Source organism: Manacus candei, unplaced genomic scaffold (assembly GCF_025592945.1).
Source record: "Manacus candei isolate 608988 ecotype Guabito, Panama unplaced genomic scaffold, ASM2559294v1 h1tg000024l, whole genome shotgun sequence".
NCBI classification, from domain to species: Eukaryota; Metazoa; Chordata; class Aves; order Passeriformes; family Pipridae; genus Manacus; species Manacus candei.
This window is the reverse complement of record NW_026138072.1, coordinates 5878007-6022185: the sequence shown is the minus strand read 5'-3', so window position 1 is coordinate 6022185 and position 144179 is coordinate 5878007. Positions and strand designations below refer to the sequence as shown.

General features: G+C 40.9%; 2 protein-coding genes across 4 annotated transcripts; both read right to left on the bottom strand.

The window, feature by feature from the left end:
* Positions 1–35830: 35830 nt before the first annotated feature.
* CMYA5 (cardiomyopathy associated 5) lies at positions 35831–86085 on the bottom strand. 2 transcript variants are annotated; one of them, XM_051788093.1, is made up of 14 exons: positions 85796–86084; positions 72085–73999; positions 63454–71691; positions 60764–60859; positions 59892–60125; positions 58065–58087; positions 56056–56177; positions 52576–52725; positions 51460–51606; positions 47977–48121; positions 39324–39457; positions 38439–38538; positions 37293–37469; positions 35831–36417 (listed from the first exon to the last, which is right to left on the bottom strand). In XM_051788093.1, exons 1-14 carry the CDS (start codon positions 85966–85968, stop codon positions 36165–36167), a joined length of 11907 nt encoding a protein of 3968 aa, XP_051644053.1. In that variant the 5' UTR covers positions 85969–86084; the 3' UTR covers positions 35831–36164. The 2 variants fall into 2 exon arrangements, with proteins under 2 accessions (XP_051644053.1, XP_051644052.1); XM_051788092.1 differs by having other exon boundaries at positions 63454–73999; positions 85796–86085.
* Positions 86086–86668: 583 nt separating this feature from the next.
* Positions 86669–138441, bottom strand: TENT2 (terminal nucleotidyltransferase 2). Of its 2 annotated transcripts, none has more exons than XM_051788104.1 (15): positions 138162–138441; positions 136387–136578; positions 135654–135791; positions 134372–134627; positions 133110–133224; positions 132897–132988; positions 132037–132103; positions 127180–127249; positions 123553–123632; positions 120260–120388; positions 117992–118035; positions 111915–112051; positions 97931–98022; positions 92685–92764; positions 86669–90819 (listed from the first exon to the last, which is right to left on the bottom strand). In XM_051788104.1, the coding sequence occupies exons 2-15, from the start codon at positions 136539–136541 to the stop codon at positions 90745–90747; spliced, it is 1530 nt and encodes a 509-aa protein (XP_051644064.1). In that variant the 5' UTR covers positions 136542–136578; positions 138162–138441; the 3' UTR covers positions 86669–90744. The 2 variants fall into 2 exon arrangements, with proteins under 2 accessions (XP_051644064.1, XP_051644065.1); XM_051788105.1 differs by having other exon boundaries at positions 123553–123629.
* Positions 138442–144179: the final 5738 nt, after the last annotated feature.

The following is a 144179-nucleotide window of genomic DNA, read 5'->3' as shown; positions in this document are numbered from 1 at the left end:
AATGCTATTGCTGGACATGCCAACACAAATAGCTAGGGGGAAAAGCCAACTCTGCAGCATGGGAAGGTGGGAGAGAGGACAGGATGGGACACAGTACTGCAATAGCAGAGGAAAGATTCAACTCCACATAGCTCTGTTCCAGTAGTTAATGGAAATCGCTTCTGAATGAAGTGAGAATAAATAAAATGCCAGACATCGAGATTTGCACTTCATATGTTTCATTACAAGCTTGAAGGTACAAAAGCACAGAGGAAGTGCTTATAAAGAAATTAGGAAAGTGCCCATAATTCAGAAAAATAAACAGAAATGTCTTTGCTTACTGGGAGGCAGGTAAGTCTGAAGTAAGCAAGTAATAGTAAGGGTAGTGGGGATCTCAGCCCTGCGATATGTGCAGAGCAAGTACTCTGAATCTGGAAGCAGAAGGCAGAGGCAGCTATGATGAAGAACCCACAAAAGGTGAGGTCTATCAGATCACCAGAAAACCAGGAGTAACCTCATTAGAAGACAAAGTAGATCAAAGCAGAGGAAATAGGTCCCAAGCAAAGGTGATAAGTGTGTTGTTCCTGAGAGAATTACTGAATTGCAGAACTCTTCAGGAGACGTGGCATCTATAAAGTCGGTATCTGAACACCTTTTTATATAAAAAGCAAAGCTTCTATTCACTGGATTAGAATAGCAATCATGGAAACTTTCCCGAAGAAGAATATGAGCTCATGACTGGAATGGCTCACAGTCACTTTCCTTGATATCTGAAGGGGCAAATATTTCACCTAAGATGATTCAAAACCCTTGACAAGCTACAAAGAAGATGCATGATAGGTCTGTATGAAGTCTGTACAGATTTAATAAGGACCAAGGAAAATGTCACAGAGGCTACAGAAACTGCTATTCTTTAACACCAGGAAGGTACTGGACTTCTGTACATGTGATGTTTAGGTAAGGGAAACAGTCACATCCATAGCACAGAGTTGGAAGACAACTGAGGATGCTGGACTAGAATTATGTAAAAGTAATATACATCACACAGAAAAGTCAGTTACTATTCTTACCACCTATGACTGATGTATGAAGGAAAAAGCACATCTGAAATGGGTCAGATCTGAAACGTCACAGTTAAAAATATATCAGGACAGGGGCAGTCCCTCATGCAATACACTTACAGAGGAATATCATGTCTAGCCTGATCTCAGACAGTTTCTTGAAGGAAGACCTAGAAACACCTGTGAAGATTTCTCCTGATCATGTCCTGCAAGACGTATTTGATGTCATTTCCAAGCCCACTGACACTGCTACAGATGTCATCAGTTTTGGTGTTGGTGGCTGCAATACAACTTATGCAGACAGGAATGCAGCAAATTTTTCAGCTGGTTATCAGACACTAAAGTTTAGGCAAAGAATATTTAGAACATACAGTCAACATCTTCATCGATTCAATAGGTCACAAGCACCTTGCAGACTAAATAGACAGGAGCTGTCCTTCTTTTGCTGTATTTTCTTCTACAAGCAAATGAGCTGTCAGAGAGAGCAATGCGTGCCCACATTAAAAGAAAATAAGCAACAATTTAGAGACTTCATCTTGCTCACCAGAACAATCCCTCTACATCAGACAACATTACAAGGCCACCTCAGCATCTGATTTAGGCAAGATGATTTTAACCATCAGGTGGCAGAATATGATCTACACAGACTTAAACAAATTCTGACGAAAAACTGGATCATCATAAAGTACAGACAGTACTGGTTAAGAGCTGGCTCTAGGGAAAAGACCTGGCTGAAACACAGCTAAGCATACAATGTGAGAGCTGAGGAGGAATTTTCTGAAGAAAAACTTTCTCCAAAACCTGACCACTTCAGAGTAGCCAGGAGTTTAATGGTCTGAGTTTTTACACAGAAATTGCAAGATGATAATTCAGCTGCCTGTTCTTAACAGTAGCATCATTGAATAGTATTAACCAGAATAGTATTAACCAGAAAGAAGGTCTGGAGCTCTTCTGGTCCACCACCTTGTCCTGCTGAGAGCTCTAGCAACTCCAACAGTTGTCTTCTTTATGGTGTTTGAATTTCTGTGAATAATTAAGTATGAGAGTCCCAGGGACTGACATTATAGAGATATCCTGGACTCAGTAATTATTTGTTGGTTTTGGGTGGATAAGACAATCATTTTTTCATGTCAGAAGATCTTAGTCTTACCCCTTTGGAAGAGTATTATCACTGAAATCTTTAGAAAATTCTGTAGGATTAAAGTGTCTAGTGTCTCTCCAGAAGTCCAGAGTCTAATAGGAATGGGGTGAATCTTCACCTGGTTCTTAAACACAACTGAACACAGCTCATCAACAGCATTAGGATCTTAGTGCAGGGAAGATTTTGAGAAGGCTTCCACAGACTATACTGAGACACGTTCAGAATTTCATAGATGAAAGAAAAAAAAGTGATGAAAATTCTCGAGTGCTACATTATTAAATCTCAGTGATGGATGAAATTGGTGACTTGTGGATTCCATTACGGTATTTTAAAATATCGGTTCCTATTAAAGATTGAACACTGTTTTCCTAAGTCTCAGCAAGTGACCAGATGAAGAAATCAGCTTTACTGCTATTGCAGAGGGCACTCCCTAGCCATGGAACAGGGTTCGTTTTGGGGCAGATGTTGTACAAATGGAGACAGACAGCAGATGCCAGTCTGCCGGAGTGCCCTGCAATCCATGGATACCAACACCTCATCTAACAAGACCCTTTCTCTGCATCAGAACCCTTAGAGTTTTTCCTGTCTTGGCTACAAGGCCACAAGGTGTGCCTATTTCTACAGCCTCTAGCTAAGTTCAGGTTCTGTCGAATGAGATGTCTGTTGAGAGGTGAAAGCTGACTCAAAGGAACTCACAGAATGGTGTTCAGACAACCTTCTGAGGAGCTATCTTGCTCCAGAGATATAGAACCAATACCACATGTCCAAAATGGTCATTATCTTTGTTTGGTTTGCTGTGAGTTTACATATAATTACCAGGCTCAGTTTTGATCTTTGTGAGTTAGAACAGCATTTGAGTTTAAATTGTTAAAAGGCAATGGTATTTATGTGCTACTACAGGGATTGGATCTCTAGTGGTAGTTTTTAAAAATAGAAGGTGTTCTAACATGCAGAAAGTGAAGACTCACCATAACTGGAAAAAAGTCAAAGCAGAATTAACTGCACCCATGGTTTGCAATAAAATCCCATTGTGGATATCAGACATTTGCAATCATTATCAAGATGTAGGAGATACTATGGCTAAACTCCTCATCAAATTCCAAACCAAAGTTTTGGTAATCTCCCAGTTGTTCCATAGTTGTCTATCAATGAAGCCTAGGGATCTGAGAGGATACGGAGATATAAAACTGCATTTTCTATTGCTTTAAGCCTGAAAGGTGATACATGTTTTTCTAACATCTTGTAGTATCTGGAATTCTCACTGGTGATCTTTCTTGCAAAACCTTTTGTGGGACATGCTTTATTCACTGCATATTGTTACAGTGAATTTTCAGTTATATAAATGCAATGACAGCAAAACCTGACTTCCTGATGAATTCCTGCATTTTTTTATTTAAGGGGCTCTTGACCATCCTGTCCCTTTCTGATAGTACAAAAGCTGTTCATAGAATGCAGTAAGTGCAAAAGGAGTTCTTTCTTCATTATTTTTCTGACCACGTCACAGAATGGGTAAGGTTGGAAAGGACCACAGTGGGACATCTGGTCCAACCTCCCTGCTAAAGCAGGGTCATCCCAGAGCACATGGCACAGGATTGCATCCAAGTGGTTCTTGAATACCTCCAGAGAGGGAGACTCCACAACCTCTCTGGGCAGTCTGTTCAGTGCACGGTCACCTACACAGTAAAGAAGTTCTTCCTCATGTTTAGGAGGAACTTCCTGTGCATCAGTTTCTGCCCCATGCCACTTCTTGTTCTACAGCTCAGCACCACCAAGAAAAGCCTGGCTCCCATTCTCTTAACACCCTCCCTTCAGATACTTATATACATTGATGAGGTCTCCTCTCCATTATCTCTTCTTGAGGCTGAACAGGCCCAGTTCCCTCAGTCTTTCCTCACAGGAGAGATGCTCCAATTCCCCTCATCATCTTTGTAACCCTCTGCTGGACCTGTTCCAGGAGTTCCATGTCTCTCTTGTGCTGAGGAACCCAGAACTGGACACAGCATTCCAAGTGAAGCCTCACCAGGACTGAGTAGAGGGGCAGGATGAGCTCCCTCGACCTGCTAGCAATGCTCTTCCTAATGCACTCCAGGGTACCATTGGCCTTCCTGGCCAGAAGGCCTCACTGCTGGCTCATGGACAGCTTGTTGCCCACCAGGACTCCCAGGTCCTTCTCCACAGAGCTGCTTTCCAGCAGATCAGCCCCAACCTGAACTGGTGCTTGGGGTTGTTCCTTCCCAGGTGCAGGACCTGCACTTGCCCTTGTTGACTTTCAGATAGTTCTTCTCTGCCCATCTCTCCAATCTGTCAAGGCCCTTCTGAAGGGCTGCACAGCCCTCTGGGGTATTGGCTTATTTCTTGTTTTGAAAAGGAGAACGAAAATTCTCCTTTCATACTCATTTAAAATTATGGCCAGAAAGTTTTCTTATCGTGGATGGTGAAACAGAGTTTAAGATCCCCAAATGCCTGAAATCAAGCAGATGGATAACAGCCAAAAACTGACTCAGCAGAGAAAGTCTGCATGATCCCATTTCTCTATTCCTGCTTTTGTTTGGTTTAGGTAGATGTGACAGAGTAAGGGCACACAACAGCAGGAACCAAGGTAGAAGGGGCATTGCAGCAGGAGACAATCTTTCTTGACCAAGAAAGAAATAAAAGCTCACAAAGGGGATGCATTTTCACAGAAGTAGGGGGGGGGGGAGTGAGGTAGCTCCTTCTGCTTCCTGAGTGCAAGGAGAAGCTCAGACATAGGAGACCTGTTGCTCAAGCTGTGTCAGATGATAGGAGCAAAAAGATGAGCAGTTACAGATTTTAGCAAGGACTGTGGGAGAGTATAATGCAGTACAATAGCAATACAAGGAGTTAGATAAAGCAGAGTACTCACAAGTTAATCAGACTAACCACTTTGGGCTAAGTATGTTTACTATAACACTCCCAGTTCCTCACTAACTCTTCATCGGGAAGTTTCTTCTTGTTCATTCCCTACAGAGTCTTCAGTGTGTCTTCTTGAGTTTACCGCACTGAGAGGAACATTTATTCATCCATCATTGCTGCTGTTCTGAGCTCAGCTATTCACTGAGACATGCACACTGCTTTCCAAAAGTGAGAGCTTACCACACACTATGCTGCCATGCAGATGCAAACAATTATCCAGTTATATACTTTAGTTAGATAATCCAGTATAGCTTAGCCATCTTCTATAGACTTCAAAGACTGCTCTGCTGGGAAGCTGATATTCCATGGTCTCTCAAACTAGTTATTTAAGTGTTTTCATATGAATGCTCTTATTTGATTGCTACACACCCAAGAACTATTCATTATAGGTTTATTGAGGCTGATACCTCCCCATGCTGTTCTAGAGGATCCACCTTTGTTTCCCGGCATGATTTTCTATCTCAGGGTGACCAGTACTACATAATATGAAGGCAGGGAACATGTAGGAAAAGGAAACACTTTTTAGCTCTCTGCAAGCCCAGGCTTGTGACCAGACTATGAACGTCAGATCTCTTCACTAAAGTACAGACTTCCAGACTGATGGGTCATGAGAGCCCCAGGTGTTACTGAGGCAATTACTGGCTTCCAAGAAAAAAATTCAGAGTTCTTTTCTGCAATGTCTCAGTAATGAAGAGCACAGGAAAATAGGTGGTAAACACGTCATTCATGTGGAGGAATCATCTCTTTCACAGTTCTGGGAAAAGAAATTAGTCTAATTCTGATCTTGGAGTCTGCAGACAATCACTCTAACATAGTTCCTTTTATCATCATAATAATATGTTTTTCTTTCCTAGTGCTTATTTTTCTTCCTGGTATATCTGACGTATTATGCTCTTAGGTTTCTTTAAGAGCTCTTTTTTCTGTCTCTCCGTGGTGGTTTCTAAAACCATTTTTATCCTGTCCTCACATCACTGCTTAAGCATTTATAATGTTTTAGCATTCTATTATTTTAATTGAAAGCTTAGCCAATTCAATAAAGTCTGTTTGCTCCCTGTTTAAACTGGTGATGTGACAGGATTAGAATCTGATCCAGGCTGCTATGGGGCAGCTGGTTTATCTTGGTGGGAGACCTGGAACTCAGTGCTAAATTGCTGCAAGAAGAAACTGTTTCAAAGCCATGCAGATACCTTACAGCTTCCTACTCCTAACATCCTCAATCCCAATGGAAAGGAAAACAGCACAGAAAGATGGTGGTGCTCGTAAGATGTGGAACTAGAAAAGGATATTCTCAGAGGAGCAGCCTCTGACCAGCTTCTGTCTCCACTAACTGGCATATGACACCTTAATAAAAATGAAACTGTTAGTGTACCCTGGCTGACACAGCATGAGGACTTTCCCTCTTGATCATATGTAAATTGTATAAAATCTCCAGTTTAATGCCCCTGCACTCATAGCTGGTGGAAATGGACAAAAAAGGAGCTTTTCTGCCTGCCTTGGGCTTGAAGTAAGCTGGAGAGCTGACATCTAAGGGAGAAGAGTCTCCAGGAACATGCAGCACCTTCAGGAATTCAAGCTGAACCAAAGCCATAAGCTGCTGGTGCTCCCATTAAGCACTGTCCCATTAAGCAGTATCCTCTGCTAGAAATAGCACCAACCTCAAGCATCTGCCTTTGGGAAGTATTTCAGTTAGAAACTTTTCCCAATTTAGTGAGGAAAATAGGGTGTTCAATAGTGCCCAGTCTGTTCAACACTGAAGTAAAAAAAGTTATGCTGGTGTGATTTAAGCTGGAGAAATATAAATAAATAAATAAGTACAAGTGAGTGTTTTGGTGGGGTTTTTTTTGTGTTGTTGTTTTTTGTGTTTTTGTTTGTTTGTTTTTTGAAACAAACAAAGCTAAACTGTTTCTCCAGTATAGCAGTGAAAGAGACCTATTAGTAATGGGGCCTGCTGTATATCGCACCAGTTCAAAGGGAGGAGCACTTTGCTCCTTCACTGTACTACCATTTGAGTCAGTGCCCTATTGGAAGATAAGCATCGCAGCAATTGATACAGTGTGATTCATTAAGCACAACAATTTGGAGAGAGCTCAGAATGTGGAAAAGGAAGGTTATTCAAATGCTAATGCACTCCAGCTCCAGATGAAACCCCTGTCTGAGGATGTTGACTGAAGGTATCCAGACAGAGGAGCTGCACTGAGGTTTTTCAAATGTCATGATGTTCAAGTCAGGCTCTGATCCCCAGAGAACCCACTGTTCTCATTTAAAAGCTTAGCTTAGCTATCTGTTTTTGTTTATTCTGCTCTTCTGAACTGCCCAATATCCTAAGGCTTTAACCAAGTGAATAAAGTGAAGGAAAATATTTTTCCTTCAAGTATTCTCATTAAACTCTAGCTGACTTCTTAACTCCAGTGTGGCATAGGGTAACTAAAGTACCTAGTACTTAGCTTCAGGTATCCATCATACTGATGTAGTAGTCTATAGTAGGAGTATCTGAGTTCAAGAAGCATTTAGACAGTGGTCTCAGGTACATGGTGTGATTCTTGAAGTGTCCTGCATAGGGTCAGGAGTTGGACTCCGTGATCTTGATGGGTCCCTTCCAGTTCAGAGTATTTTAGGACTCTGTGATCTCTCTTTTCTCCAGTTGAGTTTCCAGACGATCAAACATTCTGCACATAGTGGATTCAAACTCCTAGAAGACAATCTTCTGTTATCCAGAGGGTATGGAACATTCATCATCATCATGGCTAGGTTTCCTGAACGAAGATTTGGGGAGGGCTCTACCCACATTTGCTACAGGCGCGCTGGTGGCTAAAGAGGTCAATGTGAGATAGACAAGATCGGTTGCAAAAGGCACAGCAAGACACGATTCTTTCTTGGTATCACCAAGACACGATTCTTTCCGCGTTGTCTTTTTGATGGTGATCCCACGTGCATTCTCAAAAGAAGCAGCAGTGTTATGGATTGTGTGTCTCCAGACCTCCCGACTGGAGGCCAGAGTAGACCATCGATGGAGATCAATATGGCCAAGGCTGAGATGTTGCTTCAGGGAGTCCTTGTATCTTCTCTTTGGGGCTCCTCTCTTGCAGCAGCCGGTGGCAAGTTCACCATAGAGCAAGATCTTAGGGAGGCAGTGGTCCTTCATCCTGGAGACATGCCCTGCCCAGCGCAGCTGTGTTCTCAGCAACATGGCCTCAATAATCGTAACTGCTGCCTATTCTAGAACAGACACATTAGTTACAGAATCTGACCAGTGGATGTTCAGGATTGTATGGAGACAGCGCTGATGGAAGCTTTCTAAGAGTCGCAGGTGGTGGTGGTAGATGACCCATGATTCAGATCCATATAAAAAGGTAGACAGCACTATGGCTCTGTAAACACTGATCTTTGTACTTTTCTTCAGGTGTTTATTTTGCCAGACTCTTTTATGGAGTCTTCCGAAAGCACTATATGCCTTTGCTAACCTGTTGTCTATCTCTTTGTCAATCTTACCATCCGAGGAGATGAGGCTACCTAGGTAATTAAACTGCTGGACTGATTTGAGCTCTGATTCGCCAATGGTGATATGGGGATGATGGAAGACTTTCTGAGGTGCAGGTTGATAGAAGACTTCTATCTTCTTCAAGCTGACTTCCAGCCCAAAAAGCTCAGCAGCCTCTGCAAAGCAGGATGTTAAATGCTGCAGAGCTACTTCTGTGTGGGCAACAAGAGTGGTGGCGTCAGCATAAAGCAGCTCCCAGACAAGATGGTTTAAGGTCTTCATGTGGGCCTTCAGTCGCCTTAGGTTGAATAGGCTTCCATCGGTATGATATCAGATGTAGATACCATCTTCTTCATTGAGGTCTCTCGTGGCCCTTTGGAGCATCATGCTGAAAAAGATTGTGAAGAGGGTTGGTGCAAGAATGTAATCTTATTTCACACCATTAGTTTTTAGAAAGGGCTCAGAAAGTGCATTACCTTAGGTCATAAGACACACGCTCTTCATAAGGTACTTCATCCCACAGAACAGAGTTAAAATATGTCCCAAGCCAGACACTTGTGGACAACAGATTTGGACTTGGTCCCTTCCACATGAAGACTGCTAATAGACAAGAGGTTATCTCAGTACATTACTTTGTTAACTTGATTGTGCCTTGGTTTCCTATGTCACTCTTTCCTTTTTTTTTCTTAAATAGTGGATTTTTCTTTTTCAACCCTGAGATCTCCAGTTGTCTTTATGTTAAGGTGCAAGCTTCTTACTCATGGTACCTTCACTCTTCCAACTCTTGAGATGTTCCATTTGAAACAGAAAATTAATGCTTTCAGCAAACAAAATCTTTTTGCCTTCTGGGCAAAAAGATACATACATACATACATACATACATACATACATACATATATATATATATATACACACACATAAAAATCTATTTATCATTATTCCATTGGTTTTTTTTCTTTCAAAAAGAAACTCTAGTAGGAGTGCAGATGCACATCTGTCACAGATCAGAACCATACCATTGAACAGTGAGCTGTTGAAAAAACATGTTTTCAAAGTTTTCTTCATGCATTAAGCTCTTAGCTTTCCACCTAACCTGGATACAACTGATTATACCATCAGTAAAAACAAATACAATTTTTCCAGTCAAACATAATGGGTTAAGGCAAGTCCACTCATTTCTGCTTAATAAGGGTCTCAAATTGTTTTGCAAGTATACTGTTTTTTACTTAAATCCTATCAGTGCAAATAGGCAGAAACCAATTAGTAGTTTATTAGTGTGTTAAGGTGGTATTAATTCTTATAATGAATCAGTGTTTCTGCATTTGCCTTTGGTCACTAACTAAGAAACACACTTAAACACAGATTTAACTCTAATTATGGGAACAGCCCTCTGAAGTTAGGCATGTGTTGAAGCGTGTAAATTGTAAAACGCACGTCATGTTTATAGTGTAAGAGCTATAATAATACCAAAGACCCTCTGAAGCAAGGAACAATTCAAGCTGACATGTCTCCTACTGTTGTAGCTTTTCAGGAGCTTCCATTTCTGTTCCTGACCTCCCAGATATTGTTGGCTAATGGCAGAATAACCCAGAACAGCCTTGTGGGGAAAGCAGAAAAGAAAACTGCAACAGGCCCTGGAGCAAAGTGTTAGGTAATATACCATGCAGTGGGTGGGAGAAGAGATGTGTCCAGGACTCGCATCTGCTTGTGCCACTCAGATGGCTCTGAGCCATCTATGCATAAAAATGAGCTGAGCAAGGAATGCCTTAAGCCTGTAGCATGGTAAGGCATGAAGAACTCTATCTGATTTTGGAGATAGCAGTAAATATTTCTCGCTGAGGTTTCAGACCTCCAGCCCAGGAGGAAGACAAGCAGAGCTGAGCAGTGCCTATGGAGTGGTCATGACTCTGGTCAATGCCAGACTGAGCTAGCTGCTCTGCAGTTGGCCCAGCAAAGTTCACTGCCCCCCCTAGCAGGACCTGCAGCCTGGTTAGTCCTGACACAGGCAGCGTGTCTGCCCACAGGGTTTCTGTTCCTCAACACTACCACAGCCTGCCCTTACTCATCCCCCTGAAGGGGGAATGCAGACAGTGATTCTGAGTGGGGAACAGCAGTACCACCTTGCATATGTCTTTTATTTGTAAAGAATGACTGAAGTAGGCAAGTGTTACTTTTATTTTTTTTTCCAAAAAAAGAGCCTAAAGATTTCACCTTCTTTCTAAAGTGATTCATTCTGACAAGTTTCACCCTAAATGCAATAGCACACATTTAAAGATAGTTAACATTTGCTGTATCAGAGGGTTGTATTGCCTACCTTAATAGCACTGCCATTTCTTGGGGCTGCCCCTTATTGTACCAATCAGTGACCTACTAAATGGTACCATATTGACAAAGTACAGTAAATTCATTGCTTTAAAAGTCCAGAATTTGACAGAAATCCTCATGTGAGCAGAATAACACTTTTGAACCAAATGACTAATTTTAAACATACTTATGTCAGTGAAAGGTAGTATGTATCTATTAGAGACAAAAAAAAAGGTACATCTCTTTTTCCACGGACTCACAGGATCTTCTAGGTTGGAAAAGACCCCTAGGATCATCAGATTCAGTCTTTGACAGATCACCACACAGTTAACAGCAACAGAAAGGACTTTCTCTTTACCATGTCTGTGTTGGCTCTATTGCCTCACTTTGATATTTTTTGGTGAGAGAATTTCAATCCATTACTGTATCTGTTGGAGAGTTCATGACCTAACTGATGTTCTTACCAAGAAGTGAAAATAGGATGACTAAAATCAAAAGTAATTTCCTCTTGCTACTGCTAAAGACGCTCTTTATTGTCTCATTCATTTTCAGCAGAGGCAGGAGAAAAAAAAGTTTCCCTGTCCCCTTAAATCTGTGGACAGCATTTTATCCACTTAACTAATAAAATGTGATGCAGAGGACCACTGAGTCCATCATGTGTTAGTCCTCCACTGGGCTGTGAAACCCCTGAAGGCACTCAAGCAAAATGCTGCTCCCAATAGAGACTAAATGGTTGAAGCATAGAGATGCCTGTGCCCTCAGATCCTCTGAGTCTGGCCCCTTGCCATGCTTCTGACTTTTCTGTGCCTCTTCCACTATGATTTCCAATTCTGTTGAAATGAGATAAGTGCACTTAATGCACTCACTGCCCCTCATGACTTGGGTCTGTCTATTGGTAACCCACTGGAGGATGAGCTTCACAGTAGCACATGCCTCTCTGTCATCTTGCACCCCAGAAATGTCTGTCCAAACCCAAAGTGGTGGGAGATGGTACTGGAGCCTTGGGTATTGGTGCAGTTCTTGGGAGCCTGCACCACATAGGAGTGGTGGAACTGCTGGTGTCATCTGGTGTCTGGCAAACAATGCAATTTCCCAGTGGTTGCTCTCCAAAAATGCCACTGTCAATGTTTCAGTGGAAACACATCTCATCTGAGCCACACTGATTTGGTTTTTATTCATCTATCAGTAGCACCCTCTGGTTTTGCAGGACAACCAAAATCAAAAATTCTTGTCAAAGTCTCTTTTGTTTTTCAGCTGTCCCATGATATGAGTACTAAAGCTGTAATCACATGGATCTCCTCACCAGAGTCATGGTTCTTTCTGGCTGCTACTAGCTCCCTGCACTAAGCAGCATGGTGTAGAATCTCAGGTGTACACAAGATGAGGTGCAGTGCCCACTGCTGTGCTGGTTTAAAGGTAAACCAGCAGGCGAAATGAACCCAACTCAAAAGAGAGATTATAAATCAGAATAACAATTTAATAAAATAATACAATAAGTATGATTATACAGACAAACAACTGGTTTTAACCCACAAAACCTGAATGTATAACCCAGCAAGCACCCTGGGGCATGAACAGAGTGGTGTTCGTTGGGCCCCCTGAATCCAAAGTAAAAGGAGAGGGGAAAACCTGTTGGTGAGAGTGCTGTTGCAGTCTGGTCAAGAGTAGTGATTGCAGTTTGGTCGAGAGTGATGGTTGCAGTCTGGTTGAAAAGTGGTGGTTGCAGTCTGGTTGAAAAGTAGTTGTTGCAGTCCAGTTGAGAGCGGTGGTCTGCAGTTTTCCTCTGGATCCCACGAGTGGTTAAAAAAAGTCCCAAGACTCCAAGATTATATATCCTCCAGTTCAGGCAGGAATGCCCAGTACCTCCCTCAGGGTGGGGAGTTCCACACTGGGTATGAGGACAGGAGCATCCTCTTATCTTGCAGGCCTCTTAACACCCAGTTTATAGCCTGAGGAGTCAGGCCTGCTCTGGGCAGATGGTGTAAATGGTTCATTGATAACAGTTTCTGGGAAATGGCATGGAAGGCTATAGAATACACAGTTGTGGGTTACACCCATACAGTGATGAACTGGTCCCAGCTGCTCTAACTAGGACAACTGCCTATATTGGTAACAGAGGAAAACCTGCTGCTTTCCCTTCTTGTTACCACACCAGAGTTATCATAGGTAACAAGTACGTATATTTTTATTCTGACAATTGTTTCTCTTTCATGGGCTTGAATCAGTTTCTTTTTTGACAATAATAAAAATAAATCAGTAAGATGCTTATTAAGCCAACATCTGATAAGAAGCATTACAAGGCTAAAACACATTGCCATGGGGTCATAGAATCATAATAATTTCTCTGTGACTGTAGCCACCTCACGATAATTTTTCCCAGTCAGCAGTCAGAATATCCTCTCTGGAGGCCTACTTCAGTATCCCGAAGATAATAACTACCTACATGTCTCGAATTATGACTTTCTCAAGAGCTGTTCCGAGACTCTGGAAGTTGCTCTTCAGACATGCCAGGAGCCAGGGAGCATGTCAAAGCTCAATGGTATTTACTCAGTATGAAGAGTGCTTTCTAGAATTTGCCTTCCCTATGTGAATATGCAACAAAACTAAAGCAAAACAACCTCCTCTAAACAAATTCAAGAGGTTACCAGATCATAACCCACAATCATACAATTCTCTTTCTTTGGCAGAAGGCTGTGGCATTATAAACAATATACCAGAACTGTTAATTTTATTTTTCATCAGTTCTGAAAAGTCTTTGGATGTCAGAGCAGTACACAGCAGGCTTAGATGCAATGCTCAGGCTACCTCAACTCTCTAGAAGAATGAGATGGGTTTAATTACCATGCAAACATTCACATCACAATTACTTGAGACTTGTTTTCACATATAAGTAATCAATATGCTCTTGGGGGAACTTACACAGCTCCACTTGAACACCTATCTTAGTGCCTGAATTGGGAATGTAGACCTGGGCTCATCTCTTTCTATCTTTAATCGTCTATCTGAGTTGATAAGGCTGGGCATACAAGTGCTCTTTGACTCGTTAAAGGAATTGGGGGAACCTGTAGAGGACAAGGTGGCCCAGCTGAAAGCTGAATCATTATCTCAGGTGCTGCTCTCTCTCCACTCTCCCCGCACATATCACTGGGCAAACACACTTCTTACTTAGGCTTCTCAGTCAAGTGTGCCTTGCATCATCCCTATAGCTCTGTACAGACCAGCGCTGCTGTATCCAGGGACATGCCTTTGAGTGCTTGTCCTCAAGCTTTAGGATCAATACCACTGACCATTACTGTGCTTTAAGTCTGCTAGATGCAAGGCAATATATTCTCTTGCTAACAAATGCAGCGACCGAAAAAACGCACACTCAGTTAGTTGACAGGCAGCACTTTATTTATAGAAGGCTTAGTTTTATAGTCTTTTTCTTCTGTCCACGTGCAAATATACCATATCTCATTGGTTAAGTGTTCTTGTTCACGCGCCTAAGCTCCTTTTCTGATAGGTGATCAGCATTCCTTCGTGTGCTGGCAACTCTCAAAACAACACCTGTTATTCTTCCTTTTCTGCTTTCTCATCTTCAATGTTTACATTTCTTTATAACCTCGTAGCTGTAACTGCTCAAAGTCAAGGCCTAAGCTGTCTACAGCTCAGTCGTTTCCCACAACCTCCTTCTCTTTTGATGTTGACAAGCTTTCCCCTATGGTCTCCTTAAACTAGCTCAGGCTAAATGTGTACAAACTATTTTAAAATAAGGAGTTTTAAGAGGAAGGAATTCAGAGCCTATATTACTGTGGCAGAACATACATTCAGCAGTGCTGAATGCAAGAAGGGAGCTCATTGCTGTGGGATGCATAGGACCATGGCAGCTGCTTGCCTCTCATATGAACAAAGTGCAGGGAGGGAAGGTTCCTGCACAAGACATGAGACAAGACACTCTCCAGTGTGTCAAGTCTCTGTCCTGAGCCTAAGTAGGCTGCAGCACTGGCCTTGAGATTTAAGAGAACTGCAGTATGAGGACTGAGGAGGCTTAGATAATTTTTGAAGTGGTAGGGCAATGAAAGGCTGTGGAAATGTTTCACAGGTTGATTCAGAGAATCCAGGCCCACTTCGCTCTCTTCACTTAATTAACAGAAGAGTTTAAGAGAGAAGCCTGTCTTTATTCTGGGTGTATGTGCTTTCCAATATGTTCATACATCTTTGAAGTGTCCATTTCTCACGAGTCTTACTTTTCAGTCTCATGTTCTTTGATCTTTAAAGGATAGAAAGCTCTTAACTGTAGGGCCTCTCTTCAGCTATTTCCTCCCCATGGATGTGTATGGTGACATTTACAGATACAAACTTTTATGTGCATGCTTAAGCAGATGGGAAGTCAGTGGCTAGGCTGAGACACACCTGCAAGTGTGTCCCTACTTCGAGTCCATTTTCTGCCTACATCTCTCTTCTTTTTGGCTCTCCCTGATGACTTCATTCCAATATTATTTTTGGGTTTTAATGTCTTCTCACCTCTTCCACTCCTTTTGTTTCATTTACCTCTGATTCTTCTCTAAGCTTCCTGAACACCATCATTTCCCACACAGAGGTGGCAGCATAGGGATTACTTGTCTATTTTTATTTCCCCCTCCCTTTTTTTTTTGTCCCCATCTCCACTATGTATTTTGTTTCTTTTAGTTCCCCCATCTGAATCACTTTTCTGTTTTGGACTTTGCAGAGCCATTATCCTCTGAATTGTCTTTGCTCTTGACTATTCAACACCCTCTGGGCTGACTCAGCCCAGGCTGTGTGGGAATTGATTGGGAGTGAATCAGCAGCTCAGTGCTCAGAAGAGAATTAACAATCTATTTACTCTCGGATGATTCCTGTCTCTCCACCTCCATCTCCAATGACCATTTTCCAAATAAAACTATTTATAATCCTCAGATACATGAACAGGCAGAGTGTTAGAGAGGGGCTGTAAAAGTTGCGTTAAGGCAGTAGGTGGCTGAAACCATTAAAAGTTTCAAGTGGCAATAGCTAAAATTAGTCCAAGTGGAGAGAAGATTATTAGCTAGGAGACTTATGGGTCCTACGCAGCAGGTGGTCTGTTTCCAGAAATCAAAATTTTCTAAAACCCAGCAAATATTTTTCACATTCAAGTGTTATTTTCATTCAGCTCCAATTACAAAAATGGTCTTTCCTCATGCAGAAGTATCACAAAGCAGTAACAGCAACAAGTACATATACAGGGTGGGAACATTTATAGCATACAGAAACTTTTTTGTGATAATAAGTACAGTTTCTGAATACTTCATTTCCAGCACAAAAGCCTTTTTCAGACAGGTACTTGAAGCAGCCAAAGGATGAAAAGCACACAGAATGCAGGAGCTGTTCTTCAGCAAAGCCAATTTGCTCTACCTTTCCCTCTGGGGAAACACTGTAGTTAATAGGATGCTTACTAATTCTTTTCCGTTGTTTAGATTTACTGTAGGGCCTGCTGTTCCCACAAGAGCAGATGCATGAGGGAATATACTGTCTACTGTTGACAAGGGGAATAAATCAGGAGCTAATCCAGTAAAATCAGACTCTTACAATGGCATAAAGGTGATAAAGGAGGATTGATTGTGTAGAGGAGAAGAAGAGTTTCTCAGTGACTATTTCTGTAATGGCTACAGTCTGAATTTGGTTAATGCCCCTCCAGTGAGGTCTTTCCCTTGGTTGCAATGTGACTGGAATGAACTTGTTCTGTTTTGTTCCTTTAAAATTACTGATTATAGTAATTTTAAAAGGGAACAGAAGCAATTAAAAAAAGCAGAGCCTTTTCACTTCCCTGGGTTTTTAAGGCTTAGAGAACAGGATGCTGATCCATGAAAAATGCTTCTTGAAAATTCAACAAGACTCTTGTTCTCTACTCTCTGTGCTTTGTCTCAGATGAACACTTGTCCATGTCTGGCCTGTAATTACAGTTCTGCCAAATGAAACAAATTGAAGGAAGGGTACAAAACATAATAACAAAGATGGTACAGAAAGCATTTGATTTGAGGAAACCTCCTTTGATTTGTGAAATGAAGGGTCAAAATCTTTATTTACCTCAAAATACTCTCCCTTTGGCACCTGGCAAACATTAGGGTTTTAATCAGTTCAATCTGAAATGGACTTTAAATGTTGGTTTTAGAAGAAACTCTCTCTATAAATACAGTATCACAGGCATGCCACAGAAGAATGACAGGAGACCAAGCCAGAATAAATTGCTAATAACTCAATTATTTGAAACAAAAATGTACCACAGGAGAACCACTTGTGTGGCTTCCACCTTTAAAATGATTCCCAGGTGAATAGAAAGCAGTTTAAGAGAGCTGAGAATACAGAAGGAAAAGAAGACAAGAATCTTTGTATTTTTTGTCGTCCCCACCAAGGCATGTAAATGCCAACTTCAGGAGAAGTTTAGCTGGTCCTTCAGTTAGCACTTCTGTATCATTAGATGTCAGGAAAGACAAATATTAGTTTTTTTGAAGCATACAAAAGATTTCTCAAAGGTAAGCACATTTCAGTGTGTTTTACATTTTAGTTAGTAACAACTGAGCTTTTCAGAGCTGTCTCTGGAGAAGAACAATTCAGGCGCTTACACACACACTGATCTGCTAAGCAAATGTTGTGAGGGTTGGAAATAGGATCAAGAAAATAAGAGGTCTTACTTTTCGTCTTTTCTTCACAACTTCGCTCAAGGAACAATCACATTTCAAACATCATTGTAGAGAGATTGTCTCACTCTCTTACAAATAAATTAGTCATGAAAATGCATCCTAAGAAGACCAGATAAGGCTTCCAAACGGCAGTGTGTTTCAGCATTAGATAATGTGACTTAGTTTTACACTTGTTACTCAGAAAAAAATTATAAGAAGCAACTATGAATTAAAAAAAAAAAAAAACATAACAAAAACAAACCAACAAAAAACCCAAACCAAAACAAAAACACATTAAAAAACCCCAAAAAAACCAAAAAAACCCAAAAACCTCAACCCCTCCCCCCAAAAAAAACAAACCACAAACCCCAAATAAATACCAGAACTCTTTTCTCTACAGACAGAACCCCTAAGTGATGGATGTTTCCATTCTACAGACTGATCTATTGCATTAGCCTTTCAGTTGATCATGGTACTGCATCAGTGGGAGCAGAATACAGACTCATTCTAGGCTCCTTTCTTCTGCCTGAACTTACTTTTTTCTTTTTTTTTTTTTTTTAGAGGACCATCTGTTCTGCATATCAATTCATAAGAGAAAAATGTTTTCAGATTTAGAATTTTAAATCACTTTATCTCCCTCTTCTGTTTTCTTAGTATTCTCGTTTGTTCTAATTTTAAAGACATATTTGATATTGAAAGTCAGAGAGTGTGTTGAAGAGAGGAGTTATGCAGCCAGTTAGGGAGACTGAATACACTTAATGTTTAAGGATACACCTTTGGACCTGAGTCCTTTGGTACTCAGGCAGCTTTGACTTACTGTGGCCATAGCAGAGGCAGTGTGATGGAAGTGGTTAGCAAAGCCCCACACAGAGGTCTCCTGTGGCCCACCATCTCCAGTCCTGGTGGGACATGTGTGTAGCCACAGGAGAAGACAACTAAGAAGAAGCAACTACCTGCATAAGGTTTTGCTGGGGATAAATGTTCAGACCAGGTCGTACAGATATGAATCCATCATCTTGTTAAAAATGACTCAACTTCTGTCAACAAAGACCCTGATCTGGATTTTCTGAGCCATTTAATGACAAGTACCATAAGAGAAAAGTCAAATAAATCAGAGCTGCAATGGTGGTGGCTGCCAATGCCGGGAAAGGAAGAGGGGCAGAAAGAAAAGCAGGCTTAGGCTATGCTTCTGCATAGCCATCATAGAGACTAAAATATCTTTTTATGTACCTGCAGCATTGGACCATTAAAAAGTAGATTTGTCAGATGGCCCATCCCAAGCCTCAGGAAGATGTGCCATGCTTCACACCAAGATCTCCAGCCCTGAGCAATGGCAGAGTAATTACGAGGTCACCCAAATACTTAAATAGTACAATTTACTCAGAGTGGACTTTCAGATGACAGCAGCTGGACTGACTTTACAGATGCAAGTCCTGGCCCCCAGTTCACAATTACTGTCCTCAGAAAAGAGAGTGAGACTACCAAGGTCTCCTCTGCATATTTTTCCTTCTGGAACTATCCCACTGTGTTTCTTCTTACATATCACATACTACATGCTTTTCAGGACAGGTAATGATCACTGCTGTCATCTGTCAGAGAAACTAATTGTAAAGTAATTATTCAAGTGCACATCACTGTGACACACACAGGACCACACTACCACTTTTGCATCACAGAAAATGACCAACCATGCCTAGCAGAGGCAGACTCCCTTGGTGCTGCATGCAGAAGAGTGCTATTGGCAGTGCTACTCTCAGACTGTGGCATAGGCAAAGGAAATAGGATATGGCTGGAATATAATTTTTTGTCTAATCCCAGCTGTTGGGTATTGATAACTTCTGGCTTTTTTTTATTTTATGTGAAGGGTCAGGCTGGTCCAAGAATAGCAAAGTCACATACAGCCTGGAAAATCATCTTTTGCTCTCCCAGTTCTATGCAGAGCACTGCTAGAAAAGCATAAAGGTGGATGAACAGCCAGTGAACTGATCTAGATTTCCCTTTTAATACCACTGAGAGGATATTCCTCCCATAATCTCACTCTTTTCTGACAAAATTCTTTTTCCAAAATTGTATTGCTTCAGCTGAACAATGTATTTGTACTAGTTCTCGCTACAACATACCAAAAGGAAAAAAATTCTCTTTTTTCTTAAAAATATTTTTTCTGTCTCTAAGCAAAAGAGAAATACAGCACAACTGTTGCAAATGAGGGTCATATGTGTGGAAAATAAAATGAGCTTCTTGGCAGCCACCAGACATAACACTTTTTGAAAACAGTAACACCGCAGGGTTGAGACCCTTTAAATTCCTTCTCAGACATAGAGAAGCAGAGACAATCCAGTGGCAAAGATACATCCAATCTTGGGTACTGACAAAACCTCCTAAGCAGCTGAATTCTTTTTGCCACGTTGCCCCCTTATGGAAAGTAGGTGCCCAGAAACTAAATTGATTCTTGAAAAAATAATATTGTTTATAATTTTTTTATTGGAAAATACATGTTTCTCATTTCCAAAATATCCAGATGAAAGAATGATTACTGTAAGGAGCAGGAAGTGAAGACCAGGGGAGGCTATTCCAGAGTAACTTCAGTGATTGGTATGCTGTCACAGGAACCTACAACAGAGCCTGAGGACAGTCACAGTGGGGCAAGGGTGTTAGAAGACAGAAGCAGAGCCCAGAATACTCCCATCCTACCTGAAGAACAAGAAAAAAACCCTTAGGTAAGAATATATAGTTACACATGCATAGGGTGGTGACAGTGATGGGTGGTGGCAGTAGTTCAAGAATGGCTCTGTAGGTTTCCCTGGATCATAAGCTGAACAGCATTGTGCTATTGGACAATACATATATATTTTATGGGAGTATATAAACAAAAGTAAGACTTAAGGAAAATACTTTTTTTGATTCAGTCCTAGATGGTCTCTATTTCTTTTATTATTCTTTGGATGTCAGGAAAAAAAAAAACCAACCTACAAAAAGACCGTAGCAGTTGGGGAACATCCAGAAAATGAAGTTTCTTTTCAGAGATGTGTAAAATACAAGTTCTGAGAAAAGATATTACAAATTTGATTTATGCATAGAAAATATTGCACAGAGACACAATGATGTAAATAATTATCTGCAAAATGGAAAGAAATAGATTTTTCTGCATGTGACTTGTGAGAAACATCACAGCTTATAACATAGCATGGAACATCTACCTTCAGCACAAGGAAAAGGTCTGGAGTCACAAGGAACATCATGTACCAGGTTGCTTTTCAGAGAGCTTATAGAATTTAAAATTTGATTGGAAAAGAGAACTTCGCTGAGCAAAATGATGGTGAATTCCTTACAGCAGCCTTCAAGACTGTGGTCCTACAAATAGCTTCAAAATGTTGCCACAGAAACCATGTAAGATGCTGGTTAAGACTGTTTTAATATTTATAGAAGGAGTTCCATGACAACCTCTTAATATTTACAAAAATGACCCAAAAAAGAGGCACAGCAATGTAAATCCATATCAGAATGAACTTATTAAAGGACAAAGAAAATGACAGAAAAACTGATAAGCATGACATAAGTTAGCTAGGATGTTATCAAAATTTAGAGTTGGCTTTCAATACAGAGAACATTTGAAACACAGTTGAAAAGCACATTTTTTTTCCTTTTTGTCTCCTCTTTGTATACAGTGTGTTGTTTTCATGGCTAGGAAGGATGCAGTAAGAAGGAAAGAGCCCATATTCTTTATCCTTGCAGAGTATCAACGGGAATCCAGCTTCATTCAGTGTTAACAAACCAGGACAAGCATTTCTTTGCCAGTGGTCCTGCAGCTGCAACATATTCTGAATGGACTGTGTGAGACAGGACTGCATCAGACATCTCTGGGTGTTCCCATTACTCACTGGAAAATAACTGCTGGTCCTGGTTGGGCTCAGCAATTTCTTCTTTCCTTCGTCTGTCCCTTTTCAAAGCCAATTCCAGAGCTCTGGAAGATCAGTAGACACTGCACTTTATGGAGCGGGTCTCCTGTGGTAATTTTACAGGTGAAGGGACAGATCCTCACAATGAAAACCAAGTACTGAGCCTCAGCTGGCCCCAGCTCTCCGCTAGGTGCATGGCCAGTGTTTCTCAAGGGTGGGCTAATGCTACCTGGGCTGAGAAAATGAATAAACTTCAGACAGACTTTCAGAAGTCTGGGTTCTGAGAGCGGGACTCGTGTTGCAGGCCTATAAGCCAAGATCTTCTGGAGGAAAGAAGTGAGGGTTCTTCATGTCCTCAGAGCACTGGGGAAGTCTGTAAGGCAGTGGTTGGCTCTGAGTTGTGCTTGGTTCAGATAGCAACACAGATCATAGGGTGAGGTACAAAACCATTGGTATCTTCTTGGAGATGAATGGGCTGAGAGCCACTCACTTTACAGTTTCAGCTCTCCTCCTCCTTTCTGTATAGAAGTCACAGCAACCAGCTCCCAGGCTGCAAAGGATTTGCTTTCTCCTGAAGAAGCTTTTAGTTGCTAAGGAGTAACTATGTGGGCATCAGACCTCCACAAAATCTTGGGGATCTTGCCTCACCAGAATGTCATGGTGAAGCTCAAACATCCCACTGAGATGTGATTACATGCAAAGTTCCCATTATATTGTGCTAATTTTACTGCAGTAGCTTAAAATAATTTTTTGAAGGATTTACAAAGGAGAGCCTGGGCAGATGGATTCAGCATTGTAAGCCAATAACTGGTAGTGTACTCTGGGGCTCAATACTGGGTCCAATATTCTTCGACACCTTTATTAATGAATTGGATAAGGCAGAGTGTACCTTCAGCAAGTTTGTCGACACACAACTGAGAGGAGTGGCCAATACGATAGAGGTAAGGCTGCTGGCCAGAGGGACATTGACAGTCTGGAGAAATAGAGTGAAAGAAACATCACCAAGTTCAACAAGGGAATTACAAAGTCCTGCCCTTAGGGATGAACAATCACCAGTATGTGTTGGGGACTCACTAACTGGAAAGCAGCTATACAGACAAGAACCTAGCAATCCTGGTAGTTCATCAGGACTGGGCCTTTGCCTGGAGTGCTAACTCTGTGCCAAGCCTTGGCTTGTGACAGTGCTGCAGGTCCCTCATGGCAGCTATGCCGTGGCTGTAGGCACCAGCGAAGACTCCCAGCCTGTTCCTCTGCCTTCCCTGGATGCCTCTGTCAGGTACGCTCTGCTTGCTCAAATTGTGATGGTTGTTGGGGGAGGAGCAGAGGGGGTGGGGGATCTTAGACTGTAAGCAGTGTCCCTGGGGGCAGTTGAGGGAGACAGGCAGGTGGGGCAAGCAGTCCTTGGGGCTGGTTGTCCCACAGGGCTTCTTCAGCTGCCACTTTTCAGTCTGCAAAGAAACCCTTTGTGGGGCTTTTGCCTCCACTTTCCCACCTCTTTCTGGGTCTTTCTTTGCTTTTTCTGTTCCTAAAGCTAAGAAAGTTCTGAACATCTCTCTTGGCAGGACATGGTGTTGAGGAGAATCAAGAGCTGAGCCCCTCTGCTGTGACAGACAGCCAATGGGCAGAGCATTGGGAAGAAGTGCCATGTTACCCGTGCTCCATGTCTCTGCCTGAGCAACATCAGAACTGCAGCCCATGTTGATGGATGTCTCCACACCTTCTGCTTCTTCTGCATCTGGCAGTGAGCTGCCATAACACCTGTGTGACCAATCTGCAGGCAGCCTTTCAGACACATCCTGCAAACTATGAGGGCAGATAATAACTATGTGGAGGCCATGGTCAACTCAACCTGCTGCCAGAAAAAGACTGTGGCCAGGGAGCAGGTGGGTAGCATATCCTTGCAGCAAATGCTACAACTGAGCTCAAGGCTCTTGCCCCTGCAGTGAGACCAGCAATGGGAGAAGGAGGAGTCAGGGAGGTGCCAAGCAGCTCCAGGGCATCCCAACGCCTCTACCCAGCAGATCACAGAGTAGAGCACAGCCAACCCAGCAGAGGAAACTGACAGCTGCTACGACCTGCTGGTGGTGAGATGTTGCTTGATTTTACAGAATTTGAATAAAGATGCAGAAGCTCTTCCATAGCATTTATTTCAAGAACAAAGCACAAGTTACTGCAGGGAAGGCTTTTCAGTCTCCTCCCCTCCCAGCCAGGGCAAAGCTGTCTAAGTCTGGTGAGCATCTGCTGGTCTACCTGTCCTGAAGACCTGCCAGGCAAGGTCCCGTGGACAGAGGCCATGCTGACAGCCCTAGCCATACTGGACCCTCCTGCTGGTGCCTTTGCACCGAAACAGCCCCTCTCCTCCTCTAATCATAGCCCTCTAAACCTTTCCCTGACACTTCTCGAAAACAGCAGCTCAGCTATTGCAATACCAAACACTGTGGGAGGGCTTTGCTGGGCTGGGAGGCAGGAAACATCAGGAAACACTCTTCTATGTTGAGGATGACAGAGCATTGGTAGGTATTGCTCAGTGAGCTGGTGGAGTTTCCATCCTTGGAGATCTTCAAAAGCCACCTGGACATTATCCTGGACAGCCAGCTATAGGTGGCTCTGCTTGTCAGGGAGGTTGGGCAAGATGACCTACAAAAGTCCCTTATAGTCTCAAACGTGTGATTCTGTGGTTCAGGAGCTGGAGCTTTTAGATTGGTCGATCTTTGGGATTCAAGAGGAAATGGCACTGCATTCCAAAGCAGAATATATAATGAAAGATATAGACCAATCTTGTTCGAGTTACTGAGTAACTCAGAATTATGTGCCTTAGAAACATTACCCTGTCTTCTGCTGTTTTCCCTGAAAGTTCCACACCACACATTTAAGAAAAAAAAAGTTCTTCTTTCCTCAATCTCAGTTACAAGAACTAATGTGCTGGCATAAAACTGCCCAAATACTCATCAGTTGCACCAGGGTCATTCAAGGAGTGCAATCAAAGGAAACTGTTTTAAGAATTTGTCAGTCCTTCTTGTGAAGCCATACTTGCATAATGTACTCCCACATATGCATACTTTGACTGTAGACTAAAGTAGGAGAAAGTGAGAGTGCTTCTCTGCTGCAGTCACTGAATTAGACACTTGCAGAAACAGAAATCAGAGCTGTCACTACAGGTTGCAGGAGAAATGTGAGAGAAAATCTGATACTTGCTGTGGCTGCTAGTTTGCTTACTTATAGGTGTTATATCTACTGGTTGTAGATAAAGTCGTGGAATTATAGAGTCGTTAAGGTTGGAAAAGACCTTTAAGTTCAAACATCAGCCCAGCACCACCATCATGTTCACCACTAAACCATTTCCCCTAGTGCCACATCCAAACCCTTTTTGAACACTTTCAGGGATGGTGATTCCACCACTCCCCTGGGCAGCCTTTTCCAAAGCTTTCCAATGCTTTCTATAAAGTTTTTTCCCTAATATTCAATCTAAACCTCCCCTGGTACATCTTGAGGCCATTTCCTCTCATTGTGTCACTTTTTATCTGGGAGAGGAGACCAAACACCACCTGTCTACAACATCCTTTCAGATAGTTGCAGAGAGTGACGATATCCCTTTCGAGCCTCCTTTTCTCCAGACTAAACACCCACAGCTCCCTCGCCACTCTTCACAAGACTTGTGCTCCAGACCTTTCACCAGCTCTGTTGCCCTTTTCCGGGCTTGCTCCAGCACCTCAATGTTCTTCCTTGTCTTGAAGGGCCCAAAACCGAACCCAGAATTCATGGTGTGGCCAGTGCCAAGTAGAGAAAGACGGTCAGTGTCCTGGTCCTGCTGGCCACACTATTTCTGATCCAAGCCAGGATGCCGGTGGCCTCCTTGGCTACCTGGACACACTGCTGGTCATGTCCAAACAACAGTCCCAGGTCCTTTTCCACTGGTAGCTTTCCAGTCACTCTGCCCCCAGCCAGTAGCACTGCCTGGGGTTGTTGTGACCCAAGTGCAGGACCCGGCACTTCACCTTATTAAACCTCATACCACTGGCCTCAGCCCATCTATCCAGTCTGTCCAGATCCCTCTGCAGAGCCTTCTTGCCCTCCAGAAAATCAACACTCCCACCCAACTTGATGTCACCTTCTAACTGACTGAAGGTGCACTCAATCCCCTAGTTCAGATCACTGCTGAACACATTAAACAGGACTGGCCCTATACTGATTCCTGCGGAACACCACTGGTGATAAGCCATCATCTGTATGTAATTCCATTTACCACCACTCTCTGGCCCGTCCATCCAGCCAGTTTTTTACCCAACGAACAGCGCACCTGTCCAAGGCAAGAATAGCTAGTTTCCCCAAGGAACTGTGGGACACAGTGTCAAAAGCTTTACTGAAGTCCAGGCAGACAACATCCACAACTTTTCCCTAATCTACTAAGTAGGTCATTCTGTCATAGAAGGAGAACACATCGATCAAGTAGAACCTGCCTTTCACAAATCCGTGCTGGCTGGGCCCAGTCCCCTAGTTGCCTTGCACACACCATGTGATGGTACTCAGTATAAGCTGCTTCCCCAGTAGTGAGGTCAGGCTGACAGGCTTGATGTTCTCAGATGTTCCTTCCAACCCTCCTTATAGATGAGGGCCACATTTGCCAACTCCTCGTCAGCTTGGACCTCCCTAGTTGATCAGAACTGCTGGTAAATGATTGAAAGTGTTTTGGTTAAGCTCTTTCACTAACTCCCTCAGTACTCCTGGGTGGATCCCATCCAGCCCCATGGACTTGTGCAGACCCTAGTGGCAAAGCAGGTCGTTGACTGTTCCCTCCCAGATTACGGGCCTTTGTTTTGCTCCCTGTCTCTGTTTTCCAACTTCAAGGGGCAGTGTACCTTGAGGACAACTGGTTTTGTTATTATTGTTATTATTGTTATTATTGTTATTATTGTTATTATTTACTGAAGTAAAGAAGGTGTTATGTACCTCAATCTTTTTCTCACCCTTTGTCACTCTTTTCCCCACATCCCACAAAGGATAGAGATTCTCCTTTGCTCTTCTATTGTTGCTGATGCATTTCTCAGAAGTTGTGAATGCTCTATCCTTGGAAGTGTTCAAGGCCATATTGGATGGGGCCACTGATTGAATGAATGGCATTCCATGAGAGAGGGGTTGGAAAGAGATGATCTTTAAGGTCCTTTTTAACTCAAACCATTATATGATTTTATGGTTCTATGATTCTACTATTGTCTGTAGACTTGCTGTTGGGACTTTGTCGCTGCCCACCTGGATAATCAGCAGCAGGTAATAATCAGTGGGCTGCACCAGGCTGGGAAGCTTTATGGTGATGTGGCCCCAAGGAGACAACATACTTCCCTATTGGTTGGATTCAGTCAGCATATCAAGCCTTCTGCTCCTCTCAGAAGCGAGTTACCAAGGACAACTACCCTTTTTTTTTTTTTTGACTGAAGTGGTTATGATACCCTGCCCTAGGTAACCCCTCCATCCTGGATGAACCTTCATCCACATTCTCATTTCCCTGGTCCTTGAGTTCTAGAACCTCATACCTATTGCTTAAGAGGGAGGTGAGGTAAGTCAGGAAAGGACTTGCCTGCCACCCCAAGCAGGAAACCGTTTTAGTTCCCCTCCACATCTAATGTCCCCTCCTTCTGCCTGGTGGTGAGAGGACAGGGGTTCGTTTGCTTCTTGTGCTGTGGATGGCAGGTGTGGTTGTCTAAGGGGTAGTAGATACATGTCTACCACTCAATCTCCTCCTCAGAGTCCCCAGTACTTCTCAGACTTTCTCCTTCCTCCCTCAGCTCTATTACCAGGCTGAGCAGATAGTCCACATGATCACATCTCACAAAAATGTTTTCTCTGCTGCCTTCTGAGAGCAGTGCCAGGCTCTGGCACTCCCTGCAGCCTGAGACCTGGACAGCTTCATGTTTCTGTGGGAGCTCCATCTGGATCACCACATCCTTTTTGGTGCACAAACAGCATGCGACTTTTGATTGACTGGAAACCATGCATGATGACTACCAGCAGAGCCAAGTGTTTGGTTGGACCAGGGACTCAGCAGGGCCTCAGCACCCACCCTGAGCATCCTTCCTTGTGAAGTGCTGCACACACTGCAGTGCCATGCTCCTGGTTGCTCGTGCTCCCTGGGGGTGGCATTTTTATGTGTGGGGAGGCTGCTATCACTCCTAGTGCTGCCAAAGCTGAGTCAGAACTGCCTCTGATTCAGGGCTCCACTGCTTTCCTCTCAGGGCAGAGGGGGCTGGTACACCTCTGCTCTAGTTTTGAGGTCTTGCCAGTTAAGAAAGCTCCTCTTGCTCATGTGGCAAAATCCTTGGCTCCAGTGCACATCAGTCGATGCAGTTCACCTCAGGGTCTTCTAAGATGTTACTTTAAAGCAAGGACACTGCAAGAGCGGTATAAACATTTTAAAAGCAAAAATCAAGCATTTACAGGCCAATCCATGAAAGGTAGGATTGAACAAGTTATTGGTTGACTTACCACACCACTCACTAACCAAATAGGGCTTGACTCTGCTAGCCAAGCAGGCACAATTCAGTGGGGATGATTTACCATATACTATGGTACCATACCAGAGCTGGCCTGGATTCATGATACAAGCACATTCTCCACCTGGGAGAGAACAGGGAAGCTAATAGAAGGGATTACAAACTGCTCGTTGCACACAGCAAGTCAAGAATTTCCTTATGAAGTGCTTTTCTTTTTTTTAATTTTAAAAAATGCCTGTTCATCAAAGCCAGACTGTGCAAATTTCAGTGAGACATAAAAAACAATAATTGCACTATTTTAGAATTACAGCAAGTGTTACATGGCTCTGAAATTGTCACAAGTCAAGTACACATCACACTTAGCTACCATTTTCAGCTCCAGTTAGGAGCTGTTTCACGTGCCAGCACATTCTGTAGTCTTTCTGCTCCCTGGTTTAGAACTTGCCATTTTGTCACTCCTAGTTTTTTGTTTCCGTAAGAGTAGAAGGGTAGAGTAAGAGTAGAGGGGCTGAGAGGGGTGATATAACAGTTTACCCTGCTGCACCTCTACAGGGCTAAGAAGGTGCAACTGTACTCCAGCATCACGGTCCTTTCCAATGGTTCCTTTGGTGGCAGTCCCCAGGAAGCTGCCGCTTCTGGCAATGTCTGCCTTTCTTCTCACTGTGGACATTATTTCTGCAGTTCTATTCTCCTTTGTCTACAAACCAGACTGGAAGCCTCAGCTGAAGCAGACAGCTGTTCCACAGTTCTCAGCTGGAGGGCAGTATCCAAGGAACCAGACTATGTCAAGTCATAGTGTGATAACTGTCACTCTGTAGTAATTTAAGTACCATGAGTCTGACAAGCTGTTTGCTTTTCCGATGCATATGTGTATGATCCATTGGGTTCATATACAGTCTAATTGACTGTACATTAAAAAGAGGAATTAGTTCACAGAATAACAGAATCACCCAGGTTGGAAAAGATCTCCAAGGTCATCAACTCCAACCTTTGACTGATCACCACCTTGTCAGCTAGACCATGGCACTAAGTGCCATGTACAGTTGTTAATGTGCTGTTGCACATCTGTTAAATAAAACCCTGGTCTTAACATCCAGCATATCTCTCTTTCCTATTTACTCCTTTGTGCAGTAAAAGTCAGCGTTCACATCTTCCTTGAGTAATATCAGTAATATCTACAAGCTTTTGCCCTATGCTCACATCCTGCTGTTTACACATGGGTGGTGCCAGTTATGGACTTGTTGGGGTTTTGCATCCTCTTGGGCACTGCAGCCTTTAGTCCATTACTTCATAGTCTTTAACATCCTCCATAACCACTGCACTCCAGGTAATAGAGCTGCCTTGCAGTTTACAGAGCATGTGTACCACCTTAAAACACAGACACTAATCTGTAAAAGGCAGATAACTATTTTAAGCTTTGAAAACTAAAGCTAGCCTGCTTAATTCAAGATCAAAATTATACTAGTTAAAAGAACAGTTTCACTATTGTGAAGATCTTAAATTATTTCTAGTCTTGTTTGAAACCCAGCAGTATAAAAATTATGACAAAGACAGAGATCTGTGTAACTTGAGATTTCTTGTAACATTTTGCCTTTAGCAGAGATCATGCTTTTATAAAAATGGGGCATAAACTACAAAGCAGTTGGAAAGCTAGTATTCAGTACCAGAACATCAAATGCTTCCTTACACTGGGCTACAACCCCATAATACTTGGTGGGGTAATGAGTGAAGAGGATTTTGAAGTGGTTTGGGTTTTTTTCCTGGTAAATTGAGTGTCACTAATGACTGGGATGGGCAGTGATAGAGTTGCTGGATGTGCACCTGGTGTCCAGCCTAGGTCAACCGCTGACATCACATTTGTCCTGTTAACTGAAGTGGAAGATAAACTTTGGGCATGGTTTAAGGCCAAAAGTAGACCTTTCTGGCATGAATGGTTTTTGCAGCAGAAATATCTGACGGATATTAATTGCTATTCTGCTTTTGTGGGGATATTCAGGGTCCAGAGCTGTGGAAGAATAACTGGAAGAAAAGTTGATGGCATTTTTTCCACCATGGATTTGCAGGTGTCCTAGAAATCTCACACTTCGAGGAACTATCTGATTTATTGTTCTTTACTTGCCCAAATGAGCGACATGTGATCAACATGCTCAGCCTACTCATGCTCCACTGAAGTTGCTGAACATGTGCAAAAATAACTGCAGTACCATGCAGAAAAACTGAGCCTTCTGAATTGCAATCACAGAATGCAGCACCAGTTTCTGCTGGAGAAGCACATTATAGCAGTATATGGCCCTGAGTTAAAAATTGCAGTTTTTAACTTGGGGCTCAGTAGCGAAATCAGATTTTTTTTTTTTAATCCCCTGAGAAATGTCCCAATTTGATTTCCAGAATCTACTTTTATAATCTAGACAGTAGTGTTCTTTCTGTACCTGGTTAGGCTATTAGAATGTGTTCCTGTGTTGCTCTGGCTACAAACTGCAGAAAACTATTTATCTCAACACACGATCTTTGCTTTGAAAGGAAAGCCCTCACTCGATACTTTAAATAGAGACACAGATTACTTCTTAAGCACTAACAGTCATAGTAGTTGTTTACACTGCTAGCACATCTTGCTCAACATACTTTTATTAATATTTGTTTCAGAAAAAATCCTTCATGGGTAAAAAGAATGATCCTAGTAGTGAGTGTGGGACAGCAACACCAGTGGATGCTGTTGGAATAGGTGTAAAGCTCTCTCTCTCTTGTCATAGGGTGTCTGGAGATAATTTCTACTAGCTATTTTTTTTCTTTTTTTTTCCCCTCTGAAGGCTGTACTTTTTTCTTTTTTCTTACTTTTTTTTTTGAAGATAGCAGGAACCAGACAAACTCATATCTAACATACAGTAAAGAATATGTAAAATAATCTCAGTTAATTTTACTTCAAAATATAATTCTCTTCATGTGAATATGAAAATAAGAGTTGTGGGACTACATATGCACTGTGCCCTCTGAGGAGGGCTCATGAAAGAACAGGAAGCAGACTTTTACAACCTCAGAAGGCTTGGCTGTGAAGTGATGCTCAGACAAAGGTCTCCTTTTGACAGGCCCAGTATTAAAAACCACACTGGCTTCTTGCTTATTCAGCAGAAGCCAGTTCTCTCCTGTACCTGTTGTGGCAGGGGTCCAGGTCCCCATCCCTCACTCATTAGTGGTGTGGTAACAGTCTGGCAGGATGAAATTCAGCTAACAACTGCATTAACAATGATTAAGGCACTATATGTTAAGGCACTATAGGGGACTTAATTCTCTGCTTGCAACACTGCTTCTTCAAGGTTGAGAAGAGTATGAATTAGAAATACAGTATGTCTGTAACACAAGTCCTGAAAAGAAAGGTATTGTTTCTGCACAGATTTCCCCAGAGGGGAAATTCACTTGAACTTTTGCTGCCAACACCAAGCTGTGTGGTGCATTTGACACTCAGGAGGAAGAGGATGCAATCCAGAGGGGACTTCGAAAATCTTGAGAGATGAACTTGTGGGAACCTCATGAAGCTCAACAAGGTCAAGAGCAAGGTTCTGCACCTGGGTTGGGGCAATTCCAAGCACAGGTACAGGCTGGCTGGAGAACGAATTAAGAACAGCCCTGAAGAGAATGACTTGGGGCTGTTGGTGGACAAGAAATTCGACAAGGTCTGATGATGTGTGCCCAAAAGGCTAACTGGATCCTGGATTGCCTTAAGAAAAGCTTGGACAGCAGGTCAAGGAAGGGGACTCTGCCCCTGAGGTCTCATGAGACCTCAGCTGGAGTACTGTGTCCAGCTCTGGGGCCCCTTCTTATGAAGGACATAGATTTGTCGGAACAAGTGCAGAGGAGGGTCACAGAGATGATTAGAGGGCTGGAGCACCTCTCCTCTGAGGAAAAGCTGAGAGAGTTGGGATTGTTCAGCCTGGAGAAGAGAAGGTTCTGAGGAGACCTTATAACACCTTTCAGTACCTAAAGGGGCCTGCAGGAGAACTGGAGAGGGACTTTTCTCAAGGGCGTTTAGTGACAGGACAAGGGGGAATGACTTCAAACTGAAAGAGGACAGGTTTATATTAGATATTAGGAAAAATACTTTGCTGTGAGGATGAAGCACTGGAACAGGTTGCACAGAGATGTTGTGGATGCCCCATCCCTGGAAGTGTTCCAAGACAGGCTGGATGGGGACTTGAGCAACCTGGTTTTGTGAAAGGTGTCCCTGCCCATGGTAGGGGGGTTGGAACTAGATGATCCTAAAGCATTTTTTCAATTTCCTTCCAGACTGTCTTCCTGCAGGAACTGACAACAGGAACTGACCTCCTGCAGTGCTGACCACACTGCAGAGTGGTCTCTGGTCAGCAATGCTACTTTGCATTGGACAAGCTCAACATGCAAAATGTATGTACTTCACTAGTTCAATATCTCTTGCACAGCATGTTGCTGAAAGTGGAAGAGTTGCTATCAATTTCTTAGTGATTCTGTGACCGAGCATACTGGGGTTCCCTATAGCTGATGATTCGAAAGATCCTAACTTCACATTACCCTTAATTCCATCTTTACATACCTATTTGAGCCCCTGAAATGCTAATAGAAATAATATTTCACGTGTATACCACAGACAATATAACAGCAGTGTGGATTTAGCAACAACTTATTGGTACTGTGCCTTATCGAGTCTCTGTCTTATAACAGACTTAGTGGTAACATGCACACAGTTTTCAACAATGGTGGTGTGGTTAATAAGGCATCACTTGACCGTTTTCAGCACATGGTACTGAAAGAACAGCTGGGTCAAGAGCAGACTTGTTCCTGCATGCACACACATCACACGTGCTGCAGTTTGCAGCTGCATTGCTGAATTCTCCTGCCTGATGTCGTATGGAAGCACTAAACTCTCTCTTGAGTAGAGTGACCTAAGCAACGTTTGTGGATCAATACCACTGATACTAGTAAAATTTCAGTTCAGCACTAATTTTACAGTAGAAATTAATGCTTCTCTTTTTACAGTCAAGCCTATATTCTCATCTCAGTGCATAGGGGTTTACAAGTCTAATCTAAAACCTACTGAAGTGAGAGGAAATTGTTCCTTTCAATGCAATGTGTTTCAGATCCATCCGATTATTTATTGACAATATTTACATTATTAGGCATGGGCCTTTTTATTTTCAGAATGAAATAAACACCAGATTACTGATGAACTCTTACAATCTTCGTGTAACTTTTAAAATGTTGCTCTAAGTATGGAATGATGACTAGACTGTGTATACATACCACACAACCCTATCAATATTTGCATGAAGTCTTAGTTCCTATCAGCTAAGCTAAGGGACATCCTTTGCAAGTTTTGAGGTATTTCTAAAAGCTAAATTAATCAAGCACAACAAAAATACAGTGACTGGGAGGTTTTTGTCTCTTTTTTCTATTGTATAGTTACAAGCTACAATGGTCAGAAAAAAATGGATGCAGCAAGCCTCAAAATCTCAGTTCATCTGAATGCAAAGTTATATGGACTGCACCATACATTCAAGTGTCTGAAGACAGTCGCCTTCTGGAAAGTGAGTTCCTGAACTTCGTGCCCATCAGGCAACTAAAAGATGATACCAGATGTACCTCTAAGCTTTCCAAGGGCAAGAGAATTTGCACTATTTACTATAAGTCCTAGCAGCTCAGCTGTGGCTTTGGGGGTCTGCTTTCTCCATTAATATGAAATTTCTCCTTATGCTGAATCTTAACGTGTGTGCTTGGTGTGCATTTTGTTCCATCTCTCTGAACAGGATATTCTCTCTGGCATTTCTTCATCTGGCATAGTTTAATGCAGACCAGATTTAGACATTCAAATTAGTACTGTTTAAGCTCTTTGAGTGACATTTCCAATTAAGAATAACTTATTCAGTTTTCACATAAAGAGTAAATACAGTTTTTGATACTGCCCAATCTAAAACTGAATCTTACATAAAATTAGGGAGAAAAGAGAGTCAGGTCATTTTTTGAAATTAATCAAATATTACTAAGAATGAGGTGCCTGCAATAAAAACATTTTGCCAAGCTCAAATGTTGACAGTAGTACCTGAGTAGCAATGTGTGGCAGCAGAAAAGGCTTTCACTTTTTGTTTTAAATCTACTAATTACTAATAGGCAGTTGCCTTTGACAAGGCAATCACTTCTTGCCTTCACTGAAAAAAACATCCAAATGATTTAATTTAATTTTGTTCTTTTATCACTCTCTCTCCCCTTGTCGATATATCATGCTGGTGTCCGTGAAGCAATCCTTCTTTTGAGATGACAGTGATGAGGATGAGGAGTACACAGGTAAAATCATCCCAGTACTGCAATATTTCAGGCTTATTTCCAAGTACCACGTTAAGCTCTGGAGGTAGCCAAACCTTCAGTGAGCTCACTGGCTGCAGGAGCCTAAGGAACACACCCTGCTGACACCACTAATCTGCCTCTTAGTTTATCACCATCTGCTCTGTGTGAGTTTCCAGCCTACCTTCTGTTGCCTTCTCCTCCTCAGCCTTCATAGTAATGCTACCCCCAACACTCTTTCTGTATTTCTCTCTCAATTAATCCTGGACGTTTTCTCACCATCCTCCACACCTCTACAAAACACTCACTTGAGCCAACAGGGCACAATCCTACTTTTTCACTCCCCACTCTCTCCAGCAGGAACTCAGAACTGGCACCCTTTAATTGAAATGCCAGAAAAAGCTCTGGCTTAAAATAAATGGTCACAGGATCTTCTTTATATTGACTTAACCAAGTCAACAGCAAGCCTGAGCCTGCTATGACAGTGTGGACTGTGGCTCCCCTAGGACACCAAGCCTACAGCAGGCTGGAGCAGCAAACACGTGCCCTGATAGTGTTAAATCATACATAAACCAGCAGAAACAAGCACCTTTTCTGACAATAAAGAGCAGAAGCTTCATTTCAACTTATTTAGCTTCTCTTTTCAGACACAAACTCTCTCTATTAGACTCCTGAAATCTGTTTTACTTCAGGGAGTTCAGCTGAGCTCAGAAACGAGTCTGGCAGCACAACCCCCTGAGGCAGAAATCTCCAAAGCAGGCACAGCACAAAAAGCATTGCCTGCCTGTTTAAGATTAATTTCCCCTCAACACTCACTGGAGTTCACCACCACCGGCATTTGTGCCTTCAGCCCTTGGGACAGGCGGGAAGACAGCCATAATACTGATGTGTGAAATGTTTGGAAAAATGGTTCAAAAAAGCCAACGGGCAAAATCAGCATCCTATTACTTTGCTAATATCAACCAGTTTTAGCCTGCCTGTTTTGATGGCCCTGAAACACTGCACCTCACTGTCATGATGCTAGTGCTAGTGCAGATAACAAGAGAGAGCAGGGTAGATGCAGAAAAAGGTACACAAGCCTGAAATTAGGAGCATCATTTTTGTAAGAGCAAAGGTAAAAAGTAGTGTTGGAAAAATGGTGATCCAGAAGGTCCTGAATAGAAACATTCTTTCACCATCAAAACCACTTAACCAACAAACTGAGGATGAAAACCAGAAGGGAAGACTTTTACTGCTACTATCAATTTTCCTCGTACAGGTGTTCCATGAGTAGCTATTCACAGGCACAGATATTTACTGACACTGTCAGGTAGATGTTAGTCTGCTATGAGCAGCTTAGGTGGGTGTGCTATACTCAAACTTTACATGGCTGATATGAAGACTAGCTTGGGACTCACTCATTTTGCAAACATGCGGACTTCTAAGTCTCCAAGTTTTCTTGATTTATGCCTTTAAAGAGTTGGCAGACAATAACACAAGATATGTTAACCTGCAGAATGTTTTAGTTGTTGAAGTTTTTACACATTTTCTAAGCACATCATCTTGGATTCAAGCTCTGACTGTCCTGGCAAATGATGAAATGATGACTTTCACATATTGCAGTGAGAAATGCATTTATTTCATACACAGGTTCATAATTAACTTTAAAAAGACAGCTAGCACTATCATATCTAACAAAACTTCTTTATCCCCTTAGAAGTACTGCTGTGTGTATCACTGGGTGCATCTCCATCTGAAGAAGCTGATTTTCTTTCCAGGCTCTGAGTGATTACATGTCTGAGCACTAGCTACAATTACTGATGATATGAGGGAGAGCCATGCACACAGTGTTCATCAGTGAAGACTAGACATCCCTTCCTGACACCCCTCTTCCCCTCTCTATCCTCTGATGCTATAATTGTCAATTTTACGGAAAGTGTGAAGAAGGATATCAGCTGTGCTTCACGAACTCTGGCAGCTCCATCCCTGTGCACAGGGTAAGCACTCCTGCCTTCTCCAGGGCAAAGGCTGGGTGAGCAGCATCGGTGAATTTGTGCCTCATGCCGAACAGCACAAGTCCTCTCTCTGCATTGAAGAACAACAGTCTCCCACTACTGTAATCCAACAGGATGCCAATCTTGGCCAGGTGTTCTGTCACATGGACATCACTCATCACACCAGTGTGAAGAAATCTGTAAAGAAAGCTGTGGGAAAATGGAAACCAGAACACAGTAAAGCCTCCTCATGACAATTTACCAGAAATAACCTGTGGTTTAATTCCAATCTATTAACAGGCGGCTGCAAACATCAGATTACCACATGGCAACAGCATTTGCTCAGTATTTAGGCAAAGCAAATGTGGCATCCCTTCAAAGCCCTGCCTGGCATGCTGATGAGCCTTTTCACTTCGCATCTCTGGACTCTTGGAATAAAAGCATCTTGGATGTTTCATTTAGCTAGTTGTGTTCATACATCCGTATGATTTCATACTGAAAAAAGCACACTTGTTTAGATCAAGATCACCTTTACATCGTTAGCAGGGTAATACCTTACAAACCTTCAAGCAGCTTGGCACTGGCCTGCTACCACAGACTATTCCAGCACCCTGCAGCCCTGCCGCAGGTGATAGGCAGGTGAGTGCCTATCACTGTGAAGGACAAGGCAGGAGAAAGCATTCTCTATTGAGGCTTGACATCTCTTGCAGAAGGAAAGAGATTATAAAAAGACTGCCTTTTTGGAAATAAATACACTTGCTGGGGTTTAGTGAGTCAGTTCAGGATATGAGCCTGGAATGACAAAGCAGCAGCAAACTAGTTCTTTTCACTGGTTGAGTGAATAAAGGGTGATAAACTCTCTGTTTGAGATTAATTTTATTTTTAAGGTGCTTTTCTACGGAGGTATATTTAAAGTATTTGTTAAGGAGGTCTAAAGACCTTTTGTAGTTGTTCTTTTCTTATTATTCAAATTTGCATAAAGAAAGTAAAAGAATTTTTTCTGCTCTTATGATTCTTGAAGAGGTCCAGCTTTTTTTCATGAGGGACAAGTAGCTTCCCAAGCAGCTAGACTGACTTTTCTTTACCTGGTTTGTGTAGGACAGCACCGCATGCACCAGGAGGTATCACTCAGCCCCAGGACACTGCTCTCTGTTATTGACTCATAGCAAATCCCAATCCTGTAGCTTCTGCAGGCAGAGACAACAATTTCCCAGTAATGACATCCTTGAGCAGGCAGCAGTTCACCCAGGACTGAAGGAAACCTGTTTGTGAAAGAAACATGCAGTAAAATGTGTGTGGTGGTAGATGAACCATATTGTGATATTTCTTTCAGTCACATCATGAAGCATCATCTAAAATTACTAATGAATTGCACTCTGCTGTTCCAACTGCAGAGTTTTATCAAAGATTTAAATGTTTTCACTGAGTCTTTCATCTTTGCACTGAGATGGCCTCATCTAAAAGATATCAGATTTTGAAGGCTTGTTCAAACTAGAAAGCATAGTTGTTGGAGTAGTCATAGTGACAAACATCTTGTGTACATTCAGTTGTAACAGTAAAATATATGCTTAAACCACTAAATCCTCATCACCTTTCAAGAAGCCATATCAGTATGCCACAACTTTTACAGGCAGACCTGTGCTTATGACAGGACTGATGTCAATATGTCAAAAAATCCCGCGGTTCACAATGTATACAGCTAGCCTGGTACAGCCATGCTAAACATATCCCAAAAGCACTTCCTAGTTCCCTGAAGCCACAAATACTTTGGAAAACATTACCAATAATGCCCTCAGGAGAGGAGCAAAGTATGCAAGATGGATTACTTCTATCCACAATATATTAAAAAATAAGCCCACAAATCTGATCTTTTCAGGGCAGCAAAAAATTGCTTTGAGACTGAAGTGCTCTGATGGATTAAGCAGTGACCATGGGCTGAAGCAAATCGAGCAGTGCCAGAGATACCACTGCCTTAGACTTCCTGGCCATACCAGAGTGTGGCACTGAACTCTTCCCAGCACCTACATCAATGCTACCACTGTCTTTATTGAAATGTTGCAATGTTTGAAAGGGGGAGAGGGTAGTTCGCACGAAGTCCAGGGGCTGCATGACAGTGATTCAGTTCTTCTACACAACTGGTATCATGTGAAAGCTGCCTATAGGCAGAAATAAAAGTGAGGGATCTATCCTAAACCTCACAGAGTAGTCACACTCATTATGCTGCTGCTTACCCAGTGAGTTTAGTTTTCTCAGGAAGGTGGATCACCGTTGCATTGGAGGAGATTTGCAAAGCGGGATGGGCTGTGTCACTCAGGAGGCGAAATCGAGTTCCTGGTACAATTGATGACAACGAAACACTATATATGAGAAGCTGGCTACTTTAACATGAGACAAATCATAAAATGTTAAACAACAATAACTGCTACCTTAGCTGGACATGGTTGTGTCTGCTGGCAGGTAGGAGTGACAGAAAATTGGGTGCAAATGCAAGGAATCTTCCAATCTCTGCCCAATTGGGACAGAAGTCTAACATTCAGAAATGCAGCTAGGTGATAAAGAGGTCTTCAGTATTTAAAAAGGTTGAATAATTTTCAATAATTTGTTTTTTCAAAATAGCAAATTTTAATTTTGAAGCTGATTTGGAAGAACAATATATTATTTATCTGGGAATCTTAGAGTTTAAATCATCTATTACATTTTAAGACTGCTTTGCATACTTCCTCATCACTGAAACTCAAAGTCCATAAGGTTTTAACTGTGAGAGTGGTTTTTTTAATGTCATTGGAACTTTTATGTGAATGTGTTCTGTCAGACTCATGACACGAGATTGCCTGAAAAATATTTAATCACTTCATATCTGACAGAATTCAATATTTTTCTTTCTGAGGTCACACTAGCTTTACATTGACATAAATATATAAACTTCAAGTGAAGTAGTCCTGATTATGCTAATTTTAAGCAGAAAAAAACTGATATATATTTGAGTTATTGAAATAAAAAATTCAATAACTTGTTCACTCCCAAATTGGGAACTTCAGATATGATTTTCAAAGAAAAATGTTTGACTGCTTTGCCCCTCCATCCCATTGTTTTGACATCAGGAAATTATGATCTACCTTTAGTTGAGATGAGAGCTGCTTCACTTTGTTCACTTGTCCCGAATGAGTTGACAGCCCTCAAGTAGAAGAAATAGTTCACATTGGGCTCCAGGGGTACTTTCAGTTCAGGTTTCTTTATACCAGCAAAAGATCTGCAAATTTTGAACATACATGAAAAGGTATGCACTTACCCAAACTAGGAAAGATTGATATAAGCAAACAGCTAAGCTTCCTAACAGTATTGTTGACTACTGAAACATCAGGCACCACACAGAAACTCCAAATCAGAAAAGTGAACACTGTTTTTTCAAACAACTGGGTTATGTAGGATCTTCAATGTGTAACTTGAGGGATTGTTCTCACTTTGTTTGACAAATTTTCAGGCCCTTTCTGTACCACCTTCCAACTCAGTGCAATCATCTGGTGTAATGATCACTTTATGTTTGTTTGGCAGCATAATCATCACATAAATTTCAAGCAGCACAGAGTCAAATCCTCATCTGCCTCTTGTGAAAAGTCTGCTTTACAAAATGAAGAACTTTCTGAAGAAAAAACCCACTCTTTAATTAACTCAGTTGCATGACAATGAATGCACTTGTGTTTTTACTGTCTGGGCATACGCTGCAAGTCCAAAAGAATGGCTACCCTTATCTGAGGCCACAGAGAGATCATGTATGTCATTATAGAATTATCATAAAATAGTGATTCACTTTCTTATTATGAACTCCTTGCTCACAAATCCTTCACCAGCTAAGTCTGGGCACTGTCTCCCTCATGCTGCTGTGCACTCAACTGGGCAGTTTTGTAGAAGGCAGGAGCAGAGGAGTTGCCTTCGTACAGCACCCAGCTTTGACTAAGTCTCCCCATCGTGGTGCCTCAAAAGCTCCAGACCTCACATCCTAAACCACTGGTGTCTTCACATATTACTGGAAAATGAAAGTCAGTACCCACTCAATCTGCTTCACAGGTGCTTTGAAGTACCAGTGAAAGGATTTTGGATGGCTAGAAAGATGCCAATTATATTTTCTGTTTTGTCAGGAATATGAAAGATTGGCTTAACAAATTCTCATGCACTGGATCTTAATTTTCCTCATTTTTGTCTCATATGGTAAGAGCCAAGTCAGACAGTATATATGCACTGCATTGTATGCCTGCAGGTAAAGACCGTGTATAAAGTACCTAATTTCCTCCAAAAATGCTTTTAGAAATTTTCAAGGCAAGTATTTACATTCACAAACTGGAGACCTGCCTTTGGAGAGTGTGCAAGGCACTTTCCCTTCCACGTTAGCTTTGAGAGTGGAGCCCACGATGGTCTGCCCCCCGCAGACAATGCCTCCGTGAGAAGCTGGATTAAACAAATTACCTTTCCCAGCGCAAATTTTTGTGACCCCAGAAGAGGTAAGGCAGGCGAGTCATCAGTCAGACCGAATCGTTGCTATTCATTTGGAATTGCTGTTTTTCCCCACATATCCCACCAGAGGGCAGTACAAACTGAAGTATAATCAGTGCTCAGCCTTTGGGATTTTTCATATGCCTGCTTCTGCTGCATTTGTCACCTCAATGTAAAATCTCGCAGCTGTTAACGCACCAATTTCCTGCTAACACCACACAGATCTCTTTCTAGGAGGATGACATATTGGGAAAAGTCTGGTGCATCATACTTATTAGTCTGTAACAGGTATTTTACACTGTCAATCGTCACTAAAAGTGGTTGAAAGCATCGAAAAAAGCACTGGGTGCTCCTGTGATATATTCTTTCAAATTAAAAGAATTCCAGGGCTTTCAGGGCTCCTGTATGATCAGCACAGGACTATGTTACCTTTGGGGAAAGTGTTATATTAACGCTGGAACTGAGGCAGTAAAGAGAAGTGGTTGCAAACATGGTAGAAATTGCATGGTTCGCTTCACACTCGTGACTCTCTAAAGCCCTGACCACAGGAGCACTTCAGCAAGGCACTGGGAGTCCAGCAGACTGGTAGGTTCTTACTAGAAGGTTTAGGGAAGAGATGTAACCTGATAAATTGCCTGATGAGGAACCTGAGCTCTTTAGACTTGAAAGAGGAAAAAGGCTCATCTGATTATAGACGGTAAGAGAAAAAGGGAAGATGAGTTGAAGAATAAGATGGGAACTGAGAAGAGAGGCAAACACGAAATAAGTGAGAGAAAAGAAAAACAGGATAGAACAGAAGTAGGGGAAAAGAAATAGGCGCCTAAGCTTTGAAGAAATTTGCCCGCACTTCATAGGCAAGACTCACCCAATCCTTAAAAGGACCATAGTGACATCTTTGATGTGAATCTGAAGGACAAACCACCAGAAAGGAGTCTTGAGCAAATACTTACAAGTGAGATGAAGGGATGACACACTAAGCTATTCCTCGAAAGCTGTTTGTGGCAATATGTAGTACAGTCAGTAATGCCCTGTAAATGGCTCCTTCTTCTGTCTTCTAAAAAATGACGTGTAAGTCAGTATCCTTCCAAAGAAACTAGATCTTTTTCATTACGTGCTATTTATCTGATGATTAATTAACAAAATGCAAAATTCTAAATTCAACTAGACAGTTATGTTCTTGTGTAAAGAATAGACATGGGGTATTCATATTCTGGAACTGGATCCCAGAGACTTGGTATTTAGAGAACATTTTGGATCCAACCACTTGACGAATAGGGTCAACCATCAAAGTTCAGACTTGGGTCTCTTACAAATATGAAATTATTCAAAGAGGACTTTGAATTCTTGTTTACATTAGAGACCAATAGAAGGCCTCTTTTCGTTTGTAATAATGACTGAGACAGAAAAATCATGACTTTAAGCAGATCTGGTCTGTAAAACAGTGATCAGATTTTCAAATAGCATTCTCTGCTTGGTAATCTATTTCAGCAAGCTTTAAGCTGCCTAAGAATAAGAGCTCATCAATTTTTGCTACGATTAAGGCTTAGAAACAGTCCTGCTGCTGTCAAATAATGAAACAGAACATGCTGACAAAAAGGAATTTCTTTTGATACGTTCTGAGCCAGGTCCAAGCTCAAAGAAGCTGCATGCAAAGAAGAAATAGGTCTTGCTACCTATTGCCTCGTCTAGAGTAGGGAATTGGAGGAGTGAATACTGAGGGCTCCCCAGCAATCACTGTAGTTTGTCATGCTTCGGGTTAACCCTGAAAAAAAAAAAAGGATGAGGAGAGGGTATGATTAGTGGTTAGCTTACAGCATCCAGGTTATGTGTAGGAGAAGGTGAGGGAAAATGCATCCTGGCAGTGTTGGTGGAAGCCTGTTTCATTTCTGAGTAATTCTAACAAACACTGTAGCTAGACCTTACTCAAGCTCACCTTAAGCACTAAACTGTAATTTTGAAAGAAAAAGAAATCCACCTACAACATTTCTAATGTCAGCTATTTTCTACTTAATCTACACCTGCCCACTTTATAGAAGATTGGAAATGCAATAATGTTATTATCAAACCATGAGGCATCCTGGCCTTTAGATTATATGTTATCTTATTTGCACTGTCCTCTCAGTTTCTCACTACAAAAAATAGTGCAGACAAATTGAAGAAAAATTTGAAGTCATATATTTTATATATCTCCTCTCAATCCCTCTCATTATAAGAGGAATCTTTAAATCTGAAAATACAATCTCCAAATTTCAGGTATGTGCTATTCAAAGCAGAACAAAAATTGCATGTTTCTTCACCTCTTAATTGCTATAGTAGCAGGTGTCTGTTAAATCTGTGATTTCCCTGATTTTAGAGAAATCTGACGCTGTGTTTTGATGTACATTTCTCTCATCAGTATCCTCATTTATTTCAAGGAAACAACATATAGGGGGATTTTTTTGCATGAACCCAGCAAACTATAAGCCTTGTAGGGATTCACAACACCCTCTGTGCTGTAATTGTCATTTCCACCACCAAGATCCTACTGAAACAATACCTCCAGAGCTGTGCTGGTACCACTGAGGTGGAACTAGAGCTGAAAGTATGCAAGTTTCTCAAGATACATGTAGAAGCAAAGAACAGGGGTGTACCATGAGTGGAAAAAAAGTTCTTGAATTTAAAAATGATGAGCAAATAGCCCTGAGTTGGCTCCCAGCTGTTCCACATGCTTCCTCTCCCCTCCTCTGTTCCAGCTCTGGCTGTTTTGGGTTTAGGTCATGAAAACACCACCTGGCAACGGTACTTGCTGCTATCTGTGATGGCAGAGCCAGGGGAAAGAAAGATTCTGTATTTCCCGTACCCTGTTTTCTGAGCTAGCAGGACAATCATGGGGGCAATGCAAGAGGAGGGAGGCTTGTTCCTCTTGTTCCAACATTAGACCTGCTCCACGAGGAGACTGAAATTTTCAGTTGCTAGAAATGCCAGTCTTGCATTATTGGAGAGGAAGACACTCAGGTACTTCCACTTCTACAAGCCCACCATATACTGCACTAATTTCTGCCTCCCTGAGTCTTACAGATTTTTCATGATATGATACAAGCTTTCCATCTGAACAGCCCACATATCCCTGGACTACATTTCTCACAGCTTTCCATCTTCCACCCACAACTCCATTGACTTCTCAATACAAAGAGGATGAACAATAAGAAAATAGCAGAGCTCTGGAAACTGAAAGAAAGATTTCAAAACTTCACTCATAAAGATTCTGGAAAAAGATTCAACCTGGGAGGGAGCTTTAAAACCACAGCAGCAGGCCAGGGATTCATTGTTGCCAAAGATTTAAGATGATTTTATATGAAAGTATGTCCCTCAGATGGCAAGTTGGCAAAGAGAAAGCATGGAGAAGGAAAAACATAGATTTGGGTGGGGTTTTGTTTGTTTGGTGTGGGAGGGTTGTTTGGTTGGTTTGGTTTGCTTTGGGGTTTTGTTTCTTTGTTTTTATTGGTTCAGGTTTGTGTGTGTGTGTGTGTGCATGTGTTTGTTTGGAGAGGTTGGGTGGTATTTTTTCCACAATATTTGAAAGGAAACTTTAGTGAAATTTCATTGCCAGATGTGCTTAAAATTCTCCCCCTAGGGAGCTGGGACTGCTCCAAGGACATCTCCTCTGAGATGTCCAAAAGCCTTCTGAACAAATGGCTCTGAGTGGCCCTGCTTGATCAGGGGTGTTGCTCCAGGTGATCTGCAAAGGTCCCTTCCAACCTCAAGCATCCTGTGGTTCTGTGACATACTGAAGGTTACAGGGGGCTGGCTCAGATCAGGGACTCCACACATGTCTCCAGCTGTTCAGTGGGGACATTTTTCCCTGCCTGCTCTCTTGGCAGGCTCCTTTACCTTGGTTGAGTTCCCAAAGTGATACCTCTGAAAGCAGCATTGTGGGATGGGACTATGCTGCTTTCTCCAGGACTTCTCTTGGATGTTCTTCCCTGACCTCTGCCTTCAAGCTGTGCTTCCAGCAGCAGCTGTATGAACCTTCCAGGGTTGCTGAGAAATGTGTTTGAACTTCCACCCAGGAACTAGGAAATTGCTTAGCTACAGGGCTGCCTCAAGCACAAAAGGCACAGGCTGTCTGTGAAGGGGCTCCACATTTGGCTAGTCCCCAAAATGAATATTGCTCAGGAAACCTGTGAAGGACTAACTCCAAGATTTCAACGAAAGAAGACAGAAGAAATGACAGCATTTCAGGCCAAAATTCTGGATGTGCATAGAGATTGTTTTATTTCACCTGATATTGGCTTCTAGCCAAGTTGATTGATTTCTAGACCTCAGTTTCACATTAGGGGCTTTGGATAGGAGTGATACAGGCAGTGTGCTCCATCCACCAGTAAGTTCTTTTTTCCTCAGTTTTATACAAAATCTTAAACAGAAATCTTAAACAAAAATTCTCCATCATTGACACAAGCTATGACATTACAGAAAATTTCCACGTTATTCTCAGGGAATTGATTTCAGAAAAGGAAAGAGATGAATAGTTTTCAGGGAAAATAAGTGGCAAAGCATTAGCTTTGACATGCAAAAAGAGGTCAGAGCCCTTATGTAAATAGAGAATTTTAAACTACAGCAATTCTGAGAAAAATTGTGATTTTGTCCTGTGGGAAGTTTTCACACTTGTCACAGTAAAAGGCCAGCTTCTGCCCACAGGGAGGCCAAAAAGTCAAATGTGAATCAGTGTAATTATAAACATGTTAGATTTTGCATAAGGTCACTTGAGAAAGTGAACGGGTCAGTCCTGGAAGCTTTTTGTCACAGTTACCATCACGCGAACTGCTTAGTGTTATCAACACCTTGCTCATGGATTACAGGAATCAGCACACTCTCTGATTCTTTGAGAAAAAGAGTCAGTTTCAGTTAACAGCACAGAAACTTGAGGGCGAACAAACAGCACAGGTTTTGGGAGCAGTTACATTTTTGTAGGCCCTGTTCTCTTCAACATCTTCCTAAGTGACTTGGACACAGGACTGGAAGGGATACTAAGCATGTTTGCAGATGACACAAAACTGGGAGGAGTTGTTGACTCTCTCAAAGACAGGGAGGCCCTGCAGAGAGACCTCGACAAATTAGAGGAGTGGGCAATCACCAACCATATGAAGTTCAACAAGGGAAAGTGTTGGATTTTGCACGTTGGGTGAGGCAACCCTAGATGTACGTACAGACTGGGGAATGAGATGCTGGAACGCAGTGCCATGGAAAGGGACCTGGGGGTTTTGGTCAATGGCAAGTTGAATATGAGTCAGCAGTGCCCTGGCAGCCAGGAGGGCCAACTGTGTCCTGGGGGGCATCAGGCAAAGCATTGCCAGCCGGTCGAGGGAGGGGATTGTCCCGCTCTGCTCTGCATTGGGGCAGCCTCACCTTGAGTATTGTGTGCAGTTTTGGGCACCACAATATGGGAAAGATATTAAGCTCTCAGAGAGTGTTCAAAGGAGGGCAACAAACATGGTGAAGGGCCTTGACAGAAAGCTGTATGAGGAGCGGCTGAGGTCACTTAGTGTGTTCAGACTGAAGAGGAGGAGACTGAAGGGAGACCCATGGTAATCTACAACTTCCTTGTGAGAGGAAGAGGGGCAGACACTGATATCTTCTCTGTGGTGACCAGTGACAGAATCCAAGGGAATGGCCTAAAGTTTTGTCAAGAGAGGTTTAGGTTAGACGTTAGAAAAAGATTCTTCACCCAGAGGGTGGTTGGCCACTGGAACAGGCTCCCCAGGGAAGTGGTCACAGCACCAAGCCTGAAAGAGTTCAAGAAGTGTTTGGATGATACTGTCAGGCACATGGTGTGACTCTTGGGGATGGTTCTGTTCAGAAGCAGTTGGACTTGATAACACTTGTTGGTCCCTTCCAACTCAGCATATTCTGTGATTCTGTGATCCCTGAACAACAGCAACTTCAGCAGGCTGACAGGAACCTGATGGCCTCATGAAATATGTATGAAGCAGAGCAGGTCACAGCTGGTCTCCAAGAGGTAGGAGAGCTGGAGAAGACTTCTTCTTGGTTGCATTAAGGTAGCACACTGGTACTGCATGAAAAGAAGTCTTCTACCCACAGAGAAATTTTATTTCAGTTTTCAACCTACTTTTTGTAAGGCATCAGGCATGCACAATTTCACTGTTGTACATTACTACAAACCTGTAAACTCTTCAGTCCAGTTAAGTAATTTTGACTGCAGGGACTGGGGCTCTTCCCTCTCTGCCACATCTCCATAATGGCCACATGAATTAGCCCCTAGGTGAAGACCTTACTCAGGTTCCTCAGGAAGTGAAGACAAGCTCAGCTGAGCTGAGGCTCTTCCACAGGGTCCTGTGGCCAGACACCCCTCTCCCCTTCCCAAAACTTCTCAGACCTTTGCAACTGAAGTTTCCTGGAATATTGTCACTGTTTTAAGAAAGCAAACAAACAAAAAACCCCAGGCCCCAGGAACATGCAGACAATAATATATTTCCCTGCCCACAGCAGGGGGGTTGGAACTTTACGATCTTCAAGGTCCCTTCTGACCCAGGCTATTCTAGGATTCTATGATTCTAGGATAATTTTCTCTGCATTTTAACAGTGCACTATTTCATGGCTCAGTGGTGCCTACATCCCTCCTCACCCTCTTCTCTATGCAGCACAGGCTGGAGAAACCAGAAAGAGTCAGGCATAAACAGACACTACCTCGAATTTCAAAGCTACTCTCAGATCCCTGTGGCATGCCTGCACAGCCTGGCAGGACTGAGCTCATCTGTGCTTTGAGGGGGCATCTGCATGCACATCCAGACAGCACAGATGGGTCACCAATATTACTGGGACATCGGTATCACCCTTGCTAAGCCCAGAGGTGACTCCTATGTTGTTCTCCACAAAGCAGAGAGCAAACTGGTCCAGGCTACCCCATCACACGACTCTCCATGGAGCTGAGCTGCCCTCCTCTGCCCTGCCCCAGGGCTCCAGCAGCTGCAGGTCAGCTATTGCTTCCCTGGCCAGCATAGCCCTAAAATTTCTAGTTGATTGCAAACAGCACAACATCTCCGGGGTTTTGGCCCCAGCTGAAAGGGATTGTCCAGTTAAGCGGAATAAAAAGGAAGTATTTTGTGTCTCAGACTAATCTCATGGATTAGCGTCTGTCCCTTAAATTCCTCAGCACACAGAAGCAGATTTCTGCCTCGCGTGGCTGAAGGCAGAATAATCTCTTGCGTAACGAACCGCGGCCTGGGGACGGTCATCAGCGGCTGCCTAATCTGACCAAGGGGCTTTTGTGACCGCGGCACTGACCTGAGACCTTCTCCTTCCGGCGAGTGCTGTCGGCAGTACTCCAGGATGAAGGACTCCGCCGACACGGAGGCGGCACGCCAGCGGACAGTGGCCGTGTCCCAACACACAGTGCAGTCCTCGGCCTTGATGGTGGGGACAGCGGGTGCTGGGGGACACAAGAACACGTTAGCTGTACTCCGAAGAGGGTGCCAGCGGCTGGAGCGGAATGTTTGCAAGGGAAAGCAAGAGTCAGCTCCTTGAAAACCCACAGGATAGTTAATAGTTAATTTTCCCCATCCATTTTCCCATCCATCTTTTGCTCGTGTGTCAATAGCAGAGGGGTATTACAGGTAAAAAATATAAACATGCTGGGAAAGTCCCTGTGAAGATCTGTGCATTTCTACACATCGTTAGAAAGGCAGTTTAAATGTTATGCCTTTCCTTAAGCACGTTTTCCTCATTTCTGCCAGTCTCCAAGAAGCAGAGCACAGAGGCAGCACTGCCTACGGCTCCCCCTGCATCACCTCGATCCTGTCCTCAGCAGTGCCTGCATGAGTTGCATCAGAAAAAAATGTGCTGCTGCAGGGAAATGCTGACTTTCTGTTTAGTTGTGTCTTGGTTATTTTTGAAAAGCTAAAATTTGGTCCTGTAATTTCTCTTTTTTAGAGACTCAGTTTAAGAACTGCAGGGCCAACTGCAAGACAGAAAATGGAATGTAAAATAGTGCACTAGATGCAAGTAATCAAAAGTTATTGTGTGAAATTGCACATTCAACATTGTGAGATGAGAATGGATCAGTTGTATTCTCTTGTTTTTTCACTTTCTGGGAAATAGTAATTTAAAACACCTTATGACCTGTTGTGAAACTCACATAAACAGTCTTAATACCAATTCTGAAAGAAAGGTTATTATTAAAAAAAAAAAAGTCGTAAAAAGTCATTTTACTTTTAAAGACACAAGGTTCCAAATAGGAGGCTTAAGACAAAAGTAGAGATTAGACGATTTTATGACAAGATAATCTAATAGAACTGCAACAAACATTCTAGATGCATTCTGTCTTTTAAGAAAAATAATTTGTTGTTAGTAGAAAAGGAAAGAAAAACACCCAGAAGTATGTAACAATTTCCGGGGTAGTGAAAATCAGAAGGCTAGTAGTTCAGAGTCTCATCTGCTAATACCTCTTTGTAGCTCCCTTAGCAATAGTTCCTTTGTTCTCCTCAGATATATTTGATTATCATCTGTTTCTAAATGCATCTGTTCCTAAAGAATGAAAAATTAATAGCTGAATTCCCTAATACCTGCATTCAGCAACTCACACGTATACCCACATCTATGTATGTGTAAACAGCACGTTACAAGACATGAAGCTCTTTTTTTATTTTAATTTGAAAATATCCATCTAAAGATTAACTGGAATGAGCATACAGAAAAGATGTTACTGTGCTTCTGGGATTTTTTTAACAAATTAGCTGCAGCTGGAATGCATATCTAATTTCATCATAATATTTCGTAACTCATTTAAGTGTTTTTATAAGAGAGAAAGAGCCAAATAACCTGAGAATGACATGGGTTTTGAGCAACAGCAGAAGATAGGCTCACTTCTATGTCTTTAGGATGGCAAAGAGCCTTCATGAGGAGATCAGTTGTAGGGGAGGAGTTGGAGGGTAGAGGGATTCTTCCTGCCTTCAGCATCATTCCCTCACAGAAAATACAGCTTGGAAACAGGATGTTCCTCAGTGTGGGGAAAGACAAGCTGTGAGTTTGGGAAGTGGAGGAGCACGAGCCAGGAGGTGCTGGGGGAATGCCTCAGCAGCAATCCCTGCATTGCCCACAACTTCCCAGACCCACTGTTACCTCCATGGGTACAATGCCAACAGAGAAACTTTGTGAGGATTCTCAACACCTGGAAGAGTCACAGCTTTGTTCAAGTATTGCTGTGTGTTTTCCCATACCTGCATATACCAGCAAATTGTCTTCTTCTATGTGCCAACTTTTAATCTCAATTACTAAAAATAAACTTTAAATTCTTGCTTCTGAGTTCATCAGGCTACTTGAAGAATTGAAATATTTTTTCTTTATATCAAAGCAGCTGGACTCCTTTCGAAGAAATGTTTTCCATTACTGGTGCTTATCTTTCTGGATTTGGTGTTGAGGAGATGCAGCAATTTTGTATCAGTTAGTGTTCAGCAGTGTCCCCACAAGTCCATCTGGGGTTCAGTGCACTCCAGAGGGAGTTCAATTCAGCTTTGAGAAAAAGTGTTTAATAAGCCCATATTTATCTAGTTTATTTGTTTTCTTAAAGAAACAGGCCAAAGGAAGCAATTAAAGACTCATGGAAATTAACTTTTTTTAGAAGGCTTCCATTTTGGGAAAAAGTATGGTGATCCTGATGCCAACAGACAAAGAGAGTTCTTAAAAATAATGGCTTCAGGGAGGTGGAAACCTTTTTTAAAAATCATAATGTATTAGCTAATAGCAACAACTCATCATTATTTGGGCAGAAAGTCTACACCACATTCACAATTGCATTGTTGAGGCCATAAAATTTGAATTTCCACTTTGAATTATTAAAAAAATAAACTTTCTTAAAATATGAATCACAAATTAAATATTAAAGAGAATTATCAACAAATTTGAAGTCTAGTAAATTAAGCAAACAGCTTGAAGCTGTGGGTGCTGTCAAGTGATTTCAACAATACTCTCAGAATTTTTTCATTATGAAATTGTTAAATATCCTTCCCTGTATTTGTGACTGCAAGAATGGAATAATTGCTTTTATCCTGTAGCACCGAAAAAATTGTCTGTCATGAGGGCCTCAGATACAAGGATGCTTTACCTTGTTCGTAATTTAAGAAGTAATAGTTTTGTCAATACAAATTATTAAATAAATTAATGCTCAGAAAAGTGAATCAGTCAAGTGAAGCTCATAAGAAATACTCGTCTAATTACTCATCTTAATTTATACTGTTTAAACAACAGTAGAGCCTCTCAGCCACACTTGAGATTTGTGTCCCACTGAGCAAGACACAGCATGTAACCTTGGTAAATCAGACCTTCCCTTGCAAAATTAATAACTTAAATCAATGCAACATAGATGTATTCAGGAGGATGGCAGAGGTAAAACACACAGCCATCTTCTCCACTGTGTGCAAGAAAAGGAGCAGCAGCAGGGTATAGGCAGGTGGCTTTCCCAGAGCTTCCCTGGAGCACTGCAACACAATTGAAGAGAAATACATAATGTGTTGCCCCAGTGCCCCAGCCATATGGCCTGAGACCAGAAACATCTTCAAAACTGAATGCCTTCAAGTTTCCTCTCAGGAGCAATTATGCCTCTATCGTCTTAGCAAAAGGGAAATGACTGTGAGCTGCCTGCTATCTGCCAGATGGGCTGAATGAAGCATTCTTCTGTTTCAATAACACTATGGACTACAATTTGTCTGAGAACCTGAGGCTCGTAATAATCAAATGTCAAAACAAGAATCAAATGCCAAAATAAATACATACCTGTTTTAAAAATGGCTTTTTCACTGGGTAAGCTACAGCCTGTGCCATTCACGGCCATGACCCACACACTGTAGCAGTGATCTGGCTCCAGGTCCTCCAAAATGCAGTGACTCTCTTTCACTGTCACTCTGTACTCTTCCACTAGGGCTAAGAGAAACACACACAAGCATGGAACATCACAGCTCGTGTTGCACTGGTAGGGCTTACAGTTCAGCCTCTCAACCAACATATTAAAAACAGTCAATTAAGAAAATCCAGAAAGCATTAGTAGCTGAGTTCTCCGTATCTCACACTGACTCGGTTCTGACAGAAAGTTCTTGATGTGCCCTTGAATTGAGTGTACACAAATGCCATTGATGGCAAGAGGAGATTATGGCCCCCAGTCTTACTGAGGACTAGACTGCAAGTTTGGGATGCACAATCAGCAGTTACCAACCCTGCTTTATAACAGGCTCTATAACATAATAATTTCTCATAATGAACTATATAGGACTTAGCTATAAATTACCTATTGTAAAAAGTCCTTAGCATCTGTTAGCCTGCACGCACATGCACACATGGATTTGTGCAGAGCCTGGTTGCTAAAGGTGACTTTATGATCAGTCTGAGCTTTTTAATGAACGAACATTTCAATTCCTTTTATTCAATTTCACATTTAACATTTGAAATATTTTGAAAAAAATCATCTATATGTGGAAATACTGATTACCTTTTCCTGCTGCTTTTTTAGTGAATACATATTTCTGAAGCACATGCAAGGCCCTGAAAACCTAATGAAGGCTGTCCCCTTGGGAGACATATCTGCAGTCCCCATGAGTATCCAGGGGCAACATGAACACATCCTCCCTGGACATTAAGCCATTTTGTAAAAGGGCACCTCAACATGTGAAAACAACTGCCCTTCACTTTACAGACCATGATATTTATCTTGCATTTTGGAGGACAAAGGGGAAGAGGAGAAACATCATTGCCCATCCTTAGTCCTACACATGATATCTTCACAGCCGCTTTTCTTTCTGTGTCCTTTTCACGCCCCTGCAGCTCATATTCCCATCCGTTTATCCCAGACCAGGGCAGAAAGAACTCATGCAATTGAGAAGGCAAGACTTTACGCACCCCCTGCATCTTTGCTGGCTTGCGGCTCCTCCATACAATAGACCTGGAAGCAGTCGATGGCATCCCCATCATTCACGGACCAGTAGACAGCAATGGAAGTGCTGGTGGCTGAGTTTGGCTCCTGGGGTACTACATTCGGTGTCTGTGGGACTGAGAGGAAAGTTTCCCATTGTTATACATGCCCCTGTGTTTTCAGCGACATTACCTAAAGATTTGTGAGGCAACCCAGTTGCTTATTTTCATTGAGATGGCTTATTTCCACAGGGCAAGTACAGCAGGAAATATAGAATACTAGTGCAGTTTTAGAACAACAGGTCCTCCTAAACTAGGAGCAGAAAAAAGTATCTGCTCAACACTGAGAGCTTTCCATTTCTCTCACAGTCTGGACAAAATAAGATCTAGTCCTAGTACTGGGACCACCCAAACCCAGCATAAAGTGTGTGCCCACACCCTCCTCCAGAGACAGATGTATGAACTGATCCCAGAAATGTGGGCAGGGGAAAGGACCTGGCACACTAGAAAGGGATTGATCCAGTATGTCAATATTACAGATATTGACAGCAGCAGGAATGTGCTTTAGGCAGAGGAAGACTCTAACAGCACTGGGGAGCAGGAGGCTCCCTGAAGCTTTGGGTCAACCCCTGCCCTGAGGTGGACTCCTACAGCACATGCACAACTCAGCACTCCTTCCTGGCATAGTCATTTTTCCACAGACCCAAGGGACCGAGAATCCTTGGTGTGCAGGTGAATCTGAACTCTACCAAAGCACTTGAACCCCATAGGACAACTAGTATCATTCGTCATGAAGAGTGCTTCGAAGACTTTCAAGGCTCCCCAGATTTAACATAAACTTTGTCTCCTGATTGACACAGATCCACCCCAGATGAGATATTGTTCCTCTCTGTGATTATGTCTTAAAAGAGAGAGAGGGGAAAGAAAGAAGCAAAAAGCCCCAAAAGATGTTAATTGTTAAAATGATTGCAGGGAATGAAAATACATGGTTCTATTTCTTCACCCAGTAAATTTCCATATTGCATGAATTCTCTTAAAATCTCAGCAGAAAGCTTTTGCTTTCTTTCCAGTTATCTCCACAGTAATGATGATGATCCCCTGTGGCATGAACAAGGCAAATGCAGATGCTGGCTGTTTCCTTATCACTTATACAGAGAGCTACCAGTACAGTAAGATTACATCTGCTGCCCATTGAAAAAAATTATCCTTCTCATTGCTAAAAACAATCCTCATTTTGTCTTTTGACTGTAACTAGAGTTGGCAATTAAAAAATTTATCGTCCTTAGGAAAATACTTCCTTTCAATGGACATAATGGGGAAACCAGTTTTTTTCCTCATGATTTTGCCTAGAAACCACTATTTATGATCACAGAAACCTCACAGTTGCAAGATTTATTATTATGCCAAATCTAAACAGAGGCTAGTTTACTGAATGAAAGTTCTGAAAAAAAAAAAAAGGAAAAAGAATGACAGATCAAAATTCAGTTCAGCAACACTGAGAAACATTTGACTTTTAATTTCCTTATGCATAATACCAAACAATTTGAAAGGAAGCAATCTCAAAGCAAGAAGTTGAACTATTCTCTTTACAAACAGAACATTTATGTGTTGTCAAAGTACTGGTCCCTTTTATAGTGTATTTTAATAAAAAAATATTTGCAACACAAGTTTGAATAAATGATATTTTTCAACAGAAAAGTGGGAAATATTCTCTTCAGTTCAGTTTTCATTGAAGTGCTGTGGTGTAAGGAAGTTTTCCTTCTTGCTACCTAATCCCCACAGCCCCTGGAAGAAAAATAATAATCTCAAATGTTTTCCGATGTAATGAGAAATAACACTCCCTTGTCTTTGTGGACTTGAAAGAGGAGAACAGTTACATTCCTCTGTGACTCTATTGGAAGAGTTTTACAATCAGCAAAGGTCCTTGCCTTACCAGATGGCTTTGGAAATGATAATTTTAAAATTTTTAAATTATTCCCACTCTTCTTGTGGCAGAACCTGGGTTCCAATATGCCCAAGAGCATGCTGCTAGGGTTTTTTTATGCTAATGCATTTGTGAATGGGGATGGCTTACATGAAAGGAGGAAGAATTTGAGGGAAAACAGCTTTACACTAGTGAACATGGAAAATTTGGAAATAGAAGGCATTTTGAAGGAAATAGGTTTCTGAAGAGGTGAAAATTAGGTTTTATGAAATTGTTCAGTAAAACACCATACCTTCTGAAGGAAAAATACATGGATTGGAGAAAATTCATATGTATTTCATCATATGGCTTCAGTCAAATAAAATACTTAGAGTGGCTAACAAAGGTCTCCAGTATGTGATAAATTAAGTATTCAAGCTATTCAATTCCAAATCAAATTCACCTGAGAAGCTTCCAATGCCACAGGCAAATTCATACAAATCTGATGAGGATTTTAAGGTCTAAGATATATTCAAGTTCCTCTAGGTCTAATAAAAGTAGTGGTGTGGAGAAGAGAGACAATCTTTCTACAGTAACACTGCTAAGTGCACTCAACCTTACTAGGCACTGGAGAGTCTCCACGAAGTGGCATTTCTCCAATGTCCCATTAGTCACCTGAAAATTCAGCCAGGAATCAAAGCACCTTAGGGAATTTGATGCTCTAGGTCAGTGCTCAGGGACCAAACACATGAGAAATAGGCTTCACTTCGAAAGCCAGGGAGTGACTATGATGGCAGTGGTGCACGTGAATGGTGAATGGGAGGCCCCAAAACATGACAGCAAGATGCAAGCCTCTAAACAAATGTTCCCTTGAAAAAGAAATGAAGAAGATGAATCCACAAATTGGTGCTGACAAGATCTTCACTGATAGCTGTCCAGATCTAAATAATACACTTATATATGCAGACAGGGCAGAAAGTCCACACAGACAAGCTTTTTACAGGACATGAAATATCACATGCAATTTTCATTACTACCCTGACAAGCCGTTGCTGTTTCCAGCTATAGTTAACCACTTTCTCTTCACATCCCTTGGGGATTTCAGGTGCCTCCATTCTATTGTCACAAGTTCAGGGACCTCAACCATCAACCAGTCCCATACCCTCTTCCCCCTACCAGGCGTGGGGGGACTGCCACCCTTAGAGGAATAGAGCTCAGGATATCATTCGGTTGCTTCTTCTGTCCCTGCCTGCAAGGAAGACCAATTTCTTTAGCCCTGGGAGATTTACAGATCAAGACCCTCAGCTAATCTGAGGTACAGATGTTTGAAGTGATGCAAGAATCCCCCAGTTTAGCACTTCTATCTCTGTTACTCATCTTACTGTACCTACTATAAGCCAAACACTTGTGCATAATTAAACTTCATTTTACATTCAACTCTGATTCCTATTTACATGGTTTTCAAATTTATACTTCTCCAATAGATTCTGTTTTTAGGTTCTTAAAATGTCCAAAGCATTGCCAAACTGTTAGTTTTTGTAAAAATGATATTTAGAGATTCTTACCAGCAACACGTTGTAAAGACTGCTGGTTGCTTTGTCCTGGGTTGTCTGCATAGTGCTCAAAGAGTGAAAAAGCACTGGGTACCTTCTCTAAAGAGAGGGTGGTATCCATTGCAGAAAGTAACCTATTTGGAAGAAAACATATATAAATCATTTGTGTCACTGCATAGTTTTCCAAAGGCCAGAAGCAAAGACCATGTGACATACTTCTGTAAAAATTTCCCATGAACTTGAGGACAACATGCATGGAGAAGCTGTTTCCCTGCTTTTGAACTTTTAGACCATGCTGCAATTTCAGATCAGGAGCACAGTCAGAGTGCACATGGTCTGTGTACACTTAATCCATGAGAATATGAAGATTTGAAGTTCACAGAAAGACTCCCAAGAGCACAGGGGTTTGGGCTTGCTAATGCAGTGCCTTTAAGGGTTACAAACCTTAGAGCTAACTTCAGTAGCTGAATCCAAAGATGTAACGTAAAGCAGCTGCTTGTGGCAAGTCAAAAAAACACGACGGGGAAGATAGTTTCCACTTAATTAGCCTGTATTTGCTGAGTTCATTACAGGAAAAAAACCCCCAACATATTTTTAATTCTGGGACAGAAGTAGCTCCAAGAAAATGAAAGAATTTTTTTTTTAAGGCAACTGAATTTTATCTTTCTCCCCTGCATTTTTTTCAGTCACTGAAGTAGTTCATTATGCATAATTTTAACGAAGCACAACAAATATAAAATACACTTTCTTTAAAAAAACATGCATTGTTAAATAGGCTTGTTCTTAACCTTTTCTTAGCTAGTCAGGTACCATCAAAGTAAAGTAACAGCAAGCTCATGCACAAAACAGAATAAGTTTTAAGTTTATTGTGTAAGTAAACAAATAGAGATCAAGTGGAGATAAAGCCTTGGAAAATCGTTTTGTCTTATTTTACCTGCAATAAACTAAAAGCAGATATGTGGCCAAACAGTTTCACTTGCAAGAAGTGAGTCCAAATTTATAGTCCTAGTTCTAAAGATGATTGGAAACCTTGAAGGGGTGTTTGGCACATTCTTTTCAAACCACTCTCCTGGGGTTGTAATTTGACCGCACACTGAAACCCTGGTGTCACCGTTATATCCCAGTCTGTGTCAGCACACATACCACTGCGATGGCTGAGGAAGCACTGGCAAGGGTATGTTTGATATGCACTTAATAATGCCCAGGCCTTTTGGGAAGATCGGGGTGGGGGGGTGGGCTATGCAGTTTTGAGGACTTGCATAGGACAAGCCTGCAGCTAACCACTCTGAATATTTTTAGTTCACCCTGGAAAAATTATTTGAGGAATATGGGCTTATAATTGAACATTTTTCTCATTAAGGATGAAACTCATCAAAATGACTGCCTTGAGAAAATCCCACATGGCAGAGAACTGTTTGTGATTATATGCATTTACTGGGATGTGCAGGTAGACTGTGATGCAACCGTGATGAGGCACCAGCCCGATGACACACCCTGCATCAGGCAGTGCCAGTGAAGAGGCATGGGAAAACATCAGCCCATAGTCTCCTAGTAATGTTTTGAAATCTATTTAATCTCATTTTTTTTCTGGATCTGTGTTCAGAAACATAGTCCAACAACATCTAAGCGATGCTTCGTATTATAATCTTTCAGAGACCAAGTGACACAGAACCAGACTACTGAAAAAAAGGAATATACCAGTGATGTCTAACAGATGGAACCAGGGTTAAAATGGTTTTTAGTATATGTGTGTATAATAATAACTACAAGGAACATCAGTTTAGAAATGTCTGGGTAGAGATTTAAAATTGAGCTGATGTTTTACAGAACATGTGCAAAATACTTGAAAACCACTCAGTTACAGCAACAAACCTCTTGTCTTAATTTCATTATTTGCAAGGTTTATAAAAGTAGCTCTGAATATTAGTAGTGTGTTTTCAAAGCTTGCAAATACTACATGAAACATCCAGCATGCTAGGCCTAGTACTCACTACAGTGCACTTAACCCATATTTCATTTACCTTTTATTCAACTCTTTACATGACTAGAAGAGGAAAAAAAAAGTATTAATAGTTTTCAAAACCACCAAAATGTTGAAAAGCCAATCATCTAACAGTCTTTCTACCCTCTTTGGACATAAAATACACATGGTTTTATTGACTTGATGCTGCTTGGAATGCTGTGCATTCACACTAGCAGGGGATTTATTTCTTTAGGAATATTTCATTTCAAAGCTCTGACTCAGCAGGGTATTAGAGTATAAATCTTGTTTTAAGTGCCTGAGGGGTCAGTATTCAAAACCTAGGTTTAAAGACTGGAGCATAGTCAAGTACTCTCTTAAACGAAGGCTTTTAGAGAAAGAAATCACTCCCCCAGTAAGAACAATTAAATTCTATTTCTGGCTAAAATCTGCCTTGTAACTTCTTATTACTAGAAGCTGTGTGAGATTTTTACTTTTGGAGTGAGAGTTTAGCCCATGCTCCATGAATCTTGAGCTAATGTTTCCTGGCATGGGGACAAAAAAGTTCTTGTCTGCTATCACTAACAGAAAGGAGCAGGGAATCCAATGATTTTCACACCCCAGAAAAAAATTACAGATTACAAAACTATCTTTTTGCCAAAGCACTGATCCCATACCTCACAAAGGTCAGGAAAATAATCCATATTTTTTGTCCATCCCATAATAGCCAATCTACTACAATATTCACTTGATTACAGGACATAATGCAGGTTGGAGCAGGGAAGAAAGCCAAATATTGCTCCATCGTTTCTATAATTGCCAGAGCATATATGGGCTGGATTCTTGCATTTGGAAGGTGGTTTATTTTGCATGAATGATCAGTCTTTAGACAGTAATTTGACCTTTTTATTTCTAGCATCCCAGGATAGTTTCACTGCAACTTCTAAACTACATGCTCATTCCATAACAGGAGTTTATTATTCCAGAAAATCCATCCTCTTCAAGATCGTTAATATTTGTAGAGTATTTTTACTTGTGTAAATATATATACTTTTGTAGAGGAGAAAGTACCATGGCTCACTTATGGACAAGTCTTGCAGCACAAGAACAGTACTGGAGGACCCAGGACCTGCAACACCCTGTGAATAAAGTTTAAGACTAATGACTGTAGACTGTACGAGCTAGGTAGATCCAGTCCTGCAGATTCACTGGAGATGTTTTTTACATCCAGAAAGGACCATCATAGACAAGCACCTCAAATGCATATCCCTAAGCCAACCCCATTGTTGTGGTTTCACCCCAGCCAGCAGCCAAGTACCACACAGCCTCTCACTGCTTTTCAGCAGTAAATATTTACCACAGCCTAAGCAATTTAGGTGCATAAATACTGTCTGCGTCTGCTTATTGTAAAATCCCAAAACAACAACAACCAAACAAAGAAACCCCACAATCCAGAAACAATTCTACTTCAGATACTTTTCTGGTTTCAGAAATCGCTTTGTTGTTGTTATTAGACAAAATAAAATATGTATTTTATTTTTATACAGTAAAATACCTAAATCCTGTAACATTTTTTATTCCTCAGTAAATAATTAATTCTAGAAAAATTATCAAACTGTCTTTTTACCTCCTCTTTATAAAACAAATGAGAACCATTTTAATAGCATGTCACGTTTTCATCTTGTGCATCATCTCTGCAATTCTCTCTGAGAATTCCCACAACAAATGCAAATGATCCAGCAGTTTCAGAGCGGAATAGCTGAGCTAGCAGGATTTCGCTAACTTAAAAAAAGAAAAAAAGGTAAATAACTCATTGCCAGCCTAGATACAGAACTCCTTCCCTAACTAACATTATAAAAACTACAGCATGAAAGCCTTTTTTACTTACGTTTAGGAAAACAAATCCATCCACTTCATCCACTTCTTTAACTGTTGTCTCCAAAGTCTCCTTTGCTGAATCAACAGTTTGCTGGAAATTAACCATCTGCTCATACAGGTACTCCATTTTCATCTTCTTCACTTCCTCAAAGTTCTCTGATTTCTCATCATATTGTGCTACCACTTTCTTAAGCATCTCTTCATTCTGCTTTTCCAATAAGTCTGCATTTTTCTTACAATTTTCCTGCAAAATAAAAACAGATGTAAATCGATCTGCAGAATAAAATCATAACATTTAATGAATACACAGAAATTCTCAATTACCCATCTACAGATTCATTCTGGCATACTGAAAATAAGATAATTTTATTTCTGCAATCAAACTCCTCTGTGAGAAATATCACTAGAGAAATACATTTAAAACAATGACAGGGTTTTTTTTACTGTTAGTGTTTAAAACTAAACTTTCATATTTAAGCACTGAGACAGGAAATCTGACTACAAAATAGCTAAAAATTCATACTTACAACTGAAATTAATACAGTTCTTAAGGCTTAAGGACTTGGGTAATCAGAACTTAAGACACTGGGCAACTAATTATATGCTTCACACAGGATTCTAAATAAAGACACAGTATGAGCTTTTTATAGGCTTAAACAAAATTAAGGGAACTTTTTCTTTCAGTGCTTGACAGTTACATATTTCACTTTGCAATGATGTGCAAAAAAGCAGTCTTTTTCTTCCTCTAACGTTAACACCTTCCAGTGGGAGAAATCAATTTGAGGACTGGAGAAACAGCCCGTTTTGGTGAAAGCAATGATGCTATAAAATAAGGCAAACAGAAGTAGAGGGAGAGAAAGTGTGATAAAACACTGGACTTACCTCAACTGAGTTAAATCGCGATTCAATATCACTTACAAACTCCTCAATCTTTATTGACTTTTCTTCCAGTGCTATCAGCAATTCACTTAAATGACTCTGAAATTTAAAATCAAAACTTAGGCAGGTTATTTTACAAAGTTTTTACACAGAACTTATTTTAGGTGAATATTTTCCTTTAGCCATGAGCCACCCTTGGAACAATTGATAAATAAGTTCAAGTATCACTCTGGCTGCAAGCACAGAAAAAGCAACTGGAACAGTCATAGAAACTGTTTCCAAACAAAAAAAGGGAATTCAGTTCAACAAGATGCTGAGTATCTATACCAGTTTTTGAACATAATGAATTTCAATGCAGCTTTGCTGAGAGTGAGAGTACTTAGACTCTCATGAGGGTCCGGGAGAGATCACAGGAAGAAGCCCATTAAAAGGAATATAACAAGAGTAATTATGAGGGTGATAAATTATGCAGTATCATGTTTTGTTTTGTTTTGTTTTGTTTAAATTAGAATTTTAAAGATATTTCCTATGAACAAGAATACATCAAAATCACTGGTTGAATTAGATGTGGAAACAAACGCAGTCCAAGGGACAACAGGCATCAGAGACAACTCAGAACTTTTTCGTAGTCCTTCTTGACCTTTTATGAAAGCAAGCTGTCCATCTGCTCAGGTGCAATTCATAATTTGTAAAAATGCTTAGTTTTAATTAGATGGCATAAATCTAAAAGAAATGTTAGCTTCCTTTTGTAACAGCTTCTTATTATGGCAAAATGTTACAGCTAGATCTGTAGAAAACAAACATGTGACTTTTCATTAATTGTAAATGTCACATTGGACAGTAAAATTAAAAGCTCACTTCATAAATATTTAGGGCTAATCACCAAGATTTGGAGATAAATTTCTGTTTGTCAAGATAACCTATAAAATCTGACAGATGCCATCCATAGTTCATTTCATTTACTGTGAGGCTATGATCTTACAGTTTTCATGCAACAAAAAATTCAGGCTACAAGCATTTTGCTATCTTAATGTTTTCTCAGTAATTATACAAAAGAAACAAGAAACATCCAAATGCAGTCTCTGAGTAACCTAAGCCCTGAGGGTTAGAAATCATGTGAAGCTAAGCCTGTGCTATGGGCAGATTTAATACTGGCTTCATATCCATGCTCCACAGCCAGGGAGTGATATCATGGGATGTTTATTTGCAGCTTGCAACTTGACTTGTTGTAATACAGGTACATTTGAGGGATGTCTGGGGTCTGTGACTTTATTACTTACTAGTGGCTAACTATCACTGCTAAGTCAAGCATGAATGGCCATACACAAAAAGTAGTTCAGATATCATACATCTGCATACCATGGAGATAGTTTGTAAACCTTGATATTTCAAACTGTCACATGGACTCCTCCTACTTTTGATTTCTCTTTTATGCATATGACTTGACATAAAGATAACATAAATACCATCAATATAAGCCCTTCTGGAATTTCAGTGAAATGACACAAAATCTGTATTTCTGTCAGATGAGCATGTGCCAAGAAAGAGACCTCACCCCTCAGAGAAGTGAGAGTAAATAGCTGGAACACCTGTATACTTGTACATGAACAGGTTTGATATGGGAGAAGTGAGATGTCATGTGTATGCTGTTTTCACAAACAGAACTGCAATTTCCACAAAACTGAAAGCATTTTCACTAGTATTGATAGCAAAGGATGAGGCTACTGAAATGGAGGGCATTTTATCTGTTTTTTGGAGTGGTACAGGTTAGAGATAATGCAAAGAAGTAGGACTTGATAAACTCTTACCTGTGCTACAGCTAAAATATTGGCCAGAGGTCAATGAATGGTTTGGGTTGGAAGGGGCCTTAAAGACCACCTAACTTTAACCCCCCTGCCATGGGCAGGGACACCTTCCATTAGACCAGGTTGCTCAAAGCCCCATCTAACCTGACCCTGAACACTTCTAGGGATTGGGCAGCCACAGCTTCTTGGGACAATCTGTTTCTGTGTCTCACCACTCTCACAGTGAAGAATTTCTTCCTAGCGTCTAATCTAAACCTGCTTTTTTCAGTTCAAAGCCATTACCCCTTGTCCGGTCACTATGTGCCCTTGTAAAAAGTCCTTTTCCAGTTTTGGGCCATCTTGAAGATGAAGATGAATTGAACAGAAAATAGGTTGCATTTTGGCAAAACTGTGTAGTGTAAACTGTGTACTTTGTATAACATCTCCAAGCAATCAACACGTGTAAGCGGGACAGGGAATACTTTATGATGATAGTGGTGTCCACATATGGAGGCTTCTGTACCTTTAAAAGTGAAGTGAGCTGCTGTTAGTTGAGTTTTCTTTTAACAGAAAAAATATTTTTCTCATTTCTTCCCTCACATATCCAAACCAGAACAAACTTACACAGGCTGAAAGTTGGAAATTCTCCTAACAGCTGCATATAAACAAGGCTATTTAAACTTCTGAACAAATAAGAATACCAGCTTAGCAAGCCTAGGACTCTAGAAAATACCTTAATAAGATAGTCTCCCTTCCAGATCTCTGATAGGTGTTTAGGAATAGTTTTTATTTCATAAATACTGCAACTTAGCTTCTAGACTGCTCTTTAAAGCCTCTTCCCTTGACTACACAAGAGGACTGGGGAAATTAACCTCCTTAGCTCTTTTTCTTACCCAAATTAATTCTTACCTTGACCTTGGTTGAAGCATCATCTAGTGTTGTGACTTCATGGTCTGTGTGCTCTCCGAAAAGCTTGTCAATAGCAGATATTGGGCATTTGCAGTGGTAACAATATGTGTCTACTTGTGCTTTCTTCATTTCTCTTTGGGGGCTCTCAACTTGAGGAATGTTTGTTGCAGATTTTTCAGGGTACATCACCACAAAACCTGAATCTTCAAGCTCAACAAGTGTTCTTTGTTCTGGCTCATTAACAAATTCATAACTACCAACAGCATGCTCAAAAGAGTCCCTGTCTTCAAATAATAGCTCCTCATGTGTAAATTGGGATGATATTTCATCTTGCAAAAGTTCTTCTTGCGTAATCACATCATAGTCCATTGATTCAGCGAGATCTTCATAAATATCAGGGTGCTGCTCCTCTCTTTGAAAGTCTGGATTCTCTATTTGCTGAATGGTAGGGACACAGGAAAGATGTTCCTGAGAATACTGATCATCTGCACTGTCTTCAACAAATGGAATGTATTTTTCCATTTGAGCAACTGCTGCTATATTGTGCTGTTCTTCCTGCTTATTACTGGCTTCTTGATATGCAGCTCCCTGATAATCCACTAGTCGACTATGTGCTTGTTGACTTGCATGCTCTGGCAACTCCTCAGTTGTTTCTACGGGTGCATTTTCTTCTTCTCTTTGTTCTGTGGTATCAGTTCTTGCACCTGAAAGGATTGTTCTGCTTCCAAAAGGAATGGCATGCATTGGTTTACAAATTGTTACTTGAATGTCACTGTCAACCTGGATTTTGTCTCTCTCCACAACACCCGTTTCTGGTAGAACCTCAGTTTTGACACACTGAACATAACCAGATCCCTCCTGCTGCTTGTTCTCTGAATTCCAACTCAAAATTCCTCCACTGAAGGACTCATCCTCTGGTGTCTGATCTTTTTGAGGCCCTACAGCCTTATTTGGAATTTCATCTTTAAGAATATATTTTTCAAAATATATTCCAGTTCCATCATCTGTGTCTGAATTCCTGCTAGGGAAAGATGCATTAGAATTACCACTTTCCTCATCAGAGGGAGCCTCATCCTTTGTCTTTTCTCCTACTGCTTCTGCATAGAGGTCCTTGTATAAAAATGATAGAGCAGGTGGCTCCTCTAGAAGCTCTGGATTAATTGCAGCAACAGTGGTAGGGAACAAGAGAGATCGTTCTAGCACTCCTTCTTCTGAGTCAAAGAGTGGGGTCCCTGGTGACTTCCGTTCATCTTCTACGTTTGTAATGCTTTTACTGCTAGAATCAATTGATTTCTGCAGAGGTAAAGGTTTTGACGCATCTGCATAGGACTGCATTTTGCTTTCTTCTTTCATGGTACCATAAAAGACTTCATCCAAATCCTCAAGTAAGGAAAACTCTTCCAAAGTATCTGCCTCAGTGCTTTCTTTAAAAGATTTGCCTTCTTCGACAGGTTCATTGGGGTCTTCTGTCACAGGAGACAATGAAATTGGTCTTTCAAAATGTGGCTTAATTGGGGATTTGTCATCAATCAATGTATATTTTTCAAAATAATCCATATCAGCAGTACCATTATTAGGATCCAGCACTGCATAATTATTGTTCTCTGGCAAAAAGGGATTTTCTTGTTGTGTTTCTCCGGTTTCCTCAACATTATCTTTTTTTACCAATTCTGATATTTCATCGCTTGCAGTCTTTCCACACACTGAGCCTTCTGAAATTTCCGTGGTTCTTCCAGAAGCTAGGGCTCTGTGGCCATCATCAGCTAATTTTCTTTTAAACGAAGGATTTGTTTCCAAGTATTCTAATTTATCTGGCATCTGTTTACTTTCTTCTTGATCAACAGAAGAAACATGTGTAGGAGCATGAATATTGAGTATTTCATAACCTTCTGAAATTATATTAAATAGATCTTTTTGTTCAGTAGTCCCCAGAGCACATTGACTGTCTTCTACAGGACTTGCATGTTCCACTTCTTCCTCTTCTCCTCTCAGGTAATGTTCAGGCACTTCAGACACTTTGCCTATCTCCAGATGTTGCATTACTTCCATTTTTGTAGGTTTTACAGTACTAGTTTCATACTCCACAATGTTATCTGGACCTTGATTATCTCCTACCCGAGATGGTAAATCATACCTTTGTGTTCCAGGACTAGTGCCTGAGGACTTCCTGTGAGAAAATTCATTTGACACTGATTCAGAAACTCTAAATGTATGTCCCTTTTTCTCTATAGTCTCATCAACTGTAAGTTCTGTGCAACTTTCAGCTGGGAATTGTTTTGACCCAAAATCAGAAGCTTCATTTGGAGAAAACTGAATTCCTTGCCTGTCTACATCTGCAGACCTTAGCAGACTAATTGAGCAAGCTTTCACCTCTTCTACCAGCCAGCTAGCTAGGCCAAAAGATGGCATATCTGGGTTCTGCTTTTCATCGGAACTAGAGCCAGTAGACTGCATCTCTGCTGAAGAAAGCCTGTCCTTTTCACCAGAATAATGCTGATTTTTGTGTGTCACAGTTTCACAAAGAAGATCTGATGAAATAACTTCCAGATGCTCCAAGGTTGTATGCTTTTGGTCTTCAAAACATTGTTGCATTTCACGTCTATGCTCTCCTTCAGTATAAACACATGGAACTATGTTAGATTGCTTTCTAAGCATGCCTGCTACATCAAAAACAGATGATGGAATATTTTGTTTCTCTTCGTCATCAGTAAAAGCCACTGATACTGACCTGACAGGTTCTGACTTTCCAGGTAACATATGAAAAAGTACAAATGACTCTGACTCTGCTTGCTGGTCTGCTACAGCAGTCACCTCTGACTCCGTGGCAGACCTGTGGCAGACTCTGACTGACTTTGGCCCTGTCTGCACATCAGGTTGCATTTCTCGCTCATCTTGCTCAGTAGTGAATTTAGGGGAGCTTCTTAGCTGCTCTGGTGACAAATATTTTGTGTCCAGCAAACAAGATTCTGGGTTGTCTTGATCTTCTGTGTGCACTGGAGACATACTCTCTAACTGCACTGTCTTCAAGCTTGCTGTTTCAGGCAAACTGAGCTGAATTTTTTGCAATTGTTTTTCATCATGTGGTGGAATTACATGTTTACACTCTGATTGTACAGGCTGGGTAATAAGTGGCTGCATACTTTGCTTCTCTTGTTCAGCAAGGGACCATGTGGGAACCAAATATTTAGAGTCTGGTTTTGAATAAGGTAGAATTTCTTGCTGACATGTTTCATCACCTGAATAAAATGAAACTGAAGGTTCAGAATCCAATTTCGAAGGTACAGTCAAGTAATCCTGACTTTCTAGAGTTTCTGCTCTATCTGTAGAATGTGATAAATTTGTTTGTTCAGATTCTAATTGTGTAGCTGTGTGGAAGTAATGTGGAGTCGGTTCTCTTTCTGCTTCAGGTAAAATTTTATGTTCAGCCTCTGACTTTGCAGCCACAGGCAAATGTAGAAGACTTTTTATATTCTCTGGTTCTTCTCTCGGAAAAAAAGACCCTGACTCAGGCTGGACAGTTTCTGAATGCTCTGCTTTACAGCAGGAGTAAGACAAATCTAAATGTTTGGGTGACAGGCCTCCAGTTACAGGTAAGGACTTAGGGCTTCCTTCTCGATTTGTTTCAGAAACAGCATGAGAGGCACCGAAAGGTACAGACACTGTTTTTTCAGGAAGAGATGAATAGGGTTGCATTTTTTTTCTCTTTGCTTCCTCAGTGGAAAATGATAAATCTTGTTGTTCAGTTTCCAGCTGAGTAGTTAGAGATGAAGTAGCCCCAGTGTCTCGCTTCTCAGAATGTCCTGCTCTCAGCAGGGCCATTTCACTCTTTTCTGCTTTGTCAGTAGGATTTAATAAATCTGATAGTTTGAAGTCTGGTTGTGCAGTTCCTTGCTCCTCAGTCCTGACAAAGGGATATGATACAGCAGGTGCTTCTGGTTGAGTTTCAACATCAGAGTACTGCAAATTAATACATGGCAGTTCAGGTTGGGCCCCATCCCTCTGCTTTATTTCACCCATGAAATATGGTATCTCTGGATGCTCCAGCTGGGCAGTCTGTGGTTGCTCTGACTCACTGTAGGAGTACCATGAATCTGGTGGCTTCATTCCATGAGTCTCTGCTTTGTCAAGAGAGCATGACCAATCTGGATGTTTTGATTTTGGTTCTTCTGGTTGCAACTGCTGTGATTTTCTGGTGTAATGTGAAATATCAGAAGGCATGAACCCTGCTTGTGCAGTGTCCTGTTTTTCTGTTTTATCAGAGGAATAGAAGTCTGGAAATTCCCCTTCCAGTGGGGATATAGTTGGTTCCTCTTCTGTGCCATGAGGACTTGAAAACATTGGTTGTTCCAATTTTAGTTGTACTGTTTCCTCTGGATGTAATGTATAGCTTCTCCTCTCCTGCTTGACCTCCAGCTGTGCACCTTGTTTTTCTTCACTAATAGACGAGGACAAATTTGTGCGCAGTACTTTGCCCATGTCATCCAAGACATCTGAATGTTCAGACTCTGGCAAGCCAGCCTGTGATGGTTTTGTTTTTACGAAAGAATACAACAAACTCTGTTCTTTCAACTCTGGCTGTGTTGCTTTATGAGGTTCTGCTGTGCCAACAGAGAAGGACAAATCTGCATATTCTGATTTTGCTTGGGAATTTTGCCGTCCTTCTCTTTTCTCCATAGAGCACTGAAACTCAGGGTGTTTTGCCTGCATTCCTGCACCTTCACATTGCTCTTCTGTGCTGAGAGATGATGAAAAATCACCTGTTTGTTCCTGCTCTGGCTGAATCTTCTCTTGCTGTTCTGTGTCAGTGGAATGTAATAAATCTGGATACTCCAAATCCTCTTCAGCCATTTGAGTTTGCTGTGTTCCACCAATCGAACATGATAAATCCATTATTTCTTCCTCTGGCTGTATGATTTCATGGTCTTCTAATCTACCAGCAGATAAATCTGAATTGTTTGATTTTGCGTTTAAAGTTTTTTGTTCTGTCTCACTAACAGAATGAGATAACTCTAGATGTCTCAATTCTGTCTGTACTTTCTCGCCTTGTGCAGCTTTTTTGTAAGAATGTAAGAGGTGTGGCTTCTCCTCTTGAGCAGTCTGTCCTTGCTCTGTTTTGCCAGGCCAGGATAACAGAACTGGTTTTCCTGATGCCAGTTGTGTAGTTTCTTGAGGTTTTGCTTTAGCAAAGGAATATGATAAATCAGGATGATTTGGGTCTGTTTTTACCATTTCTCTTCGCTCCACTTTTCCACTATGAGATGATGAATCCAGAGTTCCCTGTCTCTCTTTGGCAGCTTGTGGATGCTCTGTTCTGCTGGCGAACTGTCCCTCATTAGGGCGTTCCACAGCTGTGTGCTCCACCCCTTCTTGTCCCACTTCAGCAGCTAGGGATGCCAAGTCTGGGTGGCCTGGCTCCAGCTGTGAAGGTGGAATTTGCTCCGTTTTGTCATGATCATACAATGCACCTGGCTCTTCCAACCCTGGCTGGATCATTTCCTGCACTTTGTCGATGGAACATGGTAGACTAGGGTGCTCAGATTTCGGTTGTAGTGTTTGCAGCCCCTCTACTTTGAAAACAGAGTAAAGCAAGTCAGGCTGCCCCTGCCCTGGTTCTGCCATTTCTGCTTCTGTTGAACATTCAGAAGGGGACAAATGGGAAATTTCCACTTCTGGCTGAACCATTTTGTGTTCCGCATTTCCAAAGGGGTAAATTTGATCAATTTCTTGTTGTACTCTTCGTTGCACCTCCGTGTTGTACAGAGGAGATATCACATCAGTGTGCTCTGTCTCTGGTGGCATCATTTCATCATCTGGCCTATCAATGGAAAATGATAAATCTGGTTGTTCCAAGCCCTCTTGGCCATGTTTGAAATCCTGCATTTTACCAGGAGTATGTGATAACTTTTCTTGTTCTAACTGCTGCTTTGTGGCTTGCTGCTGCTTTTCTCTGCCAACAGAAAGTTTTCTGTGTTTCTGATCCAATGGTGCTGCTTCTTGCTGTTTTGTCTCATCAGTGGAATGTAACAAATCAGGATGCTTCATTTCCCATGGTGCAGTTTCTGGATGTTTCAACTCTATTTGTGCAGTTGCTGGAGAAACTCTTTTTTTGGCCACTTTAGGCAATTCTTGATGTTTAGAATCAAACTTTTGAGTTTCTTGTTCTTTGCCTGAATATTTTGAATCCAATTGTGAAGTTTCTTGCTGATTTCTTTGGACATCAGAACATAGGAGATTTGGGTAGTGAGATTCTACTTCCATACTTGCATCTTGTGCTGCTTTGCCCAGGGTTCCTGGTGAATCCAGATGTTCTGATTGTTGCTGTATTTCTCCCTTGGAGTATGAGAGCTCTGGATGTCCTGACTCCTGCTCTACAGTGCTGCCTGGTTTTGGCTCACCACTGTCACATGAAAAATCTGGATGTTCCATCACTACTGCTTCAGCTTCTTGATGCTTCGAATGAACTGGTAAGGTTGGATTTTTCAATGTTTTTTCTCGTTCAGTTTCATAAAAGGAATATGACAAATCTGGATGTTCTGAACTCATTTCCATTTCCAGTGGAGCTTCTTTTCCACTGGAAGATGGCAAAAACATTTGCTCCAGCTCTGGATGTACTATTTCTTGTTGCTCTGTTTTGCCAATAAAACAGGAAAGAAATGGTTGTTCTGATTTTCGTTGCATTGTTTCCTCCCGTGTTTCTATACTTACATAAGATGTTTGTTCTGGATATGCTGGCTCTGTTTGCATTTCTTCTTGCATTTGTTTACTGAAAGAATATGGCAAAGATGGGTGCACTAGCCCTGCTTGAGCTATTTCTTGCTGTGCCAAATTACTTTGGTCTATGACCTGTGTCATCTCTTTACACCGGCTTTCTGACAAATCTGAATGCTCTGTTTCCATTAGCACAGCTTTCTGTTCATCTCTTTCCTGCTGTTTCAGCTGTTTTTGTACTGTATCTTCTTTTTCCATTCTGCCAACAGAACATGATGTGTCTTGCTTAGACACATTCAGTGGTGGTGTTTCTTGTTGTTGAGTACTAGCAGTGGAAAAGGAGGGAAAAGACTGTTCCTGCTCCATTTGTGTCATTTCCCAGGGCTTTACTTTGTCAGTCAAATGTGACTCCAGAAAGCCTGACTCCACTCCTTTTTGCATTACTTTTCCAGTGATAAATGAGAAATCCCTGTTTTCCGAAACTAGTTCTACATTTTCATGTTGCTCTGCTTCACTAGTGAAACATGTTGGCTCTGGACCTTCTAAGTTTCGTCGTACAGCTTCCTGTGCTGTTTCTCCCTGGGAGTAAGAGGAATCTGTTTGTTCCATCTTTGGTTGTAATACTTGATGCTGTTCTGTTTTGCCAGGAGAGTATGTTGTCTCTGGCTGTTCTGCCCTCATTTGTGAGGTTTTATGTTGCTCTTCTTTTCCAGTAGGATATGACCAAATTGGATGCTCTGGCTGAAACTGAGTAGTTTCTCCTTGCACTCCCTTGTCACTGGAATCCAGCTTACCTCCATGTCGTGAATCCTGCTGTACAGGCTGTGGTTGTTTTCCTTTGTCACAAAAATATGCATCAACAGAATTGTCTGGATCTGCTTGCAACAATTCTTTCTGCTTTGTTTTATTCATGGGATATGGTAAATCTGAAAGTGCTGTTTCCAGATACTCAGTTTGCTTTTTCTCAGCTCTTCCGGTGGAATCAATTACATCTGCATGTACCGACTGGAGTGCTGTAGTGTTTTCTTTCTCCGCTTCCTTCATCAAACATGATAAATCTGAAGGTAACAGAGCAAGCTCTTCTTTTTCTTCATATTCTCCTTCTTCAGGGAAATAAGATTCTGTCTGTTCCAGATCAAAATGATCAGATGTTTGTTTTTCTGTTTCTTGCCTGGAAATTAAAAATTCCTGATGTTCCATTTCCAGCTGTGTACTTTCTGATTGCTCCACTACTTCCTCAGTTAAAGAAGAGTCTGGATCACCCATGTTGAGCCGTGCACTCTCTGATTCCACCATTTCTTCTGTGCAATATGATAAATCTGGGTGCTCTGTTTCCAGCTGTGCACTCTCCAATTTCTCCATTTCTTCCCTGGAAAAAGAAGAGTCTGGATGTTCCCCCTCTAGCTGTGCACTCTCTGATTCCTCCATTTCTTCTGTGAAATATGATGAATCTGGATGTTCTGTCTCCAGCTGTGTGCTTGCTGGTTTCTCCATTTCTTCCCTGGAAAAAGAAAAGTCTAGATGCTCCATCTCCAGCTGTGCACTCTCTGATTCCTCCATTTCTTCTGTGAAATATGATGAATCTGGATGTTCTGTCTCCAGCTGTGTGCTTGCTGGTTTCTCCATTTCTTCCCTGGAAAAAGAAAAGTCTAGATGCTCCATCTCCAGCTGTGCACTCTCTGATTTTTTTGATTCGTCCTTGAAAAAAAATTCTTGATGTTTTGTCTCCAGTTGTGAACTCCCTGATTTCTTTGCTTCTTTTGTGGAAAAAAGCAATTCTGGATATTCTGTTTCCAGTACTGCGCACTCTGATTCCTCTGTGTCTCCCCTGGAATATAAGAAATCTGGATGTTCTGTCTCCAGCTGTGCACTTGCTGGTTCCTCCATTTCTTCCCTGGAAAAAGAAAAGTCTGGATGCTCCACCTCCAGCTGTGCACTCTCCAATTCCTTTATTTTTCCCTTGGAAGAAGAGAAGTCCAGATGCTCTGTCTCCATCTGTGTTGTCTCTGATTCCCCAATTTCTTTGCTGGAATATGAGAAATCTAGGTGTTCCATCTCCATTTGTGCACTTTCTGCTGGTTTGTTTTTTTCAATGGAAAAATCAGACTGACCAAAACCTACTACTTTATCTATAGCTGAATTTTTCTGAGTTTCTTCTGTTCCTGTATTAATAGGATATGAAATGCCCAAATATTTAGAATCTATATTTTCTGGAATTGGTGGATTTAGTTTAATTGTCTGCTCATCTGTTTCCTGAAGGGATGAGGAAAAGTCTTGTTCAGACTTTGTTTGGTTCTCCAGATGAATATTTTGAGTTTTTGAGAGAGGGGTCTCTTGACCCTCTTTTCTTTCAGCAGAATGCATTAGACCTGAACTCTCAGATTCTGACAGTGCAGTTGTTGATAAGGGACATTTAGTTTCTTGCTTCTCCGTTTCACCTCCAGAATATGGTAAAAGCACATTTTCAGACTCAGATTGTGCAGTTTCTGATGACTGAGGAATAGTATCTTCCTGTCCTGTTTCAGTTAGAGTGGAATATTTGGATTTAGCTGATGGAGCACTAGGTAAGTAAGACTTCTGTCCTTCCCTCTCAAGATGTTCTGACATGGATACCGTAGGCAAAATATGCTGAGTATTTCTATCTGCAGAATTGGGCTGAAATTCCTGCTTTTTTGGTTCATCCAGGTGACCTGATGCTGTCAGCATGGATTGGTCTGTATTTTCAGCTGAGGGAAGTGGCACTTGTTTCTCATCAGACTCTAATGACCTGGAGATTGTTGGCTCTGTAACTGATGTTTTGGCCACAGATGAATGACTTAGCTGTTTCCTGGTTTCTTTAGGAGGGAAGGACTTCAGGGAATGTCCTGATATCTGATCTGTACTCTCCAGAAGAGGTTGTCTGTCTTTACTTTCCTCATGTTGAAAAGTTCCTTCTTTCATTTTAATAGGTTGAATATTTTCAGATGAACCTTCATCTTCCTTAGTAAGAGGTGATGTTGGTGAAGAAAAGCTTTGATTTGTGTGTCCTATGAGTTGTTCTCTTTGCTTCCTTCTTCTCTCTGATGGTGTTTCAAGAATTCTACTTCTTGCTCCCTGAAAAGATTTTGGACGTGTTGCTTCCAAGTGTGAACTGAGCTTCTGCAATCTTTCTTTTACTGATGTTTCAAGGAACTGTTCAGAGTCTCCTGAAACTGAGCTACTTCTCCGTATTCTGGTTTTCTCTGATGTTTCAGGGAGTGGACCACTCCCTCCAAAAATTGAGTTGAACAGCTGGATTCTAGCTTGTACTGGTCCTCCAAGGATCGGACCAACTTTTCTCAGTCTGCTCTCCCTAAATATTGATCTTATAGGAGCACGTTTTACCGGCTCTTCTGTGATGTTCTCTAGATCCTCTTTGTTGTCCAGCATTTCTTCATCTGTGTCTTGCACTTCCACCTGCTCAACATTCAACACAGAGGCCTGCAGATCTCCTAGAACAGTTCTTGGTTCTTGCCTCTGCATTCCAGATGAGTCACGTTTTTTGCTCTGGCCTCCCTTCCGGCTTGTAGCCATCGGCACCCTGTTTGAAGATTTTCGTGTCCTTTTCCGAACAATTTTACCTTCATCCATAACAAAGATAACTTTTCCTGGAGGAGAACCTACCGGTGAACTTTCCATACTGTAAAGATCAGAAGTTGTACTAGTTTCTGAGGTCCAGGGAGTAGAACATCTGCTCGAGCTGGTTTCCCAGGTTATTCCACTGTCTTCACTTTGACATGTTACCATAGAAAAGGAGGGGTTAGTCATGATGTACTGAAGCTTGGGTTTCACATCTTCACTTTGGATAAGATCTTTTAAACTGCATAAAAAAAGAACACAGTGAAAAACAAGAAAGCTGTAAAAACACACAAGAAATTAAAGTATTGCTGTAAAACCTGATTTTTTTCATTACAGCAAAAACACTTTTCAGAGCTGTAAAAATACTGCACAAGCATAAATTTTGAAGTAGAAGCATAAGAAAACTCCTATTTCATCTGCCAAATATATTTTAGATGAATTTGTGTAAAACTGCATATTGCAAGGTTAGTTCAATGAAGGGGAGGTGTTTAAATGCTTTTGACAAAGCAGAAAAACAGTCTTTGATCTAACTTTGTTTTGCCAGTGTGAGATTGAGCTGGTTCTGGGGCTGGTCTCCAGCAAATATTTATTTCACAGTATAAATTAAACCTTGTATTAAACACTTAGATAATGTCAGTGTTTTAATAGCACCACAGTGGTTTTGCGTAAGTGTGAATCATTATACATGATACAAGGAGTATGTATATATATATATATATATATATTTATACTAGTCTATCTATTAGTTTGATTCTGTCTTCTCATATGTTTCATCCCCTAAGCACTCTCAGTATTTAACAAAGTAATTTAGAATACATTCAACATTTAAAAAAACCTGAACTCTCCCCAAATGAAATAGCAAAGTTTCATAAAGCTAGCTTTAAACTTTATGATGTAAAATCAATACACTATCATATGCTGCAATCAAATTTTTCAGTTAAAAGAAAAGGCTGGAGAAACAATTTTCAGGGAAGCTTTAGAAAGGAAAATGGTCTTCAAAGTAAGAGTGTAAAGACTAGCAAAAGCAATTAGAAGAATTCTACTTCTTGTTCCCTGAAAAGATTTTGGACGTGTTGCTTCTAAGTGTGAACTGAACTTCTGCAATCTTTCTTTTACTGATGTTTCAAGGAACTGTTCAGAGTCTCCTGAAACTGAGCTACTTCTCCGTATTCTGGTTTTCTCCGATGTTTCAGGGAGAAAAAGCAATTAGAAGACATAATGTGGCTGGGGAGGGGGAGTATTTTTAGGGTACCCTGGGAAACAACCCTTGAAAACAAAGGGGTCCAGGAGGGATGGACGTACTTCAAGGAGCAAGTTTTGAAAGCACAGGAGCAGGCTGTCCCAGTCTGCCAAAAGGCGAGCCAGCGGGGAAGACAACTGGTCTGGCTGAACAGGGAGATTTTGAAAGAAATTAGGGTAAAGAAGAGAGCCTACCGATTATGGAAAAAAGGGCTGGCTACTCAGGAAGAGTTTAAGAATATAGTTAGGTCATGTAGAAAGAAAATTAGAGAGACGAAGGCGCAACTTGAACTGAATCTCGCCACCTCTGTGAAGGATAACAAAAAGTCCTTCTACAGATACATCAATAGCAAAAGGAGGGGCAAGGAAAACCTCCATTCTTTACTGGACATGGACGGGAATATAGTTATCAAAGATGAGGAAAAGGCTGAGGTATTTAACACCTTCTTTGTCTCCATTTTCACAGTAAGACAGTGTGGTGGGGGGAAAGAGTTTTCCCCCTGAAGTTATAAAATGGTAAATCCCCAGGGGGTGGTGACCCTTGAAGTTTTGAGCCAATGAGCTCTTTTGCAAAATATAAACATATCACAAGCAGACCAGAAGAGAAAGGTAGTTGTTGGAGTGGTGGCCATGTTCTGAGGCCACGGGGAGAAGGGGCCCCCATTCCCACAGGGGGCTGAGGCCCCTCCCCCAGCCCCGGTTGGGGGCTGCAGGGACTTGGAACAGTGTAAGACTGGGCTAAGTGTCTGTAGCTGAGCCGGGGGATGTTTCTCTACTGTGAGCCGCAGCAAGAGATACTGAAAAGCGGCAGCAGAACAGTAGTGGACGGAGAAAGTGGCAGAGAGCCAGAAGAGATAAGACCAAGCAGCATCAACAGGCATGCAGCAACACAGACAGAACTCCTGGAAGAGGGAGCCGAGAGAGAGCCAGCAGCAGAGAGAGAATTAGGCTCTACAGGGAGAGAGAGAAAGTTGGGGTAAGAACTGAAACAAAACCCCAAACCCCTCCGAGACCTCCGAGAGAGAGGAGGATGATGAACTCTTACTTGAAAGAGTCTTGAAGTGCTACAGCACTGCAGAAAGGAGCTGAAAAGCTCAGAGAGGGAATGCGGAGGGGTGACCTTGGCCCCCCCGCTGCTTGAGGCAGAGCACAGGAGCTCTGCAAAGGGGCTTGATTCCCCTGAAGATATGGACTGTCATGAAGACCCCTGAGCTTCGTTGATATGACAGGGGTGAAACAACCTTGTCCAGGTGAATGTAGCCCACGGAAGATAAGACCCTCACTTGGAGATGAGTAGCTGAGAGGGTTTGGATACCCCCTCGTGTGTACTGGCAGAGATCCAGCTACAGCTGCTGAATGGAAGAGAGAGAGAGATAGACTGCTACTCTGAAGAGAATGCTGCTCTGAAAGTGTAAAGGATCTTTCCTTCTTCCCTCCTGGACTTTTATTTGGAGGGGAGAAGAGATTTGATCCATTGTAAATACTTTTATGTCATGGTAGAGATAGCTAAGATTGTATATAATGTATTGTAGTATTTATTTTGTACAGACATTATAATATATAATCCCTTCCCCCATTCTGAGTCTCATGTGGTGTCTGGAAAACCCATCTCACCCTGGGTTGAGATGTGGGAGGGGACTTGGACTAGAGAATTGGATTTTGGGGCTCTCAAACCATGACATTTTTGGTAGCAGAGGATGGTTACGAACCTGTAGTTCTCCTGAGGACAGCTGGCCTCTGGAGCTTGTTCAGAGAAAGAATCTGAACAGCCCCCCTGTAATCCAAAAGGAAACAGTTAGTGACCTACTGAGCTGCTTGGATCCCCACAAGTCTATGGGACCAGATGGGATCCACCCAAGGGTGATGAGGGAGCTGGCGGAAGAGCTCGCCAAGCTTCTCTCCATCATATACCAACAGTCCTGTCTCACTAGGGAGGTCCCAGATGATTGGAAGCTGGTGAATGTCACGCTGATCCACAAAAAGGGCTGGAAGGAGGAAACTACAGGCCCGTCAGCCTGACCTCAGTGCCTGGCAAGGTTATGGAGCAGATCATCCTCAGTGCAAGCACACAGCACCTACAGGATGGACAAGGGATCAGACCCAGCCAGCACGGGTTTAGGAGGGGCAGGTCCTGTCTGACCAACCTGATCTCCTTTTATGATCAGGTGACCTGCCTGGTGGATGAGGGGAAGGTTATGGATGTGGCCTACCTGGACTTCAGCAAAGCCTTTGACACCACCTCCCACAGCATACTCCTGGAAAAGCTGTCAGCCCACGGCTTGGACAGGAGCACTCTGTGCTGGGTTAGGAACTGGCTGGAGGGCCGGGCCCAGAGAGTGGTGGTGAACGGGGCTGCATCCAGTTGGCAGCCGGTCACTAGTGGTGTCCCCCAGGGATCAGTGTTGGGCCTAGTTCTGTTTAATATCTTTATTGATGATTTAGATGAGGGGATTGAGTCCATCATCAGTAAATTTGCAGATGACACTAAGCTGGGGGGAGTGTTGATCAGCTGGAAGGCAGGAGGGCTCTGTAGAGGGACCTGGATAGGTTGGAGAGTTGGGCTGATTCCAATGGGATGAGGTTCAACAAGGCCAAGTGTTGGGTCCTGCACTTTGGCCACAACAACCCCCTGCAGCACTACAGGCTGAGGACAGAGTGGCTGGAGAGCAGCCAGGCAGAGAGGGACCTGGGAGTCTGGACTGACAAGAAGCTGAACATGAGCCAGCAGTGTGCCCAGGTGGCCAAGAAGGCCAATGGCATCCTGGCCTGTGTCAGGAACAGTGTGGCCAACAAGTCCAAGGAAGTGATTCTTCCCCTGTACTCAGTGTTGGTGAGGCCACCCCTGGAGTACTGTGTCCAGTTCTGGGCCCCTCTGTTCAGGAAGGATATTGAGGTGCTGCAGCAGGTCCAGAGAAGAGCAACGAGGCTGGTGAAGGGACTGGAGCACAAGTCCTGTGAGGAGAGGCTGAGGGAGCTGAGGTTGTTCAGCCTGGAGAAGAGGAGGCTCAGGGGAGACCTCATCACTCTCTACAACTCCCTGAAAGGAGGTGGTAGCCAGGTGGGGGTTGGTCTCTTTTCCCAGGCAATTACCAGCAAGACAAGAGGGCATGGTCTCAAGTTGTGCCAGGGGAGGTTTAGGTTAGATATTGGAAAGAAATTCTTTACAGAGGGGGTAATTAGATATTGGAATGGGCTGCCCAGGGAAGTGGTGGATTCTCCATCCCTGGAGATTTTTAAGATGAGACTGGATGTGGCACTTAGTGCCATGGTCTAGTAACCAGAGCAGTAGTGGATCAAGGGCTGGACTTGATGATCTTGGAGGTCCCTTCCAACCCAGCTGATTCTATGATTCTATGATATACTCCTCAAAAAAGCACAGAAAATATAAACAAAACACTCAACCCTGACTTTTCTAGAGTAGACAATAGTTCATCTATGGAAATCACATTTGTAGCTGATGAAAAAAAAGACAAAGTGTCTGCTGGACAAGGCATAGCCTTGAGCAGAAGTGGTGAAGTGTCTGTCGCTCCCATGGAAGAATGCACACCTATGCCCACAAAATGTCAATCTTCCACTGAACAGAGGGAAGGTTCACTTGCCAGTTGACTAGGATAAAGCACTCAAGCTACAGTGAAGAAACCTAGCTCCTGACCATGGGATCAGAGAAGGAGAACCCATCTGACATGTGGCTGTGACTCACCACCACACAGGTGCCAGAGATTCCTGCAGGCTACGGAGACAAAGAGACACCCCCAGAGAGCAGTTGACTTTGCTCCAGAGGGTGCTGAGCACTAGGGAGAAGGCAAAGGTCTTTGAAGGAGGAGAAGAAGAAATCCTGCAGAGAACCATAATTGCTCCATCAAGCAAACTCTCTGAACTGTAAGTTTTTTGTAAAGGTCACTCAGCAAAACTGCTCAGTAGCTAATGTAAACAGAAAGGTAATCCTGCTACTAGCAGTGCTGCCCTTACCTTTCATAAATTTGCTTTCCAGTGCACGTAACAAGAGGGACTACCCTGGGCTGGCCCATGCTCAGATTGTCTCTTCTCTGATTTCCTCGGTGCAAGGACAGTATCAAACTCTGGCAATGGGGCTTAAGGCCAATTGTGGTGATGGGGCTGGCCTGGAAACAGTGACTAGCAGGACAAGTTAGACTAAAGTCCACAAATCAAAGCAAGTCTAACAGTGCAATATTAAATAATCACATGTTAACCAATCCCCATGCCTCCTCCACCAAGCCTAGCTCTCAAATAGATATAAACCCCAGGATGTGCAGCAGATTCTCTGCCTTGATGTAGTACTCTCTATCAAGGCTGGTTCCATAAGAGGAAACTTACAGGTTTGAGGAAGAGGCACAGCAGACACATCTATACTGATTTTTCTGCTAGCTTTTCCTTTGCCATTTCCATGGCTTGGCATTAAGTTGACTGGGGCATAGCAAAATAAAATTAAATTAAAAAAATAGGAATGAATAGCAATAGTACTAAGAAAGCTTTCTGTTATTTGAGTCCACAAGATGGCAAATCTTTTTTTTCCCCCCACATATTTCAACATCTAAATCACACTCATATTTTTAAACTTATTTTTCTGCAGTACCTAGCACTATTAAATAAAACTTCATGCAGAACAGAGTAGCACTCCCACCCACTTTAGCTGATATTACTGAATACGAATGGGTTGCCCTGGCCCTGTCTATGCAAAAAGCTTGACTTATTCACATCATTATCTCATTTTCATGGTCACAAACCAGTCACAGTTCATATTCCTCTACAGTGTGATGAGACGCTGCTTTATACCTTAAAGACCAGAATGAAAGACACATAACTCATGCATTTCCTTCCAACACATTCCAAATGCTGTCTTAGTTTTGTGAACAATTTGTATGTTGCACAGTAGTAGCTAAAAGACCCTTCTCTCTAGTCAGAGGAAGTGTCTGCCATTGCAAAAAGATGTTTGCAATGTTTCAGCTCCATAAATACAGATATGAAGCCACTTATATCCAGGGACAAAAGCCAGTGCTGTCTTTTTTCCATGTAGATATTTCACACCAATCCTGTTGGCACATATGCTATCAGTTTGTTATTTCACTGCTAGGACATCAACTTAAACCTTTTATAAGTCTTGGAGACACTGACAACCAGTTTTGTGCTTCCTGCCAAAATAGCTCCAAATCAGATTTATCTTATTGCCTCCTTCTTCTTCTCACATGCTGTGTCCAATGGGATTTCAGGTTTCTAATCCAGCCTGTCAGGCTAGGGTCATGTTCCGTCATGTATCATTCCAGGGAAGAGTTTTCACCTCCCCAGCTGCTGAGCAGTCGTGTTTAGACACGTGGTGAGTGAGGTGTGCACACCTGTGCACACCACGACTATCACAAAGAGACACAGCCAGCCCATGATCTTTCTAAAATCCTCCACAGCCTCCCTTTATCCTCTTCACATCAGACCTTGCCATTGCTGGTATCATCAAAATTTGTTGCTGTTTGCTGCATAGCACCTCACAAGCTGAAAACAATGTAGATAAAATGACCAAGATGTCAGCCTAGGGCTGCATTGACAAGATATCTCATTCTCTGAGGGCTCCTACTTCAGGAACAATGCAGGGGTCATGGAAACTTGTAGTGGCCAGATTGCTTTCCCAGGAGAAAGGAACTACTTATTTTGCTGTGCTTTTATTTTTGTTCTGAATATTCCTGTAGTTTCAGCCTTTACCATGCTGCCCTTTTTTCCCTACAGAAATCAGTATGCTCAGCATGGTTTCTGCCTACTGCTCTGCATTTCCCAGGGTTATAGCTCATCCATCCCATTCTTCAGGCTAAGAGAATTAGGAGCTATAGAAAGTCACCATTTTAAACCCAGCCTTTAACTTGATAACATATTATTGATTTCCTTCAGTGTTGATGATGCCTCTTCTGGCAATAGAGTAGCTCATGCATCTGTCCAAATTCAAATGAATAATTATCCTAAAAAAAAGTAAGACAGCTGCTTGTCCAGCTTCACAAAGTAGCTGGGAGCCAGGAGCTGGGCCTGTCTCGCATATTTTGTTCCATTCCCAACACTTAGAAATGTCTGAGAAGCGACACAACCTACCACAGTGCTGATCACTTTTCCAGCCACCAGGTTGTGGTATGTCCTAGTGGCATTCCCTGTTGTGGGATCAGATGGTGCTTGAGAAACTGCAGTACGTCTACGCCCCAAAGATCTGCCCTGCTTCTGCATTCTGGATTCTCCACCATACATGTTGTGGAGGGAGCACAGGAATCAAACACCTGAGTCTGGATGGGCAACTTCCATTACACAGTTATTTAATCACTCTCTTGAGACCCGATGGGGAACTTCTTGAAGTCCGAGTGTTATTTTAGATCCCAATGGCAATGCAGACCTTTATTAAGGACTCAGTTAATATTATCCAAAAGGCTGAAGAGAAAGAAAACATGGAGTGCCCAGTTGCAGGACCCAGCAGGGGCCGGGGTGTGTGTGGGGGTCACTGGCTGCACCTCTCCCCTCTGCTATGCCCCCACCTCAGCATTTTGCCCCATTTGTCTGCTCTCAGTGACCTTTTATTCAAGCCTCTGCCACAACATGCTTGAGATGGCTTGCACAGCTCCGCTTCCCAGCACCCTTACCTTCCCTGCCCACATGCCTGATGCATGTGGCAGAAAAGCAGCCCTGCCAGCCCCTTCCACCCTGGGCCAAGGCAGGCACTGCCTCATCAGGGAAACTAAAATCACACAACCTTTCCCCACATCTTTCTCTGCTTTCAGCAGAGAATGGTAAACCTTTTCCTGGGAAGACAAATCCCCAGCACTCCCCTTCCCACCCCTTCTTTCCCATATCCCATTTACTATCATTCCACTCTCTTGCTCTCCTAGATGCTGCAGCAAGCCCCACACGGCAGGCAGATCCCTTCTCCACTGTGCTTCCTCTTCTACCCGTTTTCACCAATCATTCCAAACTATACCTGGCTCTAAAGCTTACACACTTCTGATCTTGTGGAAGGACTGCTTCATTTAAAACAAAAAAAACCCCAAAACCAACCAAAAACCACCAACCAACCAACTAACCACCATCAAAATAAACAAAAAAACCCCCAAAACCAAACAATTCCAGAACTCCAGGACTTCTCTCCATCTACTGGTTATAGGTCACCACTAAACGAGCAGATAAAATGAACCCCACACCTATTCCAGGCAAATGAGCTATTTAGAAACACTTATAAATTGGCTGTAGAGCCATTTTTATGTAAACCCTGTACATAGATACATCCAGAGACCGGAGGCCTTCACACTGCAAAAGGAAATCAGCTCAGAATAGTCTGAGAGACAGAACTGTGCCAGAACAGCTCACCAATCATGTAGTTGTTAGAGATACAGATACTCCAGCAGGTATGTAAACCAGTTAAACAGTAAAAAATTTTTGTATAGTTAGACAAATCTCACCATTACCAACACAAAAATGAAAACCTATTAATTTCATACTCATGCTTGCCTTAAAGCAATACACACTTTCAAAAGATTTTCTCTGTTAAGATGATTAACTAGATACAAAGAGCTAGAAACAGAAGTCATCTGGCACGATTCATCTATCTCAGATAGTAAAATACCCAAAGGCAAGAAAATATTTCAAGAACTCTGTGTAGATCAGTGGGTTATTTATGCTGACAAGGATATGAAGCCCTTATCCCATCTTTTTAATAGGTTCTGATGCTGCATATTAGTCTCATTACTTGTATAAAAACCTGTGTCTGGAAACCAAATTATTTAAACATTACATTGAAAAGGGTAATAAAGTTGCAAACCCCAAACTCTTCTGGCTTTAATGTGCCTGCATTGTAATATTGGTACAAGTCATAAGTTTCGCTGCAGCTTTTGGGATTTTATTTGCTGCAGCTGCTGCACAGTGTGGAAGTGGACCTGTTTGGTCAGGGCTCAGAGGCTGGTGTCCCAGAGGTGTCTGCTTCTTTCACATGGGTGCTTCCTAACCTTGGGCCAGCCATCTTGATGCATGACTCATATAAAATGGGTATAAGGCTACTTAACATGTTGGAAAGGTGGAAATAGGAGCCAGTGAGGACTTTCCTGCTGTCTGCAACATTGCACAACAGGTGCTGTTCAACTGCATGCAGAGGAAGGCAGAAACAACAGAGAGCTTGGAGTTGTTAAAAATAAATTGATGACAGCAGAGTCCAAGATGGGCTATCTTCAGCCATGTTTGCATATTAGTTACACCTCCTCTAAGCTACATTTTCATAGGGCATGCACACACAAAAAGCTATTCTGCAATGGGGGCTTGAAAACCTGTTTGTCAACAGATAATTAGTTCAGCCTGAGTAAATATGTCACAGGGGCTCAACGTGGCTGTTCTTGCCAGGAGGTCTCCCAGGCACTGAGCACAAGAGGAGGCCTGAAGCTGAACAGCCCTGTTGATACTTGTGACAACACCCAAGCAGATAGAGTCAGTTTTATTTTACTTCTCTAAACTATTGCTGAGCAGTTGGTGCAGTTACCACATCTGTGCCTAACTCAAAATTTCACATCTTCTTGAACTTAAACTAACCAAATAGATTTAAATATGCTCAGTTACCATACAGCATAGCTGTTAAAATCTACTCTGGTACACTCTGACCTGTTTTATTAGTAAGACACTTAAGGATAGAGATTAGCTCCGTTGTTTAAACACAGCAGAGTTTAAGGGACTGTTTGCTGTGATGTAAATAAGTGGTGAGATGCAGTGCTCAAGTTTGCATTGCAAAGGTTGCCAGCCAGAAGCAATCTTCCCCTGTACTCAGCACTGGTGAGGCCACACCTTGAGTACTGTGTCCAGTTCTGAGCCCCTCAGTTCAGGAAGGATATTGAGGTGCTGCAGCAGGTCCAGAGAAGAGCAACAAGGCTGGTGAAGGGACTGGAGCACAAGTCCTATGAGGAGAGGCTGAGGGAGCTGAGGTTGTTCAACCTGGAGAAGAGGAGGCTCAGGGGAGACCTCATCACTCTCTACAACTCCCTGAAAGGAGGTTGTAGCCAGGTGGGGGTTGGTCTCTTTTCCCAGGCAATTACCAGCAAGACAAGAGGGCATGGTCTCAAGTTGTGCCAGGGGAGGTTTAGGTTAGATATTGGAAAGAAATTCTTTACAGAGGGGGTAATCAGATATTGGAATGGGCTGCCCAGGGAAGTGGTGGATTCTCCATCCCTGGAGGTTTTTAAGATGAGACTGGATCACTTAGTGCCATGGTCTAGTAACCAGAGCAGTAGTGGATCAAGGGCTGGACTTGATGATCTCGGAGGTCCTTTCTGGATGATTCTATGATTGATTCTAAGAGGAGCTGCTAACAGGCACTTGTGGAGAAGTCATCCTCCCAGCACAAGTAGTAAATAACTGTGAGGCTCCCTCCCTTTTTAGCTGTTCCTACTTATGTTTTACAATTAGCCATTTAATTGCAGATTCCATTAAAAATTATCTAGACTGTTCTTTTACCTGTTTGCAGTAAGCAACTCCGCTCCATTAACTTTGGCTGGTTTTCTTGTAGAGTTACAGACAAGTGCAAGCAGTGTTTATCAGCACATAACCCCTGTGCCAGTACGAGACTCGAAAGTGAACATCTCCCTTGGCAGTAAAGCAGCATTATACTGCTGTCACTGGGCATCCCCCCACCATGGAAAACTAGCTCTCTGCTCCCCATGCAAGGAGGTTTTCCTACAGTCCTGGAGTACATTTCCCTGTTTGGCTTTCATTCCTGCAGTGCTTCAGGTGGGTTAGGCTGCACAGAGTCCCCCACCTCTCTTCTGCCATCTTTTTGCTCCCAGTGACCATCAGCAATGTCAGAAAGCACTTTGAACTGTGATACACATAGAGTGGTGGTAAATGCAGGATGGTTTCACAGCACTGAGGAACTGTATGACACACATTTCTTAAAAAATTGGTTCTTTCTACAGTAACTACTCAAAACTGATGGACTCTGCTTGAGACAAGGAAGAACTCTTGAGACTTGCTATATGCCAGGGGTCTCTCAAGCCTCACAGTCTCTTTATGAAACCAACTGTGCTGGCAAAGCCAGAGGAGTCTGCCTGCATGGATCAGGTTGCAGACACCTCCACATCCTGCACAGGAATACTGGGCAGGGCACTGGGCCACTGCCTTGCTCGTTATTTTCTTGATGGTAGGAGAGTAATATTAGGACAACAAACTGTTTCAGTGCAAGAGTTATTAAGAAAACAGAAGTATTAAAAAAAATAATCTTAAAGTGGTAGAGTATTTCCCATTCTACCACAAAAATCAGCCGCACACACAAGTCATTACTGGCAATGGCAAGCATGTACAAGTTTTTCCTTTTTTGAGAAACAAGAGACCGAAGAGGGAGGGACAAGTGGGAAGGAAGAAAGAGCCATAAAAAGGAACAAATTGTAATGCACCATTATAATCTTTGAGCATTTTCTCCCTGACAAGCATATCTGCAGAGCATTTAAGATCTGTATGTGACAAAGAGTCAGCCAAAGAGGGAGGAGTAGAAGGAGATGCCACTTGAGCTGGCACATCAGAGAGTCTTTAAATAGAAAAGCTTCCAGGGAACTCGGGGTAGGCACTTGCTGCACAAAACTTAATTACAGCCATAACCATTTGAAAAAAAAGAAATATTACAGCCTCCCCTCACCCCCCCTTTTTTTTAAATCCACAGCAATTGGGTAAGGGAAGGGGGAAAGCCACTGAAGACAGCACAGGACCCCAATCCTGTCATCCTCTGGGGCTTGTGCTTTGGGGTGGAGCTGCCAGCTCCCCCTGAGGCTGTGAATCTCTGGGGACGCTGTACCTGTTAGTCAGTTCCTCTGCTTCCTCTGGGTCCACAGCCGCCTCCTCCTCCTCCTCCTCTTCTTCTTCTTCTTCTTCCTCCTCCTCCTCCTCTTCTTCCTCTTCTTCTTCATCTTCTATGAAGGACGAGGTCTCAGATGCCCTATCACAGTCGGCACCACGGGAGCCCTCCATTCCCTTCCCAGCTCAGGCCCTGTCCGGTGATTTTTACCCCCAACCCTGTCCTCCACAGGGTTGCCTGAAGCAACTGTCATCCCCAGTGGCACTCACTTCTCCTGACTCAGGGCAGTCCTTAAATAGATGCAGCCAAGTTACAGCGCAGAGTGGTCGCTGTTCCTACCCTGGGCCGTAGCACCAACCGGGTGCCAGGACACGTGTCCAAACCGAACAGCCACCCCTCCAGCAGCTCGGCCCCTTCGCCTCCCACCGCTGCCAGAGCTGTTTCTACAGCACACAGAGCAGCCAGGCAGCAGAGGGAGGAAGGGGCTGGGGCCCCAGCAGACCTTCCAAAGCCACCTCTAGAAAATTTGGGGTGGACAGCACATTTGAGGCAGATGGAGAGTTCTCCTATGGCCTCAAGAAAAGGTGCATTTAGCAAGTTCCACCCTTGAGCACACCCAGAATGGCTCAAATTTGACCTAGAAAGGTCCAGTACAATAACTAGTAGATGAGCCTCAGAAAAATGCATTTAGTAATTTATACCATACTGTAAGGGGTATCAGATGCACTGTGACATTTAACCATACAAAAGGAATGTATTTAAAACCGAAATTTGTCACTGTTTTTCATCACACAACATCTAAAATTTCCTCTTTGAGTGGACTTGAACCAATTTTAATTTAAACCAAAGACAAACTATACTACAACGCAGAACTTAGGTTAAGCCACATTTATCCTTTATTATTCTGCATTTTACACAAAATGCAGTGCTTTTCACAGACAAAATGGAAATATTTCCAACATGTACCAGCCAAATTAGTGACAAATTAAACAAAAATATTTTCAGAAGAGGAGGAAAAGCACCTCTGATTCTAAATAACAAACTTCCAAGGTATTTCAGGTATAAACCACTGTATACACAGCATAACCCTAACACCCCCATTATTTTTACCATTCTTTAAATAAATAGGTGGTTATAAATCAGTCAGGAAATTCTTCCTTGTGCTATAAGTATAGAAACACCCAACCAGGTATTTCTGAGTACAAGCTATCTCTGCAAAGGTAAATTAAAATCCCCCCGACATTTCAAAACAATACAGACAGGCAAAATCTTTGTGCTCCCTTGACCTACCCATTGACATACACAATTTAAAAGGTGAGAATGTAACTTTTTTGAAAAGTGTATTTGAAATGAATATTAAACTAAATTAAACACTACATTTTATCATGAGCACAGACAGTGTACACAGCACAATGAAATTTAAGGTAGAGTACTTCACATTCTTTACAAGTGGAAGGCAAGAACATTACAAATTTTCTAGAAATGCTTATATATTAAGCACAAGTTTTGATTCAGTCTTCAGCACAGTAAAAGAAAGGTGAATACTCTTTTACCAGAACCCCTTCAAATTATCTCCAGACCTAGTGCTCTCCCTTCTGTACTTCTCACAAGTTAATTTGTCCTGCAAATTGACCAAAAATAGTGTATTTTTTCACACTTTTCCTACAAGCATCATACTCTGTAAAATCAATGAAGGAAAGATTTATATCAGAACACACAAGGATTAATTACAGAGAACAACACAAACAAAAAAAACCCTACAAAATACAAGACAACCCAGTGCAAGTAGAGTCCAATAAACCAAGAGTGACATTCGCTGATAGACTTAAATTAAACACCAAATATACTGTGAATTCATTCCAATGACCCAAGTATAAGGAAAACACTGGTTCCAAAGAAGCACTTGGGATGGTATTCACAAATACTAACTAGATTTTCTACAAATCACCTTACATCCTTTTATTATGGCTGCCCATTTCTCCCAAATTATCATGTCACCCCATAATGTGAGTCTTAAAATTTATTTATATTGATTTCTTTTTTCAAAAAAAATAAACCCTTATACTGCCAGAATACCTTAAGGTACTGAGAGTACACTTACACATTCACATTTTAAGAAAAGTGAGAACAAGAGCTAGAAGAGAAACTTTAAGTTTCAGTTTACAGCCTATGCCAGTTCTGCATTTCTGTCACCAAAATGGAAGCTCTTGTTAACGTTTGGTCCTCCCATGCACCTCTGAGCCTGTTCATTAAAATTACTCCTGGAGGACTGAAGAGAGTTCTTAAATTCCTACAGAAGACACTAGTGGTTTCTGACGTATAAGGTGAGAAAAGACAAGCAAACCCAATGCCAAAATGAGTAGAAAAGGACAGTCCTAAAATAACAAAGAGTTGAACTAAAGCATTTTTATTTTGAAGCAGTTACAAACCTCAAAGACAGCATCTTGCACACACAGTGAAACCTTGGTCAGCCATGAAAAACACCTTTTACCAAATATTTCTCAGAAAAAAATATCCCTGCTAGGGTGTATGCCAAGAGATAAGTGGGTGAAGGTTTTTGTTTTGAAGCTGAGGAGAAGGAAAAACTTCACACTAACACTAAAATTTATGATAGCCATTACCCAATTTCTCCCTCTGGATATTTGCTCAGAGTAGATGAAAATCCAGGTCATTAAACCTCTGAACAACTTTAGACTAAGCAGAACTGAATCAAAGTTAAAGTTCAGTTCCTACCCACTCTCCATTTATTTTGTGGTATTATATTAGAAGTTTTCAGAAAAAAGTTGCAGCCACCATTTAACAAATATGCTATAAAAACAGGCTTGTCCTCAAACAACTAGGCAAATCATAATGTGTTTCTGATTACAGATGTAGCTTATCAGAAGTACATCAACTTCTGAGAAAAACACAAAAGAATTCTTTTGAAAGGCACAGACCATTGTGGTTACAGACCTTGACTTGTAAATTTTTACAGAATTGCATGTAGGTATTACCAATTATTTTTACTAATTTTTTAAAAACAGTTAGGGGGAAGTGGTTTCCAACACAGAGTATTAATTTAAGGTGTAAGAAATGTTGATACATTAGGCGATGCAATGCAAACTTGTAAGAAACACAAAATTTTGTGCCTGACATCCAGCCCACTTAAAATACATTTTTGCCAAGTTTGAACATGTATGTCCCTTCTTGCTTATCCTACGTTGGGACAGTTTTAAATTTTCTAGACAAAGAGACAGCCAACATATTTTTAAAATAAGAAGCAGCCCCCCCCTTTCCCTGAAGTCCACCTAGGGCTCGTAGAGCATCCTTGATTCCAGATATCAGCCTGTCCTAAAATCTTGTGCTTCAATTTTACATAAAGCAGATCAGAGTGAATGTTTCACTGAGATGCAAGTCTACCATCCTTTAGAGGAAGGGCTGAGAGAGGGAACATCCACATGGAGGGAAAATGTTTCAGTGGCCTGATAGAGTCAGATTAAAAGTGAAAGACTGTTCAAATTACAGAAGGAAGTGTTTTAAAAAGCAAGCCAAATCCTATAGAGACTAGACTATGATGAAGTGTGCAGGAAGTAATCACACATCAGGCAAATAGTTTACAGTTCCTAGAACTTTGAAATAAACTAGAACTTTAAAGTTTGCACGAGAAGTGATAATGCTTGTTATTTTACAGTTATAGGGGTTGCTGCACTATTATTAGTGAATGCAATAAATCAAACTTTTACCTGTTCACAGATGCACTGCAAAATAGCCATAATAGATGTTTATGATTTGCAACACGGGCCCTACCTTACTGACCATTTCCTATTCTACTTAATTATAGGAAATATTTTAAATATGCAGAACAATAACAGAAACTGGAAAAATAACCTGTATCTTCCATATATAAACTTTTATTTCACTGGACACCATATAAAATATTAACTTAAAAAAATGGAAGTATGAATTTGACATCAGTGGTAAGTATAGTTTTAACAACTAATTGGTCTTCAATAGCAAATACATGAGAGGCAGAAATTGTGCTACAGGAGGTCTAAGAGAGGGTGTGCAATTTTTTTGGAAGAGCTCAAATTTTCAATATTACTTATTTAAATTCAATTTACAATGGCTTACCAATTTACAAATATTTACACAAAATCAAATGAGAAGTCCATCTTATTGTAGCATTGGTAGGGTTGAGAGGTGTTTTGATTTGGTCTTTTTCTTTTTCTCCAAAGCAGGCACCACTACTACTTCAAATATGTAAAAGGAAGCACAAAATTTTTTTTTGCCTACTCTGTGTGAATATGAAGCATTTATGTATATTGAATTGAGCTTTTTTATTTCATCTTCTTCATAGTAGAAATGTTGCTGGAAAATTCCAGTTCAGATTACAGTTCTTAATATCCAGAACACTACCAACCATAATCTAGCTTCAATTTCATAAAGAGTCACTTGCTATTCCAAGTGAAATAAAACTGAAAGTGCCAAGTTGAACCAAAGTGCTTACTAAAATTAAGCAGATGTAAAGCATGGGCTCTCTGTTCACCAAGAAGTGGGTACTGTGCACAGTGCCTTAAGGATGGAGTCAGATTTGCACACTGATTAACTTTGAATGTCTAGTGTTTCATTGTTAAATCTGTCTGAATTAATGGCTACACAGATTACGCAAACAACAAGTCAATATATCCCCGTACTTTCCCTGAAATAGATTTATTCTTGTTGTTTGCTGTGAGTTTCTTCTAGAAGCCAGCAATACAAGCATTTTCAGAAAACATATCTTTGAATGAACAGCTGTATTAACAAATGTCGGTAATAAAATATGTCACATCCTTATAATAAACATTTCCTTAACAAAAGTTTATAGAGAAAACAGGTTGTAAAGAGCCATGGGGTAGATGCCTCCTGATTTTCATACTGTTCTTTTTTTCAGCAGGATCACAAAAAAAAAAAAAGAAAGTGAAAGAAGTTGGTTATCTTTTCAGTTCGTCTGCTCTTAAAGGTAATATACATTTCAGGTCTTTCTTATCTCGTAATACCCGCCAAGCCTGGGGAAAAAAAAGCACAAGGTTTTTAAAAAAAGACTAAATAATCTTTGCCATTAAAACTTAAATACCACTATAAGCAATAAGCATCACAGATCCACAAAAAGAAGGTTGATATCTTCCCCTTCTTGAAAAGACAGTTTGTGGATTGTTTTTTTCTTGGTTGGCTGGTTTTTGGTGTTTTTTAAGGGAAGCAAAATCCAAGATACATAAAACACAATGAACTAACGAGGAAGGTACAGACTTTCAAAAAGACAGTGGATTTATTTTATTATATTATTATATATTTAAGTATTACATTGATATTCTTGCTGCAAAATAGTTGTCTCAAATACACACATGTCAAAGCTCCTGATAAACAGTATTATACGCTGTCATTTCCCAAATGTAGTTGTGTATTTAAAATAGGTTATTTCAACTTTCTTCTGTATTCTAGTGTGAATTTCAAGACATCTGTCAGGCCATGAGCCTGCAAAGAACTGTAATAGTCCTCCTGTTTTTACACAGAATTCATTTAAATCCCAATGTGTAGTGAAAACCAGAGGAAGAATAATCTCTCAAGGACAAAATAGATTCCTTAAGCTTCTTAAAAAATAGTGCAAGATATTAAAAAGTACTTGTACTTTTAGAACAACTGTGATTCTTATGGTGCCTAATAAAGAGGAAATTTTTTCAGGGCTGTATCACTCTCGTATTTGGCTTCCAAACAGCTACAAACAAACAGCTGCTTTTATATTTTTCAGAAAACTACACAGGTTTGAAACAGTTTTTGTTCACTGAAAACTTGTAAAGAGAAGTTTCACTCTGATTTCACATAACAGTGAGAGGGCCTAAACTACTTTGTATACATGACTTATAGCACATTCACAAAATCAACTCTTTTATGTACAAGTATGTAAACCAGTTTTTTTTTTATGCTAACATGGTTAAAGAGAAGAAAACTAACGGACATTTCTGAATAGAGTTACAAAGAAAAGGTTATCCTTTTCTGAGTAAGTTAATCTCTTATAGCATTTGTTCTATTACAAGTATCTGGCATTGAATTACTTTTTGTTGGAGAAGTATTCAAGGTATTTAAGGACTTGAATAACTGAAGTAAAGAGGAGTCTCCAAGGACAGCGTAATAGGGGAGTCTTAACTGGTTAAAGCTGGAAGCAAGTTCTGTGCACTAATTCCTAGTCATAACTACATTTTCAATAGTGAGAGATCTCAGAAAACTGATATTTCTGAGATCTCAGAATTGTGATTCCAAATTCAATGCCTATGATAGGAGACAAGAACAAAAGCGGGCAGCAAAGATTTTCAGAAAAAGGATGTTTAGCCAAGATCTAAATTTTTTCTTGCTTCAAAGTATCTTTTCCTCCCCTGCCTGGGACAGTGAAAGCTCCAGTTTGAAATATTCATGTTCTAAAAAATTATGAGTATGGTCTCCCTAAAGAAAAGTACCAATTTCATTAAATTGTCAAAAATCAGCAAAACTCCATCATTTGGTGGTGATATTTATTAAAAATGGGACAGTAAGAAGTATAAACCATTGTCTATTACCAATCAAATTCATGTAGGAATAAATAATAATGAAGACTAAGTTGTAATTCTAAAGCATTAGAATTCTATACACACAAGAAAATCTAAGACAAAGGGTTTATTATTTCAAGTACCCATTTCAACTGAAGCCTGATGCTTAATGGCAGACATTAATAAATATTCTTAAAAATAATTTTCCAAATTTTTTTTAAAATCCCACATTTCGATTATTTTTACAGTGCAAAGCACAAACCATGAGAAACTGGCAGGTTTAATGACTAGAATTTGTATACTAAATTGAAAAGCAAAGTGACTGGAAAAATCGAATGAGGTGTACTTTTTACCTGTGCAAATTCACCTCTGATCATATCAAACTTCTGTTTCTCATGTACAGCTCTAGCAGTATTTGTCCCATCAAATGGTTCTGCAAGATCAAACACAAACATTAAAAATGTTAAAAAAAAAGAGCTAGGTTGTCTCCACTAAGCAAGTAATCAGACAAAAAACAGTAGGGTCAACATATCATTGCTTCTCAAGAGTGTTTTGAATAGCCAATTCCACTTTGGTTCTCAAGCTTTCTTTCTACATAACATTTATCAAAATGAAACACAAAACCAAACAGAAAAGCAAAGTCCCAAACCCTGAATGCTCTGAATGACCCTAATGGAGTGCATCCTCAGAGAGTCTGCAAAGAAGACAAAGCTGAGTGGTGCAGTTGACACAACAGAGGGACGGGATGCCAAACTTGAGAAGTGGGGCCCTGAGGATCTCAGGAAGTTCAGCAAGTGCAAGTGCCAGGTGCTGCACCTGGGTCAGGGCAATCCCAGACATGAGTACAGACTGGGAGAGGAAGTGATCGAGAGTAGCCCTGCCAAGAAGGACTTTGGGGATTCTTGTGCTTGAGAGGCGGGACATAAGCTGGTAACGTGCACTTGCAGCCCCAAAAGCCAACTGTGTCCTGGACTGCATCAAAGGCAGCGCGGCCAGCAGGTCAAGGGAGGGGATTCTGTGACTCTGTCCCTCTACTCTGCCCTCATGAGACCCCAACCGAAGCACTGCATTCAGCTGTGGGGTCCTCAGCACAGCAAAGACATGGACTGCTGGAGTAGGCCCAGAGGAGGGACAGAAAAATGATCAGAGGACCGGAGCACCTCTCCTGTGATGAAAGGCTCAGAGAGTTAGGGCTGTTCAACCTGGAGAGAAGAAGGCTCTGCAGAGCCCTTATAACACCTTCCAGAACCTAAAGGGGGACTACAAGAGAACTGGAGAGGGACTTTTAACGAGGACATGTAGCGACAGGGCAAGTGGGAATGACTTCAAATGAAAAAGGGCAACCTCAGATTAGATATGAGGAAGAAATTCTTTACTATGAAGGTGATGAGACACTGGCACAGGTTGCCCAGGAATGGTGTGGCTGCTCCATCCCTAGAAGTATTCAAGGTCTGGTTGAATGTGGCTCTGAGCAACCTGGTCTAGAGGAAAATGTCCTTGCCCATGGTACGGGGTTGGAAAGAGATAACCTTTAAGGTAACTTCAAACCTAAACTGTTCTATGACTCTATGAATGCTCTAATGATATGTAATCCATAATGAAGTCATAATTATCTATTGAAGCATACTATGATTGTTCTGAATTTATGCACCAGTAATTACTTGTTACAGCTCAATAGTCTGTGATAACATATCAGACTATAACATATCAGAATATTATACCAGAATATGACTTTTGAAACTTACTACACATGAGCCTTCTGGAACTATTCACTTCAGATTCATCTCATTCAACAGCTTCTCAGTGAAATATCAAGAATATAGCAAAGTATTTACTATAATTTTTTTATATAACACATATCAACTGCTGTAAAAATATATTTTATCACTTCACACCTATTCTGCAGTATCTGTTCATAAGTTAACAATTTGTGGCTTCTACCTTCTAACCGACTACAAATCTATGTGCTGTTTTTATCCCTTTTTTCCTAACATAATTTATGTAATAGTTTGGAACTTTTTTTTAATTGCAAGATTAAAAAAGTACTCCTTGCTGCTAATAGGGTTGCCAACATTAAAGCAATAGACATTAAAAAAAATGATGATGCAGGGACTACACATTACATTGTGCTACAAAATTGATTGTATAGTCTTCTGCCTTAAAAGAGAACTGCTTAAGTAACATTGTATATTTCACACTGGCAAAATGTATGACAGTCCTTAAGGGCCACAGAACCACAAAAGTATTTGCTAGATCAGGTAGCTTTTTTGTTTAGTTGGTTATGAATTGCTTTTTTTTCAGCTAGGGACACACAGTAAAATAAAGCATTAACCAGACACCAGAAGACTTATGCCATTATGGAGACTGGAATTTCAAATTTGGAACATGTTCCATGGCATTAGGTTTTTATTTCTGCTATTTAAATGCACAAAGAACTTTTTTCATGCAATAGATGTTGTATATTTGGCAGTTTTCTAAAAGGCTTCTCTTCAAACTACCTAGAGTTCAGTGGACATTGACAGGCAGATTTATTTTATTTTAGGATGCACCATACCTTTAGGTTCGAACAAAAAGCCATAATGAAATAAAAAAGTACATAATCCTCTAATATCAGTCACATAATCCGACAGAGTGATCTAGTGCCACTAAGAATTCCATGTCCCTTACTATATGAAGCAGTACAGAATTTCTTTTGTCTTAAATGTGATGGTAACTGCTTTTTTAATGCTGTGACCTTTATGTACTTTATATTGAAACAAGATATATTATATCTTAAAGCAACAAGAGCAGAACTGTACAATCTTCTGAAACCATCAGTGGAAAAAAGCTGACTTCCCTTTATTCTTCCTGCATATTTACTGTCAAAAGACAAACTCATTCCCTGGAGCACAGCAAGAGTAGTTTTGCAATCAGCTACTCTTAACACCACTACATTTTCTAACCATCGAGAGAGAGAGAGTTCACTGTAAGTTATTTTGTTCACACAGAGAGATAAGAATATTAAAAGAAAAAAAGTAACACAACTTTAACACTGATGCTTGAGGGAAAGGCTAAAGGGGATCATCTTTCCAAATGAAAATCCAAGAAACCACACAACTTCAAAACTGTTGCCAATCAAGCCCTGAGGAATTCTTTTTTGAATTATTTTTAACATGTAGATCTGAAAGATTTGAAAGCATGAATCAAGTGTAGCTGAGATGGCTTCCAATTCAATTTCCCTAAATGACTATCCATTTAATTATCTCACAAAACTGTCATGTTTCTAGCTTTTCCAAACTGTATCTTTTTCAATATGAGAGTATAATATTACTTGATATAGACAAGATTTAAACTGAAACTAGAATAGTCACTAGCAATTTAGAATTTCTGACAAGGAACGTTCAAAATATTATCTAAAAGCAGTGTTGTCTGTATCTCTGTATTCCCATAATGGTAAAAGTCTGACAGATTTTAAACTGTCTGCAGAGAGCATCTCTAGTATATTTGTTTCTCTAACAGCAGGAATACATGTGAGAATTAGCCTTAAGGTCAATAACAATTAAAAAAACCCACAATTTTTCTTGAGCAAGCCTAAATACAGTGCTACATGCAGAATTATGGAAACTTGCAGGCATAGACTTGTGTAATCTATAAACAAATATAATTTAGAAATCTTAAAAATATATGCAATAATAACAATTACTGAAATTTTAGTCCGCTAACTGGAAAATTTGACAAAAATTTGGAAACCAGAATATGTTGACATGTTTAGCTAGCTTTTGAAATCTTTTCAAGGTACACATACTTTTTGAGAGTAGTTCAGTTTAACAGCTGTTATAAACATGAAGCTTACTTTGAGTTGAAATAGAAAATTTTATTTTTCCCTTCAAATTTAGAAGTAAAACCTTGCTATCTGAGGCTAAACCTCACTAAGCCTTGAACCATATTGTAACAGGAAGGAATCAGATATGCCACCTATAGATAATTCCGCTTTTTTTAATAGTTCAAATGGAAAATGCATTCTGAAGGAAAAGTTGTATGCAATGAAGGCCATTAAATGCAAAATCTAGAGTTGTTTTTTGTATGCTGATATTCTATTTTCCAACCTGACAGAAAGATAACCTAACTATTCAACCACTTTGTAATGTCCTAAAAATTTGAGAGCTTGAAATACACAGTCCCCTGGAACACAGTGGATCAACATCATGTGACAGCAGCAGACACAGCTGCCCAGCATTCCCACCTCCCACATTCAGATCAGAGCCTTGGCAATGCCTCACTATTCTATCCTGAATTATTTCAGCTGTGCAGATACTCTAATTCTCACATTTCTCAACTCCGAGACTACGAAGTCGAGTGTGCAATCATATGTAAGCGTGGTTTTTTTCTCCTATGAGTGTTAGTTGATTTTTCCCAAAAAGTCAAACAAAGAACAGGAATCCTATCATGTGGGATTCACACTGACATTCATATGATTACAGCCACGTTGGTGAGCTCTAGGCCACAGAATAACCCCTTTCACCAGCAGGTAATTATTCTCTGCACAGAGCAGCACAAAAGCAGGAAATTACATACTAACACACGTGGGTGCATGCCTACCCTCAGCAATCTTGAGGAATGTCTGTTCAGCCACAGGACTTCTGCCTTATTCCCCTCCTCCCCCAGCAAAATTTTCCCAGTGTCTAACAACTCTTTCCATACCATTTGGCTCCTGTTCAACTTCTATTCCTCTTTTATTCTGAAACTTCAGCCCTTGATATCCTGATCTTAACAGCCTCCACTAATTTGCAGCCAGGGCCCAGGCCACCTCTCCCTATATGATAACTGTTTCCACTTACACAGCCCCCCTTAGTCCTTCCTGCTTCTCTTTTCATTCTCCTGACATCTCAGTCCTTCTCTTGGTCTAACAGCTCCTCTTCCCCTAGTGCAAGCTTCATCTCCTATGTACGCTTTACTACTCATCTTCTCCACGTACACTCCCCACAGCAGTTGTAAGGCATCACAAGTACACGGATCAGGTTACTTGGATAGTGCTACTGCCCACTTCTGCCATGAGACCTGGCTGAGATCTGCAACTCTATCAGGTGGCCTGGCTGTACCCTCCCGTTCTGTACAAAGTCTACATTCACAAGCTGGCCAAAAACAGTAGCCACAAGAAGATCAGCATACACATCACTGCTAGGACTTGCAATGCCAGAGCATTTCTAGAACAAAGAATATTCCTCGAGAGTAATCTGAATATGTGCCGGGTGTGTTTTTTCAGAAGTTCAAACTTGGTAAAACTGATGACTATTTTTGTGGAGCAGAAAAACACACGACTGGTATAAAGGCCATTCCTTATCAAAGTCCTAATCCCTGATCCAAAAGTAACAGGGCAATGAGTGCTCTTGAAGAAAAGGTCAGGAGTACTATTTTTAAACACTACAGAACTTAAAACTTTCTTCTCAAATGTTTTTGACAGGACTGCTTCCAAACTATTTACATTGGTTAAACTTCATTTCCTACATAACGCACATACATAATATATTTCTCAAACCACAACCAAGGTAAAGTCTAATTGATAGATTTATGTATTTAATGTCTTAACAGTTAAAAATTATAATGCAGCTTCACATTTTACCTTCTACACAAATAAATTTGTTTCTCCATTCAATACCATCAGGTCTTGGTATAGCTTTGGCTTCACGAACTGAAATCATTTGATGGCTCCAACTAGAAAAAAAGAAAACAATTTGCAAAAATTTTTAACTTAATTCCAAATTAATAGTATCAGTTTACATTTAAAAAAAATTGTTAAATTGCTATGTCATAATCCTGGTTAACACTATATTTTATAATAATGAAAAATTTAATAGTCTAATCTTCACAATTCAGTATATAAGAATAAGGAATCGTGTGTAGGAAACAAGAAATTTTTTCCACAAACAGAAGTTTAATTACAAAAGCGTATCCAAAATAGAGCATCATGGGTATTCATGAGTAACATATATTCACAACAGAATGACTTTTTCAACTAGCAATGTCAAACTGAATATTGACATCTACATTTATATCTAAGTTCAAAAGAAATTATAGACTCAAATCTTTTAGAATTTGCTATGGGGAGAAGAGAAAGGCAAGGAGTAAGTGCAGATGAAGTCACATACTGCATTCCATTAAAAAATACTCAATAGTATAAAAATACATAGAGACAGCTTGCTTACAGGCCAGCATTCCTCGTGCAAGGAACCTATTACTAGAAAGCACCAACACTTTGTATAAGCTGAATTTTAGATCTACAAGTGCAACATCTCCCTACCACTTTCTGCACATAACTTTATGGTAACAAAACTATAGGAAATTATCATACTGAAACAGGAACAGCAGGCAATCTACAGGGTAATCTTTATCATGTGTCAACATCTTTATGATGCTTGGCACAACAACACACCAAACGTAATGGAAGCCAAAACAACCACTTTGAGTTTTATGTTCTTATCTACCCAGCCAGTTTTCAGCTGCTCTTAACTAAACAGAGCAGCTCATGCCCAGTGCCATCATGAGGCACACGCAGGCAACCAGGGAATTGGGCCCAGCCAGCATGGGTTTGTGAAAGGCAGATCCTGCTCAGCTAACCAGATCTCTTTCTGTGACAGGGTGACCTACTTAGTGGATGAGGGAAGGGCTGTGGAAATTGTCTATCCAGACTTTAGTAAAGCTTTTCACATTATTTCCCACAGCATTCTGGAGAAACCAACTGCTCATGGCTTGGATGGGTGCATTGTTCACTGGGTTAAAAAGGAGCTGGATGGATGGGCCCAGAGAGAGAGGTTACCTCCAGCTGGCAGCAGGTCACAAGGTGGTGTTCCCCAGGATTTAGTACCAGGGCGTGATCTGGATGCAGGGATCAAGTGCACCTTCAGACAGTTCACAGGTGACACCAAGTTGGGCAGGAATGTTCATTTGCTGGAGAGCAAGAAGGCTCTGCAGAGGGATCTGGACAGGCTGGATAGATGGGCCAAGGCATGTGGTATAAGGCAAAGTGCCCTTAGGTCACAACAACCCCATGCACCACCACAGGCTGGGAGGGGTGGCTGGAAAGCTGCCCAGATTAAAAAGGTCTCTTCCAACAGAAGATTCTGTAAACCAGGGAACTACTCTATCAACAAAATGCCTGGATCACCAACAATGTATCCCATATATCCTGACTAAATGGCGCTTAGAAATAGGTGGTTGATGTGCTTCTAGCTGTACTGGTGTTATGTATATCTGATGTGATCTCCTGACTGAATCAATCTTTTGACAAAATGCAAAGACAGAGGAGCTGGGCTGGGTACATCAACCACTTGCAGTAAATCTGTAAATATCAACTGGAAATTAAAGTACCATCTATAATTCATCAGCTACATTTGGAAGAACCACATGCTCCCTAGGCCACAGACCAGCTGCTGAAACTCCATTAAGTCAGTGGTGCTAAGACAGCTAAAAATCAGTGACTGTAATTCTACAAATTATCTTGAATATAGCTCATAATTAAAACCACTTATGAAAGTCAGTTGTTTGAATAACTGTACTTAGCCAGAACACATGCATTATTCTTTTATTGAAAAGAATATTCATATTGAAAAATATGAATAGGGCTTATTTCCAAAAAGTGCAGGATGAAGTAGGTTTAGGATACCTCAGTGTGTATATTTAGACTTCTCCTGATATATTCTTTAGAAAATTAGTACAGATGATGACGATTCCTACCACTCAATGCAAACTAAAGCTTTCATTCTAACCCATCATCCTTCCTCTCCTTAATTCCCATAGCAGACTACTTTTGCAAGATTTACAGATATTGTGAAGCATCAAATACTTTCCTATCATGTCTTTTAATAAATGACCATCAACAGAAGCTTAATTCAGATGAATTGCTCAAAAAAGAACATGAACACACATTAAAAAAAAAACACAAAAAGAAAAACAAAACAAAACAACACCAAAACAAAAAACAAAACCCAAACCAACAAATAAAAAAAGAGAGAGAAAATGGAAAATGTATATGCCCAGAGCATCGAACAAGTTTAAACTGCAGCCTGGGGACAATGGTTGTGAGCAGAAGATGACAGTTCAACTCATCTGCTTTTTCTAAAAGCCCTATTTAAAACTCAGAGTGATCCAGACCAGTGGGAGAAAAAAAAAAGTCATAAAACAAAGTATTCGACCTGCATTTAATTTAAGCAGGAAGTACTGTTTCACTTGAAACAGTAATTCTTCTCTTGAATTCTCTTTTTTCTAAGTTATACTCGATGCCTCAACAAAAAATAAACGCATTTATATTACACCGGTTAAGCAAAAAAGCAACAAAAAAGTGACATTTCTAGCTATTTAAACTTGAAAATAACTGTTTTATCTGATAGTCTCACTAAACCCATCTTAGTACCAAAATCATCCTGAATTAGAAATTAATTACCAACAGCAAATTATTTGTGTACCAATTTTAACCATTTTGGCTTGCATACAGTAACTTCACTGTTACCAACACAAAGCAAATATTCTCTACATACAGATTTGCAATCCCTAAGTTAACGATGGCTATTTAAACAGCTATTTCAATTATCAGTTATTTTTGTTGTCACTGCCTTCATTAGATACATGATCTTCAGAGGGAAGACAAGTATTTGAAACAAAGATCAGGCAATTTCAGGTGTCTGTATAATGACACTACAAATAAAATAAAAAGCTTAGCTTTTCCAGAGCATTCTTACAAATCAAAGCCACTTATATAAACACACTAAGATGGATAAAAATTGCAAGCATATATAATTCAATATGATATTAAAAATGATCCCTTTATTACTTGACCAATTCTACTGTGAAAAGAGTTGCCAGCAACTGCTCACTGTAATTTTTATTTTGTCATTAAAATGTAATCAATCTTTTGTCATGTCAAATACAACTTAATGAGTGAATGATCTTAAACAACTGCTACATAACTTGCAACAATAAATTTAAGAGAAGTAGTCATAAAGGACAAATTCCAGGTTCCTTAACAGCATATTCAGGGGAACAAGGCCTCAGTTTGGAAAGAGACAACCAAGTGAAAACCTGCTGCCTTCACTCACAGCTGCAGAAATGAAATCAGACACCTCCCATGGAGGGACTGGTAAATATGGACCAGTTTCCAAATACTTTCTTTGGACAACATCTAAATGCATTTTTTCACTTGATCACATTCACTGCATAATCAGCAGACCTTTGACAATTTTAAATATTAGAGTAATAATGGAGTCACAAGCATGCTTTTAGCCAGTTCTATCATAACAAACATTATGCAGACTTGAACTCTTATAGCAAGATAATTATACAACCACAAAGGCAAAACAAGATCTGCCATATGTAGTGTGTTAGTCCAATGTATGTAGCAATTTCCAAATCACATTTCTTTGGGGATAGGGGTGAAGGGTTGTAAAAGTTACTTCTTATGGACACACTGAAAGCCCCAAAGCAGAACTGTGGAAAGAGCGCTGTATAAATACATGGCAATAAGCAGTTTTCTGAAACATCTTACAGTCTAAATAAATCAAACATGTTAAAAGTATAAAGGAAAAAAACCACAGCACAAGGAGACGAACTTATTCATGGCTGCACAGCACACAAGGTGGCTTTGTTTCTTCCTTTGCCATACTCTTTGGGCCCATCCTGCCTTTAAATATTAGGCACTACCTAAAGTAAAATAAACTACATATTTTAAATTAAATACCTGATGGCCTTTGCTAGAGTGAGGGAGAAGTTTAAAACAATACATCCCTGTCTTCTCCTACCTTCCTGACCAATACATGTAAAATAAATGAGTAGTTAAGCATTCTAGGCAGGTGGCTTCAGTGACTCATTCTGTTCAAAATTATGATCTTCACACATGATCTGATCATTCTTGATTGCATACTATTCATCCAGCAAAACAGTTCCTGTGTATCAAACCCAGTAGTGCATTCTACTCCTACAAAAGACAGAAACCTACAACAATCACTTTTATGAAAACTGAAATAGCAATTTTAGTCTCTTTAGTAATCTTTTCATCAAACACATTACAGCCCAATAGTGAAAGTTCACTGGCTAGGTCATTGAAATATGGCCCAGTTTAACAGTCACAGTATCTGAAATATAATCTCAATATTTTAGTGCATAAAAACACCAGTAAATGTTTCACAGGGAAAGCAAACCCTTAAAAAATTACTAGCTACAGCAGTGAAAATATTCAACACATTCTGGAGTAGAACTAAGAGAGCCCTGTGTTGTGTGTATTTACAAGCTTAATGAGTCAGCAGTGTGCCCTGGCAGCCAGGAGGGCCAACTGTGTCCTGGGGGGCATCAGGCAAAGCATCGCCAGCCGGTCGAGGGAGGGGATTGTCCTGCTCTGCTCTGCACTGGGGCGGCCTCACCTTGAGCATTGTGTGCAGTTTTGGGCACCACAATATAAGAAAGACATTGAGCTATTAGAGAGTGTCCAAAAGAGGACCATGAGGATGGTCAAGGGTCTGGACTGGAAGCCCTATGAGGAGCGGCTGTGGTCACTTGGTCTGTTCAGTCTGGAGAAGACCTAGGGGAGACCCCATCAGGGTCTTCAACATCCTCACAAGGGGCAGCGGATGGGCAGGTACCGATCTCTTCACTCTCACAACCAGTGACAGGACTTGAGGTAATGGTATGAAGCTGAGTCAGGGGAGGTTTAGTTTAGATATGAAGAAACTCAGTATATTCTATGATTCTACGTATTTAACTCTTATCGTCATTCTTGCTTGTACTGTTGTTTCCATCAGCAACTTCAAAGCAAAGATAACACATTTGTGCCTAGCATGACACTGTTCTTTGGTTCTCACTGGCTTGCTATCTCACGCACAAAAATCTTTTAAGACATGATCATGTTCCTCCCTATGGGCACTAATTTGTCTTCTCCAGGCAATTACCAGGTTTTAAGAAACTATATGGAATTTACTACCTTCAAGACACCAACCCCATTCCTTTCAAACATGATTTATAGTTGTCAGGGATACACAGATGGTCAATTAAACAGTATACCTGGCTAAGTTTTAATTCTGTAGCAGAAAGAGTTAAAAAAACTTAAGTGCATTATTTCCTCAAATGATTTCTCAGCTATGTAACATTTTCAACACAGGAATTCTAATGGCTATTTTTACAGGAGGTTTTTTGCGTGTTTTTTTTTTTTTTTTAACAGAATATCATGAGTCAAATGTTTAAATACTTAACAGATACTGGACAGTGGAAAAACCAGCCAGATATTCTTTTTTTCCAGTTGTTTTTTTAAAAACATTTTCTTCCTTTGACATCAGCAAGTATCCTGTCTTCAATGTTACTTTTTCAAACCTTGTTTTAATCAGTTCACCTGTGTGATTAAATTTAGGTAACATTTTTTCCTGATTTATGAACATCACTGTCTCAGTCTGGAGAGACTAGACTGTTTGCTAAAGAGGGTGAGTTGTGAGGTAGACCAAACTCCTCTCTCTCTGCAATTGTAATGTCAAATTAAGGGGCTTTACTCGAGGAAAATGTGGAAAAACAGAAGAAATAACAACCCTTTATTAAGAAATATATGAATGTTGGCAAAAAAAAAAAAAAAAAGAAAAAAAAACAGTAACACCAAACAAAACAACACCAGCAACAACAACCACAACAACAAGTCTAAAAGAATACTCCTCTGTCCTTTAACACAGTCCTAATTGCGGTCTGCAGGGGGCGCTGTTGGGCCGCTGGAGCTGCAGGGCCTGCAGTACCTGGTCACGGTCGGCAGGGGGCGCTGTAGGACTGATGGAGCTGTAGGACCTGCAGTACCTGGTCACGGTCGGCAGGGGGCGCTGTAGGACTGATGGAGCTGTAGGACCTGCAGTACCTGGTCACGGTCGGCAGGGGGCGCTGTGGGCTCCGTCAGTCACCCGCGGGAAGAGGGGACCGGAGAGAGAGGTCCCGGACCACGAGGGGAAGCCGAGAAGGAGATGAGGGGGGTCCTCGCCTCCGTGGGGGCGACAAGGAAGGCAGGCAGCACACTCCCACGGGAACTCACCGCTGTCTCAAGTGGCGAAGACTCACTGCAGTCTCAGGTGGTAGTGTCTCCAAAAACTCCTCCTCCTCTCCCGCGGGCAAGCAAAAACTCTCCGATGAAACACAGCGGCTCCGGCGGGCGGGACAGTCAGACAGGTTGAAGCCAGCAGGATGGGAGGGCGAGCCCCCCCAGGATTAACAGCCAAAACAAGCTAGACCTCCGGTCCCCCTCCCCAACGAAAATGCCTGTCTGCACCCCAGAGAGCCAGCCACACACCCACACTGCCTCTCCCCTCCCAGCCAGAGTCTCCACCAGCCCCGCCTCCGTGCCTCTTCCTTATCTTTCTCCAAGATCGGTCGTTAACCCAACCCGGCTACATCTTTGGTAATGCTAATAACCTCCCTCCCCCCACTCACTCCGTTTCTTCTCCCTTGGAGTGGGGCAGGGGGAAGGAAAATTCCCCTGATTTCCTAATCTATAACATTATCCACCCCTAATTTTTCTTCCCCATGCTGCCACACTTATTAGGTTAAATCTTTGATCCTCATACGTACATGCAGTATTCCAACTATATACTCATCCACTAGTAGGTAGATACACATACAGATACAGGTGCAGGGTTACATACAGATACAGTTACAGCCAGCTCACCCCAGAGTAAGGTTTCCCTGAGGTATGCACCGAGTTTCTCCATCTTCCTGCATCACCCACCAGGTGCAGCCGGGCCCTTGGGCAAAAACAATCCCACGAATGGGTTTGTCTTTGCTCGAGGTAGGGTCAACCCAAACCTTTTTTCCTAACACACCCCTCGCGTGAATCACGGGGACCTTATCTCCATCCACGGTGTGGAGGGACTCTGACTGGGCAGGGCCGGCTCGGTTGATGGAACCTCTGGTGTTAACTAGCCATGTAGCCTTTGCTAGATGCTGGTCCCAGTTCTTGTCTGTCCCTCCACCCAACGCCTTCAGGGTGGTTTTCAACAGTCCATTATGTCGTTCAACTTTCCCTGCGGCTGCTGCGTGGTATGGGATGTGGTACACCCACTTGATGCCATGCTCCCCTGCCCAGGTGGCAACTAAGCTGTTTTTAAAATGAGTTCCGTTATCTGATTCAATGCGCTCTGGGGTACCATGTCGCCACAGGACTTGCTTTTCAAGGCCCAGGATGGTATTTCGGGCAGTAACATGAGGCACCGGGTACGTCTCCAGCCATCCAGTGGTGGCTTCCACCATAGTAAGCACATAGCGCTTACCTTGGCGGGTTCGTGACAGTGTGATGTAATCGACTTGCCAGGCCTCCCCATACCTGTACTTACTCCAACGTCCACCATACCATAGGGGCTTGAGTCTCTTAGCCTGTTTAATGGCAGCACAGGTCTCACAGTCATGGATAACCTGGGAAATAATGTCCTTGGTTAAGTCCACCCCTCGGTCTCGTGCCCATATATGGGTGGCATCTCTGCCCTGATGGCCTGAGGCATCATGAGCCCACCGTGCTAGGAACAACTCTCCTTTGTGCTGCCAGTCCAAGTCCACCTGTGACACCTTGACTCGTGCGGCTCGGTCTGCCTGTTCATTGTTGCGATGCTCCTCATTGGCTCGGCCTTTGCGCACATGGGCATCTACGTGGCGGACCCTCACAGTGAGCTTCTCTGTTCGGGTAGCGATGTCTTGCCACGTATCAGCAGCCCAGATGTGTTTTCCCCCGCGTTTCCAATTGGCCTTCTTCCATCTGTCCAGCCATCCCCACAGAGCATTGGCTACCATCCACGAGTCAGTGTAGATGTACAGCTTTGGCCACTTCTCCCGTTCTGCAATGTCCAATGCCAGCTGGACTGCTTTGAGCTCTGCGAATTGACTCGATTCTCCTTCTCCTTCAGTAGCTTCTGAAACTTGTCGGGCAGGGCTCCATACAGCTGCTTTCCATTTGCGCTTCGTTCCTACAAGGCGACAGGAACCGTCAGTGAAGAGGGCGTAGCGTGCTTCTTCTTTCGGTAGTTTATCAAATTCTGGAGCTTCTTCAGCCCGTACCGCCTGCTCTTCTGCTTCCTCATCTGCTAGACCAAAACTCTCGCCTTCCGGCCAATTTGTGATGACTTCTAGGATCCCAGGGCGATTCAGATTTCCAATACGGGCACGCTGTGTGAGCAGAGCGATCCACTTACTCCATGTAGCATCAGTGGCATGATGTGTGGTGGGGGCCTTTCCTTTAAACATCCAGTTCAGCACTGGTAGTCGAGGTGCCAAGAGCAGCTGTTCTTCTGTGCCAATCACCTCAGAGGCAGCTTGTACTCCTTCATAAGCCGCTAGGATCTCCTTCTCTGTTGGGGTGTAATTGGCTTCAGATCCCCTGTAGCTTCGGCTCCAGAAACCAAGTGGGCGACCTCGAGTCTCACCAGACACCTTTTGCCAGAGGCTCCAGGAGAGACCTTTATTCCCAGCTGCAGAATAGAGTACATTTTTCACATCTGTCCCCGTCCTGACTGGCCCAAGGGCTACAGCATGTGCAATCTCTCGTTTAATCTGTTCGAATGCCTGTTGCTGTTCAGGGCCCCACTGGAAATCATTCTTTTTTCGGGTAACCAGATAGAGAGGGCTTACGATTTGACTGTACTCCGGGATATGCATCCTCCAGAAACCTATGGCACCCAGAAAAGCTTGCGTTTCTTTCTTGCTGGTTGGTGGGGCCATGGCTGTGATCTTATCGATGACTTCCGTCGGGATCTGACGACGCCCATCTTGCCATTTCACCCCCAGGAACTGGATTTCTCGGGTAGGTCCCTTAACTTTACTCTTCTTTATGGCAAAACCAGCTCCCAGGAGGATCTGGATGATTTTCTTCCCTTTCTCGGAAACCTCCTCTGCTGTGTCCCCCCATATGATGATGTCGTCAATGTATTGCAGGTGTTCTGGAGCCTCACCCTTCTCTAATGTGGCTTGGATCAGCCCATGGCAGATGGTGGGGCTGTGTTTCCACCCCTGGGGCAGTCGGTTCCAAGTGTACTGCACGCCCCTCCAGGTGAAAGCGAACTGCGGCCTACACTCTGCTGCTAAGGGAATGGAGAAGAATGCGTTTGCGATGTCAATAGTAGCATACCACTTCGCTGTCTTGGACTCCAGTTCATACTGGAGTTCCAACATGTCTGGAACAGCAGCACTCAGCGGTGGGGTGACTTCATTCAGGCCACGGTAGTCCACAGTCAGTCTCCATTCTCCGTTAGACTTACGCACAGGCCAGATAGGACTGTTGAAAGGTGAATGGGTCTTGCTGATCACCCCTTGGCTCTCCAGCTCACGGATCATCTTATGGATGGGGATCACAGAGTCTCGGTTTGTCCGGTACTGCCGGCGATGCACTATTGTAGTGGCGATTGGCACTTGCTGTTCCTCGACTTTCAGCAACCCTACGGCCGAAGGGCTCTCCGAGAGGCCGGGCAGCGAGTTCAACTGTTTAGCCTCCTCGGTCTCCACAGCAGCTATTCCAAAAGCCCATCTATGTCCCTTGGGGTCCTTGAAGTACCCGTTCTTGAGATAGTCAATGCCCAGGATACATGGGGCATCTGGACCAGTCACAATGGGGTGTTTCTGCCAGTCTTTCCCGGTCAAGCTCACTTCAGCTTCAACTATGGTCAACTCTTGAGATCCTCCAGTCACCCCCGAAATGGAAATAGTCTCTGGTCCCACATGTCCTGAGGGCATTAACGTACATTGAGCGCCAGTATCAACCAAAGCCTGATATTTCTGTGGGTCTGACGTGCCAGGCCATCTGATCCACACAGTCCAATAGACACGGTTGTCCCGTGCCTCTACCTGGCTAGAGGCAGGGCCCCTCTAACACTCGTCTTCATTCTGCCAGTCATCGTTTTCCTCTTGTGAACGTCGACGGGAGGTGCCCTCTACCGAGTCAGATCCCTGCCCGCAGGATACTGGTACGGCACTCACTTTCGCAGACTTCCCCTTTTCTTTCTCTTTCAACTCTTGTACTCGGGCTGCTAGGGCCCGGGTAGGTTTCCTGTCCCATCGTCTCATGTCTTCTCCATGGTCACTTAGGAAGTACCACAACTCAGTTCGTGAAGTCTGTCTGTTCTCTCTAGCTGAGGGGCGTCTGGTTCTCACTGGGGCCGTATGGAGATTGTTTCTCTCAATCTTCTCTTTCAACCCTGTAGTTAATTCCTTGAGCTCATTAACTATTGTCTCTACAGAGGAGATACGGGCCTGTATCGGTCCTCCGATCATACTGTCATACAACCGAAGTTTATTTATTACAGACATCACTGGCTCCCGCTTCTCCCCAGCCTCCAGTGATGTCAGGTAACCTTTATGTATGGACGGCCCCATACGTGTAAAGCTCCACCACATCTGTGGTGTACACTTAACCTTGTCAGGATCGTTGGTAGGTTGCCCATCCCCCCCCAAACAGTACTTCTAGCAATGCCATTTCTCTCAGCCGTAGGATTCCTTCTTCGATGGTCTTCCAGCTCTTGGTGTAATGATCTGCCTGCAAGGAATCTCTGTAAATGAACCTCTCTCTCACACCATCCACGAGCCGTGCCCAGAGAGACAGGGGCTTCGATTCCCTCACAAACACCTCCTCAATACCCACATCTTGGGCAATGGACCTCAGGAACCTCGCTTCACCACCATCAAGGTTTACTGCATCACCTGTAGAGTCCCAAACTCGGATCATCCAGGCCAGAACGGGCTCACTCGGACGACGAGCAACATCTGCCCGTAGATTCCGGAGGTTATTATACGATAAAGACTCAGTGATGATTTCTGTCTCTGGAGCAGCTGCTTGTGAGGACCCTGCCTCTCCATCATCGTCAACTAGGCGAACTGATTTGGCTTTACATTTCTTCCTGTGGATAGTGGCAACCTCCGTTGGTTTAGTCTGCCCCTTAGTTTTTTCCTTATCCTGAGTCACCTTGATATTAGGCATCTTGTCCTCGTCTTTTCCTTTCCCCTGGGAATGCTGCACCATACCAAGCAACTTCCTGTAGGCAATGGCCAAGACCCCGCATGCAGCTGTCACCTGCTTCTCCATGGATCCATCACGACCCCTCTCCCTCACAGCTTTCATTATTTTTATAGGGTTCAGGAGTTGTTCAAGGGTAAGTTTCCATGTCATGGGAGCTGAGCAACTTTCTAGGAATTTACCCATGTCCTCCCATAACCCACGCCACTCGAGGTTTTCCACCCCTGGGTCAGGCTCCTGAACGCCTTCTCGGTAATTCTTGGCCTTGGCTTGGTATATCAGGTATGCTATAGTGGCACAATTTAGGATGAAAAGCCCAACAATTGAAATGTCTCGGACATCTAAAAATGATTTAAACTTCCCAGAGGCCATTGTATCGTATCCAAAAGGGAACTGAATAAAAGGTTGGGCGCGTGCATTCCCCTGTGTGTCTCCATAAGAATGGGTACTATTATCCTTAAAACCCCAGAGGAAGCAGCTTAGGCTAGAGCAGTAGTGTATCCTTGAGGATATGTTCCGGATGAAAATCACAGGTGCTGAATTTGCCGTGTCATATACCCAATGCACAAACTCAAAAGTACTTATTGCAATGTAAGTACTAGTATGCGAACTGAAACACGTTGACAGGTGGGACAGGTATCTTGGCATGGTCATATGCCAGAGGAGAGCAACAACCCCTAACATCATGGTGCCTACAAATTCAAAAACGCGTGTCAATCACACAAAGGGTAGTTATTCTTTTTCCACCTTTCCTCTTTCGGGCCCCACGTTGGGCGCCAAAAATGTCTCAGTCTGGAGAGACTAGACTGTTTGCTAAAGAGGGTGAGTTGTGAGGTAGACCAAACTCCTCTCTCTCTGCAATTGTAATGTCAAATTAAGGGGCTTTACTCGAGGAAAATGTGGAAAAACAGAAGAAATAACAACCCTTTATTAAGAAATATATGAATGTTGGCAAAAAAAAAAAAAAAAAGAAAAAAAAACAGTAACACCAAACAAAACAACACCAGCAACAACAACCACAACAACAAGTCTAAAAGAATACTCCTCTGTCCTTTAACACAGTCCTAATTGCGGTCTGCAGGGGGCGCTGTTGGGCCGCTGGAGCTGCAGGGCCTGCAGTACCTGGTCACGGTCGGCAGGGGGCGCTGTAGGACTGATGGAGCTGTAGGACCTGCAGTACCTGGTCACGGTCGGCAGGGGGCGCTGTAGGACTGATGGAGCTGTAGGACCTGCAGTACCTGGTCACGGTCGGCAGGGGGCGCTGTGGGCTCCGTCAGTCACCCGCGGGAAGAGGGGACCGGAGAGAGAGGTCCCGGACCACGAGGGGAAGCCGAGAAGGAGATGAGGGGGGTCCTCGCCTCCGTGGGGGCGACAAGGAAGGCAGGCAGCACACTCCCACGGGAACTCACCGCTGTCTCAAGTGGCGAAGACTCACTGCAGTCTCAGGTGGTAGTGTCTCCAAAAACTCCTCCTCCTCTCCCGCGGGCAAGCAAAAACTCTCCGATGAAACACAGCGGCTCCGGCGGGCGGGACAGTCAGACAGGTTGAAGCCAGCAGGATGGGAGGGCGAGCCCCCCCAGGATTAACAGCCAAAACAAGCTAGACCTCCGGTCCCCCTCCCCAACGAAAATGCCTGTCTGCACCCCAGAGAGCCAGCCACACACCCACACTGCCTCTCCCCTCCCAGCCAGAGTCTCCACCAGCCCCGCCTCCGTGCCTCTTCCTTATCTTTCTCCAAGATCGGTCGTTAACCCAACCCGGCTACATCTTTGGTAATGCTAATAACCTCCCTCCCCCCACTCACTCCGTTTCTTCTCCCTTGGAGTGGGGCAGGGGGAAGGAAAATTCCCCTGATTTCCTAATCTATAACATTATCATCACAAAAAATAATATTTAGGGATTACCCTCTCTTCAAGTACTGATATTGCAGAAGTCCTCATATATCTTAATATATCCTGTCTAACAGCAGACAAAACCAAAGTCTTTCTGGACCAGCCACCAACTAGGCAGAAATCTGGTCCTGACTATGTTCACAAGCACTCAAAGCAGAAAAGTCAAATTAGGCATTTTTCCTGCATTTAGACAAGATCATCTCTATTACTTTGCCCAGGCAAACCAGAAAATTCTTCCTTATTGGAAAATACATTTACTTTCATATATGAGAAGATTAACAGCTTGTTGTTCAGTCAAGTAGCAAAGGATTCATCTAGTGCTCAACAGAAATCAGGAACCTGAGGTTATCCTTCAGCAGTGTCTTCTCATTTGCCTCTTTACCAAACATCACCTTGCCAGATGAAAAGACAGGTACTCAGGAGCAACATTATACTATAGCGTAATATAGCAAGCCCTAGCAATTTTTAAAGGACAAAAGTCTCTAGCTTTCGGCACCTATTTCACAGGACAGAATGCCTGGCTAAGTAGAAGATGTCAGATACTTTATCGACATTCCTATTGTCATTTAGCCTTTTCACCCTTTTCCTCCCTATCAATTACCATTCCTTCATTACTGCAATTCTTTCTCTTCAAGCATTAGGAAGTGTTGCTATACTGAATAGAAGGAATCAAAGTTTTGCATATTCCAAACCACAAAGACAAGCTTATTACTTACTCAAATTCTGTGGCATAATATTTGAAGAAGCCTATTAGCAAATCTCCAAGGCTTGATCCATTTTTTGAGATGTAAGGAGGAATGGTACATGGAGCTTGATGAACAAGATGCAACTGCATAGTAGGATCAAAACATTCCTGTCAAAAAAAAATCAGAGTGTGTGTATATATATATATGTATATACTAAACACACACACACACACACAAAGAGAGCCTTAAACAAGATGAATATATTTTTCCCAATAAGAAAGCTGCCTATCATTTGCTTGTTAGAAGTTCAAGGACAATTTACAAGCCAACAACTATTTCGCTTCCGCTCCTCTCTTGATACTAGTTACTCTCTCTGAACTCAGGTAGAATCATCTTGCACAGGAGTGTGTGAGACCACCCCTTGACTTCTGTTTACTAAAGAACTTTAACATGGGAGAATATTTGAACTGCACTGAGCTGGCTGCAGTTGAATTGAGATAAGGTAAGTAAAACTAATGCATCCATTGCCAATTTTGAACACCTATGGTACAGAAACAATCCCCAAGGAAGGCCTGACTTTTCTCCCACAGCAGAGTTCAAATTGCATATGAACCCCACTGGCAATAAAATGAATCTGCATCCTCCCACATAATGAGTTCAAAGACTGCAGTCACACTTCCTCTAACCAAGCTATCTGAATAAATAAAAAAAAACCCCAACAGTGAAGTTATACAAAAACCCTGAATACACAGAATGCAGGACTTAGCTGAAGTATGCTTTTCTTCAGAGGGAAGGGGGTGGGCATGATGGGGGTAAGAAAAGGTCAGATTTGCTATGAAAAGAAATCACTATTGCCAGCTTAAAAAGGAATCTATACAAGGCTAAATTAACATGGGTTTAGCTCTGCTCTACTGTTTCAGTTCCATTGCATCCTTTAGGTTATTGTGATAGACTGGAATACATGGAGGAAAACATATCTTCCCGATAAACATTTTTATAACCTGGTAATACCAGGTTTTAACACTATTTTACAGCAATGTTGTGTATTTTACTGAAAATTAACCCAAGATACACAAGAGCAAGCTTCCTTCAAATAAAGGAACACATTTATGTAAATTTAGAGACTTATTCACTCATTACTGTATCTCCCCTCTCCTCCCATTCATTTGTTATTTTAAAGAGTAGTATCAGGCATGACTCAAACTTTATAGCACTAGAATAGCACTAGAAGCACTACACACTGTAATGCTATTTCCATGTCCACAGCTGGCAGCTCTTCCTCTGAGAAAAGCACAGTTAGTGATCAAAACCAGTAGGACTGAAAAGTCTGGGACTTCTGTCCTCTTCTGCCAATTCTAGCAAAACCTCCTGGAACCTTGTGCAGTATCTTTGGGGAGAAAAGCCCATTCTTCTAGCAATGAAAAAATTGCAAGTGTTGATCTCACACGATACAACTTTACATAGAAAACATAGTTAGCAGAGCTCAGAATTTAACAGCTTATAATTCATCAGAAGACACCAAAGCAATGGAGACACACAGACATAAAAAGCAGATACGTAGCACACAAAGATGTAGAAAGGGAACAGCTGTTCCTATGTCATACAGTATATACAGTTTTAACCCTAAAGTTAATCAGAAAGGTACTAGAGTGAAAGTTACTCCTTGCCCATTCCCACAGAAAGTTACAGAGAGTCACAACAGTTGAATTCAGAACTAGCAGCATACCAGCTCAAGAAGAACATACAAGGGAAGAGGCAAAAGGAAAAACACGGGATGATGACCTCCAAACAATACGAAATAGAAACTTAACAAAATTACTACAACAGATGTCTACTAAGACCAGTAAGTAAATGTTTGGAGGCAGCAGACATCTTTGAAAAGGAGAACAAGATTAACTTTTTTAAGCTTTGAATATTTAAATGCCCAAGAACTTCTCAACTGCAGGAAAATTCTGCCAGCACAGTGAGGCTGGCATCCTGAGCAGCTAAAAAGCTGGCAATAAGATTTCAGACAAATCAAAGTTTTCCTCACTCAGAAAGGCATTTGCCTTCAAAAAATACACCTGTATTATTCTATATAAGTGCTGCAGTAAAAAGGCAAGTTATGGTCTATAGCAGCTAACCATTAAAAAACCCAACCACCTAGTTCTATAAATAATTCCCATTTCCACTTGGTTTAGTGGTTATATCTCTCTGAAAATTACTCTTAAAAAGGCAACTAAGTATTGCAAAAAAGAAGGCATGACTGAAATTAATTTTCTGGAAGAAAGTAAGGTTTTTTAACACTAACTAAAGCAAAGTATTAATAACATCCTTGTGATACTGTTAGTAAATTTATTTTTTAAGCACTGTCAGTTGCTGATCACCACACATAAAGGCAAAAACAGTGTTTCATCTTTCTGAAATACAGAATTTTTTTATGGAAGAAGTAGCTATTACCATATTAGAAAGTTTTACATGTAAAACCAAATTAGTTATTACTTAAAATTCAGTATATGGAAGATTTAATGAAAACTTCTGTCAAGAAATTTCATTCAATATATCAATAACCAACAATGTAATTTTTTTAACATAATTTCTTGACAAAGCAATCACTCAGTGTCCAGTGAATAAGAGGTCAGACCAGCCACAGGATACATAGACTCATTTTTCTGCTTTGCCACAGACAACCCATGAAAATCCACTAGCCTCAACTCATCTCCATTCACCTGTTGTAAAACGGGGATAACAGTATTTGCCTTCCTGTTAGAGGGACTCAGGGAATAACTAGATGCACACAACAAGGTAGATTCTGCACATAAAGGAGGTTGTCTACAAAGCATCCTTCAAATTAGTTTAGTTTCAAGTAGGCAATCCCTGTAAGTTTTCCCTTTTTAGCTGCACTAAAAGGCAAAAGATCCAACTTCTATTAAAATTAGTCCCTAATGCACTTACTGTGTCTTTGCTTCAAGCCACCTTAAGAGACGGAAAGGAAATTCAGGATCTGATGGAGTAAATATAAATGAGCTATCCATTATTTCCAGATACTTCAGAAAAAGGGACCCCAAAGTCCTTTTCCTTTTTTGCTAGATCTCTAATCTTTACCTTGGTTGGCTGATTTCTCAAGAAACACCAGTATTGAGCAACGTTTCATGTTCAAGCTACATAATGTTTACAAGTACACTCATTCCACCTTACACACTGGAAAGGAAGACAAGTGTACATAAAAAAAAATTATATTTGAGTGTCTTGATGTATAGTGAGTTTAACTCTGTACCAGATTCTTCAAAAAAGTTTACAGTTGTAGCATCAGCATAGTATCTTGCCATTTTTTATATTCACACACATAAAATACCCTTCACCAGTCTTACAAATGAATATTTAAGTCATGTTTTTACTTTTTAAAAGTGCAACTCAACATGTGAAGCAAACTGTGTCTGTCCAAGGACTGACTTCTACATTGAGCACCACCCCACCTTCTGCTCCACAGTTTTAAGACGCGACATGAAGATGACGTAGCAGATACAAAAATGTGCTCATGTGAAGTCCACAAAATTCACTATCCACAGCACTCACGGAGACTCGCTTCCATCTTGATTTAAGGCAATACAGTTGAACACTTAAGGCTGCTTGAACACTGGAGGCTCAGGCACAAGTTTCCTTCTGACTGCCAGTGGCAGCAATGTGCACCAGCTGTAATGGCCTGAGCCATTATAGGTTCTCTAGAGCTCATCTGTAAAGTCCTGACTTGAAGGCAAGTTCTACATAGACTTCAGAACTGATCAGCACATTTTGTGGGCTACTATCATCTACCTGATCTGGATAGTGAGGGCAGGAAGCCCCAGAATACAACCTCACATCTGATATGGTCCAATACCCACTCTAAACGAGAGGCTGTAAAACATGTCAGCTTGGTGCCAGCTGGAGGCTCACCCACGACAACAGAACGCACTAGTGGGCAAACCTGGTGGCTTTCCAGGACTTCTCACCCCTTCACATTTGCAGTAGGGATATACTGAGACACGGAATCTGCCTTTTGTCTCCTCCTCAATGAAAGCATGTCTCTCTTATATGGTACCAACAACGTAAAACAGAGCACAAAAGTAATTTCAGGCTGCAGATTTGATTTTGAAAAACTGTAGGTAGATGTCTGTAGGGGAGATGCAGGATTTATGTGTAGCGTTAGTATGGAGACAGAGCTTTGACCAGCTACAACCACAAGAAAAACATATGGTGTCTTTTGATACTGACATTTGCCTGTGCATTGAAATTATTACTGCAAGGTACAAGACCAAATTTGTGTTGCTGTATTTTTAATTTTAAATTTCTCTGAAACATCAGCATTCAGAAATTTTAACTTTCAATTTTTAAACACTTAACTATAATTATATTCCTAATGGAAACAGTAGACCAAAAATATATTTGCAAATTTGGGTTTATAGTAAACAAGTATAAAATATTCTTTAAATTTTGTTAGCAATCCTAGAATTCTCCAGAGGTAATCCAATCACTCTCCAAAGGTAAGATAACTAACAAGAACAAAAAACAAAAAAAGAATCTACATCAGAACAGGGTAAAAAGCCATTTCTTCTAGCTGTGTTCTCAAAACACAGGTACCTGCAGGTGATTTACCGTTTTCACATAACATAAGATAAAACCTTGTACAAACGTTTAATTCATTACAAATTCATTATATTTTTAGTACAAATTTATAGTATAAATTCATTATATTTTTCAAGTTTTGGTATTGTATAATTCTGCTTTAATCATACAAGGCATTAATGTTTGCATAGTACTCTGAAGGCCTTTACACGGTTCAAACACTGTAAATAAATTTATCTCGTAAATGTAAATAATTATAATTTTGAATTATAATTTTGGAGGAGTCAAAATTTACCAATTCTTAACAGTTTTATTTAAATAACATGCTACACAAAACTTACAATACTACAAATTCAAAACCCTATCAGATAAAGCTAAGTGTACAAGAAATGAAAGACAACTTCAAATGCTTTTCAGCTCTCTCAGTGAAGAAATGAGAAGGTATATAGTACCATAAAAAAAAAACAGAGGAAAAGATAAAGACCATAAAAATGTAGCACAGGTATGCCTAAGCAGATTTACAATACAGAAATAAAACTGCAGTGTATTATCACTCAAAGCTTTCTTCTGCATCTTGATTACCCTAATTACCCATAATGGCTGACACCATAGTATTTTCTCCCTGATGTACAGTGTTATTAAATATTCCCATTTCAGCATTATAGGAAATATATGCAAAAGATAGAATGGCTTTCTGATACTACCTCAGCACAACTGTCAGCAACAAATTACAGAAACATACAGGGACAGGGACATCAAACTATGTGAACTATGAATAAAAAAAAAATTAAAAAGTGACACTAGAGGAAAAGTAAGGAGGAAGAAACCAAGGAACTTCAGTAAATAAGTTATAGCATAGAACTATTCATCAATAAAGCTGAGAAATATTTAGGAGGGTAGATCTTACTTCTAGATCATCTTCCTTAGATTAAATCTCATTAATAACAGTCCTAATTCTGGAGGGAACAAAGCATATTGATTCACAGAATTCACTGGAAGTGAACAGAGTATGATCTGGATACAACAGATATGGATGTATGATCTGGACACAAAGTCCCAAAAAGGTGTTTTCTTGTTGGACTGAAGCCAAATTTTGTGATGTCACAAAAGTTTGCGTAGTAGATATTTATCACTCACTCTGCACACAGAAATATCAGGCAACTCAACAGCTGTGGGAGGGTATGGAATTCTGAAACACCAGAGTTGGATGAAAATGTAACATATTAAAAATAGGAACCAGAAAGTTACAACTGACACAGGGATATTTTCAGGTCAGCATAAAGGGAATTAAGTCAGCGGTTTTCATTAGCACTTGTTTCTACCTGTGTGTGAAATCTTCTCATACATAACAGAATTTTCACTACAGAAATTATCAAAACAGCAAATAATCTCTTTCACACTTATGTTTAGCAGATCAATGACCAGATTTACAGACTTAATCCATTAGAGACAGTTAAGAAATTATATATTTAGATAAGCAAGGTCATACACATATATTATGTAGTAAAACCATAAGAAACACTTACTGGGTAATTTTTCTGGAGGGATGGAAGGATGGGTTCAGGTAGGGCTATAAAAAAGAGAAGTTTGAAGTTACTGTGATTCACATAATTCACAGGAAGCATTATCATATCAAGTACACTGCAGGGTTGAATTGAAATTTTGTCTTAAAAACATCTATCAAGAACTTCACTTTCACGTCTTTTTTAAAGTAAAAGTTATTCAGTAAACATTTCTGTTACTATATTTCCCACTATATAGTACCATAAGAAGTTTATTCAGCTAAGGGAAGCTGTTATCAAGATACTACTATATGTAGTAGGCATGAAAAATTCTACAGCAGCTGGGTACAACTTCATTTCTCAAATTTATATTAATTCATGGCTATAAAAACATCACCTGGATTCCCTAAAGAAAAAATTAGAGTCACTCTTTTTTTTTCCCTATGTCTAATACATATGATTCCATCATAGCATAAGTCTACAGATAATGCAAAAGCACACATTTTTTAGCTGCAAAGTATCATATACTGAACCTCCAAAAGTAACCTAAAGAAAAAATACCCAACACACTTACTAGGCATTGCTACAAAATCCCTACAAAATACATAAATACAGTCTAATATTGTTAGCTGATCTACTAAATGGCAAACATGTTATAATGATCATGTAGTCATTAATGATACAGACACAAAATGAATTAAACATTTGCCATGTTTTATGAAAATCATGGATTGGGAGAGCATCTCTTGCACAGCATAAAAAAGAAGGAAAAAACTTATCACTCAGATTAGATGATAAACCAAAATCCAAAACTACTGACATGCCAGTCAAGCTTTAGAGCAGCTACCAAATTACGAGAGCACTCCTCAGACTGAAGCTTTAACATCATCTCCTCAGCATGTTTTTTTAAACAATTGGTCTACATCATCCACTAGGGAGAATAATAACTAAATTCAGTACACAAGACTTGGGACTTAGTTCACCCTTCTAACAGGCTCTCACAGGGGAAGAGATGTTACAGAATCCTTTTTCTGTAACAAAAGAAATGTTACAGAAAGAGATGTTACAGAATCCTTTTCTTTCTTAGGGACTAAGAATCAGAACAGCAGAATTCTCAGAATATACTTCGAGTATCTTCAAAGAGTATAATATACCTACCAGGTCTGCTAAGACAATGATCACAGCTTCTTTAATAATATTTTTATTTTATTTGCGAGTGTTTAGAAATACGCAAGAGCTCATAGTTCTGCAATATTTTGGATAATTTCCAGTCCTCTGCCCCACTAAAACAAAAGGCAACAAAATCTAAGCAATACAGGCAATCAAGATATTGTATCTGGGCCCGCATGCTTTACTAAGAGGATGGACTTTTCTCCTAAAGCTACCACTTATCATTTGCCATATGAGTTCCGTTTTCTTACTGTACAAGTTAGTTAGACCTGTTATCTGGAAGAAAGTTCATGTACAAGATACTGATGTATCTATAAAATAAACTGAAGTCACACTAAACTTGTGTATGAAGACATCCACAGGAATATAAGACTGTGGAAATTAATTAAGTAATACAGGAAAGAAATGTGCCTAGTGAAGACAGGGTCGCTATTTACTGCAAAAGAAAGCCTTCGGTTTGTTCCCTCTCCAGTAACATGAACAAAAACACTCTTAGAAGTTCTAGGATATGGCTACTTCCAGGAGAATTACATGCGTGTAGCAGGAAAAAAAACACCTTTAAAATCTTCATGAATAAAACATCAGAACCTAAAGAGATGGTGCTAGTTACAAGTACAGACCCACATCTCAGGTGTTTTTTTTCTGCAGAAGAGGCTGGTGAATCACAGGTAAAAGGCTCCTCTTTGGTTTGTAGACTTCTGATCCTCCCCAGACAGCTGACGGATCACAGTTTTGCATGAAAAGGATTATCTGAACCTTTTTTCCCCTTCTCTAGAGAGCTATGCCAGCTGCCACACATGATTATAGCTACTGTCCTCATGCATTTTTGTTAACTAGTGCTTATAGTTACACAGTGTCCTGCAGGTACATTTATTTAAATTTTTTAAACCTTTGAGCTAGTAGCTCTGCTTCCAGAGAAGAGGTCCACTTGTTAAAGACAAATGCAGCACTAAGGAAATAGAGTAAATGCACTTCAAATCTTTCAAAATTACTTACTTTCAAAATTCTTACTTTCAAATCTTTCTTGTGGAAGATGATTACTGTGTTTGATTTTATTAAACAGGAAAACTACACAGATATGAATTTAAAAGAGGCAGTTTCAACATGGAAAAAAATACTTACTCTGTAAATAGTGCAAAACCATCAGCACAAGACTGTAGCTGCTTAAAGTACCACGACTGGCATCATTTATCTCATGAAAACTTGCCCACTTCTTAATAACCAGTACTAATGGACGAACTCGATTCTCAACTGCAAGTAAAATAAGTACATCTCAAAAAAGTATATTTAACTATACAGCAATTATTCAACATTTGTTCCTACTTAATCAACATATTTTTTGTATTCTAAGGTTACCTTACGGAAGCATTTTATAGAATTTACTTAGTTATTCTACAACTACTATCCATCCTATAAAAATCAGAACCAAGTATTTGCATTTGAAAAGAGTCTTTTGAGTAATAAGATCATTATAAATGGGTATGTCAGGAAATTTGCAGGTAAGACAAAACTGGATAGATCAGTCAATACAGCAGTGTCACATTTGACTTCAAAGCTCTCTGCAGTTCCTTATACTAATTTTCCCTGAATTAACTTGCTGCCAGGACAGACCCTAAGTTATTTTTTCATTGAGGGCAGGGAAAAGAATTCTCCTTGTTGGAGGACACAGACCTTATTCTTAAGTTTACCTCAGGATCCATAAGGCAGTAACCTATGCATACAAACATAAATTTTAATTTTGCCTTTTTCTCAATAGCTTTTTATGCAGATGAGATGTTACATAAAACACCTCTTTAAATCAAGACATATTCATTTCATGAGGAATGACATAAATATAGTCATATTCTAGGTATGATCTTCCAAATTTCTGGGGAATATTAATATCTTCTAATTAAGGTACTATATCTGTTGTAGGGAGGTATCACTCACCACAAAATTCTAGGGACCTAGCAGCATACTTAATTTATTATTTGCAGATATGTGGAAGCAGATCATCAACTCAGTCAAGTGCCTTACAACGGCCTTGAATACTTGTATGTTCTGGAGTATCTTTTATAACCTGACATCGTTATGCAAGGTCTTGTACTCTGCACAGCAGGACTGGAGGACAAAAGACATCCAACAACAGTTGCTTCAGCACCTATGCCCATCTAAATGCCACTCTTCTTCTCAGAATCAACATCCTAGATCTGGAAGATCTCTTGGAAACAACAAAACTCCTTAGCACCAGTCACCTTATTCCCAACATTGTTCACCCGTGGTTGAAATAAAAAAATGTAACTATTAGCACACTAACTGTGAGATGCTAAGAATTACTTTACAAACACCATATGAACATGCATTAACTGAAATAGGATTTTTCCATGAGAGAAAAATGCAAATAAGCTCCAATTCCAAACATGATTCTTTAGTGTGTGTGTCATAGAAGAGATTTCTTTTCAGCTGACCTCATTCTGAGATATGTTTTTCTGTCTGCTAATGCCTGTAATTAGTATATAACAAAGTCAGGGTGCAATATGGCCAGTAAACTTTCTCTGATACTCTGATACAAGGTACCCCCTCAAGAAATGCTCAGTAATGTCATTTGCTCAAAGTTAAAAAGTCTAGCTTCCACTAATTGAAAAATATCTAGAAACAATTGATGACTTAATTGCAGACCCATCTCCTTTGGCAAACCACTGGTAACACGACAGCACAGACTTCAGTTTCTAGGTCTGCCTAATCTACCTACATTTTCTGTGGACGTTCTGCTTCACTCATCTCGCATCATCATCTCTGATGTTTTCAACAGCACCCATGCACCAACAGAGAAAGGCTAACTTCAAAAAAGACAGAAAAACACCCACAGAAATATTTCAGAGTTTTGGCTTTTTCATTATGTTGATTAACGTCCCCTTTTTGCCTGAGCATCTCCTTCATTCTAATGCAACAGAGAGACCAATACACCTTCCACATTAGAGGTAATTTGATCTTTTTTTTCTCCCATGCAGGGTAACACCCTTCAACCACACACTTAAGTGACCAGGATAACACTTCTAACGCTATCCACCCTTGCTGATATGACTGCAAAAGAGACAGTTTGATAAAAGTTTCCATTTAGTATTGTTTGCCTTACATCACCTGAGGGTTTTCTGATCCAAGGAAGACAAAACAGACAAGCTGTATGCTTGATATAGTTTGTCTATTTAGGAAGGTCCAGCACATCAAGGAGATATTTTCAATCATAAGTCCCCCTTAGCTATTAACTCACTCCTTGACCTCAAGAAAATAACAGTATTTATCCTTCATTAGGAGGCATGAAGTTAATTTTGCTGGCCTTACAAAAGTGGGCACCAAGGTGGGATACTAGGACCCCTTCCACCGCTCTTTTCCCATCTGGACTCATCTGCCTTGCAGTGATTTCCTGAAAGGAATAAGGGAAATCTGTGGCAGAAGGTAGAAACAAATATATCCACATTAGACTTGGTGAACTGACCCCTCACCCATAGACATGAATGACAATGATTATTTCCTAATTTTTTTAAGCTTGGAAGGAGATCCTTCTCCAGTCATAGATCTTCCTGGACATATGAAGAAGTCACAGTTAACCAACTGATCCAGGACAAGTTGTAGACTCTCCTAGTAACATGAATATGGAACACAAACTACTCTGACTAAAATATTAGTAAAAATTAACTAGTAAAGGTAGCTTCTATTGACACATTCATACCCTAAATAGAAAGGAATTCCTTTATGCAAGAACTGAAGAATGTGGTAAAGGAACAAATGCAAATGCCCTAGAAGAAATAGCTTGAGATACACTCTTTATGTACTTATCTGCCAAATGACATAGTGATGCTGAGTGAGAAAACTTTGGTACAGCACTGAGAGTGCTGTTCATATTACCTTCCTCTCAGAAGTCTGTTTCACAGTCTCTCCCTAATATGCAAACTCCTGAGGAGACACAAGCCAGTTTTGATTTGGAGTTTGTATAAACACTGAAGCAGTATTTTGGATTTTCCAAGAAAAGACTCTAACAGCATAAAGACACAACTAGCTATCAGCCACACAGCTTGTCAGTGGCTGTAAGGAAATAAAAGAAATTAGAGATTACACCCCTAGATAGCCATTAGTATAATGACCTCATTATCTCCAGAATACTTGAAGTAGCCCTTATAGTAGATATGTGGACCTTAATATGGAGAATTTTTGTTATCTTCTGAATATTGTAATATTCAATTAAAAACATACCTCATATGTTTTCTCAAATATTTAGAATGAGCAACAAGAACTTAGAGCTAACTAATGCAGCTAACTAGGTAATGATATATATACTAACATAATATATTAAACTGAATTTTAATAGTATACCAATGCCAAAATACAAACTCAAAAAGAAAAATTTATAGAAATAAGAAAATACAACAAAAACTTACTGAATGCATAGGTTCTCAAAAGGAATGTATTTCTTATCCCTACAACATTGTTTACATTCAAGTCGAACTCCACATAGCTACTGGGAAGAAGAAAAAAAAAAATCAAGCACCATGGTATTCAGTTTCTGAATGTTTATTACCTACTTAGTGACAGATATGGAGAAATGTAATTTTAATATAAAACCCTAGAAACCTTCTTCAGAGCTTTAAATGCTGTCATTTCTACAATTTTGTTTATAGTACCTGAATTGCTTACAGACTGAAATTCCATTGTTATAAAAATATAATTGTTGTTTTACACAAAGAATACATGTAGATCCAAATTTAGACTCTTCCTCCCAACTAGACTTGCACTACATGATATAGTACGAATTAAGAGGTTGAAAGGCGAGAGTCTAATGATGGTCAGAGATAATTAAGACTTTGAAATAAAAACAGGTATGAGGTAACACCGCATGTTCTGCAATAAAATAGTTTTGATAACTTTAATTCTGTTAAGAGAAAATAAGAACAAGGCAAACAAGCACTAACAAGCTTTACTTACAGCACATCCCATCCCCAAGTTTGAATTTCATACTGCATATGGAGCACAGCTACTCACAGTACTCAAGAAACAACATTAAACTCAAGGTCAATAAGCCACAGCAACACTAACTTGCAACATGAAGAGCCTACTGTTGACAAAGGAGTACAGCTATTTCTATTTTATATATCTAAGTATCAGTCACTATATGTTTGCCCAAATATTCCTTCAGCTTTTCTTACATAAGGGGAACATGGACCTGAAATTCATTAAACTGGGTAAAACACATTAATTTGATGCCTACAAGCAGTTTTTTACACCTTTAGCTATATGAAACATTATTTGCATCAAAAATACTACATAATTTTAAACATGAATTAACATCAAGCATGACTTTTTACATGTTTTAAGAATATAGTACACATCAGTACAGGAAATAAACAAACTTGAACTACCACTTGACAGTTGCAAATTTAAGCATAAACACCTGTAAGAACATTATTGCATGTGCAAATACAATTAAAAAAATATGTCACGTGGCATCTGTAATTCCAGTTAATCTAAACTGACAAGACTACTGTTTACCAGACACCAACTGAAGCAAGTTCTATTGCAGTTATTTTGTACTTTACTATGCACATTTAATAGCTGGTAAGGTTATGGCAACTGAAAAAGGTTTCACTGTTGGGCTCAAGTTCTACTAAAAGCACTAAAGGAGAGAACAAGAGTCAACTGCACATCAAATGTAGCAGAAGAGGAAGTTTTTGTATTCTCTATAGTACAAAAATCTTGTTAACAAACCACAGGCTTGTTGGGAAGCAGAGACAGCATTGGAATTCTTTCCTAGGAAAGACTACCCAAAAAAAGGTAAGATAGTAACTCTTTAAGTGCTAAAAACCCCACAACTTTAAAGATGAAAAAGGAGAACAAACACAAACTGAATGTTTTCTTATTCACCAAATCAAAGTAAGTGGCAAACTTAAACAACGTCATTTTCAGGTATATATGGACCATTAACACATCAGAATGTGCATCTCCAGATACAGAGATACCACCCAGGGAATTTTACCATCTTCTCCCAGCAGCTGGGCATCAAGAAAACTGGTTTTCACAGGAAGCTTGTCATGTTTAGTTTCCAGTTTTGGTAAAAAAAAGCTTAGTGCCCTGGGTACAGAATATCCAATGCATTTTTCAAGACCTCTGTGAAAAAATGAACAAGTGTGGGTGTATGTGTATATATGAGCCTACAAAAGTCAGAAGACGATAAGTGATTAGAAAGAGACAGATATTTAAATAAAATGACAACACGTGGGTGGAGAAGACAGGTTATATAAGAAAAAGATAACTGTAAAGACAGAAAATAAACAAAACCAAACACCATACAAAAAAAACCTCAACCCAAAGTCATGTCATTCCCTGCTTCTCCTCTCTTCCACAAAAGCAACACAGGAAACCAGACAGCAAACAGCACTGGTTTTTACTCTGCAAAAATATAATGTGCAGCTTCTAGTATAAGAAGATTATATTTTGCTTTAGAGTTCTTTAAATCATGTCTGTAAGGCATATAATTATCATTACTTACTATTTTTTGAAAGTGACCGTAGTATGAATTATAAATGCCTTTAATCTTCTCATACAATCACTTTCATACTTAAGGTTTCTTTTTAAAGTTTATTTTCTGATTTTAAAGTGGAAAAAAAATTCCTGCTATAATCCCACAACTTATTCAATGTTTGCAAAAACAATTTACCATTTCATATATCATGAAATGACTAGCATTGCTCTATGTAGCTAAGTCATAGAACCCAGATTTTAACTTGGCAAGTATAATACTTTCAGAAAGCATGGGAAAAATAACCTTCTGTACTGTTAGAAGAGAAAGTTACTAGATAAAAAAATATTCAAATTTTTAAAAGGTAGACAACTATACAGAGTAACTATGGGACTAGGCGTAAATGAAGGAAACAGTATAAAGTGAAAATCCCTACAAGTGTTATATAATCTCAGATGAAAGAAAAGTTTAAATGGATGATACAGATTAGTTCAAATTGTAAACATGACCAGATTTAGTTTTACCATGGCAAGGTTTCTGCTCTGATAAAGGCATATTGTGATTAAAAAAAGGGATATGCTTTTAGAGGAGATGCCAGAGAAGTGGGCTCATTTGTTTTCATGAGACAGATACAGGGTTGCAAAATTTTCGATGCATATAGGAGGGTAAGACAGATAGAAGAAAGTTGTTCCAATTTACAAAAATAGTGAAACTATGTTACTATATGAAGCTGATACATATCAATCCTACAAAGCTAAGCCAATAAACATAGGAAGATTTGAACATTACTCAGATTGTTAACATATTTCAGTGCTTTGCATGACTTTTTCCTCTATAAGATACTTCCATCAAACATAATAAAAAATACATCATTCTCTGCCCTACTACATCCCTCTTATTCTCTCATGTCTTTATAATGGTATATAATGAATACTACAACGTATAACACATCCACTTCTCTCTAATTACTTCCCCCTTCTAAACAAAGGCCACAAAATTATTACCTAAGAGTGTGAATACAACATGCAATAATATATTCTTAAACACAGAATATCTCCCTAGAAGACAGAATTTACTCTCTAAAATGAACAAGACCTTTTTAATCAAGAAAACATCACAATAAACTAAAGTTCATTTTAGCGTTGTTTGTATAGTGTAAATACTGTGAATTAGTCCTTAAGTAGCTTAGTAGTTACGTTTGCATAACAAGCAAAATTAACTTTCACAGCAGTTTTCTTCCTGCCATTGTTTTTCTGTTATAAACCATCTGTCAACTGGATTCCACTATGTACAAATAACTCATGGAAATATGTGATGTACTGCTTCTAATTCACATCACAGAAACCAAACAGCATTTCAACCATAAGAGGTGTTTCAGGCAATCAAGGAAGTAAGCTGATTGCCACTGCAAGCTAGCTGAACAAAGCTCAACAAAACTAAGGCACCACACAAATAAACAGGTATGACAGCAGGATTACTTCTTAGGACAGTACATATATGGAGTACTTTCCCATATCAAAGTTTAAAAAATTGTGTTGAACAGAATACTTGCCTGACTTTATCCCTGAATTTCACTATTGGCACTTTTGCTCTAATCAGCTGAGGTCGCTCAATGTAGCTTGCTGAAAGGGAGAAAAATATGCAATTAAGTTTCATGTAAGACGCTGATCTTAATAGAATATCCTAAAGTGGAGTCATATTGACTGATATATCACAAATAGTAACTTGTTAAATTTAGCAAATAAATTCTCAGAAGGGTTGTGCTAAACTAAGTAACCTTTAGCAACTGCAGCAAAAATACAGGAGAGTGGGTGAAAAGAAAATAACTCTAAACGTTAGAGAAGGAAGTAGAACATTAGAGATTTTGCTGTGGGAAATAATTCCCAAAAATTTGAACATAATGAATACAGTTCTACAATGCTTTCATGGAACAGTACTTGTAATAGAAATCCTGAATAGTTATAATTAAGGTTCAAAAATAAGGGAGCAAGAACATATCCAACCAGGATGGGCAGACACTTAAGCTCAACACTACAGGGTAGCAACACTACACTCAGCATGCAATCAGCTGCATTCTTTTTAATTGTGCCTAATTTGCTTACAGTTGGAATTGTGTATTTTAATGATCAAAAAATTAATACAACTGTCTTTATTATTCATCTACTACTATTCACTCATAGACTTAAAACTTGCTCTGAAAACTGCTCATCTGAACAATAAACTACATACCAAGAATGTTGTACTGTAGAACAGGACAACACTTTCTATCAAAGATGGCATGAGCTGTATCTGCCCTTTTCTTTAATAGTGATAGAACATTCACAATCACAGGATGGCACTTTAGATGATTATCCACACAGTATCAACACGTAGGCTCAATGCCAGACCATCCAAACCCACACATATTAAACTCTGCCAGACTCACACAGTGTTACCAAATGTACCCTTCGCACTCAGCTCCCCAAAACTGTTCTATCACATTGTTGTGATTTCCCTATACTTCATGATACCTCAGCCTATGTTTAGCAGTTGCCCACAATCCTGAATGAAAAATGTTCCCAAGAAAGTAATGGAGAAGAAAGAAAAGTAGAGCCTGTAGGTTACATGCTACAAATTTGGGCAAAAAGAACCATTTTAGTAATTTCTTCTGTTGCAAAGTCTAGGACCACTTGAATTTGTCCATATCTAACATCATACATTTTCCCATTGGTTCTACAAATTAACGTCAAATTAGTATAAATAAGTATGACACAGCTAGAAGTAATACGGATTAAAAATAACCTTGAATAAAATCTGATATTTTTCCCTCCCCAAAAAAGGTGAAAAGGAATTTCTGTCAGTTTGGATAGCCACCTGGATTAAACCACATCATCTCCACCGCTTTCGGATGACAAATTCAGATTTAGTGAAATGTTGCTGTGCAATACTCAAGTAAAACAAACTTCACTTTTTTTCCTTGAGACTTTCCAAAACTGTTTTATGGATACACATGTTCAGACACATTTGACCTGAGGCAATCCTTTCTCTGGACTTTAATGCATTGTACAAGCCTAAGTAACACACAGACTGGCATTCAGAGTCTGTATCTGTAAGATAATCTTACTAACTTATTAATGTTAAAGGAAGAATCCTTAAGAACTTCAATTCACATTCACTGAATGTAAAATTTAGTACAATTTACACACGTGTTCCCTCTTTCTAGCTTTGCCTTCAGACACATTCAAGTATCTTTCCTCCTGCATCCCAGAACATTCTTAAAGTGAAGTTCTAAAGTATACAGAGCTCTCTGCCTTCTTTCCTTTCATTACCAAACTTAAGACAAAGATTCCCAATGCACTTGCACATGGGAGACAAGGGTGCATATCTATCTGCATGCCATAGCAATTCAACTTTCCTCACTACGACCCTTCCCAAGCGCTCTTCAGAGGTTAACCAAACTCAGTGGCAATCCACTTCCAAACACAATCCTGTCTCAAATGCCTCACACCACTTGATGGATGCTTGTGCCAAATTAGTTGGCTAAGAAGAAAAGATACATCCCAAAACATAATCCCAATCTGTTTCAAGGAGGAAGTTAGAAGGAGCAAACAGGAAGTTAAAAGGCAGTAACTTCCTGCTGGTATCTTCTTTCTTGCCTCAGAACAATGACACTGTTAGCAGAGTCTGTATTGTTATACATAAAAGGGAAGAAACAGTGGCAAATGCAGAATGTGGAATTCTGAAACACATACAGGTTGAATAAGTGCCTTAGCAAACTGACTATGTGACCTTGAAAGCTACGACCAGAGAGGCTACACCAAAATACATGTAAAGAAATCTACATGGTTGCTCCACAGTTTCAGGCATGTCTGTGAAAAAGTCATGAACACCACTTCAGCTTAGCAAAAAAGAATATAATGGCTTCAAAGAAGGCTAAGCACTGCTTCATAAATAATTTATTCATGCACAATTTCAGATTAAACAGCTTAATTCTCTCTCTCCTTTTACACAATAGAAGATTGGGAATTGGACAAAACATTAATCCCAAACACAGTATATGCCAGAAAGATCTTTCACATCCTGGACGTGTAGCCTGGACTCATTCATTGGGTTATACTATTGAAGGAGAAACTGGGCAACACAGAAGTCTGATTGCATTTTTGATGAATCTAGGAAGGCACAAGCAAGCACAGGATGAATTAACTGCTGATTTTTTGGAATTCACTCGCTCAACTGCATAGTCCATTGGAGTTCAAATTCCCCTGCTCATCCCAGCTATTGCACATTTCCTACTAGACAACCATTAGGCAGATTCCACTCTGATACTCCAGCCTCAACACTACTGCCCCTCTTTGTAAATCTAAGAGAAAAAGAGCTCTTTGTCATTTACGCAGATAGTAAACACTGGTCAACCCAATACTGCCAAGTGTTTTTCAAATGATTCCTGCACAGATGAATCTGAAGAGAGTACTCAGTCTGACATTTACTCTCAGTGGTCTGGATTATAATCTCTTCAATTATGACTCCAAATTGATGTTTCACATTTCTAAAGACATTGGTTTGAGTGTACATTTCTGGGAATGTTAGCCAATATTGTAAAAAAATGTATATGCATGTATCTGAACAAATAAATCAGGAAGTTACATGCACTCAAGCTAGTCTTTGAAATGGACGATATATCTGCTATCCCCACGTCTCTGCCTTAGGAGAAACACAATACATAACAAGTCCCACAAAAACAGTGAATAAACACCAAAACCTTTTTCCTACTTTTCTCTGAGATTAGATTATTCAAAAACAGAACACATTTTCATTTCACTTGGTATTCTAGATGCAGAATGACAACACAGAAAAGCCTCTGCTCTAAGAGACTCTACTCTGATAGGCTAAAATTCCTGGCTCACACTTGTTACCTTTTGCAAGCCTGAAACTGAAATAAGATGGAGTTTATACAAATTTTTAATCCACTCCCTAAACCTCCTAGAAGGAAATACTAAGCTAACAACCACATTTAACTGTATATAAAGGATGAGAGAGAGCACTTAAAGTTCTGAAGTTGATTTACCTAACACAAATGGTGAAAGAGACTGATCTAATCAGCACTTGGAATGCTTCTTCATTTGGCAATCATGGAATTAAGGTGAAATAAGCAGAGAATCACATCTCCTGTTGCCTTTATTTTGGAATATACAGGAACATCACACAATAAAGAGGAGGATGCTATGAGGCACACATAGAAAAAACTGAAATGATCTGGAAAAAGGTTAAAAAAACTCTTGAACTTTACCTATATCACAAATCTCCTCCTTATTTCTTTTTGTCCTTTAAGTCTTTCACAAAACCAGAGCAAGTACTTAATTTTAAGTAGCATCTTATCTTTCTTTCTCTTGTTGTTTCTCTTACATCTTGGCACATACTTTATTAGCTTTGATGTTTGGCCCAAACTACGTTTATTTCCATTCTCTTGTGTGAAGCACGGGAGAGTCTTGCATTCCAGGGAAACCCAGATTAAGTTTTGGACTCCTTATGCAAATGTCAATATACAACAGTAATAAGCATTAAATATCAAATGTCTATTCTGCAAAGCATCTATCAAATAACTCTTCAAAGTGAGCTGTTAAAATCTGTGTGTGCTCACCCGCCAATGAGGAAATTTTGAAGATTAAACTTAAATTTATGGTTTTTTCCTTTTAGCACTGCAGAATCGTTCAGAACATCAATACAAGGAGTAGCATCAAAGAATGTACCACAAGTCTGAGAAACAGGGTGATAAAGTCATTGATATCAGTAAATGTCTGGCTCTTTTACAATTCAAAGGATGATACAAAAGCCTCCTTGAAGTAGGAAGCTTTCACATTTAAATTAAGAACTGCCCCTGTGAATTCTTCATCTGAAGGGAGTCTAAACAACAGCTTACAAAAAGTATGAATTGATCTGTTTTATCTGTATGTGCTGGTACTATCAACATTTAGTGATTGCTTCATTAGGCACCTAAGGTAATTTCTTCACACCTATCAAGCCCTCCCTGCCCCCTAAAAAATCAATTCTACACAGTGACATCTTATTTTACAAATTCTTAAAGAGTATTTTTCCCAGGAAAGCAGTGCAATCTAAAAGAGTAGTAAGGGTTCACTAATAGAGGTTTCCCAAAGAGAAATCTATCCCCTTCTCATTGTGTTCCACAATTAAAAAGCCATTTGAGATATTACCTGTTACTGAAGTTGACTAGTTTTCGAGAAAACCATTATGTTTTCCTAATTACCATCACCAGTACCAAACAACATTACTAAATACTTATAGCTTTGCTGGAAACAGTACTATGATTAGAAGCTAGACAATATACAATTACATACAGTAGTTGCAACTGTGCATCAATACTTCTTCCAGAATTGCCAATAATCTTACCACCTCACTGTAGCCAGGAACTTACAAAGTTTAGTACTGAAGAGTTTTTGAACTGAGCTGAGTATACGTCTCGCTTCAGTCTTCTGATTCACCTGAAATATGATATTAAAAGTAAAGAAAAAAGTTTATATCTCTTATCTAAGTGTTCCAAGTAAGCATGTTTTGCTTTTAAAATGAAATTAATTCTGTGAATAAGACATGAACATGTACATCAACACATTCTACAGCCTACATATAGATTTATCACGGCAAATGCCAGATAGAACAATCTATATTTAATATTCAAAATAATTTAAAAATCACAGAATTAGGTGATAACCTAGCCCCGCTTACACAAAAATGTACTCTCCTTCTGTTTAAATGATGCTTCAATTCTTTCAAGATTATGGTCTATTTAGATTTCTTTTTTGTTATATCTTTTCTCTCAAGCAAAATTCCACTCATAACATTTTCTATCACTAAAAATATTTAAGATATTTTGCCTATCAAATTCCTTCTTATACTTGATCATTAAACTAGATAGCTATGAAGCTAAATAATGATATAAAAAATTTGACTTACTAAAAGTTGTTTCTGCATCTAGAAAAAATTTGAGTTCTCTAAACAATTTTTTTCCTCGTTCTACACACTTACGTCTGCTTGGCTGTATTTTTTTTCACTCAAATTGAAGGCAAAGCTTATTTTTTAAAGTTTTATTAGGTTTATAGGGTTGAATTTATATCTGCAACATTACTGGGCCCATAGTTCATAGCTATTATGAATGCAAAAATATGTTATTAAATCAAAAGGATTTAACCATCTGTTTATCATTTTGGAATCCAGCCTTTTAACAGCACACACATAAAACCAGACTTTGTTTTAACTATATAGTTTTAAATTACTTACTGGTTCTTCTTTAACCACCAGGCACAAATCACCATCACTACTACGAGTGCCAAATCCATTCAGAGAGGATCCAACCAAATAAAGTCTGCTCTCTGTAATAAAAGAATAACAGCAAATAACCATGATGTGACATATAACAGTTTCAGAGGAAGGAAAAACTGTGAACCTGAAGAACATTCAAGCCGCTATTAAGTAACTAAATTCAAAACATACGTGGAAAAATTAGCTGAATTTCTCTCTGGAGTTCTGTTCTGCAGAGCTCTTTGCTGTTCAAATCAGAGGCCTGTTGTCGACATGCTTGAAACAACTCCAAAACCTGTTGACTTAACTGGACACACACATCCAAAAAGTAAAGACACAGAGAAGCGAACATTCTTTCCTGTCAGATATGTAATTACATAAAACAAACACAGAAGTTATTTTTTTTAATGCAAAAACCAGCATCACTTCACATGACCTCCTCCATTGTCTAGAGTTTTACTGCACTTAAATTTCATATTGATTAATACCCTCAAAGAAACTTCTGCTAGTTTTCAAATTTAAATTTGTTCGATTTTTTATAAAATGCCTATCCACAGGAAATAATTTTTGCATCATCAGTATCAGCAGCCTCTCAGGAAATAGGTAGTAAAAGACTAGAGCTATCTTCTGCTGACTTTAATGTCAACAGTTTGCCTACCAGTAGGTTAAAAAATTATTAAAAAAAACATTTTAAATTAGCTTTATTTTTTATCCCACACAAACTATTAAAGAAGTAGTCAGATCTTTGTTGGAAGGAGGTATTAATTATTTTTCTTTCACAATACTGCTATATGCTATATTCAGCAGGCACATTCATACTAAAAAAAAAAAAGCTTCTCTCATGTGGATGCAAATAAAGTATCAAGACTGATTAGCCACATGTTTTTATTGTATTTATTTAAAACAAGAAACAGTTCAAAGCTACACTGTCCATCTAAAGAAGGCATTCTCTTCTATATTACAGAAAAGCTGCAACCATAACTTTTACATCCTCTTGAAAAGAGATAGAAGACATCCTTACAGGTCCAAAACTGTATTTATTCAGAATGCGCTTCTCTCATATTACCATGGAGTTTGTTTTTTTTTAAAATCTGGATTCTCCCCCCCCCCCCCCCCATATCATGTGAGAAATGGACCATTCCTCCAATTTTTACTGCCTGGAGCAGATATGTAGGTTTCCTGACATTAGTATGGAAACCAAACAACACAAGCAAATAACATGCTGACCTTCCCCACCCCTGAAAAAAATGTTCCAAACCCAAGCACACACATGGGGTTATACAGAACTATAGCAGCAGCTACATTTATTGATATTCCTTCTAGTGACAGCTCAGCGATAAGAGACCCTGTTACACAGTCAAAAACCTTGCATAAATTTTTGTGGTCTCCCACAGCACCTCTGGATTCTGCCTACTCAGAAGGCAGAAGTAAGCACAAGCACAGAAAGTTACTACCTCATCTTTGGCCAGAGGGAGCCTGGCTTCTGTAGGGTCTGGAAACAAAGTATCTTGCAAGGGAGGGACACATCTAGCTAAAGCTGGTGAGCCACGAGCGAGGAACGAAGGAGACTGAATTGAAATTGGTCGTGGGAAGGAGTGTTGACTTTCTTCTGGTAAAGGCACGGCTTGGTTAACTACAGTTGTGTCAGAATTCTGTGAATCAATCCGCTGCCGTTTGACCTTATGTGCAACACTTTGTTCACTTTGCCTCCTAGAGAGAGGCGGGGGGGGGGGGGGAGGGAGAGAGAGAGAGAGAGAGAGTGAGAGAGTGTAATTCCTATAGTTCGCAGCTTAACCCTATGATTAAAAGACAGTTTCTACAAAGTTCAGATACCAACATTCAATGATGTACCTAGGTATTATCCTAGATATTATGTGAAACAAACCTGGAATGGGAAAAGAGACCACGCAACTGCCGAAGTGCAGTTACCCTAGAAGTGAATTGATGCAACTTAAAGGCAAGCATCAGCACTAACCAACTTAAACCCAAATGGCAGGTTTGGTTAAGTTGATTGCAAATCTCCCAACATGGCACAGCCTTCTATAAAACAGACTGCTCAAGAGGAAAAGATGCATGCAGCATGAAATGAGAAACTTTCTTAGTTCATGGGATAATTATAGTTCCTTACTCAGTTATAACTTAATAACATATTGTACTTATTTTTTCATCTCTTAGATCTGAAAGAGAAAGAGCATACAGGAAATAGTTCTGAAGACAGGTTACATAAACTTTTTTCCCTCTCAGCTGATTCACAGAATTATTACAAACACATATCAACTACTATGTAGTATGTATGTATGAATTTAACACTTTGTATTTGAAAAATAAAGCATCACATAAATAAGAAACTCAGGAAAAACATGTAATGTGTAATGAAAAATAAGACAATTAAAATCTTGAGGGTGCACTCTTTAACAGGAAAAGAACATTTGTTGACACACCTGCTTATAGTCAATTACATACAGACTACAATTTATTGTAGCATTAAAAAAATCACCTAAATCACAGGTCTGCAAGCCTACAGCTGTTGGAAGAGAAGACCTAGGTACAGGAAGTCACTTATGAGTACTAAGATTCTCAAAAACATGAATGCTTCACATTACCTGTTTCATTAAAAAAAGTATTCAGTATTGCAATTTTTAACATAACTCAAGTTGCATAAGTAATTGATACTAGATGAGCTTCGCCATGGGTACATTACAACCAGTGTTAGTCATATACATACAAAGAACTTACTTTCTTCCTTGAAACGATGTGAGGGTACCTGATGTAGACACTGGACTGGCATTTCCATAAGCCATTGGTTGCAGTGTAGCAGTTGAAGTAACAGTTGGAGTAGCTGCAAGGTTCCCACTCAAAAGAGCTCTAGAAAGACTACAGTCCATAACTATTATTATTAAGATAAGATGATTTTTATGGATTGGTAGTTCTTGTTAAATTAGTACTAAACTCTACAAGTCCTGTCATTTTTTCTCTTAGAAGCAATAAATCTTTCTTTTCTATTCAAAACGAAAACATATTTTAGTATATGATATGTACTTCATTAAAAACCAGAAAATTATCATTCTTGACAGCACATGTGTAAGAAGGGGTTAGCAAACAAATTAACTTAAGGCACTGTTAAATTCAAAAGTCAAAAGAACACTATAGCGTCTACAAATATAGACCCAAGAATAGATGTTTCTTCCCCTTCACATCTTCTCCCTGTTCTTCCCAACAAACAAATATAATTGAAGCCCTTTAAAACTGAACTGTGGATTAACAGTCAGTACAACGGCAGTACACTATGCACAATGCAGGCGAGTGTTAAGACTTGCAGGTCACCAACAGAAATTATACAGCTCTGTTTTACAGGTGACACCTCCATATTTTTGAAGTTCAATGCAGTTTAATGTTAAAAATAGTGAAAACCATCCGCCATAAACAGAAATACTTCTTTCAAACCCAATCATCACCTTACTGTACTTACACTGCAGTGCGAAAATTCAACGGAGGAACAGCAGTTTGCTGGTGAGAAAGAAGAGTAGGAGGTATATTTATGGGAAGCACATTGAAGAAATTACTCTGTTGCTGATGCTTTGAAGGGAAGGGTGGACGACCCAAGTTGGAAAAATTTGGGAACATGCTCCTTTCTACTTGAAGTGAACATGTATCCTTTTACCTACATGAAAAAAGAAAAAGAAAGAATGGTATTGAAATTAGGCAAAAAGAAATACTAGTTGCCTTTTAAAGTGTTGGTTTAAAATTCAAGTAATCTAGATTATACTTCCAAGAATTGCTACAGAGAATTGTCATTGCAGGCTAGCTTTTATTGCCTTTTAGGACAAGAAACTAAATAAAAATACTATACAGTCTAAAGTTTCACAATTGCTACTTACTTTATTTATGTTTAAAAATGGATTTTTATTTGCTCCTCTACGTTTTAAATTTAATTTTTGAAAAATTACATGTCACAAGGTATAAGAATGTTCATCTCAAGGAAAAGCAATGCATTACAGTGGAATATGTTTCATATTCAAACATTCCACAATAAGGTCCACAGTATATGGGAAGAAATACTTGACTACACCATAAGAACACGAAGATGCAGCAGATCACAATCCATAAGTTAATATTTTTTTCATGACACGACACATAAAGCAGCCAAATTATGACAGGAATTGCAAATAATCTCCTCATGCTTTAAGAATATCATACATATAGTAATATTTTACTGAATGGCCTCTGTGATAAAAAATACAGGTTTACTACCTTTTAAACTTAGAATTGATTCTGGCAAAACTGGCCATGTTTAACTTCCTGGGACAGCTTTGACTGTCACTGTAGGCAGCATTAGCACAGAGCGTAGGAAAATGAGTAACAAGGAGTTTATGTGCTCAGGTTTGACTTTGTTCCTTACTTCATGTGATGACAACCTACACTAGTGAAAACCCAGTAATACATTACATGGAAATCACTGCAATATCTCCATGAAAAAAAACTATCAGGATTAATGCTCTCACAGTTCTTCCTCTTTCTTTTTTTTCCCCCTCTTTGGAGAGGTGGATGAGGGGAAGCATTATGTACTAATGTAAGTTATTATTTGCATGTTCACTTTCAATTCTGCTAAACGAACGAACCGAACTGCACGTCAACAAAGTCACTTGACATTCACATTTAATATGAATGTTATTTATGTGCTGTCTAAACTCTTTCATTTCTCGTAGACAGAACAACTGTTAACACGCCTCATTCCTCTCTGAGCAGACCAGGCACTCTTCACACCACACACAGGATACGAAAGCCGTTTATGGAAACAATTAGCTAGTAATAGGACCATTCATGAGAATCCAAGAGGTGCAGAAGAAACACCATTTAGCCTTTGAAGCAGTAAATACCAGGAAGAGAAACAGCGGACGAGTTACCTTTCCCACACCAAAACAACGCAGCAACACCGCTACCTCACAGCAGCGACAGCGACAATTACAGTGCCTTCCGGCAGAGACTACATCGGCAGGAACTACCAGGCTCTCCAGAAAGAGTTTCATAACTTACAGTCCCGGTACCATTGTCCCGGCGGGCACCGTTTCCAAACCAGCGCGTTCTTCTCGCAGAGCCAAGTGCCCCGTGCAGGGAGCCCGGCCCGCGGACCCCCGACAGCCCCTGGTGACACCGCCAGGACAGGTGTCCGGTGCCACTGCCACGCCTGCGGCCCGGGTCCGACCCCCGGCACCGCTCCCTGTCACATCCACACGGGATACTCACGCCAAGCCTGGGTGGAGGCACGCGGGGCGGGCCCGCGGGCAGCAACGAGCAGGGCCGGCAGCGGAGACCAGCTCTGGCAGCTGAGCGCCGCTCTGTCCGCCGGATGCAGGGACGCCACAGGAAGCGTCCGGGATGCGGCGGAAGGACTCAGGATGCGGCAGGAAAGGCCCGGAATGCGGCAGGAAGGTCTCGGAATGCGGCAGGAAGGGAAGGGCCCCTTCCGCCGGCTCCCGCGCCACTTCCGCACCGCTACGGGCAGACGCCCCTTAGGGGCCTGGTTGGGCGGAGAGCGGTGCGCATGTGCGGGGTGGGCGAGGCGCATGGGCGGGGTGGGCGGGGCGCATGGGCGGGGTGGGCGGTGCGCATGTGCGGAGTGGGCGGGGCGGGACAGAGACAGCGACTGGGACAGGGACAGGGAGGGGCGGGAGGCGTGGTAACAGTGCCAGCCGGGCATAGCGGGGCTGTGGGAGTCATGTCCGTGCAGCTGATGTGCTTTCTGCAGGTGCTGGCCGACTGTAATTGAGCTGCCGTTCAGGAGCGTGTCAAAAGTATAGTATTTGGCTAAATCAGTTAGGATTGTAGGTGTGCTAGGATAAACCCGAGGTCACGAACGGGCTGAAATGCCTGCACCCTGAGGAGTGAAAAGTTCGGAAGACAGAAGCAGAATCTCAGAATCATCAAGGCTGGAATAGAGTTCATCCAGCCACCCACCAGCGCTGTCTCTGTAACCACTAAACCATCATCCAGCACCAGAACCAGTCACTCCTTGAGCATCTCCATGGATGGTGTCTGCACGACCTCCCTGGGCAACCTGTTCCAATGCCTGACTACCCTAACAGTGAAAAAAAAATTTCTAATACCTGCTCTGCATCCCCTCTGTCTCAGCTTAAGGCCATTTCCTCTTGCCTTCTCACTGCAGGCAGAGGCCTGTCCCCACCTCACTACAACTTCCTTTCAGGTGGTTGTAGAGAGTGATGAGGTCCCCCCAAGCATCCTCTTCTTGAGACTAAACAAAGTGAGCTCCCTCAGCCATTCCCCATAAGATACGTTTTCCAGACCTTTCACAAGCCTTATTGCCCTTCTCTGGATATGCTCCAGCACCACAATGTCGTTCTTATCACTATTCCTTCTTCAGGACAATTACTGGAAGTGGGCTCTTGCCATGAGCAGGTACTGAAACAGTGAGCTGCTGCACACCTATGCACACACTGTTGAAGCTCCCCCCTTTGAGAGGGAAGGAGTAAGTTGAGGTCTTGCTCGGTTTTGAGTTTCTTGCTTGAAGGCTTGCTCAGCTGACAGCAGGCAACTGCTGGGGTTGTCACACTTTGAGACTGGCTACTCACATACAGACCTAGTGGATAACAAAGAGACAAAACACAGGGGCCCAATGAAATGGGTCTATAAATGAACTGGGAAGGGAAGGCTTGGGCTGCGAAAGGACTTAATCACCTTGGCTGTGGCATGGGAACTTTGTGTAAGGGTCAGCCCATGGCTATGGTTAGCATTACATTTATGAGAGACAAATTTTAGGGTCATACATGGAACGAAGCTGCAAGACAAAGTTCAGCCACAAAGACATTTCTCTTGAGAATTTTTTATTCAATCATTTTGACTATTTACTAGCCAAAGCACATGGCAAGGGTTAAGGCTAAGTTTAGGGTTCAGAGAGAGACAAAATCTATAGGTCTAGGTGACATGGCGCTGTGGAGAAGCTTCTAAGGGAGAGTTTGGACTGCAGAAAGTGTTCTGGGCAATTTTAGAGTTAGAAGAGAGACAGTTCCTGGGGGTCTAGTTGTGGTGGGTCTGCAGAGGGACTGCCTAGGGGTGGTTCTGCAGAAGAATTACTCTCAAAACTTGAATCAGGGCCATGTTTGGGTTTGCCTAGGGTTAAGGCCTTGGGCACTTTTAGGGCAAGGAAGGGACAGTTCCTAAGGGTTTAGCTGAAGTGGGGCTGCTGAGAGAAGGTCTGGGCTGCAGAAGGAATTCTCAGGGAGCGTTTTTATCTGAGCCACATTTCAGTCTGTCTGGTGTTAAAGGTCTTCTAGCACTAAGGTTCAAAGAGAGACAAGGCCTAGAGATCTAGGTGAAGCGAGGCTGCAGGCAGGCTGTCAAGGGAAGGTGTGGGCTGCCAAATCAGTTCTCTCCTGGAACTTTTTCATCTGTGCTACAATTTGGGTTTTCTGTGTTTAAGCTCTACCTTAAAGGCTACCTGGCCAGGGTTAGGATTAGAAGAGAGACAAAGCTGAAGGGTTCTGTTGTGGGGGGGCTGCAAAAGGCTTCTAAGGGCAGATTTGGGCATCACACAGAACTCCCCTTAGAGCTTTTCCATCTTGGGTGTGGTTTGGGGTCTTTGGCTAAACTCAGCCCACAGTTAACATAGGGGTAATGGATATGGTTCATAAATGATACAACGCCCTGGTGTCATTTGTGGTTGGAGGTGATAAGGATTTGAATTGGGACACATTAGGATGAAAGAAGAGTTGTCCCTTGGGGAGTTCAGTCCCAAGATATCTTAAACAGAGAACAAGTAGAAAAATAGATCTTTTGTTTCCTGAGAATCCTACCAGTGCCTGGTTAAGCAGAACTTGGATTTTGATCTGTGTGCTGGTTTTGTCTGTGGTAGAGTTAATTTTCTTCACGGTGGCTTGTATGGGGCTGTGTTTTGGATGTATGCTGAAAACAGTGTTGATAGTATAGAGACTTTTGTTATTGCTGAGCAACACTTACAGCAGAGTCAAGACCTTTTCTGCTTTCCGTACTGCCATGCTGGTGAGGAGGCTGGGGGTACATGGGAGGCTGTGAGGAAACACAGCTGGGACAGGTTACCCAAAATGACCAAAGGGATATTCCATACCATTTGACACCACGCTCAGTACATAAAGTTGGGAGAAGAAGGAAGAAGCCAGGGGCATTTGGAGTTATGCTGTTTGTCTTCCTGAATAACAGTTACTCACGATGGAGCCCTGCTCTCCTGGAGATGGCTGAATACCTGCCTGCCCATGGGAAGCAGCAAATTAATTCCTTGTTTTTGCTTTGCTTGCATGCACAGCTTTTGCTTTCTCTATTAAACTGTTGTATCTCAACCCATATGTTTTCTAGGTTTTACCCTTCTGATTCTTTCCCAGATCCTGCTGGTGGGGAAGTGAGCAAGTGGTTGTGTGGTGCTTGGTTGCCAGCTGGGGTTAAACCACAACAATCTGGAACTCAGCTCTCTTTCTATACTATTTGTTTGGAACCAAAGGAATAATTTCTGCTCAAGGCAGAAACTTCATGTCTTAACAGTTAGAAGTCAGTGATACAACTCCTTATAGCTGGAGTTCTCTATGCAGCCCGTTCAAACAGTGTTCTCCAGACCATTTGACCTCTCTTCTCACCATAATCTATCCATTAACCAATAACATGTCACTCTTCTAGGATTCTCACATTTGCCATGGGGCCTACAATAAATATAACCTAACACAGTCAATATACCTCGTAGCAGGCAGTGTTTATAGCAGTGTATTAAGCATCAACATTTTTTTATACAGCAAAATGGAAAAAAAAAGAAAAAAAAATTAAAAAGAAGATTTAGGAATGCCTTTACCCAATTAAAGTAACTTGTGTTGCTATGTTTTTTCCTGGTCTCCTTCTGCCCTGCTCCTTGGCAAAAGGCACCCTTGTATTTTGTGTTTATATCAATCTATTATTACCAAATAACTTTTTTTTTCTGGTTCAGGCTGTTCACTCTTAAGGATGTTTTTTTCCGTGTCTTACCTGCATTGACTTGTCAACATAGCTACACATTTCAGTGAGGCACCTGACATAACCTGACATTTTACAAATTGCCAACAGTCTTATGAGACAAATCTCTGTGCTTTGATGTGCTGAGAGCTGTTCTATTTTTCAGTATCTGCTGTCTTACTTCCTGACCCTGACTGTGATCTCAGACAGTTTACAGATCCTCTTCTGTCAGAAAAGACATACAAAGCCTTACTTCTGGATTTAGTCAGGAGTCAGGCTGCTGGACAAGAGACACTCAGCTGAACAACTTTACAACAAGGAATTTGAGAATTTGCACCAGTGATTCCAACAGATTCCCCCAAACAGAATAGCATTAGGACTGGTGTAAAACTCCTGCCCCGGGAGTTGCTGACTCATGGAATTGGCTAAGAGCTTTACTTTAATATATAGATATAGGGTTCTTTAATACCTTGAGATAGCAACTGGCTTGTTTCCAAGGAATTGCTTTATTCATTTAGGGGAGTAAATAAGGGGATTTGTCCAAAGTTCAAAAGGACACCACACAAGCTAGACAAAATGTTCCACTACAATACTGATTCAACATATACTATTAATCCACAACACTTAAATCAAGATCTAATCCCTCCAGCTGTAAACCACGCTAAGTATCAAGAAAGGAGCAGAGAAAGAGAAACAAAGGGATCAAGAAGAGAGAAGGAGAAAGAGGGAGAGACAGATTTTAGAGCTACCACTGAAGCCTTGTAGAAGACCAGCTCTCACAGGTCCAAGCGGCAGTGCTGCAATACGAGGCAAACACATGCCCTTGGTTTTATTTGCTCTGGTCTCTATGGCCAACCTCTCCAGCCACTCTGGGGTTCCAGGTCAGGGTGAGAAACAGTGTTCTCACTGTCCCTGCCAACCTGAGGCTGGGTTAGGGGCTCCAGCAGATGTGGTGTGTTATAGTTTTCTCAGGCTGTTTGTGACTGGCAGCAACTCTGGGGCTGTTCCATGTGGGCTCCAGGGGCTGCCATGAGGGATACAACACCACCCTACCTCCATGAGGTTCAACCCGTCCCTTCCCCCTCCACACACACACACACACATGCACACACCCCCCACACATTCTCCCCACAAATGGGTTCTGACCCATTAATAACTTATCCGGTGTTGTCTAACAACTGATCCTGTGTTTCTGCCTTAAAAGAGACTTGTTTTAGAATAAAAATGGTATATTTATGGTAAAAGAGGAGTTTGTAAGACTAATTTATTGGAAAAACAAAAAATAACCTGAATGATCAATGAAGGAAATTTATGATCTATAATAGAAGCAGAGTCTGAATTCAGCCTCCATAAATTATATTTTGCTCTGAGAGATAGGAAAGAGAGTGTTTTCCAGAAGTAATTGACAAAGAGGTCTCTGATAAACCATTTGCAATCTCTCTCATAGAATGGAAACAATTATGCAACATTAAAGTCCCTGTTTGGTGCTTTTTGCAATTTTCTGAAACTTTTGGAGCTGAAGTGCTCCAGTTGTAGTCACTATCTGAAGGTAAACAGTGCTGGAAAGTTTGGTCAAAGCAGCTCAATGTTCAGTAGTTCAAGGAGCAAAAATGAAGAATAAAACCCAACTCCTCTATGGAAATCTTTATCTAATATTAAAAAAAATCCACAATACTCTTTTCTTTGCCTCTTGGTACCAGAGAAAGACTATGGGAAATGAGACATGTATGGTTAGAACATACTTTAACCATAGCAAACAGCCTTATTAAAGAGCACCTGATACTACTGCACTCATTAAGAGTGATAAAAAACTTGTGCTTGTGTACTCACCTTTTCCCTACTGGGAATTATTCAACTTACTTGAAGCACTTTTTCAGTTTCAAAGCCAGATGTAACAGACTATCATTTTTTATGTTATTAGTTTCTACGACCAGTTCTGAAACAATGAAATGTGTGTCAATACAGTGCTTCATTTTAAGTATCCCTTTTATTTATATTGTACTGAGACCAAACACAGCACATATATTAAAATAAGAAATGTAACTCCAATGAAATAAGTGGCACATAACAGGGATTAATACAGTGAAGATTCACTGTGAAGACAGAAGCTTTTTAATCATGATACCCATATGAAATGCTTTGCAGTTTCTTTAGAAGTCAGGATATTCTGGGATTGAAGCCAAACCAGAGACTTAGGTCTAACACAAATTTTATGTACTAGGCAAAAAGTAGCTTTCCCCAGGAAAACAATACAAGATTTTAATAATAATACAAAGAACATAAATTAGATGTACATTA

Excerpts from the sequence above, each read along its gene's own strand:
- CMYA5 (XM_051788092.1), bottom strand. The coding sequence starts at position 85,968 with ATGGAGGGCTCCCGTGGTGCCGACTGTGATAGGGCATCTGAGACCTCG. Across the intron at positions 74,000-85,795 it reads GCAGAGGAACTGACTAACAG|TTTAAAAGATCTTATCCAAA; the intron begins GTACAGCGTCCC and ends TTTTTTATGCAG. Across the intron at positions 39,458-47,976 it reads CCGGAAGGAGAAGGTCTCAG|ATCTTTTGCTGGTATAAAGA; the intron begins GTCAGTGCCGCG and ends CAAAATTTGCAG.
- TENT2 (XM_051788104.1), bottom strand. The coding sequence starts at position 136,541 with ATGTTCCCAAATTTTTCCAACTTGGGTCGTCCACCCTTCCCTTCAAAG. Across the intron at positions 123,633-127,179 it reads AAATTCAGGGATAAAGTCAG|TAGCTATGTGGAGTTCGACT; the intron begins GCAAGTATTCTG and ends TCTTCTTCCCAG. Across the intron at positions 112,052-117,991 it reads CCCTCCAGAAAAATTACCCA|GAATGTTTTGATCCTACTAT; the intron begins GTAAGTGTTTCT and ends TTTTTTTGACAG.